We start from the raw sequence: 137,220 nt of genomic DNA, 5'->3' as shown, positions 1-137,220 counted from the left end.
CTCAAACATTTGTAACAAATAAATATTGTCATGCAAAGAAAATGAACATGTTGTCTAGGTGGGACTCCTCATTCCCTCATACTCCTCTCAAGCACTATTTCCTAACCCTGTATGTGTGAGCCATGTTGATGAAGGATTGGGAGGAAGTACTTTGGTCCTGGTGCCAGTGCAATGGAAGGATGGAAGCATACCTTAGGGCTTTTCAGGGGAGGTCTTATGGCCTGTGATCATCAGGGAAAAAAAGAGGATAGAAGGAACTTGGAGTGGGAAAGAACTTTACAGATCATTTTCTACAACTTACAAATGAGGAAACAGATCTAGAGAAGTGACTTACTTGAAATCAAACAAGAACCTGCCTCCCATTCAGTTTTAGTCTCTTTCCCCTACACCTCCAGCCTACAGATGTGGGAGACACTATGAATGAAAAAAACCCCTGGATTTGGCAGGTGATACAGTGGATAGAGCACTGAGTTTAGAATCAGAAAGTCTCTCCTTGAATTCAAATTCAATCTCAGATACTTCCTAGTTGGGTAACTCTAGGCAAGTCACTTAACCTTTTTTATTTCAATTTCTTCATCTGTAAAATGAGCTGGAGAAGGAAATAGCAAACTACTCCAGTATCTCTGCCCAGAAAACCCCAAAAGGGGTCATGAGGAGTTAGAATTGACTGAAACAATTGAACAACAAGAACAACCCACTCTGTAGGAACAAGAGAAGCAACAGGTTGAATATCCCATGAGATTTCGTTTGGAAGGTCAGGGATAGAGGGTGACATTGTTTGATATCTTGGGGAGGTTGACCAAAGAGAGAGTATGGAGGAAAGGTGAACCCAACTCTGATAAGTTTGGATGGCAGTAGGATAGCCATGTAAAGTTACCATCCATGTTGAATGCATTGTGGGACTAAGATGAGGGGTGATAAGTAGACCTGCCTCTACTAGCTAAATTCATTGCCCTGGATGATGCTGACCAAGAGTCCCAATGTAAAGAGAAGTCAGGTGAAGGCCTACTTGTCCCTGCAGAGTTGGAGGTGATGTTTGGAAGTAAAGGCTGAGGAAGATGCTGGTAGAGGAAATAACCACAAGGATAGGCAGCAGAACTGATAGATCTCATTATCAGAAAGGAGATCTGAAAGTACAAAAGAGACCAAGGAAAGTGGAGATATTTCTGGATTTTACAGGGAAGTTCTCCATGACTCTGATAAATATACTCTCTGTGGAGTGTGGGTTGTAAAGAATGGATTCCAAAGAGTCAAGAGAGCATCCCCTGTCACAGAAATTGTCTACTTGGAATTTGAAGAGATTTGGGTTCAAACCCCAGCTGCAATATTTACTAGCATTTTGAGGATATAGACTAATTTCTTTTGTACACTTGCATTACAGGCTGGAGAGCCTGAAAATTAATTCTTTATTAAATTAACTGCATGATGTTGGGCACAGCCATTTACTTCTTGCATATCACTTTCCTCATCTGTAAAGTAGGGGGTTATAATTTTATGTTACATACTTCATAGGATTGTTGAAGAAAGTCTTTTATAAAACCATAAGCACTATTAGGATGAGTTGTTATTATTCAAACAGGATGACAACTGAAATGAATTTCTCTACAGTATTCCTAAGCAGGAGGAAATAAGCCCTCTACCCCAGGAGGCCTGAGTCATTTAAGCTGTAAAAGAAATTTCACAGATCATAAATTCAGGCCTCAAACCAGTATTGGGCAATGCGCTTACCTCTTCAGATATTGATTATCTTGCATGATGGGGTTCTGTGAGTCATTAGGAGGGTCTGGGAAAGAACTGTGGGAACAGAGGGCCTGCTTTTAAAGCCTCCAAGGAGAAGGGCACAATGACTATTTTCAGGATCTGGGTGGGAGTGGGGAAAGTATAGGTGCCAAATACGTCAGTCAAGTAATTTCAGAGTTTGTAGAAGCATAGATTCAGAACGAGAGAAGACCTTCAAGAACATCCAATTTTTACAGATAAGGAAGCTGAGACCCACTGAGGTTAAATGATTTTTCTAGAGTCCTACATATTGTTAGCAGTGGAAATGGGTTTTGAACCAAAGCCCTCTGGCACCAAATGCCTCTGTACCACACTGAACTGAGAGACTCCTCTAGTCTCCCAATTTTTCATGTCCTTACTGCCTCTGGGGTCTGTTACCAGAGAGGAGCACTAGTGTTTGTGGACACAGGAGATCAGGGAATCTGGTCACAGCTCCAGGGCTGAGAAGAATGCTAGTACTCATGACTTGTGGAGACCAGGGATCCTTTCTGGGTAAAGAGGAGAATACAGACCAGGACAGCAGTGACCACACCTCTCCCCAATCACACCACCTGGAACCACTGAAAACTTGCAGACTTCCAGAACCAGCTCTGAAAACAGCAGCATGAAAAAGCTCTAAATCCTGGGTGAGTAGAACTCAACTTTAACATAGAGTTCAAAGTCAAGAAAAAGGCTGGAAAAATCAGGAAACAATGACAAAAAAAGAACTTGATCATAGAAAGTTACTACTGCAGCAAGGAAGACCAACACACAAACTTAGAGGAAGACAGTGTAACCATGTGACAATGTAACCAAGCAAGTCTCAAAGAAAACTGTTAATTTTACCTAAACCCAATAAGAATTCCTGGAAGAATTAAAGAAAGAGATCAATGGCAGAAGAAAAATTGGGAAAAGAAATGACAATGATGGAAGAAAATTATGAAAAATAGAATTCACACCTTGGTAAAAAAATAAAAAGGCACAAAAAATCTGAAGAAAATAGCATCTTAAAAAATGGAATTGGCACAATGGTAAAAAAACATCAGTGAAGGAAAGAAGTTCTTTAAAAAAGCAGAATTGGGGCAGAGTAGAAAGATGCATCTACTCTAGGTCTTCCCCCACAGCTCATAAAATACCTGTAAAAAATTACTCTAAACAAATTCTAGAGCAGCAAAAGCCACAAAATGACAGAGTGAAAGAGATTTCCAGTCCAAGGTAGCCTAAGAGGCTGACAAGAAAGGTCTATTGCACAGGGCATGGAGCTGAGCACAGCGCAGCTCATGGAGCCCAGACCAGTCTTGGCCATGTGGCACCAGCAGGAGCAGGACTGGAACAGGCTTCGGCGGTAGAATCCCTGGCAGCAGCTGTGGTTCTCAGATGCCTCAACCCACAAACACCAAAGACAGTTTCAAAGGCCAGTGAGAAAGCTTTTTCACATGGGTGAGAAGGGAGCAAGAGCCTTCCCTAGCCCTGGCCCCAGGTAGAGGTGTTGGCAGCAGCAGCAACGTCCATTTTTGGAGCCATCTGCCTAAAGCATCTGGGGGAACTGAGCCCCTTATCTGGGTCTCAGCCCTGAGTGTTAACCCTGGGGTGGGGAAGAGTGATGGCTGGCATGGTGGAACTGGTAGAGGCTCTAAAAAGGGAATTCTACTTGCATATCCTGGGCAGAAAATCTCTGGTAGCTCCCAGACCAGAGTGCAGGCCAGGAGAGGAGTAAATTCCTCTCCCTTCATTGTGCCACCATGGAGGAACTGAGAACTTACAGGTCCCCAAAGTATATCCTCCTCTTGATAAAGGACTCAAAAGGCAAGTAACTGGCTGGGGAAATGGCCAAAAAGGGGGGGAAAATAAGACTATAGAAGGTTACTTTCTTGGTGAACTGGTAATTTCTTCCATCCTTTCTGATGAGGAAGAACAATGCTTACCATGAAAGAAAGACATAAAAGTTAAGGCTCCTCCATCCAAAACCTCCAAAATAAATATGCAATGGTGCCAGGCCATGGAAGAGCTCAAAAAGAATTTTGAAAATCAAGTAAGAGAGGTGGAGGAAAAATTGGAAAGAGAAATGAGAGCAATTCAAGAAAATCATGAAAAGCAAGTCAACAGCTTATGAAAGGAGACCCCAAAATTGCTGAAGAAAATAACACCTTTAAAAATAGGCTACCTCAATTGGCAAAAGAGGTTCAAAAAGGCAAAGAAGAGAAGAATGTTTTAAAAAGCAGAATTAGCCCTATGGAAAAGGAGGTTCAAAAACTCACTGAAGAATATAGTTCTTTAAAAATTAGAATAGAACAGATGGAAGGTAATGACTTTATAAGAAACTAAGAAATTACAAAACAAAACCAAAAATATGAAAAAATGGAAGATAATGTAAAATATCTCATTGGAAAAACAAGTGACCTGGAAAATAGATCCAGGAGAGACAATTCGAAAATTATGGGACTACCTGAAAGCCATGATCAAAAAAAGAGCTTAGACATCATCTTTCTTGAAATTATCAAGGAAAACTGCCCTGATATTCTAGAACCAAAGGGTAAAATAAACATTGAAAGAACCCACTGATCACCTCCTGAAAGAGATTTGAAAAGAAAAACTCCTAGGAATATTGTAGCCAAATTCCAGAGTTCCCAAGTCAAGGAGAAAATATTGCAAGCAGCCAGAAACAACCAACTTGAGTACTGTGGAAATACAATCAGGATAATACAAGAATTTCTCCCAGGCTGGTCTTGTCCTGGAATCTGAGGACCTGATTTTCAGGCTTGAATCCTGGCCTCAAGCAGGGTATTTCATTGCACTAACACTGAGTTTCCTATTCTGTAAAATGAAACAGCTGGACTACATGATCTTTTAGGTATCTGTCAGTTCTAAATCCTAAAATTCTAGGAAAACTAATACCTCATTTTAATGTGTTTAATACAATCAGGGCCCTAAGCACAGCCCTTCCATTCTTTCCCCCAATCCTCCTCCAAAAAAAAAAAATACTGCAAGCCCAGAATAACACTTGGGCTATTTGGTTGATTAAAGAAATCACAGGCATCCTCCCAATTAAACTCCAGAAGGGAAAATTAGTTTTTCTGGGCAAATGAGCTTTCAACATAAAAGATATTGGTGGCATGATGCTTTTTAAAGCATTGTTCTTTACTCTTTTAAAAATTTCCTTTTATTGATGAGAGAGTGTGTGGAACAGTGAATTGAGAACGACTTTCAAGGTCAGGAAGATCTGGGTTTAAGTTTAGCCTCTGACATCCTGAACAATGTAATCAAGTCATTTTAATTCTCAGAGCTCTAAAGCAGAGGTGTCAAACACAAGGCACTCTTCACTGTCTCCAACCAGATTAAAATGTAAATGGGGAACATTTAATAAAATAAATAACGATACAACAAAACATGAATAAAATACATTTTAAAACTAAGTCAATATGCTGCTGGCAGGATCTTAACGTACTGATTAATGGCCCTCCTTTCTTTTTGAGTCTGACACCACTGATCTAGGCAACTAAGACTATAAATTGAAGACACTGCTGACCTACATTAATAGAGGAGTTCCCTCACCTGCACTTACACTAATACTGATACTGAGTTCCTTATACTAATGAAATCACAGGTCCACTCTTTATCCCTACATTTTGTTAACTCCCTTCCTTTTCCCCAATTATATCACAACCACTTCAGGAAAAAAAGACAAAAAGCCCTCCTTACCCACTTCCAGTTTGAACCCCACTTCTGCAAAAAAGTAAAAACATTAAGCAAAACCAGTAAGTCCACCTGAGAACACATTCGAAATTCTGTCGTAATAGTGTCCTACATCTCTACCGTGAGGAGGGAGGTATGTTTCATCGTACATTCTCCAGGATCATCCATGCTTTTTTCATTTATCTAGATTTTGGCTTCCTTTTGATCTGCACTGTTACAGTCATTGCATATAATGATCTGGTTCTGCTCCTTTTCCCCCCTGTTCATTCATACAAACCTTCCTATGTTCCTCTGAATTTTCCATATCTATAATTTATCTACTACATCCACTGCTCTCATATACCAAAGTCCACTTCCCCAGTATATGAGCAACTACTTTCTGTCCAGTTTTTTGCTAGCATAAAGACCATTGCTATGACTATTTGAATGTGTGTGTGTGTGTGTGTGTGTGTGTGTGTGTGGTTGTGTGTACAGAAAGAGAGAGAGAGAGAGGACCTTTATTTTTGCCTTTGACCTCCTTGGGGTATATGCCAGTGGTGGGAAGACTAGGTCAAAGCGTATGCCCAACTTAGTCATTTTTCTCGCATTTGCTGGTGAAATACTGTAGGTGAGTGACTGAATTGTCAAGTTATGGTGGAATAAGTATATAACCATTTCTGTGGAATTTCCAACAGCCTATTCATTGGCCATACTTTGCATTCCAAACTGCTAAACTGCAAACTTCAAAGTGCCTTCCTTTTTTCTATGAACTATAAAACAATCTAACTTTGATAATGTTTTTTCATGCCCTCCATTTGTTTCCTTTTCATTTCAGTGCAGCTATATTTCAGTATGAGCTAACCTGCACTTTTAAAATGTAGATTTACAAAAACCCTGCTACTATGACCTATTATGACCAAACACTTTCACAATTAAAACAGACCTTCCCTCTGACCAAAGACTCTGTCCACCTACACACCAATGCTGAACTAAAATGAATAGCTCCACTCCCCCTAGGGATATTACTTTGGGGGAGAAGAGGAAGGAGGTGCCACCTTTTGAAGCATCTTAGGGTACCTAGTTTGGAAGACATCTGGCTTTGTCTCTCAGAGATGCTAGAAAGTGTTGACAGGAGAACATTCAATTCCCACCAGAATCATTCAAACAAACTTCCTGGTGCCCCATCAAGTCTTTTTCCATCCCATTGATGTTCCCTGGGAGTTTGAAAATATAGATTTGAAAATATATATTTGGTTTGAAGGAAAAGTGAGATTGGCAAAGGTATGTCCTGGATTGCTTTTATAAAGGCTGCAGAAGATTTTCGTCTCCTTAATGTTCTAGTTCTCATCGGAGATTCTGACCTTTCTTTGACCTCTGCCCTTCTCATCTTTTCCTAACAACTTTCCCCTAAGGCTTTTAATAGGGTGCTCTAAAGAAAATATTTTGCTTTACTTATTTTTTCTGAGGCCTCAGTTTCCACATGTAAAACATGTCAGGAGAAGGGAGGTGTGAGATTCCTTCCAGTTCTCAAAATTCTATTATTTTAAAGCATGAACCAGGAAGGTAGGTGGCACAGTGGATAGATCGGAGGGCCTCAAGTCAGGAAGATTTAAGTTCAAATCCAGTGTCAGAAACTTACAAGCTGCAGGTCAGTTTCCTCCTTTTGCTACAGAAGGAAATGACAAACCACTCCAGGATTTCTGCCAAGAAAACCCCAAGCAGGGTCACGAAGAGTTAGATACAACTGAAAAATGACTGAACATTAGAAGGATTTAGACATTTCAATAAACTTCATGAATAGAAAAAGGAAGAAGAAAGACTAGAAAGAAGAACAAAGCATAGAAAAGCCCAGAGTTTGGAGATAGGGCTGTATGTGGTCATGGGTAGAGTTGACATCAGTCTTGACTGCTAGGCTAAGGAGTTTAGATTTGTCATTTATGATAAGTGATAAGCATTCATTGCAAATACTTGAGCAGAGAGGGATGATTTGATAAAAGGAGTTCTATGAATTTGTTAGAGTGGGATGGATTAGACTGAAAAGTGAGGACACTCTCTAGAGAAAAGGCATCTAGTATAAACAAACAAATCAGATTGTAGATACATACTCATTATTCTGATTATATATAAATTTATTGTGAACATATATCTTGCATGAAGAAAGCCTCTATTCCAAACTGAATTCTATTTATATCCATCTCCACTGTCATTTCTAAACCTTGTTCCACACATACAGAGATTTCTACATGTTTTTAATCAGTATATATGGATTATTCTGACTTCCAACTTTGTCCTACACCATCATTTCACACACATCCTTCCTTGTGTTGACATAATACACATTCTTGTTAAGTAAGTTAAAATGAGGAGATTAGACCAGATGATCTACCTCTAAACTCTAGCATTCTATGATTCCATAACAACATAATTTGCTCCTCTCTTCCCTGAGGGTGAACCCTTTGAGTCTCCAATTTTTCAGTATGACACAAATACCCCATAATAAGGATCCTAAGAACATTCCAAGATGTTTACTCCAGGACAAAAAACAAAGGACTCTCCAAAGAAGGCAAGGAGTATGTAGGAATTGAGGGGAAGGGGAATTTTCTACATGGGTTCCTACCCCCTGAAAGTGTGGGGACCATATCTGCCCAAATAAAAATCAGAATTTATGATGTAAGAAAAGCTATCCCTTAAAATGGAGCTTTACAAAAACATCCTTACAATTATATGTATTTACTTAAACTCAAGTCTCTCCTGGATACTGTGGATACATACATATATGATCAACCACAGACCTACCTCCTATATCTCACCACTTTCTCACTTTTTTAACATGTACTTTAAATAATATACTTAAAAATTTTTACATTCTCAGCAGAACTTCTGTATTTTTTCTTCTTTTATTTCTTCCTTTATCTCAACTCATTCCCATCTCCCTTGTCAAAGCTTTCTTCTTTTTTCTCCTACATATATTTTATCATCTTTTCATTTAATATTTATAGAACCTGACATACTATGGATCTCTCAAAAATGTTAAATGAATGGCATATATAACAGATGAAGCCTGCTATCATTCTTTTCTACAGATGTGAATAAATTATTTGTGTCTATATCCATCCTCCATTTAGCATTTATCAATCTATCTGTATCTATCATCTATCTCTCTATCCATCCATCATCTACCTACTCATCAATCTATATCATCTCTTTCTTTATTCGTTTACCTATCATCTACCTATCTGCCTTCTTATCTATCTGTACCTATCATCTATCAATCTCTCTCATCTCTATCCATCATCTATCTATCATCTCTATCCATCTGTCTATCTATCTATCTTTCTATCTATCTATCTATCTATCCATCTATCATCTACCTACTCATCAATCTATATCATCTATTTCTTTATTCATTTACCTGTCATCTACCTATCTGCCTTACTATCTATCTGTACCTATCATCTATCAATCTCTATCATCTCTATCCATCTATCTATCTATCTATCCATCATCTATCTATCTATCATCTATCTATCTATCATCTATCTATCTATCTATCTATCTATCTATCTATCTATCTATCTATCTATCTATCTATCTATCTATATCTATCTCTCTGTCTATCTATCTATCTATCTACCTACCTGTCTGTCTGTCTATCTATCTCACCCACTCACACATACTCACAGACAACAGGCAAGGTCAGGAGCTCAAACAAGGTCGTTCCCCTGAAATTCTCCAAGTCTCCTTCAGTTCCCCCCTCGTCTTTTTCTCCCCGCGCCTCGGGAACTTGCTACATTGTACCAGTCCCGCCACGCTCCCATTGGCCCGGCAGTTGCGCGTTCTTATTGGCTGTGTGCAAGTCCACGGACCGGCCGGGATTGGTCAGCTGTCATGGGTCCGGGAGCCGCATTTTCTGCCCAGGGTCGCGGGCGGAAGCAGCTGGATTCCAGCTGCCCAGGCTGGGTTTGCTGGTGTGTGGGGTGGCCGGGCGGCTGGGCCGGGGAGGCGGCGAGGGAGGGCTGCACTTTAGGGGGCTGTCGGCTGGGCCCCCCAGGCCTGTGTAGGTGAGGGTGTAGGTCTCCTTGCGTGTCTGAGAAGCAGCGTCTTGGTGTCGGGCAGTGCCAGCTTGAGTGCTGGGGCGGGCACCCCTGCCCGTCTGCGTGTGGGTGCCGCCGTCTGCCGCAGACAGCCCGCGCTGGTCTCTAGGAAGGCATTCGCGCACGGACGCACTGTGCATGCACTGCCCAGGGGCGCGTCCAGCGCTCCGCACGTTTGTTAAGCTTCAGGTGGGCGCAGGTGGGACTCTCCGAAGTGTCAGGGACAGATGTTACCTGTATTTCTGTCTGTGCCTGGGGAAGCCAAAACACAAAACAGAAGAGAACTGGCTACAAGGGACGGCCAACTGCATGAGAGAATCCCTGCTGTGTCTACTCGTTTCTCGACGTGGACAGATAACGTGGCTCTAGGGCTAGAGATAGAACATGCGTGCTGGCTGGCTGGGACGGAACCAGCAAGTTAAAGAGCTGAGAAAGCAGGGAAAGGGGTGGCTGAATCAGAGGGGTCACGGCTGAATTCAACGTTCAGCCGAAGGATTTTTAGAACAACTGTTTGGGAGGACAGTGAAACTCTAAAGCAGGTCATCAAATTCTCCATTTTGGCTCTTCCACCTTGGGTTTGGAACTCGCAGAAATATGCAGGGACGGGAATGACTGAAAGGACCATTGTGTGACAGGGGAGGGAAGCAATCAGGGCACAATGTTTAAGGTTTTTTTATTTTGAAAGAGAATACCTAAGATCAGAGATTTAGAGCTGCAAGGGGCATGAGAAGTCATCTAACCTGGATACCAAAAGCTCCCTCATGGGCTGATGTGCCAGTAGGCTAGAGAGGGTCAGCAGAGAAGTGGAAGCGCTGCAGAAGAATTACAGTGAACCTCCACAGAGGAGAACAGGGATAAACGTTATTATGAAATCAGGGCTCTGTCTGAGCAATTGTGAACACCCCAACTTAATTTTGCCTCTACACGCCACCCCCATCTCCTCCCCTTTCTCCAGAGGAACGCCCACCCTCCTGCCCTCTTCTTTCTCCCAAATCCTTGTCCCTGCCTAGACCACTTGTACCCACCGGTCTGGTTTAAGCTGTGGGGATGGAGACTCGAAACCATTTTAGTGATCCTTGCATGGTGGAGGCTGGGGTAGAAAGGGAGTGGGGGAGGAGTTGTGTTGAAAAAAGCCAATAGGAGACAGTATCGTTGATAGTTCTAAAGAAATATAACAAAGACTCAGTCCTCAAGGAGTTTACAACTCAATTTTTTGGGGGGAGGGGGAGAGGGAGGGATAAAGCTTATATATGAAAGAGGTTAGATAGAGTCTCTGCATGCTAAATTGTGTGCTAAATGCAACACATCCTTCAGGAAATGAGAGATCAGTGGAAGAGATGGGATGTAGTGTGGGCCCTGAAGGAAGGCTAACATCCCCTTGTACATCCCATAAGTAGAGGCTAAATGGAATATATCATAGATGAAATGTAGCAAAAAAGAGTCTATTGTCTAACAGAGGCAGGTATAAGCAAGTAACAGAGGCAAAGGAGCTAATAGGCCAGACTAGGGTGGGGATTTTCTTTTAGGAGATAAAGTTGAATGGGGTGAGCAGACAGGGGAACATGGATCATGGAGGATCAGGAAAGACAAGGTGCAGGGCTCCATAACATGCCACTGGAAACTGCTTCTTAAAGAAGAAATCATAATGCCTTATGGATACAGTATTTTCATTTAAAAAATAAAAGCATTTTAACCTATATTCTTAATTTTTAGATAAGTTCATCTCTATGCCCAAGCAAAAGGCAACACTATTGGTTTGGGGGAGAGAAAACCTTTGTCCCATTCTGTGTAGTTATAGGAGTTCTCTAAATTCATTCTTTCAGGTTCATTTGTCCCTTAATCATTTCTCTTGGCTACTACATCCTTTTGTGGTTATTACAGTTGCAGTCTAGACTGAATCTGGCCATGTAGATCAAATACCATTACAACAACCACTCTGTCTAGCAGGGAGACAAGCTGTGGTCTAGTGGGCTTGGAGTCACTTGGAGTCAACCTCCATGGGTTTGTCTCAGCTGTGATCCTTAGCAGTCAGCTAACTTCTCTGACTCAGTTTCCTCATCTGCAAAGCAGACATAGTATTATTTGCCCTTCCTATTTCCTAGGCATATCATCAGCTTTGTAGACTGTTCAGTAACCTGAAAATCTCAACAAGCACTGGTCAGCAGATTACTTACTCACTTTAGGCAAAATTCAATATAACAAAATTTTAATCCAACAAAATAATTGACACAATCCCTTGTAGCTAATTAACCATAAAAGCATTTGATCTGTGTCTCAACACACCAGGGCACTGTAGTATAATGGAGAAGCAATCAGATTGGGAGTTAGAAGCTCTGGATTTTAGTTCTAACTCTAGCATTTCTTAACTATGGTTAAGTTCCAACCTCTTTAAGCTTCTCCTTCCTTCCTGTAAACTAAGTATGATAATTAGAGGTGTGTTGCTAAATGTTTAACACCTGGATCTCTCATATGTGCTCACAACACACTTTTAGGTTTAATCTGAATTATTAACAATTTCATCCTTTTCTTAAGTCAATAAAACAATAAATCAACCTCTGGTTCGTAGCTTTTTGCCAATTCCTGAGAGGTAAATGCTTACACTGGAAATTTAACATTCATCTGGGTATGAGCTGGCTCTAACATACCCCTGAATTAATAGTACTTGTATTACAAGAACTTTGTAAGCAAGTTTTCTCTTAGTGTGAGTTTTTGCTATGATAGAGGAGGTGCTGGGAAGACAGAAGACTTAGGGACAACACTGATTAGGCATCAGCCACAGGTGTCAAAGGGAACCTGAGAATTGATTTTTCATGGGACATAGCCCTTGGCCTATGTCTTCCTTTCCCTTTGGACAGTCTGCCCAGTGGAAGGCACGTGGCCACCATCCTCTCTATTCATGAAGAAAGACTGTCCCTCCACTCATCTCAAGAAGTGAATAGATGCAAACTTTGGACTGACCACCTCAGAAAGGCTGCCGACCCATAGTATAGAAAGTGATTAGGTGACCACTTTAAATTCAACAAGCTTTTATTAATTGTCTTATATATGTGGGAGGGGGTTACAAAGTGAGATACAAAGACAAAAATGAAATGATCCTTGAACTTTTGGTGTGAGAGTAAGGGAAACAATTTATACGCTGATAACTAAATACAAAGTAATGTCAGGATGAGGAGTTCACTAAAAATCTAGGGGAAAGGTAGATCAGGAAAAGCTTTATGTAAGTAAGAGGTGGCACTTGTAAATCATAAGGGACCTAAGGATTCCAAGAGGCAGAGATAAGGAGGAAAGGTAGAGGGAACAGCCTATGCAAAATCATAGAGGTAATGGAAAGTTCTGTCTAAAATAGGGCAGATTGGTTGGAGTGTATGAGTGCATGAGGAAGAATAATGTGAAATCTGTCTGGAAAGATAGGTTGGAGACAGATTGCAAAGGAGTTTAAGAACCAAGGAAAGTTTGTGTTTTATCTTAGAGGCAAAAGATTTTTGAACAGGCAAATGACATGGTTAGATTTGGTTCTAAAGAGTCAAGAAAATGAATGCAGGATTACCCAGTGACTTTAAGACCTCCCTCTATACAGTCAGTCCAGTAATTAGTAGTTCAGAAAAAAGGGTGTATTTGAGAAGAATCTTATTTTTTTTCTGGGGGGAAGGGAAAGAAAGAATTTTTTAATAACCAGTATAGTGAAAGGCAGTATGAGGTCGTGGAAAGCAGTGAGAAAACTGTGATGGAATTGTGGCTCTTCTAGTTTCTAGTTGGTCTTGGAGCAAGTGACTTTCTGAGCCTGTTTCCTTCCATGTGGTAGCTCATTCTTACTGCACCTACCTCACAGGGTGTTTGTGAGGATTCAGTGCCATGTGAAAGGCCATAGAAACAGAAGTCATCATTTGGGTTGTCTAGCTCTTTCACAGATTTTAGGAAACTGCAGAAAATAAAAGAGGGCTTATTTGGATTTCCCTTTTTCTGGGCTGGTGATCATTTACCCAGGACTGACTGGCTGCTTGGCAGTGTCTTCACTGTGGTGCCTGCTTAGAAACAGAAGTCATCATTTGGGTTGTCTAGCTCTTTCACAGATGAGTTGCTGTTTTAGGAAAGTGCAGAAAATAAGAGCGCTTGTTTGGATTTTGCTTTTCATGGGCTGGTGATCGTTTACCCAGGACTGACTGCCTGGCTGGCAGTGTCTTCACTGTGGTGCCTGTTTCACTCTTCGAAGACCACATGATGGAGGAAACAGAAGATATAGATTAAAAGTTTGTCAAGTGCCTTCTTTCCAAGCTCTCTGGAAATAAAATGTAGAGAAATAGCCATGCTGTCATTTTTGCTACAGGTGGAGACTAGAAGAAGGAATGCTTCCTTTACGGCTCACTAGAGTCATTTTTTTTTTTTTTACAGAAATTGCAATTTAATTCAAGAAGCAATTATTTGTCCAGCATCTGCTCCACATCAGGGACTGAGCTAGATACTGAGGATGCAAAGACAAAAATAAAAACAATCCCTGACCTCAAGGACCTCTGTGGGATGGTGTTATTGTGCCGATTTTACAGATAAGGAAACTGAGTCTCAGAGAAGAGGCTTGATCTTCCCAGGGTCACATGAGTAGTAAGTAGCAGGCAGAGTAATCAGACACTAAATCTAGTATTCTTTCCATTGGTGGGGGAAGCATTTTAAAATCTATGATTTAGTATGCATTTGAATTGATTCTCCTTTCAAGGCTTCCTTCCCCTAGTTGCTGACAGTTGATATACCATTGTCAGAACTCCCCTGGCAAACATATCACTGGGGCTTATGATAATTATGAGGAAATGAATGATCAGTGCATTGCTTTGGAGAGACAGTGATTCTTACCCTCAAAAAAAGGAACACTCTGGACATGCCTTCATGACCTTAGGATACCCCAAATCCCTTTAAGGAGTGAATTGTCAGGAACTTGTACAAATAAGTGCATAGTCTGCACAAGTCTGCTATGGCTACAGTGGGAAACACACTATCTTCTGCAGGAGGGATAGTGAGTTTACTAACATTGCCTGCTATAGGGAAGGGATTCCCTCTCTGCAAACCCAGAAATTGTTAGCTATAGTGGAGATATTTCAAAAAGAAGAAAGGATTATCTTCAGTAATCCTGGCTAGTAAGATAAGACTATAAATCTCTACTTAAAGCACAAGGTGAAGGGAAGCCAATGCTATTGTTGTGGTGGTTGTGGGACTTTCTCATTTTGTAGGTAGATGACATTATGGCATGGCAATGTGGTATGGATAGTCCACTGGCTTTGCAAGAGTTGGTTCAACTCCACTCTTAGACATTTCTACACTTATCTATACTGAGGATGGTTTGATTCTGGGCAAGGCGCTTAATCTCTTCCAACATTATCTGTAAAATAAGGGAGGTTGGTCTTAACACCTTCTACATCCTTCTTCCAGCTCTAAATCTATGATCCAATGGTGGGGGGTCATCTTTTAGGAGTTTCAGTTGTATGAAAATTGGAAGAAATCAACATGGTTGAATTCAACCCTTTTTAAGCTCCTACTATGTGCAAAGCACAGTGCTGGAGATACAAGACAAAAGCAGTCTGTGTCCTTAAGCTAGCATCAGTTTGGGACAGGGACCAGTGAGAGAGGAATTAGAAAAGGCTGCTAGTTTGTAGGAGGTAGTATCTGAACTGAGATTTGAATTCTACAAAGCAGCAGGAGGAGGGAATGGCCCCCAGGCATGAGGGACAGGCTAACACTGGAGATGGGATAGGGCAGCAGCAGATTAGTTTGATGGGAAATACTGTTCAGGAAAAGAGGTACTAGGAAAAAGGTCTTGAAAGAGCTTCCAGCCAGATTGTGAAGGGCCTGAACTGCCAAGTGAAAGAGTTTGCATTGTATCTTAGCAATTAGAATCTAGGGATAGGGATTGGACTGGAAGGCCACTCCTTTGACCATATCAACTACATCAAGGATTGAAGAAGTCAGACTCCTCCAGTGCCTTGGCATTCTTGTTCTGTAACTCAATGGGAACCTCTGGCTGCCAACCCAATATTGATAGCTGCTGGGTTTGGATGCCGTGTGGTACCATGTGCTGTATTTCTGTCAGGGTCGGATGTGCATAATGAGTATGCATGTAGGGGGTGCCTTGCTTCCATTCTCCCTCTTCCTCTTTTGCTTCCATCCACAGCCTCTCTCTCCTCTGTCTCTCTCTGTTTCAGTCTCTCTGTCTGTCCATCTCTCTGCCTCTCTCCCTTCCTCCTGTATATTTATTTAGTAAAGGCAGAAGGCATAATATTCCATTGCAGCTCTTAATGGAGACGTCCGGAGACAGCAGCCCATGTGTCAGCGGGACTCCCAAACTCCTAACCCAGCTACAGGAGTTAGAGCCCCGACTGCTGCGGAGACGCTTGTCTCAGGCCCGGCACCGAGCAACGCTGGTCAGACTCTTCAACAGCCTTAGGAAAACGGTTTTTTCTCACTCTAATAGTAAAACAACAAAGGTATGGAGAGGCAGGGGTGAGTGGCTCAAAGGGGAGGGAGATAGCAACATAAGTGGATATAGATCAGGGATCCCAACATTTTTCAGGAAGAAGGAGCGCTTAGATTCAAATCACTTACCTGTATGACACAGGACAAGTCACCTAACTGATCTGGACCCCTGTTCCTTCACTTCGTTGTTATTCAGTCATTTTTAAGTTGTGTCTGACTCTCCTTGACCACATTTGAAGTTTTCTTGGAAGCTTGTCATTTCTTTCTCCAGTTCATTTTACAGATGAGAAAACTGAGGTAAACAGCGTTAAAGTGACTTGCCTAGGGCCACATAGCTACTAAATGTGGGAGGACGGGTTTGAATTCACAAAGAGGAATCTTCCTGAGTCCAGGTCTGCTGCTCTATCCGCTCTGTCACCTAACTGGCCCTTCCTCCTCTTTAAAAAAGCTTTAGGTCACCTTAAAGGTCGCTTCCAAATCGAAATCTATGAATCTGTAAGATCATCTGTTCCTCACCTGAAAATGAAATAGGAGTGCAGGGAGAGGGATCATGGAGGAACCTGCCAGGATAACTCGGGGCAATAGGGAATCTGGCTATGCTGGGGCAGGGAGAGGGGGTTGTACAGCAGCCATCAGTGTTTCAGTTACTTCTGGCAATATCTTCCCTCTCCTCCTGCCAGAAATGCCTAAGGGAAGAGAAGTGGAGTGTGGCTTTAGCACCCTGGTTAACTGATAGGTCATGATCTTCTAGCCGGAACATTGTCACGGATCTATGTGACCATGAGTGTGAAACATTCCTGTCTGGGTGCACGTGGGGAGAAGGAGAAGCCTTTTGGATATGAACCTATTCCAACTTCAGTCTTCTGGTTCAACGGATCCCTAGAGCAGAGAAATGACTCCATTTCCCTCCTCAAACCAACTATGATTCTCATAGTCAATCAAGAAATGTCATTCCACTTGCTTAACTTCTTAGTACAACTGTGGCATCACCTGCTTCTCATCTTACCTTTGCCCTCTAACTACAGTCTACAACAAAGAGCTATCTGGCAAATGATGGAAGGGCAATCATGGGAGGAAATCAGATTAGACTTCTTAGCTCCAGGGGACAGAAGTAGAAGTATCCGGAATGACACTGAAGAGAGGTAGATTTAGACTCCATGTAAGGAAAAGTTTTCTATCAATTCCAGCTATCCACCAGAAGTGGAGTGAGCTGCCCCCAGGAAGCAGGGGTGGGACAGGGTGGACTTTGGCATCTCTCACCACTGTCATCATTGGGGGTCTACAACCAAAGTCCAGATGACCCCTCATCAGGTATGGTGTAAAGGGGACTTTTGTCTGAGTCCAGGTTAGACTCAGTGACCCCCAAGGTCCTTTCTGAGCCTACAACTGCTGTATTTTAATGCAGATGGTAAAATATTGCCTCTACTAGTGGTCATTTTTGTTAATTGTGATCTCAACAAATTTTGTAAAGACTTATTTAACTGTGTGGCATTTGGCATTTCGCATCTCTCAACCTCAGTTTCCTCATCTTTAAAATGGGAGTAATAATGGTGTCTACCTCGCTGGGTTGTTGTGAGGATCAAATGAGGTAATACATATAACGTATTCCACAAACCTCAATGCGCTCTATAAATGCTTTGCGTTGTCGTTCAGGCGTTTTTGGCCGTGTCCGACTCTTCATGACCCCATTTGGGTTCTTCTTGGCAGAGGTACTGGAGTCCTTCTTCAGAGAAGGAAAACGGAGGCAAATAAGGTTAAGTGACTTTCCCAGGGTCACACAGCACGTGTCTGAGATAAGATTTAAACTCAGGAAGATGAGTCTTTGGGACTTCAGGTCTGGTGATCTATCCATTGGGCCACCTGGCTGCCCCTCTAAATGTTGGCTACTGTTACTAATTATCTTAGTTATCATTATTAGAGTTAATCTGATTCATTATTATCAATCATATTTTATATAATCATCAATTATTAATAATAATAGTTAATCTTATTGGTTCTATTATTATTATTGATTATCTATTATTATTGCTGTCTTTGGTGAGCAAAGAGCCTCAGATTAGGAGAAGTTCTTCCTGGTCTTTAGGTTTTCTGGGTTTCAGCCAAACAAACAAACAAACAAACCTAACCACCTGGACGGATAGTCAGCCATCTATACTCCGTGCTGCCTGAGGCTGGAGCCACGAGTTAGCTGCTGAGAGGATACGAGAGCCGGCAATCCTGGTCCCAGCAAAGCTCACCCTCTTGTTGGGGAGAAGGTGCTGAAGCTTCTAAACCTCCAAACAATACATTCCCAGAACCGTCTAAAAAGCACGTTGGCCCTGGGATGATTTGTCTCCTTCAAACAGAATGCAAACTCCGAGAGCAGGGGCTGCTTTGCTTTCTGTCTTTGTACCTTGAGAGACTTAAAGTCACAGCGTTTTTTGTTTTGTTCATTTCTTTTGGGAAATTTCATCCTTATTGGGACCTGTAGTCTTGCCTGGGGCGTCTACACAGTTGCCTCAAGCGCTCAGATTAAGTGACTTGCCCAGGGTCACATAGCTAGTATGTGTGTTGGGGGGGGGAGGGGGGAGGAGGGGTGTCTGTCACTGATACAGCTCAAATCCAGGTCTTGCTGCCTCTAAAGGCAAACTTTCTCCACAACATTTACCTGCCTTTTGCCTTGTGGGAGAGTGGGCTGTCACTAAGGACCCGCTGGCTTGATTTGAATGGAAGGTTCTGTGGGTACAGATGACAGTCTTAAAATTTCTGGCTTCTTTGGACTCAGTGAGACTAGACCTCAGACAAAAGATATGTCACTCGCTACAGAGTTTGCATTTGAAGTCTTTCTAACTTGGGTTGGAGTTGTCAGAGAGGGCCCTCCCTTCTCAAGAGGAACTTTTGAGAATTTAAGGTCACTTCCATAGGAGGAAGGTACAACAGAATTGTTATACATTCGTATCAATCCTGTCTGACTCTTTGTGACCCATGACTTGGCAAAGATACTGGAGTGGTTTGCCATTTCCTCCTCCAGCTCATTTTACAGATGAGGAAACTGAGGCAAGCAGGGTTAAGTAATTTGTTCAGTGTCATACAGCTAGTAAGTATCTGAGGCTGAATTTCAACTCAGGTTTTCCTGACACCAGAATCTCTATCCTCTATGCCACCTAGCTGCCCCTAAATTAGAACAGTACTTTGATAATGGTCATTTCCCCATGAGTCAGAAGTTGTGGTCATCCAGAAAGGAACAGTCTTGAATAGTGTCTTCCTCCTAGCAAGGACATGTTTGCTACATCAACTTAAAGAGCTAAACAACTGAAAGGAGAATGTTTATCTGAGTTGAAAGAAGCTATAAAATCATACTTTTCCTTCAATGTGCAGAGGGTGCTAAATAGAATGGACATTTGGGACCAGAAGAGACAGGCAGTGTGGTATATAATAGCTAGAGTACTGGACTTGGAGTCAGGTAGGCCCCTCACCTTTGACATTGATTAGTTGGGTGACTGTCAATGAATTTAACCTCCCTGAGCTGTAGTCTTCCCATCTATAAAATGGGGACGACAATATCACTTACCTCATAGAGCGTCAGGAAGGGGATGTGTCCAAAGTGATTTGTAAACTTAAAAAAAATCTCAACTTACCTTTTAGTGCAATTTTAAAAAAATGCTGAATTTAACAAACATCAGATACAATGTACATTTCCATATGGAAGTGGAACAAAAAAAAGAGAATTTTACAGGATGTTTACAACCTTTAAAGGATGATAAATCACTATAAATAGTAGAGGAGTTCATGGACAAGAACGCTATTCTTTCTGCTTACTTTTCCCTATAGTTTTGAGACACTGAGTCCCTTTAGTTCATGGAGGATCATGAGAGACAGGTTGCAGGGCTCCAAAAGAAGAAACATAGTGCCTTGCCTACTTAGTACTTTCATTTTAAAAATAAAAGCATTTTAACCTCTATTCTTAATTTTTAGGTAAGTCCATCTCTATGCTCAAGCAAAAGGGGAATGCCTTATTGGTCTGTAGGAGAGAAAATCCTTGTCTCATTCTATGTGGCTATGGGATTATACGTTGAGAGCTGGAAGGAACCTCAGAGGCCCTTTATTCAAACACCTTAATTTTTGTAGATGAAAAAATTGAGGCCTGAATTAAGTTGCTAGTCCAAGTCATGCAAGATCTGACTCCAAATTCAGCGTAATTTCCACAGGGTCATAGGCCTTGTAAGAACATAGTTGCTTGGAGCAACAGGAAATGCACCTCTGTTTTGAGTGGATTGTTGATGGTGGCTTGTGTTACACAGGAAATGTTTTCTATTGTACTGTTGCTCTGGTCCTTCTCTCTTGCCTTTGGGTTGGTCAGAACTCCTTGCCTATTGCTTTGATCTGAGCATCTCCCTGTGGTGCATCCAGTTAGTGTGTGAGTTCACCTAAAATTGCAAACTTAAATCCTACCTGATGCAATATGCAAGTAAGGTGGAATAAAATCAAGAAGTCATCTGTGTTGTCTCCCTTTGTGGAATAAGAATGTAAGAAGTTTGAATGGAGTCTGCCTTTTTCTAACTTTTCACACTTTTTGGGGGACAGGGAAGGACAGGAGGAAAATTTCTATGCTCATCAATTCAGGGTTAAAGCTGACAATGCAATTGGAAATTGTGCCTGTTGCCATGGTGGCTATTTAATGAGTTATTAGATGAACCACAATGCTAATAAAATTTAACCAACGTTTCTGAAATGTCAGCTGTGGGCATGGCAGAAAGGGGCACAAAGGTGAATTCGAATAGAGAGCCCACTCTCCAATTAACCATTGTTTGAATGGTGGATTGGCATGTTAACTGGCAACACATCGTCACAGGTAAGCCAAATCTAGTTCGGCTACTTTAGTTTGCCAGTGTACATTGAAGCTAGGCATCCTGAAGACTGATATTCAAACTAGTCATCTCCTGTTATAGGAAATCTTCTTTCTAAAAGGAGCTAGTAGAATTTCTTAGTCAGTGAAGGAGTATGCCAAAGTCAATGTGAAGTACAGTTATCCCTTCCACGTTGTAGGGCACAGCATTGCCTCGATCTGGAAAAATATGTGTAAAAAGTTTTGGTCCTCCCTTCATGCCAGAGAAGAAGTCTTTTCTTTATGGGGTATTTATAGTACCTTATTGTAAAATCTGAGTTAAGTATTTGGTCATAGGCTCTGTGTCATCTGCTGGCCTTTGTGTGTTATCTGCTGCTTCAGTGAAACTCCCCAAAATTCCCATTTAATTTCTTGTGCTGACTCACGATATATCGAAACCACAATGGGAAAAGTTGCAGTGTGGAAGGGATAACTGTATTCCATGGTAAGAAAGCATAAACCACAGTCCCTACTTACAGGTTGCTTCTAGGCCATTATTAAAGAAATTACTTAAGCCAGGATTCAAACCAGCTGCATTGAATATACATTAAGTTATTTGTTTGCCTGTTTTTTTTTATACCTCCACCTTTGTCAAGCTAGGAGGTGTCTTCCTGGTAATGTCCATGACAAGATACTGTGGCTCTAAGGCAAAGAGCACTGGAATTGTAGTCAGAGGACCTGGATTCATGTGCCTGCAGTCCCTTATTAGTCTGTGTTCCCTTAGTCCCACTTCACCTTTTGGGGCTTTAGTTGCACTATATCAGAGGCTTTTAATCTTTTTTATGCCATGGAACCCTTTGGAAGTCCAGTGAAGCCTTGGGGACCCCTCTTCCTTCTTAGAATAATGTTTTTAAATGTATGACATAAAGGATTACAAAGAAAAATTGAAATGCAGTTATCCAAATATTAAGGAAAACAAAATCATGGACCCCAAATTAAGAATGACTGGACTAGATGAATTCTGAGGTCCCTTACAGCTCGAAATCTATCATCTCTTTATAATCCACAGACAGGTCTGAAATTGTTAAAACTCTGTAGGGGTAGAGTTGTAGCTACTGCGTAAGCATCAATATTTAAGTTGCTAATCTCAGCTTGTCATTTTAACCAAACACTAAAAAAAACACTCAAGTAACATTTTGCTGATCTCTACTTACCCAAGTATTTTGGTATTTCATATAAAACCCATTTATATGAGCTCTTTTAAAGGCTTAAATCCTTGCAGTTGAATTGGGCCTTGGTCTTTTACCCATTCCTGTCACTTGCATCAAAATAGCTGAAAGATTGTAACCAACTTGTGGGAATGAAGAGTCCACAGGGGAAGGCCTCTCTGCTTCTAGCAACACACACCTGCTTGGAGTGGTCAGGGAGGGGCTTCAGCTTTGCCTTTGTGTTCAGTGGCAGGTTTTGCGTAAGGCGAAGACTCACATTCAGGAATTGGAGAAAACATTGGATAATTTGTTGAAGATGAAAGGTAACTGCGTATCGTGGCATGCCCCTTCTCTCCTTCCAGGATCAAACCTGGCTCTGATGCTCAGTCAGGTGGGGTTTAATTCTGGATAGATGGGTTAGAGTTTCACTAAATGAGAGACAAATGTGAGCAGCCTGATCTGGGGTCCTTGGCAGCCCTCTAGGGCAGGACAACTGGATATGGCATATCCCTCACTTGGGAACCCCTCATTAACCAGTAGGAGGAGGAGGAAGAGCAGGAAGATCTCTAGATAGGCTGGGGATGAGTTAGGAGAAAGGTCCCTTCCAGTTCTAAGCTTCTTTGACCTATGATGCTACATGTTTCTTGTCTTCTTAATTCTTTGCATTCTCATTGTTGGCTTTGCCAATCCTCCTCTGCCTTCCTTGGTGCCCTCCTGTTTACAAGAGGGAGCTGTCCTCAGAACCTCCTGAGTATTGAACTATGGAGTGTCAGGCTTCCCATCTGAACAGCAACATCTCTTTCCAACACCTTCCCTTCTTCCTGACAACAGAATCCTTAAACCTGGAAGATGGAAAGGCATCCACTTTAGAGGAGGTCAAAGCAGAGTATGCCATGATGTACTTCAACAATCACAGGTAAGGCACTGTAGACTCCCAAAGTTTAAGGACGTTTTGCAAACATTTCAGAAGTACCAGCTGTGTACATGCCAGGCATCGTGCCAGAATCTGGAAGCGAATGCCAACTTTAGGTCTCTGTCTCAAGGGGCTTATAGTTTAGCAAGGGGGTATTACATACTTGAATAACATTAGTACACATGACCCTCCTTCTTGGACATTATAGCCCAACCAAAATGGTCTCCTTCCTACAGGTCACTTTATGCTCCATCTCCATGACTTTATATTGGCTCTCCCTCATACCTGGGCTCCACTCCCTCTTACTTCTGCATCTCAGAATTCCTAGCTTCCTTCAAGACTCAGCTCAAGGGCCATATTCTTCTGCGGAAGACCTCCCTCTCTTCTCCCAGCTGCTATTGCCTTCCCCTTGGAAATTACTTTTGATTTCTCATGCATATACCTATGAACATGTTGAATCCCCAGTGAAATGTAACTTCTTTGAGGGCAGAAATCTTTTGACTTTTGTCTTCAAATCTCCTAGATTTAGCACAATCCTGGGTGCTAAGTGAGTATCAATTCATTAATAGTGCAGATGTGGGAGCCATACAAAGTGTCATATGATGTCTGGGGTGGGGGAAAGAGCATTCATGACTAACTGAGGACATCTAAGTGGTACAGTGGATAGAGTATCAAGCCTGGAGCTGGAAAGACTCATCTTCCTGAGTCCAAATCTGCCCTCAGACACTTACTAGCTGTATGACCTTGGGCAAGTCACTTAACCCTGTTTGCCTCAGTTCCTCATCTATAAAAAAGCTGGAGAAGAAAATGGCAAATCCTTCTAGGATCTTTCCCCAGAGAACCCTCAATGGGGCCATGAAGAGTCAGACATAATTGAAACAACTGAATAACAACATAGGGGATGAGGGAAGGTTTTCTGGAGGACACTTTTGAATGGAAATTTAAAGGATGGATAGGAATTCAATGGAAATGTAAGGGAGACTATTCTAGGCATGAGGAGCAATGGAGATAAGAACAAAGAAGTGGGTAAATATGGGGTCTATGCAGCAAAGGAAAGTAAGTTACCCAGTCTGACCTGAGCATAGAGTACAGAGATAAGAGAAAGGTGGGGGTGGGGGTGCAGACAATATAAGATAGAACTAGAAATGTAGGGTGTAGTAGAGGGTAGCCAGAGGTAGACAATATAAGACAGAACTAGAAATGTAGGGGGTAGTAGAGGGCAGCCAGGCCATGAAATCTGAGCTTCATACAGTTGGCAAGTCAGTGCTATTTTTCATGAAAAAAATGAAATGAGCAGGTGTGTGCATGAGGAAGATGAATCTGGTGGCATAGGATGGGAGGAGAAAATACAAGAAGGAAGATCATTAGGAGACCATCATTGTAGTCCAAGTCAGTGGGACAATTGAATTAGTCTAAGGGTCTGAACTAGGGAGTAGAAATGAAAGTAGAGAGAGGGAGGGATAAATGTTAAAGATGCTGTCCGCTTAACATGTGTCTCTGTTTATTTCCCCAGCATGACATCAGAAGCCATGGGTGAGAATGGTGAAACAATCTGGTACCTGATTCAAGAGCTTGACAGAGAAGCTGTGGAGGAGGAAGAAGAGAGGAGAGATGAGTTTTCCAACTTGTCCTCGATTACCTCATCTCCTGACTTGTTGGAATTTGAACGGTATGTAAGTGACATCCTACTAGTCCATGGTTGGTGGTATTGGTAATGGGAGTGTGTTTGTGTGTGTGTGTGTGTGTGTGTGTGTGTGTGTGTGTGTGAGAGAGAGAGAGAGAGAGACAGAGACAGAGACACAGAGTGTGTGTGTGTGTGTGTGTGTGTGTGTGTGTGTGTGAGAGAGAGAGAGAGAGAGAGAGAGAGAGAGAGAGAGAGAGAGAGAGAGAGAGAGAGAGAGAGAGAGAGAGAGAGAAGATTTGCTCAGTCACAGAGCAAAAAGGCATTGACCTAGGCTAGTTCTCTGCTTGGTGAAATGGCCTATGGTGGGCCTTCTAGGTTCCTTTTCATAGTTTTCACAACTATCTCTAGAAGCAGAGGTTTGTAACTTGGAACATCTATCTAAGTCTTTATCTCCCTATCTATCCACACATACGTACATATACATATATGTGCTATATATACAGGTATCACTGTATTTTAATATAAATTGGCTTTCTTTGTAAACTTGTGTGTTTTTTTTAATACCTTTAAAAACATTATTCTGAGAAGAATGGGGTCCACAGGATTCCGAAGACGGCTAATGGGGTCCATTATAGATTGATTGTATCTTATCCTTTAAATAGAAAAGCAAGTTGTATATTATAGAGACTTGCAATGTCATGGGCAAATACTCTTTCTCTGTTCTCTGTTTATACAGATGTATAAATGTCCATAGTTTTTGGAGGTTGTTGAAATAGTAAATTAAAATAATTAAAGGGAGAGAGAGAAAAACAAAAAGTGAGGGGTTTGGACTAAAATCCTCTAAAATTCCTTTTAGCTCTGAATTTCTGATGTGTGATGTTATGACTTGAACAGTGACATGGAAAGGCAGCCCTGTGTCAGCCCCTCTTCTCCCAGGCAGAGGTTAATCACGATGTGCCAAGCATCAGGGTAGAACTTGGCCAGCAGAGGGCAGCAATACGATGCTTCTGTAGAGTCTTTGGGCATTTTCCATGCTCAGATACAAAATCTATGGGCTGTCCAACACAGCAGACATTTACCTGGATCATTCTCCATAGAACTCTTGTTGGAGGCGGGGAAGACAGCACCTGTTGTGTGACAAAGGGGTCCTTTCGTCCCAGAGTAACAGTAGCATTAACATTTACATAGTGCAGCCTGGAACCTCAGGTTCCCACTCCAAATCCGGAACCTCAGGTTCCCACTCCAAATCCAGTATGCCCAGTATACTAGATAATAGCTAGCATTTATATAGAATCTACTATGTACCCTGCACTATGCTAAGCACTTTACAAAGGTGCTCTTATCATCCTTATTTTACAGCTGAGGAAACTGAGGCAAACAGAGGGTAAGTGACTTGCCCAAAATCATATGACTGGTAGTTATCTAAGATTAGATTCAGTCTCGGGATTTCCTGACTCCAGACCCAGTTTTCCGTCCACTGTACCACCTACCTATGTCCACTATACCACCTAATCACCTTAACATGTCTGTCCCTCCATACCCATTCCCTAATAAACCTCTCTACTCAGCCAGGACCTGCGGAGAGGCACCTTTCAGACTATTACATAAGCCCTGTCCTGCACAGGAAGTACATAGGTCTTACACTGAACTCTGATATGACAGAAAAGACATAAAGAAGCTCTTCTTCTCTCACTCCCTAGCTCCATTTTGTTGAAGGAGAATTAATTATAATAGTAACTAACATTTCTATAGCACTCTAAGTTTTATAAAATATTTTATACCTATTGTTTCATTTAATCTTCACAATAACCTTATGAGTGAAGTGCTATTATTATCCCAGCTTTAGAGATGAGAAAACTGTGACTAAGAGTGAAGTGACTTGCCCAGGGTCACACAGCTAATAAGTGTGTAGAACTCACATACTTGGAGTCCAAGTACGATACTTAATTTGCTACAACATCAAAGCATGAGGTTCATAGTTCAGGGTCCAGATTTCTCACAAAGTTCGGGACCCCTTCCTTCCCAAGGTCCCTTGCCAAGATTAATTTCTTTTCTTGTGGTCCCTGTAGTTGTAGCATCCATAGAAACACAGAATTTTAGAATTGCAGAGGGACCTTAGGGTTCTCAGTTTATAGTATCATAGGACCTCAGAAGCATAAAAGAACTCAGGGGTCATTCTAGTCCAACCCCCAATCGTTGTAGGAATACTCCCTGTACATCATGTGTGACAAGAGGTCATACAGCCTCCCCTGGAAGACCTTCTAGTGCTAAGGAATTTATGAACCTTTGAGATAGTCGCTGACTTATTTGGACTTTGCTTGTTAAGAATCTTTTTTTTTGATTTGTTGCCAAATATAGCTGAAATCACTATGACTCTTCTACGGGGCAGGCAGAGATAAAGTCCTTGCCTAATCATGAAGACTGAGGGAGTCATCAAGGGTATTCTCCAAAAGGCCTCAGTAGCATTTCACAACAATGTTCCATCTTTACCAGCAAATCAGGATTTTCCTTGTTTACAAACCCAGAAACAGAACCAGAGCTGGTATAGGCCTCTCACCATGCTCATTCCCAGCCAGGACAGGTCCGTGATTTCTGGTTGAATGCCCCAAGGATGTCCTGCTTTAGCCTTTGGGAATGCAGCAGCAAAGTTAAATGACCCCAAGAACAAGTAGGGCATCAAAATGATGCCACCAACTCATTCTCATCCTATCACAAGAAAATCCTAAGATCTAGGACAAAGCTGGGTCTAATATCAGAAGGCAAGCCACTTTGGGGACCCCATTCCCAACCCTACTCATGATCTGGGTTGGGTCATTTCATTATTCTCTGCTTCAGTCTTTTCAGCTGTCTCATAGGAAGAATGAATCCTGCTACCACTTCCTGTGTCCACTGCTCTGCCGTGACTAAGGAGCACATAAGTGTTGTTAAAATCATTTTTATCAACAAGCATTTATGTTCTCTCTCTCCACAATGAACAAAAAAAATCAATCAATTCCTTGCAACAAATGAGCATAGTCAAGTCAAGTGAATTCCCTCATCAGCCTTGTCCAAGAATGAGTATGTCAGACTGCGTTGGGAGTCCATCATCTCTCTGGCAGAAAGTGGGCATCATTGGGGGTCTTTTGGAATGCACGAACATTTGTCAGAGGATATTTTAGAAGAGATTCCTGCTCTGATGCAGATGCTGGATTCTGATCATCCCTTCCTCGGTTGGCTAATGTCCCCAAGCTGAGATTCTGTGAAACAATCACACCTCAATGAAACATGGGCAGGGGGAGTAAAAAGTGGGGAGCAGCACCTTTGACCTCCTAGTGACCACCCTTGATCACCACCCCTCTCCTACCGCTGGCCTTCCTCTCTTCTAGATATCTCTACTTCTACAAGCAGACAGTGGACCTTCTGATCCAGAATGGAATCATCTCCCTTGAGCAGGTGTCCCTGCCCATTGTCTCTACAGTCATCTCCCATCTGTGGCAAGAGCTTCCAGAAGAGAAGAGAGAAAGTATCCTCCAGGCCTGCGTTCAGAGACAAAGCAGCTTTGTCAATGCAAAGGCTCCCTGCCAGCAGCCTGAGTGTCTTGCTGAGGACAGTGTGAAGGACAGTGGAGTTGGCAGCCAAGAGGCCAATGAATCCCTGGTCTCCACTCCAGAGGAGGTAAGTGGGTCTTTTGGGGGAGACAGAGGTAGGTCCAGAAGACATAACCATTGCTATAGATAGAGAAAGAGGCCAGGAAACTTCTCCAGGGTGACATCAATGTGTCAAGAATGTCACTAGAATCATAGCTGATATCTTTGGAAGTTTGCACTACCACAATGCTGAATTGTTGGTCATGCAGGGATTTTTTTTTTTACTAGATCCATGATTTTATTTGGATAGGGCACTCTAGGTGGTTATGAAGAACAACAACTTTGATTCTCTTAGACTGGTACTGCCTGAGTCACTTAGAAATTCAGAGTCCTGGGCAGGGTCACAGAGCCAGACTATGTCAAAGGCAAGAGTGGAAGTCAATTCTTCATGGTTCTAAAGGCATCTTTTCTATTCACTATAACAGGGAACCTCTATAGCTACCTATTCATTCTTTCAGTCATGTCTGATTCTTTGTGACTCCATTTGGGGTTTTCTTGGCAGAGATACTGGAATAGTCTTGCCATTTCCTTCTCCAGCTCTTTTTACAGAGGAGGAAACTGAGGCAAGGGGGATTAAGTGACTTGCCCAGGGTCATACAGCTAAGAAGTGTATGAAGCTGGATTTGAGTTCATGACGATGAGTCTTCCTGACTCCAGGCCCAGCACTCTACCCTCTGGACCACCTAGCTTCCCATCTATAGCTACCACCTGCAGGAATTGTAGAAGAAAAAACTCAGAGGATAAGTTTGAGTCTTCAGGTAGCTGTAACAACCATTGGCCCAACTGTGGTGGAGCGCATGGGTCAAGGGGAGGTTGTTGTTATTCAATCATTCGGTCAGGTCTGTCTCTTCATGTCCTCATGGACAATACTATCCCTGGGGTCTTCTTGGTCATTTCCTTCTCCAGGTAACAGAGATTAAGTGACTTGTCTAGGGTCACACAGCTGGCAAATATCTGAGGTCACATTTGAACTCGGGTCTTGCTGACTTCCAGCACTCTGTCCACTGAACCATGTAGCTGCCTCTTCAGGGGAGGTTACCAACTTGCTAACTGACTGAAATGTCCTGTAAGTAACTTTTCTGGCCTGAGAGAGATTCAGGGGACCCGAACCATTCTACCACCAATGAGGACAGAGAGGACTATTTCTTCCAACCCACTCTGGAGGGTCCCAGTTTGATTCTGACTCCCCATGATTTTCCAGCCTGTCAAAGCCCAGTAAGAGTTAGGGACATACCTTGAACTGGTCTCCCTTAGCAGGATCAGCACCCACAGTGGAAAGATAGCATGGGATCAACCACATACACAAGTGAGATCTTGGGTAATGGAATTCTCAGCATAGTAATCAGGGAAAGCCTTTAGGAGGAGGAGAACTTGAAAGAAGTAATGGGAGATGGAGGGGCAGAGAAGAGAGTGGAAAGTCATTTCATGATGTGGGCAAAAGCACAGAGGCCAGAAAGAACAATGTGTATGAGAACAATATGGCAGATGGACTGATTGGGCTGATGTGGAGGAGGGGGTAGAAATAACGAGAAATGAGTTTCAAACGGTTCTGTGGCCAGTTAATATGGCAGAACCAGAGGTGGGGGCCACCAGGCTGCCCAGAAAAAATGAACCAGCCCCAGCTGAAAATGAAGCAGGTCGATATATGCCAGTCAGCACAGTATCGGGCCCATGAGTGGGTAAAGAAGGATTAAAAAGAAGGATCCTTAACTTCCTTCAGGTCTCAGTTCAGGTACTGTACCTCCTACGTGAGGGCTATCCTAATTCTCCCTACCCAACTATTAATGCTTTCCCTCTCACCTGCCTCTCCCCAAGGAGTTACTTTAATTCACTTCATCTGTATATAGGGTGTCCCAGAAGTCTTAGTGCACCTTGTAGTTTGCTTTTTTTTTCATCTATGTATGTACATGCTGTCTTCCCCTACCCCCTCTGGTTGAATGTTAGCTTCTTGAAGGCAGGAATTATTACTATTAATGGCTTTGTTTCTCCAGCCCTTAGGGCAGTTAGGTGGCACCGTGGGTAGAGCAGCAAGACTCATCTTTCTGAGTTCAAATATGGCCTCACATATTTACCAGCTGTTTGACCCTGGGCAAGTCACTTAACCCTGTTGGCCTCAGTTTCCTCATCTGGAAAACAAGCTGGTGAAGGAAATGACAAACCACTCCAGTATCTCTGCCAAGAAAACCCCCAGTGGGCTCATGAAGAAATCAGATACAACAACCAAAACCTCCAGTCCTTAGCACAGTGCCAAGCTCGAAGTATTTGATTATTGAATGGGTGGTTGGATGGAGAGATGCATGAATGAATGAATGAATGAATGAATGAATGAATGAATGAATGAGGTACTTAAAGTGGGGAAGGGGAAAACTCATGGTTCCAGAACACCAGCCTTATTCTTCTGTCCCCTTATTCCTTACCTTCTTCCCAAGTACCCCACTTGCCAGGATATAGATTTATTATCAATCTTGGCAGACACAGAGGGGAAAGTTTGAGGGCAAAGAGGAATGGGTGGTGAGTTGTCTAACTAGTGGGGAGATCAGGACAGCTGTATGCAGGAGGGGCAATTAGACTCCATTCCTCGAAGGCTTAGTGTAAGGATGAGTGAGATAAGACATATGGCATTATCTCATTTTAAAATAGCACTTGATAATTGCCTGCCCTTTGCCAAGTGTGGTATTTGACACCGTGCACAAAATTGGAGTGCAGCTCTGTTCACTCAGATGTCTTGTTTATTTGGCCCAATCTGTTGGGGAAACCTTCCAGTAAAGGGGAGAAGTCTCTAGCTTGGAGTCTCATGCATCCTGGAGATGTCTGATAAGTCTTAGCAATTGAAAAGTTTCCAACAAACAAGAGAAAATCTAAGTTCACTCAGATCTAAGATACATTAATAAAGCTCTACTTTCTTGCATAACACAGTGATTCCTGACCCTAATGCAAATAACTTACTAAAGAAGTCTTGGAGAATTGCCCAAATCTCAGAGAGGTTCAGGGGTTTTCACATGGTCATAGAGCTATTAAGTATCAGAGACACTTGGGGACTCCTAGTTAGAGCTCTTGAGTTGGAACGTGGGACATCCCAATCCTAGAAGCAGCACTCACTGATAGGCTCATAGACTTAGAGCTGGAAGGGCCACCTAATTCAATCTCCTCATTTTACAGATGAGGAAATCAAGGCCCAGGGAGGCTAAGTGTCTTGCCTAAAGGCCCACAGATAGTAAGCAGTAGATTTGAACTCAGGTGTTCTGCCACCAAAGCCAGTGCTATACCACATTGCCTAGGATATGGCACAGATAAATAAATAGCAAACCAAATACTTCCTACTTATACAGTGCTTTACGATTTGCGGTGTGCTTTGCTATGATAACCTTGGAAGGGAGGTATAAGGAAAATAAGTGTTATCATCCCCATTATTAAGATGAGAAAGCTTAGCAAGGCTTAGCAGCTAGGTGGAGCAGTGAATAGAAGGTCAGGAAGACCTGAGTTCAAATTTGTCCTCAGATGCTTCAGAGCTATGTGACCCTGGGAAAGTCACTGAACAGGCTACCTCAGTTTCCTCGTCTATAAAATGAGCTAGAGGTGGCCTAGCGCTACCAGACCTTAAACTGTACTATAAAGCAGCAATTATCAAAACCACTTGGTATTGGCTAAGAAAAAGAGAGGTAGACAAGTGGAATAGACTTGGCACTCAAGATGCAGTAGGCAAGGAATATAGCAACCTTCTGTTTGATAAACCCAAGGACCCCAGCTTCTGGGATAAGAACTCATTGTTTGATAAAAATTGCTGGGAAAACTGGATAACAGTGTGGCGGAAATTAGGCATAGACCCATACCTGACACCGTACACAAGAATAAAGTCCAAATGGGTACATGATTTAGGTATAAAGATTGATACCATGAATAAACTGGAGAAGCAAGGAATAGTGTATTTATCAGATCTATGGAGAAGGGAAGAATTCTTTACTAAAGGAGAGATAGAATGCATTATGAAATGCAAAATGGATAACTTTGATTACATTAAACTGAGAAGTTTTTGCACAACCAAACCCAATGCAACCAAAATCCGGAGGGATGTAGTAAATTGGGAAAAAATTTTTACAGCTAAGCTCGGGGATAAAGGCCTCATTTCTAGAATATATAGAGAACTGACCCAAATGTATAATCATACAAGTCATTCCCCAATTGATAAATGGTCAAAGGATATGAACAGTCAATTTTCAGAGGAAGAAATTAAAGCTATCTATAATCATATGAAAAAATGCTCTAAATCACTATTGGTTAGAGAGATGCAAATCAAAACAACTCTGAGGTACCACATCACACCTATAAGATTGGCAAACATGACAGAACAAGAAAATGATAAATGCTGGAGAGGATGTGGGAGAGTTGGAACACTAATTCATTGTTGGTGGAGCTGTGAGCGCATCCAACCATTCTGGAGAGCAATTTGGAACTATGCCCAAAGGGCTACAAAAATGTGCATACCCTTTGACCCAGCAATATCGCTACTAGGACTATATCCCCAAGAGATCATAAAAATGGGAAAGGGTCCCACATGTACAAAAATATTTATAGCAGCACTCTATGTAGTTGCCAAAAACTGGAAGTCAGGGGGATGTCCATCAATTGGGGAATGGCTGAATAAATTATGGTATATGAATGTAATGGAGTACTATTGTGCCATAAGAAATGATGAACAAGAAGACTTCAGAGAGGCCTGGAAGGACTTATATGACCTGATGCTGAGTGAAAGGAGCAGAACCAGGAGAACTTTATGCACAGCAACAACCACAGTGTGTGAGAGTTTTTTCTGGTAGACTTAGATTTTTGTAATAACACAAGAACTTCTGAAAAAAAAAAAAATCCCAATGGTGGACCTCAAGGCAAAATGCCTTCCACACTCAGAGAGAGAAATATGGAAGTCACTCACATAATGTAGCAGATCATGTTTGTGTATGTGTATCTGTTTGTGTATCATGTTCTGATTTGTTATACGGATTCTTTCATTTATCTTAGTCTGACTACATAGCATGACTATAGTGAAAATATACTCAATAGGAAAGTATATGTAGAATCTATACAGAATTGTATGCAGTCGTGGGGAGGGAGGGAGGTAGTGGTGAGTGGGTGGGGAGGGATAAAATCGCAATTGTATGGCAGTGATTGTTAAACATTAAAAAAAAATAAATAAATAAAAATAAAAAATAAAAAAAAATAAAAATAAAATAAAATGAGCTAGAGAAAGAAACGACAAACCCCTCCAGTATCTTTGCCAAGAAAACCCCAAATGGGGTCATGAACAGTCAGGCACGACAGAAATGACTGCACTGACTGAACAATAAGGAGAAAGGCTCAAGAGAGGGTGTTGTTCATTATCACACAGCTGAGAGCGCTAGAGTCTAGGCTTGAACCTGGGTCTTCTGTCATCAGGTACAATGCTCTTTCTATTATCTATTCCATCTCTTAAACCCTTGGAGGTAGAGGGAGATGGAATTCTTAGTTTGCAGGTATCACCAGTGTCCTAAGTGTGGGTCCAGTGTACGTATACACACAACACACAGTGGAGTTTTGGTGCCTCCTCTTTCTTTGAGAATGGGGCTTCTCCTTAGTGGAGCGATAAGAGGAGTAAAAGGGTGGTCTCCTCTTTTGTTGTTTGGTCATGCCTGACTCTTCTTGACTCCTTCTGGAGTTTTCTTGGCAAAGATACTGGAGTGATTTGCCATTTCCTTCTCCAGCTCATTTTACAGATGAGGAAACTGAGGCAAACAGGGTTAAGTGACTGGCCAGGGTCACGCAGCTAGTAAGTATCTGCGGCCAGATTTGAACTCAGGAAGATGAGCCTTCCTGACTCCAGGCCAGTACTCCCCTCCTACTGTACCACCTAGCTGCCCATAAGTAAAGCATACTCCAGGCACCAAATAATTAGATTTCCTTTTCAGTCAGTGATCATGTTCCTCATTCCAGGGATGCCTATTGCTACGAATTGAGAATTTAAAAGATAATCACTTTTTTGTTGTTACTACAGCCCTTTGCTCAAGATTGAAGCATGTTTTTTGTCCTGTTCAACTGAAATGTAGCTTCATGGATGCCATCATCTATCTATTTGTCTTATTTAAAGGCATGGATAGATCCTAGGCCATTCATTCTAACCTAGTTCCATTAACTTTATTCAAACTCTGAATATGTCAGAATATGACGTTGCACGTAGAGGAAGTTATTAACAAAAATCTCTTCTTTATGGTTGATATTGATTTATGTCACCAGTTTCTTGGGTGGTCCCTGGTACCAGTGAAGACCCCTGAATTTGTTCAACATTACTCATAGGAGTGTTAAACAGAAACTGGTGTTTGAGATCTTTACTAAGGATATTTGTACTTTCATATTTTCTTGTTTTTCTACTACTTGGGAAAAGTATTTCATATATACTAAAGAACAGGTGTGCCTATTCCAGTCTCTTAGTTAGTGTCTGACACTGGAACTTTGTTGGCATGCAGATTCGATCAGCATCCCAGTCTCATAACAGACCTTTCTGACCTGAGATATTTAACCTTCTCATCCAATCAGTCTTTCCCCCTTCCTTAAAGCGGAACCCAGTCCCCTCCGTATCTATCCCCTTGTGCTCAGCATCTGCCTGCCTTCTAAGTGAGCATACCCACCTCAGCTCCCCAGAGTCCACTCTCCCTTTTCAGTTCTCATCCCTATTTTAGTTCTCCCCATCCTCAGTGTTCGAGGTAAATGTTCTAAGGACTCAATTGAGGGGAGGAAGGTTAAAGAAGTTGGCTATTGCAATGGCAGAACCAGGATGGTGGGCATGTTCCAAGATGCCCAGTCCAGGACCTTTCGATAAGACCTCAGAATCAGGGAGAATCCTGATGGCAGGCAGCACATTATTAACCAAACAGGGTTAGGAAAGGAATCAGTTCTCTTTTTGGATTTTCTTAATCGATTTCTTTTTTCAAAATGGTGTCATTTCCCAGTATTCTTGTCCCATAGATCCTGTCTTTAAAAGTAGTTAAGCAACAAAAAAAAGCAAAACAAGCCATGGCTTATATCTAAAAGTATGTGGACAGCTAGGTGGCCCAGTGAATAGACTACTAGGCCTGAAGTCAGGAAGATTTATCTTCCTGTGTTCAAAACCAGCCTCAGACACTTACTAACTGTGTGATGCTGGGCAAGTCACTTAAGCCAGTTTGCCTCAGTTTCCTCATCTATAAAATGAGCTGGAGAAAGAAATGGCAAACTACTCCAGTGTCTTTGACAAGAAAGCCCCAAATGGGGTAATGGAGAGTTGGACACAACTGGAATGACTGAATAGCAACCAAAAGCATGTGTGGTATTCTGCACTTACAGTCCCTTCCTTTCTACAGAAACCATCTGACCTCTGGAGTCAACATTAGTCAGTACGTACATAGAGGGTGTTTTTAAAAAGTGTTATTTTCCTTAACATGATTGTGGCTTTTATGTGTTTCCGCTTGGTTGTGCTTAAGTCCTGCATTTGTTCATCCAAGGCTTCCTAAGTTTCTCTGGACTCTTTATATTCACGGTTTCTTACTCTATAAGAACATGTCATTCCACTCAAACACTACACAGTGTGTTCATTCATTCCCCAATTGCTGAACAGTCACCTTTTGTTCCCCATGTTATCGGTAGCACAAAAAGTGTTAATGTGAATATTTTGGATCCCTATAGATCCTTTCCACCTTTGACCTCCTTGGGCTAAATGCCCAGCATTTAGGGTCATTGTGGGGCTAAAGGGAATGAATAACTTAGGCAGCAGTCATGCTTCTACTGTTACCCTTCTGCCCCCTGACCTTACAGCGTGGAGCCCACATGAATGTGACTAGTTTCCAGGTTAAATCTTGTTACCAGAAGTTTTACTACAGAAATCCCAAGCATATTGGGATTCCTGGGTTATTGACTTAATAACCCAGAAATGGATTATTGCTTCTGACATAAGAAAATGTGAACCCTTCACAGATCCTGTTTGAAGATGCGTTTGATGTGGCCGCAGGTGTATCCAGCCCCAGGTAAGACAATAATAGCTAGCATTTACATGGCGCTTTAACGTTTGCAAAGTATGTTACATATGTTGTCTCATTTAATCCTTACAACAACTCTATCCAGCAGGTGTAATCATTATCCCCATTTTACAGAGGAGGAAACTGAAGCAGGTTAAGTGGCTTAGCCAGGGTCGCAGAATTAGTAAGTGTCAAAGACAGGATTTGGATCCGGGACTTTCCCTCTCTGAATCCATCACTCTATCTACTGTATCACCTTGTTACCTAGGCAGACACTTACTGGACCTGAGGAAGACAACCCAAGGAGGGCCTTTTGTCTTGTGCGTACAAGCTAACTGGGCAACTAGGTGGCATAGTGGATAGAGTGCCAGCCCTGGAATCAGGAGAACCTGAATTCAAATCCAGCCTCAGACACTTAAGAGCTGTGTGACCCTAGACAAGTCACCTGACCCTGTTTGCTTCAGTTTCCTCATCTTTAAAATGACTCAGAGAAGGAAATGGAAAACAACTCCCAGTATCTTTGCCAAGAAGAGCTCAAATAGGATCACCAAGTGTCAGACAACTGAAACAACTAGACAACAACCAAACATTCTGCTGTGCAAAGGCATGTGTTGCAGAGTGCCTCGTGTCACTGCTTCTTCTCTTTAGTGATCTGTAGTATGGGATGTCCTAGAATGTGACTCCAGGATCAGCCAGCATGGCTTCAGTGGCAGGTCTGGGCTAGTGTTAAAATCACTCACTCCTTTATCCTTTGCCTTGAGACCACTGTGGATCTTAACCCCATCCTACCCCACCCCCCACATCCCCAGCTTGGACATAAAGTAGGTCAAAACTGGCCATCATGGGTAGAGTTCAAGTGTAAGGTGCACTTCTAAAATCCTAGAATCTCAGGATTAAAAGGTACCTAGTCCTCATCTAGTTCAACCATTATCTGAAGTGTGAATCATCTCTGCATAGGTCTGACAAGAAGTCATCCCACCACACATGGAACTCACCACCACACGAGGTATTTTCAGGTAGCCCTAATTAGGAAGATCCTCCTCAAACAACCTAAATCTGCCACTTTTAATGTCTGTCTCTTTATTTTTCCATCATTCTTCTAAATCTGGTGACCCTCCCTCCTCTGGAGTCAAGCCATCTATGAGTATCAGCTACTGTTTAGTTTGTAGCAAAGCATAAGAAATAAGTAAAGGACTGAGATGTAGAGAAGATGAGAGAGACAGAGAGAGACTTGATTACATACTTAATGTGTTAGGCACTGTGCTAAGTAGATATAGATAGATAGATATATAGATAGATAGATAGATAGATAGATAGATAGATAGATAGATAGATGGATGGATGGATGGATGGATGGATGGATGGATGGATGGATGGATGGACAGAATACTTATGAAAGAAATGAGTAATATGTGCTAGGCACTGTGCTAAGTAGTAGAGAGCTAAATAGGTATATAAATGACAGATGGACAGATAGATGATAGATGGATAGACAGACAAATAGGTTGATTGATAAATGGATAGATAGAATATTTATTAAGTTGCTATTAAGATTACACAAGGCTTTCCCTGCTGTTTGCAAGGCAGAGGTTGCTTTTTGTGTTAGTCAAAATTACTTTATGTTTATTAAGTTCATAAGAATAAAAAGAAATTTAAAAAAACAAAAAAAGAAAGAAAATTGCTGGAGACAATATTACCTTAGTCCAAGAACAGCCTTGCTGAGAGATGGCCTGCATTTACTTCTGACATTGTTACCTCCTTATTGAAATAACTTACTTTTTTTAGTGAGGGAGTTAGGAAAAAGGGGTCATCTGAAGAAAATTGTCATTCCTCTAAGACAAGTCAATAACACAGGAAATGGTTGCTTCTTTTCCACTTCTTTGGGGGAGGAAGAAAGTCATTCAAGACTCAAGATAGAGCTAAAGAAAATCTAAAAGGTCATCTCAGGATGGATCCTGTTGCTTCAGACCCTTCACAGCTGCATGGATAAAGAAGCCATCCGGCTGCTTTATTCTGAAGATTGGCCAGAGACTTCTTCTCCCGCAACACATTCCTTAGTCCCCTTAGGACAGAGAGAAAAGATGATTGATTATACAGGTGGGCTTCTGCTTGGATCATTGTGCCAGAGGTTCCCACTGAACATGGGATGCCTTCATCGGGATCCTATACCTAGAGTTGGAAGGTACCTTAGAGGTCACCAAGTCCAATAGCAACCCCCCTTTATTTTAACACATGAGAAAACTGAGGCCCACAGAGCTTAACCTTATTACACAGATGGCAGAGACAGAATTCAAGCATGGGTCCTCAGCTTCAAGATCTAGTGGTCTCGACCCTGCTCTCCCCTCAGACCCTTCAGAATGAATGAACATGGGTTCTGGTAATAGTAAGTGACACCTTTAGAATGATATAAAGTTTACCTAGGTGGTGCAGTGGATAGAGCACCAGGCCTGGACACAGGAAGACTTACTGTTCTTCCTGAGTTCAACTCTGGTCTCAGATACCAGCTATGTGACCCTGGGCAAGTCACCTAATAACCCTATTGGCCTGAATTCTTCATCTCTGAAATGAACTAGAGAAGGAAATGACAAACCACTCCAATATCTTTGCCAAAAAAACCTTAAATGGGGTCACAAAGAGTTGAACGTGACTGAAACGAAGGAACAGCCACAGAAGTTACACAAGGTTTTATACACACTCGCTTGTAACAGACCTGTGAGGTTGGACATGCTATGTTATTCCCAGGCAAGTAAACACTGGGGTTCAGAAAGTTTGCAGCTTGTCTAAAATTTATGGCAAACAAGTAGAAGAGCCAAGATTAAAAGCCAGGTCTTCTGAATTCCAACCTACTTGCTCTTGTCATTAGACCATGTTGGTTCTGTGAAATGACCTTCGTTGGAGAACGGAGCCAATGTTCTATGTTACTGCTTTGTGGGACAAGGGGAGGAGATGCTGCAACTAAGAATTTTATCCCTTTCTTCTGTCTAGAGATTATGACCCAGAATCCCAAATTTGACCATGAAGATTGTTTTTTAATCTAGAATTGTGATTTCATGGGTGTGGGCAGCTCCTACTAGGTAAACTCAATCCTGCTGAAGCAGACTGGCAACTTGACCCTTGGAGCCTTTGAAGGTTGCCTGGGGCACCAAGAGGCTAAGAGACCAACCCCACCATAAGGAGAGTTTATTCCTGTCCTCATCATTTCTCATGTGTACTAAACAACTCAAACTAAGGTCTGGAATATCATGATGGTAATTTATATCATGAGAGATTAAAAGGGAGGGACCAAGGAGACACAGTAGAGCTTTGCCAGGAGTGGGTTACAGAGTATGTGCTATGTACTGTGGCTTTCTTTAGCTGGAGTCTTTGTGCGTGGGAATTCCACCAAGGGTTCAATAGAAATATTCAAGTGTACCCAGGGAAAAGTTAAAAAGAAACCCAAAACATAGGAGTTAAATATTCTTTTTATTTCTATTGTCAGTTCAGTGTTCGCAGGTTGCAGCTCAGAAAATCCAGAGGAAAACAACCATCTCTATGTGCAGATCATCGGTTTCTTTAAGGGCCTTTTCTGTGCTAACACACAGTTGCCACAGGTAGGACAGACAGCAGAGCAGATAAGATCTCTGCCCCCTTGCATCTCTCCTCGATGGAGGAAAGGGATTTTCCAATGTATTTCATTTGCTTGAATTCCTAGGTAGCTCAATGATATGCCCACTAGCCTTTTCATCTAAGAATCCAGGAATTAAATTCCTATTTAATGGGAGTTTTTCAAGGCAAATATTTTGTATGAAGTAGGAACTGAATAAATGTTGAATAACTTTTTCCTGGTCATGCCAAAAAGGAGTCAACTCATTTTCATTTCATTTGGCCTGTTTCCATTTGGAGATGACTTAAGTCATGTGTTCTCCTATGAGGCTGAAAACTATTAAGAAAAAACTGAGAAGAGAAAGGAGAGGATGTTTCCTAAGGCAAGATTTTTTTTACATCACTCACAAGGACAGAAGAGTTTCACTATCTTCAGAGACCTTCTGGTGAGTAGCCTAGGACTCCAGTTAAACTTCAGTTTAAAAACAAAAGCAGAGAGAAGTGATTTACTTAAGGGCTGCCCAGTAAGGTCAAATCCCTACCTTGTCAGCACAGCTGGACCTATCTGACTTTGAAGAGAAAAAGCCACTGTGATTGTCCTCCTTCATCCCTGTTGTGGGTGGGATGGCGGGGACATTTTGTGAAGGTTTACGTGAAATTTGTTGACAAATTAGAACTCGATCAGCTTTGGGAAGTGGGGGGTGAAGGTTGGATTAAGTCGTCTTTAAAAAAAAAAAAAAGGCTGAACGTGAAATTTAAGGATGCTACCGTTAGGTGGCAGTGAAGCGTTTGTCAAAAGGTCAACACTCTGTTAATGTTTTGCCTGGAATTTAGATACCAGGACTTCTCTAGTCAAGCCTTCGGGAACTTATTAAGAGTCATGAATTTTCTACCCTTTATTTATTTTTTACAATGTAATTCTTTACTAAAATAGCCTAAATAATCACCATCCATTAGTTTAAAGATATTTTATATCGTAAGATGTTTTCTTTACTCCAACACCACTAAGGTACAATTTGCTACCTTTCTCTTGAAACATAATGGTTTGGTTTTATTTTTAATCTTCCCCAGAATTCTTAGCTAGGAGCAAAACTACTGTTGCTGGCTTGGGACCTGCTCCTACTTTTCCCTCAGCAGCCAATTACTTCTTATCCCCAGCACGGCTGCTGTAGGTTGTTGGACAAGGTGAAAAGGGCAGCCTCAACTTGTCTTTTCAGAATTCCAGGCTCTCAACCCTTTCTCTACCCAAAATTGACGACAGAGAACCGTCTCAAATTGTCCCCACGTTCTCCCTCACCCATGAGAAGAAAACGCTTTCTGCTTTTACCATTTTTAGTTTCCAGGTCCCATGAGCCTTGGCCAGATGAGGCAGTGAGTGTGACTTAATTTACATAAATATTTACTAAGTTCCTTTACTAAGGACCTGTTGGTGTGAGCTGTGGTTTCAGCAGCTCACGAATCCCTGCCTACAGTTTCCAGAGCTGTTTTCCTGGATTCCTATGGCACTTTAGAGTGAGTGCAGAGGGCATTTTGAGTAAAATGTAAACCAACTGTTTACTCAGAAATTCAAAACTGGGATATTATAAATTGGGTTTTTGCTTGTTCTTTATTTTTTTAAAATCTTAAATTTCCCCCCTCCCAGTGGGCCAGGCCTTCTGGTCTCATCTTGAGTATCCTAAATGCCTCTTCTTTCAAGCTTTGGAGAATACTTCCTGAAGCTGAAACCTGGTTCTTTTCCTTCTTACGTGGATGGATACAAATAGTTCCTTTTCGAACCTGAATATCCTTTGTTAGGGACTTGGAAGTAGTTTTTCAGCCTTGCTGGCATCTACACTTGGGGAAGGACCAGTAATACGGGCTTTTTTTTCCTATGCATTCACTTAAGATGCCTCCACTGCAAGTAGGAAATGTGCTTGATGTTTCTTTAGCAGTGAAGAGTGATTTCCCTTCAGTCACCCACATGTCTTGTGAACCCCATCACCCATGTGACCAGTGGGCACACCTTGACAGGGTTAGTGCTACACTCCAGTTAGAGAACAGAGGAGAACTGATTGACCCTGAGACACAATCAAACTCAAACTCTGTAATGACACTTTTTTCAGTGGACCATTCTGAGCCTAGGGTTTTACCACAGGGGACAAAACTTAGGAATTTTTCCTATTCTGGTGTCCCATTGGAGAAAGTCCCCAAAAAGACTTCTTCGTGCTATCATAGAAGAAGGTTGAGTGAAACTGAACTGGGGCCTTCCTTCTTAGAACTCCGGTTTTCTTCCAGAAATTGGTAACTGAAGATCAAAGAGAATGGACTTTGGAAACAGAAATTCAGGTAACTTTTGTGAAAGGAGGGAGCAACAGTGGGTTGGTCTGGGGATGATGGGTGGGACATTCAAAATAGGTTATAACTTGGACTGGATAGTTCACAGAGAAAATGTTCTCACTTTCCCCTTAATTTCTTCCACCCTGGTGTTTTGCAGGAAGAAGCCATCCCACTTGATGATGAGACCGTGATGCTAAGGTGCACTGAAACCTTTGATGAGGACTTATAAGAGAGGAAGACTGGGGAGTGTTCATGGTTAAATGCATTGCTGAAAGCTGAGATCACACCCACAACTCCATTTGAGGGTTTTTGGGGTGGGCTTTCCTGGGAATGGTCTTAGGATCTGACTATTTATAAAGTATTTAAATGTAAACCTTAAGTTTTGGTCTGTGAGTGAACTGTGTCTTCTTTTAGGTGGAGAGGGGAAAAGTTCTTATACAAGGTAAAGATTCACATGGGTATTCATACACACACATACACACACATGCATGTGTGTGTGTGTGCTCTTCAAATTTTTCACAGTACTTTACTCAGACCTTTCCTTCCACATTTACTTCTCTCTTTGTCACGGTGATTTATGTTACTCAATTCCACCTTCCATTAGACCACAGGTTCCTTGGAAAGCATGTTCTTTATCATTTCTATCTTTGCATCCCCAACAATGAGCACCATTTCTCGGGCATAGTAGGGATTTAATAAATATCCATTGAATTCAAATGAAGGGAGGCATAGCTATCAAGGACCTGGGGTACCTGAATTTCAGATGGAACATGGGCACTGGTGAGAATATTCCCAAGAGCTGACTTGCACCCCACTATGGAATCACAGGCTACCTTTCTAGTTCTCTTTATCTTCTAGGGAGGGAGAAGTTGTTGCAGCAAAAAGCTAGAAGGTAGAAAATTAGGGGCTGATATCTGAACCTGGCTCAGGCTGGGTTTATGCTTCAGGTTTGGAACTGGAAAGAAACTAGACACTTGTGGACTATTTAACAAAAGGAGGGGTGCTTAGCCATAGCATGGAAAGGATATTCAGCAAGGATACAGTGTTGATTCCATTTCAGTCTCCTTCTGTCTGTGTTGGCCATGCTGCCATGACTGTCAAGCCTGAGGGAGAACAATTCCTGCCTCTGGTGAGCTGGCTTTTTTACTTAAGCCACCAAGAAGCTACATGAGTGGCCTGCATCTTAGTCCTTTGAACCAATTAAGTCATCAGGATGGTTTTCATTCCTTTTACTAAAAACAGACAAACAAACAACTTATATGACAGCTATTGCTCCTTCCACATTAGTCAGGATACTGGGAAAAGTCCAGGGCCCTATTCAAATCAGATCGTACCCCCTCAGCACCACCCCTTGGGAAAAGAGGACTCTTGGCTTTAATAAAGAAAAACACATAATTTCAATATTACAGTTTTAATTCCATCACATCCCCCCTTCCCCATTCCAAAACTTGCCAATAATAAAGTTAATGCTTTGTGGATTTCAGGATACATGTATCAAATTTATACTATAGGTGGGAAATGGGGCATGGAAAAAGGGTGATTTGTGCATGGGTGAATTAATAACTAGTTTGAAGATGGCTGATGATTACAGTTGAACATCTATTTAGCCCCACCAGTGAAGAAAGTGCTATAAGGTATCCATCTGAAGGATGGAGGCCTATCAAACCTGTATCTTCTGGGATGTCCCTGACGGGGGGAAGAAGTATCTCTTTACATTCTCACTTCAACATCCAACTTCTCTCTCACTTCCATTGAAATCGGACCATTCTACTCATTAAGACCATGCTCCCTTCTCATTACTTTCCCTCCATGTTCTGGCTTAGGCCAAAAAGGGATACGCCAGAGCCAAGAAGCAGCACAGAATCTGGTGCCAATCCCAAAAGGGAAGTTGTAGACCTCTGAGACTTTCAGGGTGTCCTCTGAGTCCTCACGTATTTGGTTCCATGCTATGAGTCCTCTTTCTTCCTGACTTCCTAGTAAGAGGGAATAAGAAGTCAAAAATGGGCCAAGCCCTATGGAGCTGTAGCCTTTGTGGTAATGGTAGGGAATTCCATTCTTTGGGATAGATCCAGTTGGGAGAGCACTGTAAAGAAGATGTACTAGATGGCCTCAGTTTCCTATTCTGCAACATGACAGGGCTGAACTAGATGAAGACCCTTGCAGTTCTAGAACTATGATCTTATGACCTTCAAGTGGGACTAAGAGTTGTTTGAAATCACAGATGTTTAGAGCTGGAAAATACTTTAAAGATGATTTGGCCTGACCCCTTCACTTCACACAGATAGGAAAACCAAGACTCAAAGAAAGGCAGTTACTTTTCCAAGGTTGCCCTCCTAGCTAATGGCAGGGATGGGACTGGAGCCCACTCTCTCTTACTTCTGTAGCAAACCAGCTATTTCACCATTCTGTGCTTCTGTATACACTCTTCCTCTTGCTTCCTGGAGCTTCTTCCTTGCTCTATGCCATGTAATTTAGCCCTCTTCCCACCATAAAATTGTCCAGGAAGCCAAAAACAATTGACTGCATTGGATCATGTATTCCTATCTTGGTACCCCTTCAGCACTTACATTCTTGGTTTGTCCTGAGAAGGTAGCTGGGTGCTTATTTTACTCAACTACATGTGAGTCATCTCCTTAGCTAGATAGTACAATTTTTATAGAGCTGGTGTCATGTGCCTTTTCTCTTCATTTCTACCTATTCTGCCCTCAATACATAGCACAAGCTTCAGTCGATGTTTGCTGACTATGGGTAATGGAGACTAGGATACGGGTCCTGTGGGCGTATACCTATCCTCTGAAGATCATCTCCCTCCCTTCAACTACATAGGGAATCATACCCTTACCTGTGGGTACTCTGCTGAAACTTAGCAATATATCTTGGGATTTACAGACTAGATTTCTTTTTTATTCCTTAACCTCAAATCATTCTGGCTCTCAATGATTGCCCAACAATAAGTCCCAGTCCAAGCTTTACTTGGTCACTGTTTGGATTCTCAAGGCCAAGAGTGAGTGCAATTAACAATTATTTCTGTTTTGACCAGAAACTCTAAGGGTCTTCATCTCCCAGATGGATTTTTTTTGACTAGGTAAAAGAGGCCATTTTTTAAATCATTTTTTACCTAGCCTTAATCATTGAATGGCCATTGTCTCAGACAGACTTAGACCTGGGAAAGACCTTAGCTTAAAAAGGCCAAGGCCTCTCACTTCATCCAGGGTCATCACCAGTTGTCCTGATCTCTGTCTTGCCACTGGACCCACATGGCTCTGGAGGAGCAGGTGAGGCTGGTGACTTTGTACAGTCTTACCTCACTTAAATTCAATTCATTTGCAAGTCATGACATCTCCTTCCTGATGTCATGGTCCTCTTGGAAAACAAAGGACAAACAAGAAGAAGAATCTGTCTTCTGACAAGTTTTCCAGACATGCTGTTAGACAGAAGTGGTGATAAACCAACATTACCTGGAATAGTGTTGTCAAGTACAAAGCCCAGGAATCCACCTACAAACATGCCAGTGGTGAGCAGAACCTGGATGACTTGATCCAACTGGATAATTCCTACAGTGGACACAAGAGGACAAGAATGAGAGAGAGGAACTATGTACCTTCCACAGGGTGGAGTCCAACAACCCAGACCTCTCTGAGCCCTGATCCTCACCATACCCACCAGGTTACAATATTAGGAAGAGAGAAACTTGGTCATCTATGGACTCAGCAGATCCTCACCTGTCTGGATTTGTTCTGGATTCTTGTTCACCCAGTTAGGAATGGTCAGCCCACAGTAGATGGAGAAGCCAAAGACAAAGAGGTTCCTGGAAGAGTTCATGTCCACATACTGCAGGGAGAAGGAATCCAGTCCTCTTACCATCAAGGGAGAGTCTCCTCCTCAAAACTGGCAGCAATTACTTGGGATGTAGAGGGGTGAGGGGAGAACCTGGGAAAATCAGGTACCCTCCTCTCTGCAAATTAGAAGTCAAGTGGAATAACTAAACACAGGATGGGGATGGCACAGGGGGTAGGGGTGGAGAGCGCTGTTTATCATGCCATCATGCCAAGTTCCTGCTTGAGTACTCTGGAAGCATAATTGTTCAGTTAATCTTCCTGGGTATATTAGAAGTTGACTGACTGAAGAGAGTGAAAAGTCATTATTTATTTTACCATTGTTTTCGTTTTGTTTAATCTAAGCCATTTTTCCCCCACAGGGAAATTCCAGATTTGGCCACTGTCACTTGAAAGATGTGGCACTGTGGTTTACAGTCAGGAGAACTTCCTCCTAACCCCAGTTCTATCATTCATAATTCAGATTCCAAAAAATGTATTTCAAGAGGCAAAATGTTTCTGTAATTCTTTAAAAGCAGACAGTCTTAAGGTCAGGACTTAGTGCCTTGCTATGAAATGTTGAATTGAACTGAAAAGATGCCTTTCTTTACCTGTAGATTAGAAATTCCCACTGCTGCGATGACTCCAAACATTACTAGGAACATACCCCCAATGACAGGCCTTGGAATGCTGGCAAATGCAGCCCCAATCTTCCCAAAGACGCCCATCAGGAGCAGCACACAGCCAGCAAAAATGATCACCCTCCTGCTCCCCACCTACAGTCAAAGGTAAAGGCAAGAAACAGGAGAACTGAGCATCAGCTACCCTGTGAGGATACAGAACACCCAAAGGGCTTCTGTTGGGGTGGGGTGGGGTGGGTCTGGGGTGGGTCTTTCTACTAGAACAACTCTACTAAAGCAATATGGAGATGAAGCAGACATAAACCTAAATCACCATCCCATTCTGCCTCCAGGGAAGAGAATTGGAAAGGATGCTGGAATAAACTCTGAGCTCCAATTCCCTGTCCATTTGTATCTTTTCTCTCTGTCATCTCAAAACATAATCTCTGTGAATAAAGATTGTTCCTGTCTTTGAGATTATATCCCTAGTGCCTAGCACAATACCTGGCACACAACATGTACCAAGTAAATACTTGTTCAGTGATTGGCACCACATGAAAAAGGCTCCCTGGGTTAATTTGATCTCCCTAGGATTAGTCCTGTGCTCCACGTTCTCTCATAACATATGCATACTGTTAACTACATGATCTTACATTTCTTCAAACACAGGTTTGTAAGAGTTTTCTAATGTATTACGTATGTGCATGTATGTACCTATATCTATCTATATTTCTTTATACGCTTATTACTATATCTATGCCTATGCCTGTGTCTATATCTATTATCTTCCTACTTATCTAGCCATCTAACTAGTCTTTCCAATTAGACCATAAGCTCCTCAAGGGCAAACACTGAGTATTCCTTTGTATACTCACGTTCTATGTTGTGCTAAGATTTCCAAGGGCAGTGACCAGTCAAAGAGTGTGGTAGTTGTTCTCTACAACATTGTCTTTAAGGACAAACAGACAGAGACAGAAGGAGAGAGACAGAGAAAGAGAAACAGAGAGAAATAGAGACAGAAGGAGAAAGAGACAGAGACAGAGAGACATACACACAGGGACACAGACAGACTGAAAGAGAGACAGACATAAAGCAAAAAAGAGACAGAGAGAGATCTAGAGAGACACATATAGAGAGAGGTACAGAGACAGAGGTAGAGACAGAAAGAGACAGAGACAAAAAGAGAGAGAGACACACACACAGAAAGAGACAGAGACAGAGACTGTTGAAGTGATAAACTCCCAGAGATTAGAGAGGATGAGATTAAGAACTATCTGTACACCCTTTGACTCAGTAATACCACTCCTGGGTCCATACTCCCACGATATCAAAGAAAGAGAAAAGGGAACCATATATCAGCCCTCCCTCACCCAATTCAAAGTCAACTGCAAGTCATGTCATCATCTTGATGTCATGGTGCTCTTCGAGAACCAAGGATAAACACAGCCTGTGAGTGAGTAGCAGCTCCTCTCCTCTCCTCTCCACCCTTGCCTGAGGTGCTCTACCCAGGGAAGGCACACTGCCATGGCTAGAAGCTGCCTTTTTTCCTTTGGGTTTCCTGCCTAAATTTATTGCTCAAAGACCAAGCATTAAACCCGATTCACTGAGGAGTTCATAGACGCCACATTAAGCAGCAGACCTGTTGTCAATATTTACAATCATGCTAGTTTCCTGCTAATGATAGGATTTTGGATCTCCATTAGCCAATGAAGGTTGTCATTCCCCTCGAGACCATACTCAGGACTTCCCCCATGATGCCCCAGCCCTGGAATGGGCATATTGGCAGTACCCACCCCCTCTGATTTGCATGGCTCGGATCCCAGCCCAACACTATTTCATTATTTTCCACTCCACACTCAGGATTTCTCTACCATCTCTCCTCTGGTGCCTTTGTCTTCCTACCCCTTCACAGTTTCTTTTTATGTGCTGTCCTGTCCATTAGGATGTACGGTCCTTGAAGGGCAGCTTTCTCTCTACTTATATTTATGTTCCCAAAGTTTAGTACACTGTTTGGTATACAGTAGGTGTTTAATAAATGCTAGCTGACTGATCCTGGCAGAGTCATCTGTTCTTTATTCATCTGGCACTGAAGAATTGCATATGTTCATTCTGGGTAACACTAAGACCACTGGGTCATCCTCTCTTTCTTTCTCCTTTAAATGGGCTGCAATGAGTCACCAGTATGATTACCAAAATCAAAACTTTCTTTTTAAAGACCATAATATGAGAGGAGGTAACATGCTATTATGGAGAGGGCATTGAATTTGAAGTAAAAAACCCAGGATTTGAATCCTGGTTCTGGCCCTTAGTGGCGGCATTGAATAGAACACCAGGGCCTGGAGTCAGGACAACCTGAGTTCAAATCCAACCTCAGGCACTTACTAGCTGTGTGACCTCAAGTAAATCACTTGTTTGCCTCAGTTTACTCATCTGTCAAATGAATTGGAGAAGGAGATGCCAAGAAAACCCCAAAGGGTCAAGCACACCTGAAAAATCACTGAGCAACAACCACAACAAATCTTCCCCTTAATATTTGTGCAACCTTGGGCAAATCACCTAATCCCAGACACTGCTAGGTGACACAATGGATAGTGTGTTGAGCCTGAAGTCAAGTAGAGCTGAGGTCAACTCTGGCCTCAGACACTTACTAGCTATGTGACCCTGGTTGAGTCACTTAACCTCTGTCTGCCTCACTTTCCTCAACTGTAAAATAGGGATGATAATAGTATTTATCTCCCAGGATTGTTTTAGAGATCAAATAAAATAATGTTTGTAAAGTGGATAACATAATGCCTGGCACATAGTAGGCAAGTAATATATTCTTGTCCCTTTCCCTACTCTGCGGCAATCAGTGTACCTGCCTTTAAAATGAGAAGATTAGATTAGATGGCCTCTAAAGTTAAGTTGAGTGTCTAAAATCTGTAATCCTATGATTCAACAGTAAGAATCAACTGCTTTCTGTGTCAGAACTTCGGTTTAGTTGGTCAAACACTGGCTGATGTGGCAACCCCAATAACCTTACCCTGGTGATGCCCAGTGCAGCAATATTCTGACTGTAGGAGGTGGTCCCATTCCCAGTCCCCCATGCTCCTGCTAGGAGGCAGCCAATTCCCTCAATGCCAATACCCCGATTGATGGCATGTTTTGGAGGGGGTGGAGCTCCTACGAGCCGGGCACAGGCATGATAATCTCCCACTGATTCCACCATGGAGGAGATCACCCCAGCAATGATGCCAAACACTCCAGCCAAGCTGATGGTTGGAACTCCCCATTGCCCTAGGAATTAAATACAGACAAGCAATTAATTTAGGGGACATTAACCCCACATCAGACTCATCTCTCCACCTTCCCTCCACTTCCAGGCTCTGGAAAATCTGATTGTCTGGGGGAGGCATGTGTTTGTGAATCTAGGTTAAACCAATACAAAGTGAATATAAGATATGCGGACTTGGAGTAAGACATGTAGGTCTGAGGCCCAACAGACATCCGAGCTACACAATGGCATAATAATACCTGGGGCATAAGAATAAAATGAGATAATGGGCATTTCCTGGAAAAATTAAAAATCTTCCACAAACACTCTATTGGATAAGCAACCTTCAACTCAACAGGGCCTTTAGAATATGTCTTATCATAATCCTCCTAGTTATTGGAGGGGAAAGCAGCTGGCCAGTCATCAGAGCTCAGTAGTGACAGAAAGCACCAGAAGTCAGGCCCTTCTCGGGACAGCCTTGGGGTATTTAGGAACTGAGAAATAGCATCTGAGAAGTTCTTACCTGGGATTGTCCTTCCTGTCATAAACTATAAATCCCTCACCAGATCTCTTAGCAGTTAGGAACTCTCCTTCACAAACTCAACAAGGACCCAGGGCTATGGCAGAATTGACCCAATTGGCCTTATTTCTTCAGAACTGGCCAAATCAAGGAGTTAAGAGTCCTAGTTCTAAGCAGTGCTACTCCATTTTTACCTCCCAGGGGTACAGAGGGAACTGAGATATAGAGAGGATTATCTTTCCTTCTTCCCTTCCCATTTAGTCTCTTACACACCCAAGGTTTGTCTCATTCTGAGTAAGTAAGGTAAGTATAGACTCAACAGTGGGGTATGCCTGGAGCCTGGAACTGAAATCCTGTGAGTCCCAGTCTAAGGAATTGCTACCTTGGAGACAACAGTTACTCACAAAGGACTCGGTTTCCAAAGAAATCCAGTGTCAAATTCACTCTAAAGGGAATCTGGACTCTGGTTTGGTCTGGATTCTTTTAGGACACACTGAGCCTTCTCAGAGTTCTCAGGAAGAGCCCTTACTCCACTCCCCACATTTACCATACCTGCCTCTGGTATATGCCTACCCTCATATTCCACCCTGTCCCCTTATTGTCCCATCTGGCCTCATATTTCTAAGGCCAGACTGATATCTAAATGGCATTTGGGGACACAGTGACATCCAGCCAGACACTGCCCTGGGGAGTCACTGGCTCTTGGGGAAGTGGGGGAAGGCCAGGAAGGCCCATTCTATTACCCCAGGACATTGTCCTTCAATGATGTTTCTCCTCACACCTGAGGATTTCCACTAGGCAGGAACAGGAGCAACTGCCCATACCTGGATAAGGGATGCGGAACCAAGGGGCCTGGGACAGAACGTCGCCTTTGGTGTCTGTACGGGCCAAATACCCGTATGCTGAAGAGGCCGAGGGGAAGACGTTGGTGACAGTAAGCACATAGCAGATGATCCAAGAAATGGAAAGAGCCAACAGCACCTGCCCAGAGAGAAGCAGCTCCATCATGCTGTTACACACTCCCCTCATCCTAGCCCTGAGCTGCCTGCCTCCCAGAAAGGGAGAAGGTGGGGGCTAAGGAACTACACTGGAGCCTGAAGTGATTCTGCACTAGTGGTAATCTGTCATTGTGCAAAGAAGAATATAAAAGACAAAGAACAGAAATAGAATAGAGATTGGCTAGAGACAAAATCCGTAGAAGGGAGAGGCAGTGATAGAAAGGAGGAAGGACAACAGACTAGGAGGAAGAAGTCTTGGGCCCTAGCCTGGAGCTTTGCCCCCTTCTTAGCTATGTGACCTTGAACACCTCACCTAATTCTGAAGCCTTGGTTTCCTCTGGCACTCTGGTGAAACCTACAGACCCCATCCCAGAATGACGTCTTTAGGTGCATAAAATAAAACACATTGAACGACAAAGGAGCCCATTTTGACATATATCAAAATATTTTTAAAAACAAATTTTTGCTGTCCAGGCCAAAAAGCTGTGGCCTAGATAGACTGCTTCTGGAATTCCTTCCAACTTTCAAATTCCATGGCTCTGTGATTAAGAGGAGCCAGAGAAAAAAGCTGAGAGTGAACTCCCAAGAGCCTTTTCTTAAGGGGGAGAAAAGAGTTGCTAAAACGATCAGGAGCTTAAGAGGAAATTAAGCAGAACCAAGAAAATACTAAAACCTCTGCAGCTGCATAGAATAAAAAGAATAATAAAAGGACGTTGAAAGCTATGTAACTATGATGGCCAAGCTTGGGCCCTAAGGAAAGATAAAGAGCCGCATTTTTCCACTTTCCTTGAGAAGGTAAGGGATTATTGATATGAGATGTTGGTTTAGGTTTGCAGTGTTAGTTTAGATTTCAGTGGTGGTGGTGTTCAGTTGTGTGCAACACTTTACGACCCCAATGAAGGTTTTCTCAGCAAAGATACTAGAGAAGTTTGCCATTTCCTTCTCCAGCTCATTTTACAGATGAGGAAACTGAGGCAAACAGGGTTAAGTGACTTGCCCAGGGTCACCCAGCTAGTAAGTGTCTGAGGCTGCATTTGAACTTAGGTCTCCCTGACTCCATGCCCAGTGCTCTATCTACTGCACTACCTAGCTTCTCTTTAGATTAACTGGGTTCTTTTTTCTTCCTTGTTCTAGGGGAAGCTTCACTGTGTAGTAAAAGGGATGGAGTATAATTGGCAATGACAAGGACATCAGAACATAAAGTACCAACAATTTTTTTAAGAACTCAAAAATATGGCTTACTGGGAAGATCTGGAAAAGGTAGAGCTTAGAAACATGGCATTTCTTGACTTGCCCATAAACTGGTACTGGCACAGGGATGTTTTTCAGGTATTGAGAAAACAGTACGATCAAGAAAATGGTCCTGAAATAAAAAGAAATAAACTTAGGCTCCTGCTGTTTATCATGAACAGATTTCAGATCTTCCTAAGGATGTCCACTCTTGCAGCTGCTTCCTTTCCTCTTTCACTATAACCCCCTCATTCTTCCCATCTAGACTATTGGTTTAACCTCCTAAGTGATTTCTGTCCTTTCCAATTTATCCCTAATACTACTGCCTGAGTAATCTTCCTCAAGCATTGCCCTGACCGTGTCATTCCTCTACTCAAAAACCTTCAGTGGCTCCCCATTATCTACCAAATACAACAAAAAGTGCTAACCCTGGCAGCTAACTAGGCCCCCTATAGTCTGGCTCCAAGTGCCCTGTTCAGTTCAATTTCACACTGCTTTAATTCCTATGGAGAGGTGGCCTCAGAGCCAAGAAAATCTGGGGTCAAATTCTGCCTACTGGCTTTGTGACCCTAGATAAGTCACTTAACCTCTCAATTGCTCTCAAAGCTCTCAGCAATTCTTTAAGACTGTAAATTGTAGAGAAGGTGCCAACCTTCACTGGTGGAAGGAATGGCCTTTAGCAGGATTTCCATACACCAGAGAAATCATAGGTTCAGTGCCTGTTTCTGACTTCAGCTCCTCTACACCCTGCTCAAATCGACTATTCTTCATCCCCAGTTCTCTCTCATTTTTGTGCTATTTGTCAGAGCTGGAATACATTCTTATCTTGCTCATCTCCATATGCTAAAACTCCTCCTTTCATTCATGGCCCAACTCTGGGACCCTCTACGCAATGAAACCCTCTCAGCAGTAGATGTGGAGTCAGAAAACCTGGATTCTAATTCCAATTCTCCTATTTCCTACCTATGTGACTCTTCTAGGACTCAGTTTCCTTTTATGTAAAATGAGAGGGTTAGATCCTCAAGGACCCTTAAGTTCCCACCCAGCCCTAATCTGAAAATCCTGTGAAAAGTAATATTAATAAATCATCTAACATTGATCAAGCACTTGCTGGAGGAGGAAAGAAAATGAAAAAAAAATTTTCTGCACTCTAAATTCTAATTGGGGAGACAACATATACATTAGCCTGTACATAGAAGATATGTGCAGAATTGATTGAAGACAGTTGCAGAGGGGAAGGCACTGGTAGTTAAATGAATGGATAAGACCTTGAGAAAGGAAGCCAGGGATTAAAAGAGCAAAGATTAGGAGGGAGAACACTTCAGGCATAGGGAAAGCCAGTGCAAAGGCAGGGAGGTGGGAGATTTAGCCCCTTGTGTGCAACTGCAGTTAGGCCAATACAGCAGAACCACAGAGGACATTGAGAGTAGTCATGTACCAAGAAAACATGAAAGAAAAGCAAGGGAGACATTGCAAAGAATTTTAAATGCCATATTGGAAGATTATATTTGATATTAGAGTTACAATTACAGTTATAATTGATACTAGAGAAATGCTGAAGGTTATTGAGTAGGGAAGGGCTAATAAGGTCAGACTACACTTTAGGAAAATCTCTTTGGCAGCTGTGTGGAAATAAGGAGGTTTTGTTTCTTCGATTCTCTTTCTATCTAAAGCACACAGCAGATACCTAGTAAGTGCATGTAGGTGCTTTGGTGGATTGGGGAGAGACTTGAGGCAGCAAGTCCAATTAGAAGTCCAGGAATGAGGTGATGAGGATGTGTGCTAAGGTTATAGTTGTACAAAAGAGACTTTGTGATGGTAGAAATGACAAGATCTGACAATACCTGGATTTGTGGGCTAAGGAAGAGTGAGGAGCTGAGGATGATCCTGCTGTTCTGAGCCTGGGTGACTGGGAAGGATAGTGGGGCCATTGACAAAAACAGATAAATATGGAAGATGGGGCAATGGGATGTGTGTAGGGGTAAGGGTAGGAAATAATGAATTCTGTTTTAGAGATATTGAGTCTGGCATGCCTATGGTATACTCACCCTTTTTTTTGGTGAGGGAATTGAGGTTAAATGACTTGCCCAGGGTCATACAGCTAGTAAGTATCAAGTGTCTGAGGCCAGATTTGAACTCAGATCCTCTTCATTCCAGGACCAGTGCTCTATCCACCATACCACCCAGCTGGCCCTTGGAATACCCACTTTTAAATGTCTAATGGCAGTTGATAATTTGGGACTAGACCTCAGAAGAGAAACTAGGGCTAAATATATAAATCTAGGAATCATTTGCTTAGAAATAGCAATTTAACTTATGGGAACGTATGAGATCACTAAGGGAGAGATCACAGAGAGAAAAGAGGGCCCAGGACAGAGCTTTGGAGTATATCCATAGCTAGTAGGCATGGCATGGATACAGATCAATAAAGGAGATCAGCAATCAACTATCACAAAAACCCAGGGGAGAGAGTACACAGGAGGAAAAGATGTTCAACAGTGTCTAATGCTAGGGAGGTCAGGGAGGATGCAGATTGAGAAAATGCTATTAGATTTGGCAATAAAGAGATCTCTGCTAACTCTGAAGAGCAGTTTCTATTGCATGAGAAACTGAGAAGCCAAGTGGTTTAGAAGAGAATGAGAGGACAGGAAGGGGATGGACCAAGTACAGATGACTTTTTCATGAAGTTTAGCTGAGAAGGATAGAAGATATACAGGATGGGGGTGGTAGAATCAATTGAGAGGTTTGGGGTTTTTTAAAGATGAAGGAGATTTGGGCTTGTTCGTAGGCAGCAGGGAAGAAACTAGCAAACAGGGAGGGCTGGAAAATTAGAAGATAAAGATGACGGTTGGGGCAAAATGCTATAGAAGAGGCAAATAAGTGCATACAGGGCAAATGCATATATATATATATATATATATTTATATATATTTTTATATATATATATATATATATATATATATATATATATATATATATATATATATATATATATATATGTACAGAGAGAAAGAGAGAGAGAGAGAGAGACTGGCCTTCACAAATAGAAAGGCCATCTCTTCATCAGAGACTGGAGTGAAGAAGAAGATTATGGGGGATGTACATTACTAACAGTAGTTAGCTCTGTTAGTTATAACCGGGTGCTAATGAGACCAAGGTCAATGAACCTGGTGTCCATAATGGTTATTCCTTGCCATGAGCTATACCCCTACCTCTGACCAGATGTCCTATGAGTGAGGACCTCTGTGACAAGAGAGATATGAGAGAGCATGTGGTCATGGCCTCTTCAATGCCTTCTCCACTAATGGCAAAGTCACTCAGGATATGTGTTCCTGGCTACAGGTAAGCAGTGTCAACCTGGTTCCTGAAGGACAATGCAGCTATTATTCTCCTTGGCGTATTCGTCAGAATCGAGGGTATTTAAAGCACTCCCATGGGAAGAGAGATTAAACATGATCTACTTCGCCCCAGAGGGTGAAACTAAAAGCAAAGGGGAAGAAGTTGGAAAGACCAATTTAGGATTGACCTAAAGGAAAGTTTTCTAATGATTAGTACTGTACAAAAGTGGAAATGGGCTGCCTAGGGAGGGAGTGGACTTCCCTCCCTGCCCCTCTTCATTCATGATCTTCAAGCAAAGTCTAGGGAGCCTCATCAGGCATGCTGCAGAAAAGGGATTCTTTTTCAGGTATAAGTTGAACTAGATTGACCTCTACATTCCTTTCCAACTTTGAAATTCCATCCGTTTTTAGTGTAAGGCAGAGCATTAATGACCTACAGTGACTATTGACCACAAGGTGATTTTTTCAGTAGATGGGATTCCAGGTTCATCCCCAAAGGAGCTGGTTTCTTCATGGAACACTTACATGGCAGAAATGCCCCAGTGGATCCCAGCATCACTCCCTGCAGAGTCAAAGAGTGGCAAGGCCACAAGAGAGATGGTTGGGGCAATGGTCAGGGGGCCAATGAAGCGCATCAGGAAGCCAATGAGGCCAGAGAATCCCACAGTGATCTGGACACAGGAAGCCACCATGATGGCACCTTGTAACTGAAAGAGAAGAGCTATACTTTTATATTTCTTGAACCAATGTCAAGACAATGTTTTAGAACCCCAATCCCCACTACAAACTCCACTTCTTAACTCAATAAATCAACAACATCCAGATCTTGGATGTCTTGGGATTTAGGTGGTACAATGCTGAAATTTAAAGAACCAGTGGAAGGACACCACCAGGAAGAGACAATGTAGCTTAATTTAAATGAATATGAGCAACTCTGCTGAGTCCAGATACGTAAAAGGTGGACATGTGAAGACAGAATTTCTTGATCTGGTGGAGAGTAGGTGCATGGCCATGTTTCATTGGTGGTGTAGTTTGTCTACTTGATTATAATAATGAAGAAGTCTAGTTACATGACCTCTGAGCAGTCAGGATTCTAACTTCTTAGAGAGACACCATGATACCTAAGCAATGGCAAAATTCAATGTGGTTCAATGGAGGGGAGGTCTAGTATAGTCACTAGAACAACTGGATTTGGAGGCTGCAGCTTCTGGGTTCAAATCTTACCTCTGACATTTTCTTAATACTTCATTTACTTAAGAGCTGTACACCTGGCTTTTCTCATTTGCAAAATACAGTTGTTGTAATGATATCTCTACCACCTACCTCATAGGACTGTTTTATAAGTTTTGTGTATAGCACTTTGCAAACTTTAAAATGTGATATGTGTCAGCTATTAGGACTATCATTCAATCCAATTCAACCAAAAAATTACTAAGTACCTACTATGTGCAAGACACTGTGCTAAGTTTTTACCTTTCCCTGGCCCAGTTAAAGAGTCAAAGGGAAGGAACTCACACCATCATCAACTTCAGAAACTTCTACTACTTGAAGGTACACAATGTGCCTTGTTTCTGTAGCAGACATATACATAGGGGCTGAATCAGCAATTTCATTGGTATGGGGAACTCTTCAATGAAGAAATGCCCTCTTTCAGTGCAGGAAGGTACCATTTCTGCAGTTTATAGTCTTAGAATATTGTCTAGAGCTCTTGGAGGTTAAATTACTTACCTAGGAGGTCACACAGTAAATATGTCATGGGGAAGACTTGAACACAGATCCTCCTGATTTCTAGTCCAACTCTCTATCTACTCTTCCACAGTGCCTCTCATTAGACATATACCCATCTCAGTTACAGATATACAAAAGCCATCAGCCTAAATACAGCTGCTCTCCAAAAGTCCCTGGCAGTATTTGGGTCCTCATAAGGTGAATGGTTAGCATTTTTTGGAATAGTCAGCAAAAAGAGATTTGCAAAATTTTACTTAAGAGCCTGGAATTTAAAGTACTCCACCAAACATAGTCTCTATCCTATATGACCTAATGAGTTACAGGAACCAAGGCATCCAGACTACAGATAAGGGAAGGCAGTCAGGAAGGAACCAGAGAAGCAAGTTTCTCCTTTCCATGCCATCAGGGTAGGAGTCTACCACTGTTACAAGTAACTCTGTTACAAGTTAGGATCAGTCCATGTTCCTACAAACCTAAATCCTAGGCGCAAACCAAGTCCAATTCTCAATCCCAACCTGCTCTTGTGTTAGAGAATATAGCAGAACACAAACTACTGAGGATAAAACTGTAAAAGAAAATTTCTCCATATTCACATCTCAGTCTAGCCACCAATACCAGATCAGATTCAGTCATGGGCTCTGGTCCAGCCTTAGATCAGCCATCTGACTTTCAGATATGCTGGAGGAAGCCCATTAAACTGACTAATTGTTCATCAGAGAAAGTCTTCAGAAGATTAGAAGTTTGTTGGAAGGAGGAAAGAGCAAATGGGTTTTCTCTTGCCCATCCCCCCACCTTTTATTTTTGCTCATAGTTAATGGCTTACAAATAGATACACCTATCTATGCATTGCCAAATTTTTACATACAGGCCACAGTGTCACATATGCCCACTTTAACTCTAGGTGTGCCCATACAGCTTCAAGCTGATATTTCTCTACAAAATCCCAATTTTCACACCTGTTTCTACTTATCTCTCTGGATTGGCTAGAAGAATACCTGAGAGCAAGTATGCCAATATTTTCAACTACTTAGATGAAAAGTATAAAAGTTTTCAAAGTATTTTGTATGACATTTGACTTTGATGGTGTCTCTGGCAGTCCCTTCCTCATTCTCATTTTTAGCACTTCCATCACCAACAGCACCAATAATCCCCAGGACCAACTCTCAGTATTTTCTCTCCAGAATTACCTCTCGGATCCTCTTCTGCCATTCCTCAATGAATTCTGGAGAGCTGACATTCACCTGTGTGGCATTGAGAGTCCACTCAGGGCATTTCCAGGCAGGCAGAGAGAGCATGGCCAAGGATGGGGCCACAAAGGCCGAGGTCCCACCCTGGAGAATAGGCAACCTGGAACAGAAGGATAATAATGGGGTTATTTAACTACATTTTCTAATTTAGCTAGGAAGGAACATCATCTGTGGCTGGCATGAAGATTAGTTTGAGGATTGGTTTTAGTATTATCGTTCAACCCAATTCAACTAAAAAATTGTTACTTACCTACTATGTGAAAGACACCTTGCTAAGTTTTTACATTTCCCTGTAATTCTCTTTATCAAAACACTCTGGCCTGGTCCCTACTGAGCGGGATAGGTTTAGTGAAGACTTCTCAGATTGTAATTCTTCTCCCAGGGGTGAGGCAAGACTGAGAGGCTCAAGGTTACTATATTTTTAGAACAGAATAATTCCATATAAGGATATAAAACTGTGTAGTACATTAGGGTCTTAATGATTGGATAAAGTTTACCTAATTCTTCAATGTCTTCATTTCAAAAGGCATTAGTTAGATTTCATGTCTAGAACGTAAGATCATATTCTCAGCTCATGAAAATAATGGTCAGTGGGGGCGGAGGGGGGGAACTTGCGTTAGGGTCTATGTATATCACTGCCTTTTCTTTGGCTTTGGCTTTCCTACTCCAGGTGAACTGCTGTAGGATTGTCCCAATTCTCGAGAATCTAGTAAATAAATTAACTTTCTGTCATCACTTTGAGAGGCCTCTGAGTAATTGATTTATGTAGGGACCTGAGCCATCCCACACAGTTTGGGGGCATTCGTCCGGGATCTGTGACTTTTGAGAAAGATGGCTGGCAACTCAGTTCAAAGACTGGGCGCCCATGGAGAGATTCACCCATGGTCTTTGAAATGGGGTCGCCGGGCCTCCCTCTCTGCAAAGTAACAACCTGAAGCAGAGGAACTCAGTGAGGACAGAAAGAACAGAGATAAGGACTCCAAAGACTCCCAAGCTGTGAAGTGCGTGAAAATGTCAACTGGCTGGTGTTGAAGGTTGCAGTCAGGCAACTTGTACTGTATGAACCAGCGGTAAGTGCGGGAAGGGGGGGGGAGGGAGGCCTGGGGGTCAATTCCTTGAGTCTTAGAATAGACTCGGGGAGAAGGTGATGACTCTCAACCAAATTGGTGGACTGCTGGACCCCAGGGTGAAGGGCCCCCAAAAACATTTGCTGGGTGACTGATGGTGGGTGGGTGACCCCCACTGAGAGCTAGCAAGGGAGCTAGCAAAATTTGTTGAGTCATAGACTTGGAGGTGTTGGTGACAACCCTTGTCCAAAAGAATGGGGAAGGGGCAGTCCAAACCCCAACAAGCTTAGGAATGGAGTCAGGAAATACCGGTAAATAGTCCCTTGGGAAATCAATTACAAAATTGGCACAAATTACCAAATTATAGAGGAAAGGACAGGAATAAGATGATTAAGTTTTGTTGTTTCCTATGGGGTGAAAAGATATCGGAGGAGGAGGCACATTCTGGCCCAAATATGGTTCCTCTGAGGATTGGGTTTGCCAAAAATTTAAACCTATATGTACTATTCTATTCTGTTAAATGTTTTGTCTGTATATGTTGTGTTGGTATTTCTGTGTGAATGAGAGTCTGTGTGTCTCTGTTTTTATCTGATAAGGTTGTAAATTTAGCCAGCCAGCCAGCAGGAGCAGAAAGGCTGAGCTGAACTGTCCTTGAAATTCTTGTTACTCCTCTCTTCAACCCCTCCAGACTAGTTTCAGAGGGGCGGAGGGACAAGGAAGGAGAGAAAGGGAGAGAAAAATTATTTTACTGTTCAGTTTATATGGTTGGTAACAGCAAGTAAAAGAATGCAAGAGAAATGTCAGGTTAGGAGTAGAAAGAAATAAGTTATGTGCAGTTTCAAAGTGGCTTGAGGGAAAGGCATGAGAATTTAAGCAGGTAGAGATGATGAGAGCAGCAGGGGTACTGTGTAATCAGAAGGCTTGGAAGAAGTACAAAAGGGAGGGAGGGAATTTATCTTTTTCCCTCAGACCAAAGAGGCATGCTAGCAACCATTTAACCATTTCCTGCCTCACTCAAAAGAAAAAATTTTAGTGTATTGGGAAATAACAGAAAGTTAATTGAATTCATTCTGGTCATTTTTGGAATTGTGAATAGGTGAAATGTGTCATTCTTAATTTAATGTTTAAGATAGGTTAGAATTTATTAAAGTTTGGTGGAAGTAAGCAGAAGATTAGAAAGTAAAAAATTCTCAAGTAAGGAACTTAGAGCTGAGAGTTTTGAATTTAGGTTTAATTAGATCAATGTATTTGATGCCAGACAATGTATTTAAAGTAAAAGATAATAAGTTTAGGTTTTACTTTTTCTTTGCAGAGTGGGAGGGCCAGAAGGGGGTGATCTTGGGAATCCTGGCACAAGTAAGAGGAGGGCAGAGACACCCAGTGGCATTTCTGCCAAAAATGTTAGATCCAGTAACAAAAGGATAGGTATTTGTCAGATGCAACATTAATCTAATGTAATTGTTACACAATTTTAATTTTTTAATTTATTACATATAGATTGGGGTTTTAAAAGGATGTGATAGAAATTGGATAATTTAAAACTTACATTTGGTTATAAAAAGAGCTAAATAGGTTAATGGCTTATTTTAAGTTTTAAGTAAACTTTAGTTTAAATTTTTAGGTAATCCATCTAAATATTATATTAGAAATTGCATTGTTAAGTTAATTAATGAATTGGTTAAAAAGAGCTGTTGTGAATTTTTTTGTAAAAGTTTCCTTGTTGTAGGATTCTTCTTGAGAAAATGAGAACGCTTTAAAAAAATGTACATGTATATATATGGGTGTGATTTTCAAGCCTGTTCCATCTGAGGATGTATTATTTAAAAGTTTAGTTCTGCTGTTGAAAAGGAAATTTTAGCTAAAATTGTTTTTGCCATGAATCAAGCATTTACTCTAAAGTTATGTTTGTAAAAAAAAGTTTATGGGCAAATGTGAAAAGGCTTCGGGTTTAGGTCTTTTCTTGCGATTTCTGTCGATTAGTTTCAAGGGAGTTGTGATAAATTGTAAACTGTTCGTAAGAGAGGAAATATTTGTTGTATTAAGAAATACTTTGTAAAATCTTTTGTATGGGTTTTTGGAAGGCCTACCTATCCAATTTGTATTTGTAAGTTACAAAAGTGGGAAGAATTTAGTTTCTCTAATAGGATATGAAAATGCAATTGATGTCATCTGAAATTTATTGTTCAGGTTCCTAGCTAAAACAATTTGTTATCACTTATGAAAATTATGTTTGCCATTTGTAATTCTAATGCTAAAACCTAAAGCTGGTACACTGTGTGTATATGTGGGAAAAGAAGCAGTCCTCAGGCTAGTAACAAGTCCAGCCCCAGCAGCTGAGGAGATTGTATATAGAACTTGCTTGGTGAGAATTTGAAAATGTATAAGAAATGATCTTCAGTGATTGGCTCTTTAGGGCAAATTTAAGATCTAAGATGTAAATAAAATCCCTGGGAACATTCTTTCTAAATCTAATGGGAATAAATAGATGTTGTATCATTGTTCCATAGAACAAGATTGGGATTTAAAGTTAACTGTAATTGTATTTTATTTACAGAAGAATTCAGGGAAAGGAATCCCTTACAAAAAAGGGGGGGGGGGTGGCCCCAGGTGGTCTGGGAGCTCCAGGAATGGTCTTGATGGGAGTGGCCAGTAAACTGGAGATTTGGACTGATAGAATTAAGAGTGGGAAGTAGAATAGACTTGGGCATAGTGATAGAGTGGACCTTAGGAGAGCCAGTTCATGTGGAAAAAAAAGCAAAAAAACCCAAGGAGTTTTCAAGGTGAGGTTTTCCAGGGCCTTTAGGCAAATGAGACTAAAACTCTTTTGGGGTAATAGACAAAGGTCCCAACTTGGAATGAGATCTTTACAGGTTACAAAATGATGTAAAAGCAATTAGTATTAAAACAATTGACTGAATTAATTACTGAGACTAAATCAGAGACATCTTCAGTTTGGGAAAAAGAATTTCAGTCTAATTTTCTTAGAGGTAGGTAGTCTCTGGTAACATTTGGTATTGAAAGTTAAATGATTGTTTTGATTTGAATTCATTACATGAACATAAAAATTCAAGTTGGTGTTTGAACTTATCATATGTGTAGCTCATTCTTTTAGATTGAGCAGGGTTAGAAAGGGATAAAGTAGTTTGGGAAATAGATATAAATCTACTAGAGCAATGACTTATGATTGTTATTCAATCAGGAACTAGAACACGTATAGAAAGGCATGTAGGCTACTTAAGACCTGCTTCAAAAGATGTTCCTTGGCCAATGTGAAATCAGTCATGTCTGAAACTGATTATTGGAGCTTGCTATTTTAAGATTTTTGTGGGACTATTAACTGATTGTTCTTTTGAGTCTAACTCCAGGTGTGGTTAGCAAGAGAGGTGGTCTGAGCCACTGATCCATGATGCCAGTAAGCCTATGAGATGCTGGTATGAACTGCAAAAAGCTGATCTCATGGGAAGGTCGGGAGAGCGGCTGTTCAAGCTGAGCTGAGGTAGGATTCTTCTGACTCAATTTCCCCACTGACACCTGGTAGATTTTAAGCCTGGCTGAATGCCAGTTGACAATCTACTCCTGGCTGGAACTGACATGAAGTAAGGGAGATGTTGTTTCCCTGCAGTGTCCCTACTCTTAACGGCAAATTCCTAAAATCAGAAGTTTTGTAAGTAATAATACCAGATCTGTTGAATAATAGATTGTTGGTAGGGGAACATCTGAGGTTAAGTCTAAAATTAAGCTAATAGGTTTAAGACTTTAGACCAACAACAATAAGTTAGGGTCCTTTAATTCTTAGCAATATTGTGAAGACAATCAGGTCAAGGGCTTGTGAGGCTAGCATGCATAGTTATTATTTTATCTTAGTTGGTTAATGTTAAATGAAAAATGGTTTGTGGACTATATTGTAAATGCTTTAAAAGAAGCATCACATGATCAGAAGTTGGAATTGTTTTATGATGTGATATGCACTGTGTTTAAAATGATTATTAATTGTATTTATGTAAGTACTGGAGCCTGGTATTGACTCCTTAGTGAAATCTCATCTTCCTAATGAGGGAATGAATAATGAATTACTGTGAAATGTAGAAGCTGCATTTTAATGTGAATTTTCTTTTCTTTTCTTTTTTTTTAAAAAAAATGACAATTTGTCAAAGTTTCAATTTTGATTTTTGTAAGAGTGATAAGAATGGTAATCTAAGATGGTATTAAGTTCAGTTTTGTAGGAGAGTGGACATCTGGATTTCTACAAGAAGATAAAGAGAAGAAGATGCTGAGATGCTGTGCTGAAGACTGTTTGAAGGAGCATCCAGATCAGAAAACTGCATAAGATGATACTTCTCTCCAGACTGCTGTACGATATGGAACCTCTAAATGGACAATTCATTAATTTACCTTTCCCTTTGAATCTCTGTATGAAGGGAAGGATTCATAAAGGAAAGAATGTGAAGGGGTCATGACTACGACTATTTGTGGAGTTGCATATATATGAATAGTACTAAGAATAACACAGAATATAAAGAATGGGTATGGAAGTGGGAGAATGGGACACATAGGATGATGTTTGATACTTTCTGGAGTGTAATCAATAGAACTGGGGAGAATTATCAACATTGTATATGGAAGAGGAAGCAACAACTATGGAGGTGTAAGTCAGAGATCATGAAAGGAGGACCATTAGGCCGGGAAGATGTGAAGTACTTTGCGGCTGTGGATTATAGGGTAAGACTGTTTCTAGAGGAAAATCCTGCTTTGAGAGGACATTATTGGATATGTGGACAGACAGCTTATACTCACCTTCCGTTAAACTGGAGGGGTGTTTGTTATATTGGATTGGTGAGACCTAAATTCTTTTTCTTGCCTGAATCAGGGAAACGACATCTGGGGGTTCCTCTATATGATGATCTAGCCAAAAGGAAGAGGAACGTTGACGCCTTCCTCACTCAAACTGGAAATGCAAATGGGTGGGGTGACACTTGGCCTCCTGAGAGGATAATCAGAGGCCTGCAATTTGGGCTCAAGATGAGAGTGGGGTTATAGAACCCCTATATATCTATTAAATAGACTAATCAGACCCCAAGCAGTAGTTGAAATTATTACCAATCAAACAGCAGAAGATTTGGACTTATTGGCTAATCAAGCCACACAAACGAGTGAAGCAGTACTGCAACATAGGTTGATCTTAGATTATTTACTTGCAGAAGAAGGGGGAGTTTGTGGAAAGCTCAATTTATCCACATGTTGCTTGAAAACTTGATGATAATGGAAGAATAGTGAAAGAGATTACGAAAAATATCAGGAAGGTTGCTCATGTTCCTGTACCAACTTGGAACTCCCTTTTCAATATGTCTTGGTGGTCCTGTTTTGAAGGGAGCTGGTGGAAGAGATTACTGTGGTTTGGCATCATAGCAATTAGTGGTATCATATTACTTCCTATTTTTTGCCTTGTTTGATTTCACTTATTACTAAAATAGTTAGAAATTCTCTACTAAAACTTGCTAGAGTAGAAGAGAGGACCAAAGGAGCCATTTGGTTGATGATACTAAAGAAGGAAGGATGGGCACCTGTGAAGACAAAAGACGGGAATGATCCTGATTGGGATGAGGAGATTAATAGGCAGTGTGAGATCATGTTACAGAACTGTGGTTGAAATATCCGTGAGAAGTCTTCAGGTTAATAATTAAGAGGAGGGATTGAGTGGGATAGGTTTAGTGAAGACTTCTCAGATTGTAATTCTTCTCCCAGGGGTGAGACTGAGAGGCTCAAGATTACTATATTTTTAGAACAGAATAATTCCATATAAGGATATAAAACTGTGTAGTACATTAGGGTCTCAATGATTGGATAAAGTTTACCTAATTCTTCAGTGTCTTCATTTCAAAAGGGATTGGTTAGATTTCATGTCTAGAATGTAAGATCATATTCTCAGCTAATGAGAATAATGGTCAGTGGCTGGGGTAGGGGGACTTGCGTTAGGGTCTATATAAATCACTGCCTTTTCTTTGCCTTCGGCTTTCCTACTCCTACAGGATTGCCCCGCTTCTCGAGAATTGAATAAATCAACTTTCTGTCATCACTTTGAGAGGCCTCTGAGTAACTGATTTATGTAGGGACCTGAGCCATCCCACACACTTTGATCCCAATGCTCAAGCCCAGTTAGTGGGGGAAAAAACAAAACACTGTACTCGCAGATTTGAGTTCAGGTAGCAGAATCACAGACTTGGAAGGAACTCAGAAAGTATCTAGTCCAACTTGTGAAAGAACAGAAATCCCCTTAACAACATTCCAACAAACATTCATATAATCTCCTTTGAGGATTTCCAGTGCTTGAAAAATCTACTCTCCAACTCTGTCCTTTTGTGTTTTGGACAACTGCATTTATTAGAAAGTTTTTCCTTCTACTTACTCAAAATCTGTGTCCCTGAACTTCTACCCATTGCTTCTGGAGTTCTGAGTTTGCCATTTATTAGCAGAATGACCTTGGACAAGGCATTTAATTCTTTTTCATTTTTAATTCATTTCTGGGCCTTGATTTCCTTACTTTTAAGTAGGGATAATTATACATACATTAGCTACCTTCAAAGCTGTTGTTGTCTAGATCAAATGAGATAATGGATAAGAATGACACTGTAATTATAAGGAGATAACAACCTGAACCTAGAAAGTAATTGGAACACTAATAACAAAAGAGAAGAAAGGTTACCAACTCTACCCTGTCCGACAGAGTTGCTAAATGCCTCCTTAAGACTTGTTAAAGCTTCTGTCAGGGTCCTGATGGAGTTGAAAGGCATTTTCTCATCCTGATGTAAATATCAAAGTAGCATGGGGCAATTCCTAAAGAAAGGTATGGATGGGGAGGGGGTCGTTGGGGGAAAAAAGATCTTGAGAAATTGCTTTTTCTGTGCTTGTCACAGCTGGCTATGGGTCTGACTAACAAAAGAGCTGAAAAGAAGTTTGAAAATGATAATACTCTCTGAGGAAGAAGAAGCTTCAGCAGCTAAACATAGCTCTAGCACATGACAATAACAGCTCAGTAGAGAAAAGGAAGTGGAAACACATGAGAATAGCAGCTATAGAGTGGAATAAATCAATAATGAGCTATGAATCTGAGAGGCATTTTAGCTGAGATACAACACTAGTAATATGAGTTCAGAGAAGGAGAGGAAGAAAAAGAAGGGAACACCCAATTATTTAGTACCACATGCTGAGTTCAGTAGGGTGCTACAGTTGCATTAATGATCTATTTGCATTTGTATTCCAAGGAGTATCATCACTTTAGAGTTGGCAGGTGGTGCAGTGGATAGAGAACTGGGCATGCAGTCAAGAATACCTAAATTCAAATTCAAACAGATAAAATGAGGAAAATGATAGCACCTACTTGCCAGGCTTGTTATGAGGATGAAATGAAATAATATTTATATTATATATGTTATATTATATATGGTTGGTTGGTTGTTGTCTTTCATTCTAGAAGAGGACCAAAATGACATCACCATGATAAAGTGAAGTTTCAGCGTGTCCAACTGTGGCTGATCAGACCAATAGCTTGGAATGCTCTATCACAGATTGGGGACAGATAGTCTGTATGAATATTTGGGGTAGTTACTCCAAATTTGTGCATCCTATGTCTCCTTTGTGCCATCTCAATTCTGTTTTGCTCATTCAGCACAGTAACTTTTCTGATGTGGGCATGACATGCTGAGCGGTCCTGTGCCAGTGTCTCCCATGTTGCACAATCAGATCCAAAGTTCTTGAGAGAGACCTTGAGAGTGTCCTTGTATCGCTTCTTCTGACCTCCATGTGATCACCTGGCCCATGTGAGTTCTCCATAAAATAGTCTTTTTGGCAAGCATACATTTGGCATTTGAACAACGTGGCCAATCCATCGAAGTTGCACTGTCTGAAGCATAGTTTGAATGCTTGGCAGTTGAGCTCAAGCAAGGACATCAGTGTCTGGTACCCTATCCTGACAGAAGATCCTCAGAATCTTCCTAATACCAGTTCAAATGGAAGTTTCCTGGCATGGTGCTAGTAGACTGTCCATGTTTCACAGGCATACAACAATAAGGTCAGCACAACTGCTCTGTAGACCTTCAGTTTGGTAGTTAGTCTAATACCTCTTTTCTCCCAAACTTTTCTTCAGAGCCTCCCAAAAACTCATCTAGCTCTGGCAATGAGTGAGTCAACCTCATTGTCAATGTGTACATCCCTGGAAAGTCCACTACCAAAGTAAGTGAACTTATTCACAGAACTCAAAACTTCTCCATTTGTTGTAACCAGTGGTTCCATGTATGGATGGTGCAGTGGTGGCTGATGAAGCACCTGTGTTTCCTTGGTGTTAATTATTAGGCCAAAATTAGCACAGGCAGCAGAGAATTGATCCATATTTTATTGAATCTCAGCTTCAGAGGCTGCATTGAACATACAATCATCTGCAAATAGAAAACCATGCACCAGCACTCCCTTCACTTTGGTCTTGGCTTGTAGCCTTTTCACATTGAAGAACTTACCATCAGTATGGTAGTTAACCTAGATGCTGTGTTCATCCTCATTGAAAGTATTTGACAACATGGCTGAAAACATCATGCTAAAAAGCATGGGAGCAAGCACACAGCATTGTTTTACTCCGTTGGTGACTGGGAAGGCACAGGAGCATTGTCCACTAACCAGAACCCAGGCAAACATGCCATCGTGAAATTGATGTACAATACTAATGAACTTCTCTGGGCAACCAAATTTTGACATAATTTTCCATAAGCCCTAACAACTAACAGTGTCAAAAGCCTTGATCAGATCTACAAATAGTGTGTTTCAACCTCTGTTCTGGTCTTGGAATTTCTCCTGGAGTTGTTGGGCAGCAAACACCATAGTGACTGTTCCTTGGCCCTTCCTGAAGCCACACTGGCTCTCAGGTATATGACCATCTTCCAGGTGAAGGATCAGCTCATTAAGGAGAACTCTAGCAAGAATCCTGCCAGCAATGACTAAGAGAGAGACTCCCCCTATGATTATCACAGGACAATCAATTCCCTTTACCTTTACAGAAATGGACAATGGAGGCATCCTTGAACTCCTGGGGGATAACCTCCTCTTGCCATATAACCTGGAAAATTTCAGTCAGTTTTTGTGTGAGTAATGATCCTCTTACCTTGTAAATCTCAGCTGGAATAGAATCAGCACCAGGTGGTTTGCTACACAAAAGGAGCCTAATGGCCCTCAAAACCTTTTCTTAGTTGGAAGTTCAGCTAAGGAGGGACTGACTTCAACCTGAGGTAAATGGTCAATGGCCTCAGCATTGATTGATGATGGTCTGTGGGGAACACTATGGAAGTGTTCAGCCCATCTCTCTAGAATCAAGTCCTTATCACTAATCAATGTGGCTCCATCAGCACTGAGTGGTTGTGATGCACCATAGGTTTTTGGTCCATAAATAGCTTTCAGGAAATCATAAAAGCACTTTGCATTGTTACTATCACCATAAAACTGAATTTCATCTGCCTTCTTACTGAGCCAGGAATCCTGCATCTCTCTAAGCTTTGCTTGTACTTTGCTTTTAAAGGAATTAAATGCTGCCTTCTTAGAGGTGAATGAACTATCCTGTTGGTTTATCCTGTGGAGTTCTCGTTTTTCATTTAGCAGCTTCTGAATTTCCCCATCATTTTCATCAAACCAGTCTTGGTGGTTGTGAGTGTTCTGAACCAGATGAGCAAATGCAGTGCTGTACAACACATCTCTGAAAGCTGCCCACTGCTTTTCTATTCCACTGTTGCCAACTGTGTGCTGGCTCAACCTTCCCTCCAAGTCAGCAACACACTGTTCATGCTCAGAGAAGAGTTCTAATTTGTTGACATTAATTCTTCTGGTAGTCATTTTGCTTGGGGGCAGCACTTTTGGTGAATGCAAATATTTAGCTTGGAAAGGATAAGTCTATGATCAGTCCAGCACTCTGCACCATACATTGCCTTTGTCACTCTCACATCTTGTCTGTCTCTTCTCTTTACAATCATGTGTTAGATGCCAATGTTTGTTGTGAGGGTGCACCCATGCAGTTTTATTGCATTTAGGTAAACAGAAAACAGTATTGGTCATGAGAAGGTCACACGATGCACAAGTCTTCATCAGTAAATGACCATTGCTGTTGCTGTTTCCAACTCCATTCCTCCCTAGGACACCCTGCCAAGCTTGTCTTCTTTGACACATTGATGATAAGGGTCTCTAGGTCTTCATAAAATTTTTCTTTCATGTCGTCAGGGTTTATCATGGTGGGAGCATAGGCACTGATGATGGTGGCATGGCATTTTCCTGTGAGTGGCAATTGCACTGTCATGAGCCTGTTATTCACTCCTTTTGGCAGGTATACCAAATGATATCTGAAAATGATAGCTTGTTGCTATGAGGATCAAATGAGATAACGTTTATATTATATAGATTATATTGTGTATATTATATATACATAATATATATACAATAGCACAGTGCCTGGAACATAGTAGGTGCTTAATAAATACAATAAATATTTGTTCCTTTCTACTTCCCCTCCCCTGTCCAAAATAGATATTCCAACTCTAACAGATAATTTTCCACCATTACATTTTAGTAAATATATACTTTAATATTTTAATGTATTTTAATATTCAGTGATGGTGTTCTCATTACCCCACACGACATTACAATTATTTCTGTTTTTAAAAAACAGAAATAATTCTTCTTTATATTTATAATTTATAACATTCTGTAGCTTCTATCTATGGGCTTCATTCTGCCCTAGAACTGCACTAGAGAAGCCTACTTGCATTTCCTATGACAGCCTTTAAGATATTTCATTTTCCTTCTCCTCATATGGGCTGGTTTTCAGATCCCTCACAACTGTGGTCACCCCCATTTAGATGTGTTCTAGTTTGTTAAAGTTCATATTAAGATTGAATCACATGGCTAGAAAGGGGGCCAGAAAGCCCAGTTACTTCAGGACAAAGGGAGCTTTGTTTCATTTATTTCCTGGGTCCCCTACACAAAATGGATATTTGGGTCATTTCAGTAGTATGAAATCCATTCCTCTTCATCCCTGTAGGACCACAAGCTGAGTTCCTAGTTCTTTGTTCCAGCTCATAAACTAGAAAATTGGTAACTAACTTCTTATTAGGTAGTAGGCTTCATACTCGAAGAGGGATGGGATCTGGTGAAATTGTACCCAATTTGAACAGTTCATTCACATTCTGACACTCGGGCTTTGGGGCTCAAACCTGTATCATTTATATACAGCCCCTATTAGGGTTCTCTCCTCACTGTCTTCAGATCCTGAAATCATTCTGTGGGGAGGGCACTGGGATCTGTCACTTGCTCACCTCACCAATCAGATATACCAGCTGACTCATTGCCCCATCCTACTGCTTTAATCTACAATTCTCCCCCAAACTCAAACCTATACGGATTCATACCCAGTGTTGCACCCATATACACCCACAAACTTCTAATCTTAATAATCACTCAGCATCCACACGATTTCACCATTATCTTAATCAATCTCACTTATCCTACTAAGTACTCCAATGACAGCATTAACTCTGCTTCCATCCTCCACATATCCATCATCTTCCACTTTGAACTCTCTCAGGGGCCAGCTCATCATAGGTGCTCCAGCAGCATCTGGAAAGCATCCTTAGCACTCCTTTAAGCACAGCAGGATAACCAATCACTTCCAATAGCCAGGTGTTTTCTTAGACGTGGATGCAATTGCCATTTCTTTATTCTATCATAGTGCCCATTTTTTGGTGTGACTTGCAATCACCCCTCTGATATTTTTAGTAGGATTGGTGCACAGACATATAATGCAGTTTTAGTTGAACTGTGGACCCACCATGAATGTGGCCATCACTGTGCCTCAGTTACTAAGAGATGGTTGCTGCTGGTGATGATGGGACTAGAAACTGGAAGGACTCATGAATTGACCACAATCAATCAAATACAAAATGAAATCCCAAGTAGAATGTTTTGAAAAATCTCACATTAGGGAGATTCAAAACAGTGCTCTCAGATAAGAGGCAAACAAACCAGCCTTGTTTGGGGGCCAGCTTCCTTAGTCAGACTAGGGAACTCAATCAAAATCTGTTCTCTGGAAAGGTTTCTATACTTAGTCATTTATACCTTATTGAGAATACATCTCAATCAGCATTATTTCTCTCACAATGTTAGTATTTTAATTCAATCTCATTGTTAAGTGAGAGACCCTTCCCCCTCTCAGATCCCTCCTTCCCTAGAAATTTTAAGGGTCAGTGAACAGATGCAGGAAATATGGGGTGGAGATGAGGGGGTATAGGGACATCCTTGCACAACAGGAAAGTTGGTTCCTATTCCATCCCGAGGAACTTCCCTAATCATAAATCAGTAGTTAAGTAATTCCACTTTCCCCTTTAATCATGTAATATGCTTTAATGACTTGTGATTGCCCAATAAAATTGTAAGGCTTTGTAACTCTTCCCCTCTTAATCTCAACATGACCATTAAGTACTGTTTATGCTCCAAATTGTAAAATAGTCTCTACCTGGCAGTCTCCTCCTAGTCAGACTAGGTTCTTTATTTCTACTTAATCAGTTTGGTTTTATTCCCTTTTAGTTATCAAGGGGAGTCATCCATTAACTATGATAACTTGGAAAGATCCTTGATTTCATCAGTGTGGGTACTCCCTCCAACAGGGAAATTTACAATCTTTCTACACTTTCTCATTCTACACAGTACTTGCCCATGTTTTCCCATAAATCCTCCTAAAGGCAAAGAAAAGGAAAGGAAAAAGGACAGGGAAAAAGAAAGGGAAAAGAAAGGGGAAGGGAAAAGAAAGGGGAAGGGAAAAGAAAGGGCAAGGGAAGGAAAGGGAAGGGAAGGGAAGGGAAGGGAAGGGAAGGGAAGGGAAGGGAAGGGAAGGGAAGGGAACGGAAGGGATATTTAAATATCTACTATGTGCCAGGCATTCTGATAAACCCTTAAAAAATGCTATCTCATATGATCCTCACAACAACCTGTGAGATAGGGCTATTATTATCCCTACTTTACAGTTAAGGAAATGGAGAAAGATAGGCTCTGGGTAAGTGACCTGCCCAGGGTTATACAACTAGGAAGTGCCTGTGACTTTTCTGACTCAAGTCCCAATATTCAATTCACTGTTATACCTATTTGCAAGTCATTTCCTCTCTCTGGTCCTCAACTCTGAAATGAAGGTAGGTGAAGTGCTAAGGTCCCTCTGGAAGAAGATACCATGACTTGCAAAGTGAATTAAACCACAACCTGCAAGTAGCAAGAGTTACCCAATGGGGACCCAACTAGCTGGTTCCAGTTAGACAACTCCTTTCCTCTGCTCTCCTCTGGGTGCCATGCCCATATCTGAGGGTACTCTGCCCAAAGGAAAGTAAATTTTTATGGCTGAAGCCTACCTTGATATCTTGTGTTTTACCAGCTAGATTTCTTTCTTAAACACCATGCCTGAAACCCATTTCACTCTAGCTCTCATTGGTTGACTAATAATAGGTCCCTGCCTAAGCACAATGTAATGGTTATTTTTGGATGGCTCCGAGTAGATGTAAATAGTAATAGTTTCTGTCTTGACCAGAAACAATCCTAAGGTCTCTCCCTCTCAATTTGATTAGAATATTTTTTTTTTTTTTTGACTAACAGGGTCAGGGTTTGGATTCAAAGGGCCACATTTGAGGACCTAGAAGGTCACAGGTTCCCCACTCCTGGGCCATCCCTTGGCTCACTTCTTAAACAGCCCTAATCACTGAATGGATATTACCTCAGTCAAAATGAGCTTAAAAAGGCCAAGGTCTCCCACTGTATCCTGGGCCCTCTTCAGTAGTCCTGATATATATCTGGCCACTGAACCCAAACAGCTCTGGAGGAGCTGGTGACTTTGCACAGCCCTCTGTCACTGTAATCCAATTCATCTAAAAGTCATGGCATCATCTTCCATGGTCGTCTTTGAGAACAAAGGACAAACCGCACAACAGAAGGTTCCTCTAACAGCCTATCAACTTGTAATCTTTCATTTTTGTCACAGAATCATGCCTCCTCCATTTCTAGTCATAAATTAATTTCCTTCCAATTCTGAGACTCTGTTATTCTGTAATATCTTTTCTAAATAATGGCTTTTACACCATTTCTAGTATGCAAGTCCTTGTCCTTCTTGGTAACATGCTACAGGTTATTAAAGCTCATCCATTGCCCATGGGTTACTATCATCTGAATTTTGGCTTTTTGGTATTCTAGGAGATGCAGCCTTATATAATGTCTCTGGAAAGTACTGGTGTTAAACAGAAACAGTTGACAGACATACTCAGATAATGCCACCAGAGAACACAAAACAAATATACATTCCTAGGCTTCCTTTATTTCAACTCAATTCAATAGTTATTTATTAAGCACCTACTATGTACAAAACCCCAAACAGTCCCTGCACTAAAGGAATTTGCACTATTGTTGGATCAATGTTGATGCTACTTCTATAATACTGAGTCTTCTTTTAGCATTCATTTTCATGTGGACTTGTCCATGGACTTCTCCAAGGATTGTAAGGTTCTCCTTAAGGGCAGAAATCCTGTTTTCTATTTATTTTCTATTTCCTGGGCCATCTAGTATATTCTACCAAAGGTGTGCAGTAAACATTGATGACTTGATATTCTTGTTGGAATAAAGTCTTCATTATTTTCTTTGTGAGCATCATGGAATGCAAGGAGATTTGACTGAGAAAATTAACATTACACCCAACTATCCATCTGTCTGGGGTCAATTGCCTGAAGTCTAGGCAGAAAGCAGCCTTCCCACTCAAATCTGGAAGGGGCACTCAGCTGAGAATCCAGAGACCTGGAAACTACTTAACCATGTGACCCTGCATAACTCATCTTCTCTTCCAAAGCCTCATTTTCCTCATCTATAAAATGTGAAAAGAGGGAGCATTAGATGAAATAGTTATTAAGGTTTCTCTCAGCTCAAACATTCCTTGAATTCTATGATTCTGGAAGAGAGGCAAGCCATGATATGGTATTATCTGCCAGTCTAGGGCCTTATAGGTTGCAAAGGAAGCTCTCAATTTAGGATTTGCAGAAGCCCAGGCTTCTCCCTCAAGCAGTCACCAAAGGGGGAAGAAAAAGGTTGGGGACCACCAGAGTTGGCCCAAGTCTTCAGCCTTGGTCTCATACAACCAGTGTAGATAGCATAATGTAGCAGACAGCATAAAGAAGGGAGGAAAAGATAGGAAGAAGCATTTATATAGCACCTACCATGTGCCAGTCCTTTACAAATATACCATTTACAAGATGGCAGAGTAGAAAGATGCACATACTCTAGCCCTTCCCCCACAGCCCATAAAATACCTGTAAAGAAAGACTCAACAAATTCTAGAGCAGCAGAAGCCACAGAACGATGGAGTGGAGGAGATTTCCAGCCCAGGGTGACCAGGAAGGCCAACTGGAAAACTCTGTCGAACCAGATGCAGAGCATAGCCCAGCCCAGCCTTGGCCACGTCGTGCTGGGCCAGAGCAGGCCTCAGGGGCCCCTCAACCCACAGACAACAAAGATAGGTCAAAGGTCAGGGAGGGGGCTTGGTCACCTCTATGACAATGTCCTCCCTTGGCCCTGGCCCTATATGGCAGTGGTGGCTGCGGCGGTAGCAGCAGCAGCAGCAGGCATCACCAGCAGGCTGACGTGGCCACAGCAGGCAGCAGCTGGCACCCATTGTTCCATCCTTGGAGCAATCAGGATAAAGCCCCTGAGGGAATTGAGCAGCTGCCCTGAATCTCAGCTGGGAGCTAGGCCTGGAGGTAACTCCTCTCCCTTGGAGGAACTGAGAACTTACAGGTCCTCAGAGCATAGCCTGCTCTTGACAAAGGACCCAAAAGTCAGGTAACTGGTTGGGAAAAATGCCCCAAAAAAGGGGGAAAAAATAAGACTATAGAAGGCTACTTTCTTGGTGAACAGGTATTCTCTCCCATCCTTTCAGATGAAGAAGAACAATGTTTACCATCAGAGGAAGACGTAAAAGTCAAGGCTTCTGCATCCAAAATCTCCAAAATAAATATGCAATGGTCCCAGGCCATAGAAGAGTTGAAAAAGGACTTTGAAAATCAAGTAAGAAAGGTAGAGGAAAAATTGGGGAGAGAAATGAGAGCAATGCAAAAAATCATGAAAAATGAGTCAACAGCTTGCTAAAGGAGACCCCAAAAAATGCTGAAGAAAATAACACCTTTAAAAATAGGCTAACTCAATTGGCAAAAGAGGTACAAAAAGCCAAAGAAGAGAAGAATGTTTTAAAAAGCAGAATTAGCCAAATGGAAAAGGAGGTTCAAAAGCTCACTGAAGAAAATACTTCTTAAAAATTAGAATAAAATAGATGGAAGCTAATGACTTTAAAAAACAAGAAATTACAGAACAAAACCAAATGAATGAAAAAATACAAGATAATATGAAAGATCTCATTGGAAAAACAACTGACCTGGAAAATAAATCCAGGAGAGATAATTTAAAAATTATAGGACTACCTGAAAGCCATGATCAAAAAAAAGAGCCTAGGCATCATCCTCCATGAAATTATCAAGGAAAACTTCCTTGATATTCTAGGACCAGAGGGCAAAATAAATATTGAAAGAATCCACTGATCACCTCCTGAAAGAGATTCAAAAAGAGAAACTCCTAGAAATATTGCAGCCAAATTCCAGCGTTCCCAAGTCAAGGACAAAATACTGCAAGGAGTTAGAAAGAAACAATTCGATTATTGTGGAAATATAATCAGGATAACTTCTACATTAAGAGATAGAAGGGCATGCAATATGATATTCCAGAAGTCAAAGGAACTAGGATTAAAACCAAGAATCACCTACCCAACAAAACTGAGTATAGTACTTCAGGGGAAAAAAATGATCGTTCAATGAAATAGAGGACTTTCAAGCATTCTTGATGAAAAGAATCAGACCTGAATAGAAATTTTGATTTTCAAACACAAGAATCAAGAGAAGTATGAAAAGGTAAACAGGAAAGAGAAATCACAAGGGACTTACTAAAGTTGAACTGTTTACATTCCCACATGGAAAGATAGTATTTGTAAATCTTGAAACTTTTCTCAGTATCTGGGCAGTTGAAGGAATTATATATATATATATACAGAGGGCACAGGGTGAGTTGAATAGGAAGGGATGATACCTAAAAAGATAAAATTAAGGGGTGAGAGAGAAATATATTGGGAGGAGAAAGGGAGAAATGGAATGGGGCAAATTATCTCTTACAAAAAAGGCAAGAAAAAGCTTTTTCAGTGGAGGGGTAAAAGGGTGAGGTGAGAGGGAAAAAGTGAGGCTTACTCTCATCACATATGGCTCAAGGAAGGAATAACATGCACACCCAATTTGGTATAAAGATCTATCTTGCACTACAGGAAAGTAGGGGAGAGGGGGATAAGCAGGGTAGGGGGATAATGGAAGGGAGGGCAAAGGGGATGAGGGAGCAATTGGAAATAAACACTCTTGGGGAGGGACAAGGTCAAAAGAGAGAATAGAAGAAATGGAGGGCAGGATAGGATGGAGGGAAATATAGTTAGTCTTACACAACATGACAATTATGGAAATCATTTGCAAAACTACACATATATAGCCTATATTGAATAGCTTGCCTTCTCAGTGGGGATGGGTGGGGAGGGTGGAAAGAAGAGAAGTTGGAACACAAAGTTTAAGGAATGAATGTTGAGAAATGTTTTTGCATAGAACTGGAAAATAAGAAATACAGGTAATGGAGTATAGAAATTTATTTTCCCCTACAGGACAAGAGAGAAAATGGGGATAAGGGAAGGGGAGGGGTGTTAGAAGGGAGGGCACATTGATGGAAGGAACAATCAGAATGGATGGCGTTTTGTGTGGGGGGAGAGATGGGGAGAAAATTTGAACTCAAAATTTGGTGGAAATGAATGTTGAAAACTTAAAATAAATAAATAAATATCCCATTTAATCCTCACACTCCAGTGATGTAGGCATTATTATTATCAGCCCTATTTTATGTTGAGCAAAATGAGGCAAACAGAGATTAAGTGACTTGCCTAGGACTGTTGTTCTCTTATTTCAGTCTCTTCACGACTCCATTTGGGGTTTTCTTAGCAAAGATACTGGAGTGGTTTGACATTTTTCTTCAGCTCATTTTACAGATGAGGAAACTGAGGCAAACAGGCTTAAATGTCTCACCTAGGGTCACAGAGTAAGTATCTGAAGCTAGGTCCATTCCTCTATCCACTATACCACTAGCTAGGTGCCTCTAGGCAGCATAAGACTTGAGTCAGGAAGCATGGGTTTGAATTCCAGTTTGAATTGTCTGTAGCTATATAACCAGTGGGCAAGGCACAAGACTCGAGTGTCATTTTACCTCATCTAAATTGGGCTTGTAATACTTGCTCTATCTACTTCATGGGGTTGTGGTCAGAAGAATGTTTTACAACCTCCAAGTGTCACTCAAATGTGAGCCTCTATTAATAATAAAGAACTGCAAATAAGTGGATAATTTTGCACAGTTGGTTTTCTACCTTGAAGAGGAATCAATTTAGAAAGTATTTTCAATGTGTTTCTTTTGTTCAGACACCTAAGACAAGTCAGAAATAACCCTCCATTGGTCCTTCCAGGGAACAATTAGCTAAGCATCTATACCTGTGTGCATTTTTGCAACTCCTTTCAGGACTGACTACATTCCAAGCTCTCTCCAGCACAGGTCAGGAACAGAGATGGCAATAGGGGCATGTCTCTAAGATCTACCACCATCCCTACCCACACGTCTAAACTCCAGTCAGAGGCAACCACTCAACCTGAGTCCCCCAGCAAGTTCTCAACCAGCCACACCTGGGGTGTGGTTCCTGAATGAACAGATTCTTGATAGATAACGATCAAAGTCTCTTGGGTGTTGGTGATTCTAATACATTCTCTCAACCTCCTTTTTCTACCCCTTTTGGCATCTAATCACCTCCCTACTCAGTCTTTTAACTGTCCCCCTCAATAGAATGTAAACCTGTATCTATCCCAGGGCCTGGCACACAGTAGGTTAATAAACATTTGGTTACACACAACCCCTCTCCCCTCAACAAACACACACACCTCAGCGCTCAACACTTTTTTTCCCTTTTCTGGGTTTAGGCCTCCTTTGGGGAACCTGCTGCTGGGCATAACATCCTATGGATGACTCTGCATCCTTCTTGGCCTGTTTCCTCATAGTGTCTGTGGCTCCTGGATGTCTAGGGGATAGAGAAGTGCCCTGGTGACAACTTCCTCCCTGTTTCCCATGAAAGCTGGCTTTCATGGGATCTCTTGACTTTGCCTTTCTTCCATCAGGATCAGGGATGGGGGGTGGGAGGGGGGTTGGCTTCACAATGACCAAAGACTTTCTCTTTTTAAGGCATGTGGATGGAATAAGAAGGGAAGCTGCTTGGTGTGGTCATGAGACTGGCCCAGTCTGAAGCTGAGGGATGACTAGCAACTATGGGGAACCTTTGGCATTCTGTTTTGCTATACTCATGTTTGATCTGCCCCCTCCCCCATCTCTCCATGTATTTATTAATTAATATGCCACATCACATCTAGTGCAGTGTTATGGAAAGTCTTGTGTTGTAACAACAACAAATAAATCAATGGACAAATAGATAAATACTTTTTCAATGAATTTAAATTTAATCACAAATATTTGTTCTCTGGTGTCTATGTCCTCCTGATTCCTGATGACCCAGATGCTGCCAGTCCTGAGGCTTGCACCCTGTGTCCAGAGCACTCCTACCCCACCTACAGTCCCAATACTAACTCACATAAACAATTTAAGCTAAGACAATTACTCAATTTAGAGATAAAATAAAAATTTTCTCTACAAAATCCATTTCCTCCCCTGTTATAGTGTCTACATTTCCAGATCTGCTTTTTTTCTATCTTTTCTAGATCTAATCTTAAAATATCTTCAACTTAAGACCCTTAACAGCAGCATCTTTCTGGTCCTATATTCACATCTTCCTACCAGAAGTTCATAACTATTAGCTGGATATTCCATCACCCATCATCCATTATGATCTGGATATTCCATCAAGTCAACTAAAGAGAATATCCACATCCAAGTTTATGAGGAAAATCCAACCAAATGCAATGTTAGCACTTTCAAAGAGGCAGAGCAGCTGAGCTGTAGAGGCAAAAAGGCAGCAACCCCAGCCAGCAGCCCTAGCCAGGACAGAAGCCTCTCTTCCATAGTAAAGTGGCATTTTAGAGCAAGAGGAGTCCAAGTTCAAGTTAATAAACTGACTGTCACACCATGTTTGCAGGACTGTCAAAAGGAGGAATAAAAAGAGAACAAGGTGAGATCTCTTCATGTCAGAGTAGTACAACTATGGGGGAATCTGGTGACTTTCCCTCTGTTTTTGTGTCTGTGTTCTATGTCATATGAATTCCTGGAGAGACTCTACACATCAGGCTATGCTGCAAGCTGCCTGATGTCTTACTCAGACATGGAATATCAAAGTACTAGGTGGCATTCAAGAGATGTCACAAAGTGAGCAACACATTCTTGAGCACATCCCTATTCTCAGTCTGTGCTGAGGATGGTGGGACCCTCACAGTCAGTAACTGTGGGACCCTAGTAAACTGAGATACTTCTGTCCTACTGTTGCACTACTCTTTAAACCATAAGACAAGGCTTTGGTCTAGACCAGACCTGTCAAGCTTATGGTTAACAACCCCCTAGTCCCCTTCCCCCAGATTAAAATGTAATTGGGAAATATTTAACAAAAATAAATAAAAATAGAACATATGTAATGTTAATTTGTCGTTTTCTATGCCAATGTGCAGCCTGCAGGGATCTGTTTCTAATGGAGTTTGGCATGTCTGGTCTAGAATATTTCAGAGCTCCTCTCCAGTTCTGACATTCCATACTTTTATTCTCTAGAAGGCCAGTGTTAAAATACATATATTGTTATCTTGGAGGAGGCAGAATGAAGACTATCCCCCTCAATTAATACACTCAAACACAGAATAGCTAGTTTACATCGAGGACAGCTGTGTATGAGAAATCTAGAAGGATGAAACAAAGAGTTGGCAGATTTTGAAAAGATAAGGAAGAAAAGATCCAAAGTAAAACGATTTGGTAGAAAATAAGCATACAATAGCAGGGGTATCAATGCATTCCCTTTCTCAGATCACATCTGGAACATGAGGGTGAGTTCTGAGTGCTTTCGTGGACCTTTGCCAAGCTGGAGTTCATGCAAAAGGAGGCAATCAAGACAATGAGCCTTTTGAAAATAGTCCCTTGAAGAGACTAGGTATGTTTAGTCTGAGGACAATAATTTGGAGAAACACGATCGCTATCTTCAAGCACTAAAAAGACTGTCCTGTGGAAAAAGAGACTAGACTTGTTCTCCCCGGCTTCTAAGATACAAAAATGGGGGGCAACAGGCTCATAATTAAAGCTATCCCAAAATGGAAAGGCAATGAGATGTAGAGGAAATCCTTGATCAGGACCAGCCTGAAGATGCTGAGATGACCTCTGACGTCCTTTCCGATTCTGAGATCTGGGCTTCTGTGAGAAGATTCCCCTGCTCAGAAATCTTCAGTGGCTCCTAACTACTTCTAGAACAAAGTCCATATTCTTTGGCCTCGCATTCAAGGCCTTCCACAGTTTGCCTTCCACCTGCTTTTTGCCCCTTCTCATGTTCCATATTCCGAAAAAATGAGCTACCTCTAGCATTTCCCTCTCTCATTTCTGTATTTTCATAGAAGCAGTGCCCCATGCTTAGAATCCACTTCCTTTTCACCTCTACTTCCCTGAATACTTATCTTGCTTTAAGACTCAACTCAGGTGCCACCTCTTCTGGAAAATTCTCTTATACCTTCCTACTTTTAAGTTAACCAGCATTTATTAAATGCCTTCTATGTACCAGATACTGAACTAAGTGCTTTGTTGATGTTCTCTCCATTCCCAAAATAACTTGTATATTTTTAAACTATGTATTTAATCTTCAAATTGGAAGGGTCCTTATATGTCATCTGGTCCAACTCCCTTATTTAACAAATAAGGAAACTGAGGCATACTGAGGGAGATTGACTTACCCTTGATTATACAGGAAGTGAGTGGTAAAGCCAGTACTTGAACTCAGCTCCAGTGCCTCCCCCCCAACCCCGCAAAACTAAATTATTGTGGTCCTTGCCCTACCCCCCTTCCCAACGAAATATGTTTCTTGAAGAAAGGAACTGGTTCATATTTTTACTGAGCATAGCGCTGGGTATATAGCTGGTCCTTAATAAGTGTTTGTTGACATGAGAGTGACCCTTTTTTATTTGACTGGATGGTTGTTCACCTAGTAAATAATATAAAACTTTAAGCAGGCTCATTTGCAACTTATAAAGGCTATATATTTTTGAGAAGCTCATCTTTATAGAAGACCATGAAAGTGGCTGAGTAATCAATGAAATTGACCCCAGATTGCCTCTGAACCTTCCCTTCTCCCCTCTCAACTCCACTCTGCTCACTTGCATATATCAAAAAGAAAAACTTAAAAATTTTAAAAATTGGGGAATCTTGAGTTTTAAAAACCTGCTTGGTGATGAGGCAAATGACAATTGTCTAGTTGTGGCCTGCAGAGAGTGAATTCTCTTACTAAGGGACCATCCAGGCTTGTCTTGGGAAGAATAACTAAAAGGAAAAGTTAAACCTCAGAGCATTAGGTTGTCAGGATGACCTTGCTCTCTTCCTATTGCCTTGGAGACAGTAAACTCCAAACAGGACAGTACTAAGAAGTTTGCCCCAGTGTTAGGGCAAGGGTCCCTTCTCTTTCTAAAAGCATATAGCAGTATCCTAACTGAGGATTGCAACTAGTCTGAAGTTAGAGATGATGGAGACTACAGCTTCCTACTGAGGAGAAAGCCCAGACTGGCAGTGGAGCAATCTACCTGGTGCAGATGTTGTACACAATGGACAAAAGGGCAAGTGGAAATTATGCATACTCCTACTGTATCAAGAGTGGAGCTGCCTTAGTCCCATCAGTTCCTTATTACCCATATACTCTACACATATACCTGTTTTTGCCACTGATTCTACCTGTATTTGTAGAAGAAAGTGCCCTAGGTTTGGGAGACAGGGGTGTGGATGGGAAGGATGTCTTCTATTGCTGTTCACTGACTATTAAAGGTAAGCACACTAGTGGGGGCTTGTGGGTGATGGTTTTAGTAATATGGGATCCATACACTAAAACCTGGTAACAATAACCAGGGAGTAAGCAGCCAACTTCCAGGGATGTAACTTATCCTGGAGGTATAGCTGGGGGAGTATCCCAGAGGGATATAGTCAGAGAAGAGCCTGAATTGAAGATTGAAGACAGAATGACTGCTAAGGAGAAAGAGAAGCTAGAGGATACAGCCTCCTTTCCCTTTTGCCTTCTCCCTCTGGGTTGTCATTGTAGTCTGTTTGGGGCTGGGGAGAAGGTGTCCAAAGGTACTAGTTTTGGTCTAGAGTCATGATTTAGTTACTTTAGCACCTCCAGACACTATTCCAGGATGGGTACAAGCAAGGATGATAGGTATGAGAGGAGACTGGGTCTAGGGATTGTTTGATTCTGTATATTTCTATCACCAGTAAATAGTAGATACATAATAAAATGCCGGTTCATCTATTGATTAATACTGCTTCTCTGAGTTCTATCAGATGACTTTGCTCCCAGGCCTTATGCCCAAAGGAGAGTATGGGTAAGGGTAAGCAATTCTCACTGGGCATGGGGACATGTATAAGAGGAAGATGACTCTAAGTGGCATTTTGCCTTTTTCTGGCTCTAGGAATGGGTTGTGATGGAGTTCTGAGAAGCTTGGAAATAAGCCATCAGCACAGGAGGAACATGGAGGATGTGGAAAGGCACTAAATCAATCAACAACCATTTATTAACTACTTACTATGTGCTAAGTACTAAAGATACAAATAGGAAAAGTGAGACAGTCCCTGCCTTCAAGGAGTTAATATTCCACCTCACAGTATTGCAGAGGGCTTTAGGAGGAAGAACTCATTTCACTGTGTTTCTGAGGGCCCAAACCCTCCTGGGATGAAGACAGGACCTGTGCCCACTTACAGGGAAGCATTAGCCTACCTGACGCCTAAAAGGACCTGAAGGAGAGTGCAGATGCCAGAGACAAAGAAGATGGTGCTGATGAGGTAGCTCTGGGTCAAGGGGTCATGCTGCAGGCACAGGTCCTTGGACAGGATTAGAGGCACAGCCACAAGCCCACCCAGGGCTGTGAGATAATGCTGCAGAAAAAGAGAAGAGAATGGCATGAAGAATCCAGTGCTGCCCCCTGCCCTGTGGATGTCATAGGTACTGTCAGAACCAAGGGTTAGTGAGTGGGGAGGATAGAACAAGAGGCAGCTAGGTCGCTTAGTGGGTAGAGCTCTGGGCCTGGAGTCAGGAAGACACAAGTTCAAATTTAGTCTCAGATATTTACTAGCTCTGTGTCCCTGGGCAAGTCACAATTCACCTCTAATTCCCTTAATCCACTGGAGAAGGAAATGGCAAACCATTCTTTGCTATGAAAACTCCATGGGCAATGTGACCCATGGGGTCACGTGGAGGTAGACATGACTGAACAACACAGACAGATCAAGTCAGCGATGGCTCAAACCTAGACATTCACCTGGTTTTTTCCCATCACCACATTTCCAGAGGCTGACCACTGCCTGCTGGGAACTTTTCCTGTTCCTAGCTGGGATCTGCCCTTATTTCCCAGCATTGGTACTGGGGAAGTGCTGGGGATGGAAGCTCAATTCCATGTGGACAGTCTCGGGCGGGTAAAGGTGGGAACTTCTAAATCTTAGAGTTCTCATGAGGCCCCCCATAATACACCAGGGAATTGAGGAGTGAGACTGAGCAATCTCGTGTATTTCGGCCTCTTCCCGTGAGAAACGTGATGGGAGGAGCATCCCCCTCGAGACTGTCCCAGATCTGGGCACACCTATTGTTATCTAATAGGCACGGTATTCAGGCGCAAACTATGTGGCCGGAGAGCTTAATTAGGATCAGGAAAGCCTGAAGGTGCTCTTAAGCTCGGGAGGGGCCGTTACAGGACAGAGGGCTCCGTTTTTCCTCTCTTCCCTCTCCCCTCTCCCTCTCTCCCCACTTACACTTCTGCTTCCAATCTCTTTTTGTAAGATCTTTGCCTCCTTGGGAGATTCCTCGCTCCCTCCTAAGGAAGAGCTCCCCCTGCACATGTAACCAGGACCCTGAATAAAGCCTAACCCTTGTTCGACTCCAGAAAGTCTCTTCTCTCATACGTTTATCCGGTTTGGCCAACCGAAGACCTGGGACAGGTAAGGTAAGACTCGGGTAGCCCTCAGGCCTCTAGGCCTGGCAGGGAAGAACTAATGAGTGAATTACAAGGTGGGGTGAGGCAGGGCTAGGAGGGGGTGGGAACCTGACTGCTGGGAATAAAAGCTAAGGGACTTTTTTCCTCTTTGGGGATTTCCTCACCTCAGAGCTCTAGCTGGGTAGACAAGTTGAGAGAGTTGGGCTTGCAGTCCAGAACACCTGAGTTCAAATCCAGCCTCAGATACTTACTAGCTATGAGACTGTAGGCAAGTCACTTTACCTCAGTTTGCCCCAATTTCTTCAACTCTAAAATGGGGATAATAGAACTGGCCTCCCAGAATTATTGTGAAGATCAAGGTAAAAATGAGATAGTAGTACAATGTCTGGCACTGTAGGGGCTTAATAACGCTTGTCTCTTCCCTTCCATCCTTCATATACAAAAAAGAAGAAGACTCTGAAGGTCATGTCACAGAAACATACACTTGAAATTATTTTCCTAGTGATGGCAATGAATCCCATAGAGAAATCTCACTTGCCTAAAGATCTTCAGCTAACATTTGCTGACTTGCTGCTCAGCCAGGGTTCAGGGAGCACTCTGTGCCATCTCTTTTCTCCCCTGGGCAAAGCTGTTTGAGCATTTAATCCCCAATCCTAGCCTCACAAGCACTTCGTAGAAATCGGAGCATTCCAGAGAACAGACTCAGGTATGGTGACCCCTTCTTCTGTTCTCCATTGCCAAGACACTTTGTGCTCAGTTTAATCCTCACCACCATCACCATCACCATCTTTAGCACTTCAAGGTTAGCAAAGTGCTTTCCATGTTATCTTGTTTGAATCTTAGAGTGCTGAGTGGCGAGTACCTTTTTATAGATGAGGAAAGAGGGGCACAGTGCCCGTCACATGGTGAGAACTGAATAAATATTTGTGGATAGATTGCTTGGTGGGTTGAGACTGAGAGGTTAAGTGACTTGCTAGGGCCAGAGAGGTAGGAAGTGTCTGAGATAGGATATAAACTTGGGTCTTGCCAACTCCTGATCCAACCCTCTAGCAACTGTGCCAACCACAATACCCCATCTACACCTTCAGTCACATTCCCATGGCTTTCAAAATTACATTGTCATCTTGGTCAATAAGAGCAAACACATGGCGATTAGACATTGTTTCTGTGACAGCAAGATGAAATGATGGCCTTGCTTATTACTCAAGAACACTCCAATACATTGGACCAGTGTTGACAAAGCCTGAGTTTGTAGCTGTGTTTAGATCCTCAGAGAGGTTAGTTTTTAGGATGGACAAACAAGTCCAAAAAAAAATCATTTCAGTTGAGGATTGGGTTTTTTAAATGTTAAATTCCAGGGTTGGTTTGGGGTTTTTTTTGGCCTGATGTTCTTACCTGAATCCCCAGAAAGATGCAGAGGTGCCAGGGTGGGTTGTCTGTTATGCTGTAGGCAAACTGTGTGACGTCTGTTGTGCTGTGGCTGTGATTCTGGGCTTGTCCATTCTGCCTCTTGCCTTGGCCTTTCTTGCTGGTACTTGGCAGGTCATCATTCTGTAAGAACACAGTCACCTCCTTTTATTGAACACCCGCCATGTCCAGAACCTCTGTTCTAGACCATCAGAGATACAAAAGAACCTGCAGGTGCAATATCTTCCCCCAGGGAGAACCAGGTGTGGGGCTACCAGGAAATATAAGAGGATATACACAAAGCAACATAGAATTAAACAGAAACTAATGTTGGGAATACAGAATACATACAGAACGAACGTGTAGGAGCATGCACAAATCTCCCAAAGATAACTGTGAATTATGCTCCTAATGTTTGTTCCCTGGCCTTTGCCTCATAAATCACCCCTCATTTTATCGATGAGGAAACTGAAGCACAAAGAAGTTAAATGACTTGCTCAGGGTCACACAGTGTAAGTGTCTGAGGCAGGATTTGAACTTAGGAATCCATTGAGGGTAAGGGAAAGGGAAGAAAGCAAAGCATGATTTAACAAACTCTGAGCAACTAGGGGAAGCATGGGGCATCATTCAGGAAGAACAAGCCTTGATGGGACACCCCAAGGTAGCTTGAGAATATTAGGTCAGGGAGCGAGGCTTCAGAAGCTGAGATACCCATTGCTCCCAAGTATGAGACATGAAATCAATGAGAGTAGTAGCATTCTGACCCTACATGTAACGTGTCAACTGCTCCACCATGAATTCAGGTTGTTTCATCTCTACTGGGCTCTCACTAATACAGAGAAATTCCACTACTCCTTGTTGATTGAGTTTCTATCAAGCTCTTCTCTGTGACTATGCCAAACGTTTTCTCTTGTCTTTAGACCCCCTGTATCACTCCCAGATCATGGCCTTTCAGCAGAAGATCTACTGTACAGAGAAAATGAAGACCATGTATCTCAAGCTTCCTCTCTCCTCTTAATCCACACCTCCAAACATCATCACCTGTTCTCTACTCCTTAACTCTAAATCAAGGATTCTTAACCTTTCCTCCATCTTTGGACCCCTTTGGCAGTTTGGTGGGACCTACATACCTTTTTTTTTTCAGAATGATGTTTTTAAATGCATTAAATAAAATTTAAAAGACTATCAAGGAAATCAATTACAGCACATAAATGTTCTAAACATGCTAATTAAAAAAAACAAAATCAAACCTAGAAATAAAAAGGAGTAAGTAATACATGTAAGCTAGGGCTTTGCTGACGTTGTTCAGTCATCTTCAGTTATATCCAACTCTTTGTGACCCCAGCTGGGGTTTTCTCAGCAGAGATGCTGGAGTGGTTTGCCATTTTCATCTCCTGCTCTTTTTACAGATGAGAAAACTGAAGTAAACAGGGTTAAGTGGCTTACCCACTCACAGCTAGTAAGTGCCTGGGGCCAGATTTCAACTCAGGAAGATGAGCCTTCCTGACTGCAGGCCCAGCATGCTATCCATTGCACCTCCTAGCTTCATGTAAGCCAAACCACAGGACCGCAACTCTGGTGCAAGTTCAATCTTGGGAGCTTCTCATTAACAACAAAACAATGGCTTAAGCCACAGGAACATCTGAATTGGACTGATTTTGAGCTTTCCACTAAAGAGTTTTTCTTCTCCCATAAGCACAATCATCAAACATACAAGTTTATCATAGTCGTATAAAGAACAGGGAAGAGACTAGAAGACCTTAGTTCAAAGCAATGATTATCCCACTTCTAGTGAGCTTCCCATTCCTGCCTTCCTTCTCTCCACCTCATAATTCCAGCAGACTCACAGCACCAACTAGCCCAGTCCTTGGCTCATTCACTCCTAGCAGGGTTTCTGGGGCTGGGTGACTATCAGCTGGATGACTCCTTCTCCCTGGTGTCCCATGATCTTCCTCATGCACATGCTCCCTAAGTCTATGATGCTTTTTCTCAGCTTTCAGTCTTGTGGATCCTCTGACCCCTTCACAGCACCCCCAGATCATCCTGACAACTCTAGGTCCTGCCTTGATCCCAGAACTTCATGCTCAGCTGGCAGCTCATCCCTGCTCCTAAACACTGGCTTTTGTGGCTAATTGCCATGACATCCCAGTAAGACCCCAGTCAGCCTCTACCCCATTCTGACTTGGCAAGGAGGCAGGAAGACCTGGACAAGTCAATTAGCCTCAGTCTTCCTCACCTGTAAAATAAAGAACAGTAACACCTACCTCCCAGGGTTTCTGTGAGGATAAGATGAGATAATACCTATAGAACATTTTACAAACTCTAAAGTACTATATGAATGCTAGTTTTTATTACAATTCTTATTACTACTATTATTAGGACAATGGCTGCTACTACTGCTATTACTACTACCACTGCCACTACCACTACTACTACTACTACTGCACCATACTGTTCTCAATATCCTGTAGATCTCTCATTAATCTCTTAATAATTCTGGACATTGCTAAATTAATGAATTCCCAGTCCATCTACATCATTCTCTTTTGACTGCCTCCCCCTTTTCCTCTCCATCGGAATTCTTTCTCTTTTTATGTTTTCATAGTTTCATTCTTGAGAATTTCTCATCCCTTGAGGTCCAATAAATGGCCTAGAATTTTCAACCAGGAGAACCTTCCTATCTTTTTCTCTGAACTGCTTTAAAACTTATTTTCCCCAAGTCCAGGGTACATGTCTGGCTGCGCCCTGCTATTCCCTCCCTCCCTCTCTCTCTGTCTGTCTCTGTCTGTCTCTCTGTCTCTGTCTCTCTCCATCTCTCCATCTCTCCATCTCTCTCTCTCTCTCTCTCTCTCTCTCTCTCTCTCTCTCTCTCTCTCTCTCTCTCTCTCTCTCTCTCTCTCTCTCTATCTCTATCTCTCTCTCTCTCTCTCTCTCTTTCTCTCTCTCATTCTAATAAGGAACAGACCCTTTCTATCCTCATGAGATTTGCTGATATTGTAGGGGGGAAGGTCAGGCCCCAGTCAGGATTGAGCTAAATGACCTCTGGGGTCCCTTCTAACTTGGAGATCATACAGTTCTGGGTTTGTTTTTTTTCTCGTACTTCTGTGTCTTTGTTAATGTTGTTCCCTCTGACTGAAGTGTCCTTCCCACTTCCCTGCCCTACTCCATGTCTGTCTGTCAGAGTCCTACCCATTCTTTAAGGTCCATATTGTATGTATTCATTATCTCTGTCCTTCTCTCTTATGCCCAACCAAAAGCAATCTCTCTTTCTTGTAGAGCCTGTAGAACTTTGTGGTTCTTATCTTATCACCCCCTACCTTGTATTATGGTTATTTACATATATGTCTTGTCTCCCTTCCTAAAATACTGGTTCCTTGATGGTCCCAACTGTCTGATTAGCTTCCATTGTTTCAGTGATTTTTCTGGTGTACAAAGAACTTTTAGATACATGATTTCATTTGTGTCTCAAAACAGGTTTTTGTGAAGCAAAGTGTACAACTCTTAGTATCTCTATCTAGGAAGGCAGAAAATGGCAGAATTTTCAAGCCAGAGATCTACAGCATGGAATCTTGAACGGACCGTTTGACCTGACCTTGAATTCTACCTCAGACACTTAATACCTGTGCAATATTTTAAGAAAAATGAGATTCCTTCATCTTTAAAATGGGGGGATGATAATATAATAATAAGAATAATAATAGTTAGCATTAATATAGCACTTTAAGATTTTCTTTTTTTTAATTATTATTTTTTTATTATTATTTTTTAATGTTTAACAATCACTGCCATACAATTGAGATTTTATCCCCCCCACACCTACCCCCCACTACCCCCCTCCCCACTTTAAGATTTTCAAAGTGCTTTACAAATATCTCATTTTATCTTGATGACAAGCTCAGGAGATTGGTGCTAATATTATGCCAGTTTTGCAGATGAGGAGACTGAGGCAGGCCAATATTAAATGATTTACTTTGGGTCACACAGCTAGTAAACATCTCATGCCTGATTTGAACTCCAGTTTTTCTGACTCTGACTCCAGCATTCCATCCACTTCACCGCCTAGCACCTACCTCAAGGCATTCTTGTAAAGATCATTCAAATATCAAATATCCATTAGAAATGCTACCAGGTACTGGTGTTATTACTACAAGGAATGAAACAATTCCTATCCGCCAAGAATTGGCTGTTTGAATAGGACAGACAACAAGTATGTATGTAAATGTAACCTATGGACATGGCTAGTTCACCCAACATGGAAGTGCCCTTGAGGGACCTTTGGAGCACGTTCTGATTGATTGACATGGAAACCGTTTCATCTTGTACCATGTGAGTGGGGGTAGCCTCCACTGATTAGCTGCTTTCCTTTGTAAAGCTGTTAGGACTGAGCCATTCACTGGTAGAACAAGTTCTAGTACATGATTTGACAGACCACTATTGTGGTATAAGAAATAATGAGCAGGATGATTTCCAAAAAATCTGGGAAGACTCCTATGAACTAATGCAAAGTGAAGCAAGCAGAACAAGGAAATCACTGTACCGAACTGATGAACTCTGAGTGCAGATCGAAGCACGTTGTTTCACTTTACTTTTTGTTTGCAACATGGCTAATATGGAAATATATTTTGTATGATTTCACACATATCATTAATATTATAATGTTTGCTTTCTCAGTGATTAGAAGTAGGTGGGAAAGAGTAAGAGAATTTGGAAACACTCCCCCCCCCAAATATTTAAATGAATGTTTAAAATTAATTAATTAATTAATTTTTAAAAGGCTGGGCCATTCACTGTCATTCTGCTGTTTTCTTTTCTACCACCAGTCTTGTATCTGCACTGTCCAGAGAGTGAATATTCTAGTTTGCCTACAATGAAAACTCCATGAACTGAACTGGTAAACAAAGAAGAACTTTCTTTCACCTGCTCCCTCTCTTTAACACAGGCTCTGAAAAATAGACCTGGCAGTGTTTGCTTCTGCTCTATGTTGTTTGTCCTTCCTAGTTTCAGGTGCCAGTGGTGAGCCACACTGGCCACAGGAGTTGGAGTCATGGTGACCTTGGAGCCATGGTTCCAGTTGGGACATTGCAGATAGCTATAACCTGGCCAGGACAACCAGACAAGCCAGGATGCCTGGAACTTGTCTAGAGTTTGCACTTCGAACTGGAACTGTGCTCTAAAGAAAGAAACCCAGCTAAGCTGTTCCCATATTTATCTTATACCTTTGAAGTAAATATTTCTTTGTCAAACCTAATTCATTGTAATGGAATACTATGTTCCATAAGAAATGATGAGCAGGTGAACTTCAGAAAAAACTGGGAAGACTTACATGAACTGATGCTGAGTGAGGTGAGCAAAACCAGGAGAACCTTGTACACAACAATAGCTACATCGCACAACCACCAGCCTTAATAGACTTAACTTTTCTCAGCAATACAAGAATCTAAGACAATTCCAAAAGATTCAAGATGGAAAAGGATATCCATGTCCAGAGAAAGAACTGTAGAGTCTGAATGCAGATCGAAGCAGACTATTTTCTCTCTTTTTTTGCTTCTCCTTTCTCATGGTTTTTCCCTTTGACATGAATAATGTGGAAATATGTTTAATATAATTGTATATGTATAGTCTACATCAGATTGTATGCTGTCTTGGGGAGGGAGAAACAGAGAGAGGGGGAGAAATTTAGAACTGAAAATCTTACAGAAGTAAATGTTGAAAATTAAAGACAAGTAAATTAATTTTTAAAAATCTAATCCATTTCACAGGGGCAAAGTGGAACTGGAGTGAAGAGGAATACCCCCTATAATTGAAGGCACAACACTGGTAGGGGCTGGAGCTGTCTGTGCAGAGCTTAAACACCCCCAATGCCCTTAAGCGTAGTAGAGAACCCAGGGAAAGCAGTGGAGGCTAGGGTGGTGTGTGCTACTTAAGTATGTAGGGAATCAATATAAAGAGAGTACATACAAGTAAAGACAGGGCAGTTTACAAGGTAGTTGGGGAGGGAAGGCACTAGCAGTCAGACAGATCAAGAAAGGCTTCATGGGGACGATGGTGTTTGAGTAAAGTCTTCAAGGAAGATACTAAGAGGAGAGGTTAGGAGGGAGTGCATTCCAGGCACAGGTGAATGTCTGTGCAAAGGTATGGAAGTGGGAGATAGGGTTCCAATGAGAAGACATGTAAAACTGCTTTGCCAACCTTAAGCCACTAGGCAAATATGAATTAAGAGGTCATAATCTGGTTGAACTCCATCATGTTGCATATAAGAAAAGAGCAACTGAGGCAAACTAACTTGTCTATGATCACACAGTTTGTGAGAGAGAGGGTCAGGACTTGGATTCAGGTGGGCTGGCTGCAACATCTTTTACTGTAGCATGCTGTTGGATCTTTTCCACAATGTAAAGCATGCAGCCTTAGAAACAGACAAAAATGCTTTTAAAACTCCACAAAAATTCAGACTTCTCTGGAAGGGTTAATATTTTAAGTCACATACTGAGATTAAGACCCCATTTAAGACCATGAGTAAGGCTAATGTGTACTGAATTCATCACAGAAAGAAATGTTTTGAAAAGTGATACTAAAGGGTGAGGACATGAGATAAAAGAACAGTTAAGCTCCTAGAAGAGATGTGAAGTTGGAACAGAAGAAACTGGAAGGGCCAGCCTAACTGGTCATTCTACAGATCAACTCTCAACTCCACAAAAGCTTTTGCAGTCTGTACTGACCACTCCAGCTAGCCCAGGCACACAGAGTGGCCACTCTTTACCTCATAGGGATCAGGATATCAGTTTGTCCCTCTGATGGGCCCTGAACTACACTTTGAACTTCGTATTGTCAGGAAACATTTCTTGTGATTTAGGGTCTCAGCATGGTGCTGAGGTGATATTCAATAAATTCAATAAATACAATATTGGATGGCTTTTTCTACAGTGCTTTAAAGTTCAATAACAAAACTATTTAGAAAAATGATTTCACTGTATGTTCACACCTCTGAGACAGGTGTCATCAAATCCATTTTACAGAAGAGGAAACTGAAGCTTAAAGAGGTTAGTTGACTGTGGTCACATATGCAGTAAGTGTCCGTACCTTCCATTATGTCACATGATTTCTCATGTTCTCTCTTCTGCAAGAATTTCAGATCTTTGGTCACCTGTCATCATTCTCCCCTCCATTTAGTTATCTAAAGATGTTTTATAGGAGGTAACAGGTATTGGAAAATGACATCTCATGACAAAGGAAACAATCTCACACCAAAAGACCCAGATCAGAGACATCAGAAAGACTGATGGCCTCATAGCTTACTTCAAGTATTTCAGAAGAGGTGACATGATCTCTCTGCCTAGATTTCTTCACATGCACCACATCTATAGAATGTGGTTACAATTTCTTCAAAGATTATTTCCTCCTTCATATTCATCCAACTTGTTTTAAATGTTCTGAGACAACTTCTGTTGTGAAGCATCTCTGGCCCAATCAACAACTGTGCAGAGTAGCACCGTCTTTCAAATTGTTCCAGCCCCACTTGAGGAGGAGCGTGAATTAGAGAAAAACAGCCAAGATAAAAATTCCATAAGGAAATTCATCTGGACCCTGAAACTGGCCATCTTGAAATGATGTTACCCACATATATGGAAACAATAAGAGAAAGAGAGTCATGGAAGAAATTGCATTGTCTTGTAGAGAGATTTGATCTATGTGATGCTGTTCTAGCAACTCCGAGTTTTGTGACTAGAAGACAGTATTGGGAGGTAACAGTGGGAAACAGTTCTGCTTGGGATGTTGGTTTTGTAAGAACTCTGTAGATAGAATTGGAGAGGTTTCACCAATTTCTTCTATTGGATACTGACTTTCGAGTCTAACACAAAGTAAGTATGTAGTCTGTACCACGCATAGGATGAGAATTCCCGTAAGAGCAAAACTGTACAAAGGGCAGATTTTTTTTGGAATATGAGGCAGATGACATGTTGTTTTATGATGCAGAGGTGGTAGATGTCACATCTATACATTCACCAGTCCCCTTTTAGAGCTCATAATTTCCATTTGCCTCTACTCCAAGAATGAAAATATTCTAAACATTGACCCCATATCAGAGGAGGCTGAAGAAATCTAAGAAATTTCCTCCAGAGGATAACCCAGTTCCTGACTCTCATTTGTGATCCTCTTCATACTGAATTGTGATGTACTTCACTTTGGGAACAGGGAGAAATTGGTCTTATTTTCTAATATTCAAGCAATGAACTGCATACACGGGGAAAGTCAGCATAAGATATATTGATGGTCTCCAGATGAGAGACAGAATATGCTCAATAAACTATGTGAGTTTAGAAAATTCTAGAATGAAGAATTTGATTTCCAAAAGACATAGATGGAAAGAACAATGACCCCCACAACGAGTCAAAAGTAAATATAACAAAATTATAAAGATCAAGTGGGATTCAAATGAAGAGATATGAGAAGACACCCCCAACCCACAACTTCGTAGCAATGGGAGGTCCACAGATGTTACACACTATTCACGTTTGGGGGCTTTCGATTTCTTTTCCCTCTCTAAAAACCAAGCAAAACACTATTTGTTTTATAGGATGGCTCTTAGGGAGAGGTAAAGGGGGTAGCATACATGGGATACTATGGTCACATAAGAAACAGAAAACATCAATCAAAATTATTTTTTTTTAAAAAAGGAAACAATCAATCCCATTTCTCCATTTTCATTACTGATCACATCCAGAGAAGTGATTATCTCCTTCTAGCTTCATTCACTCAAATGCCCGAATTCAGGGGTGGGAACCTTCAGTTGAGACCACATGTGAACTTCTAGGTCTTTTGGACTGAGTCAAAGTTTTACAGAACAAGTCCTTTTATTAGGGGCATTTGTTCTGTGAAATTTGGATTCAGTCAAAGGACTGTACTTGAGGACCTAGAGGGTCATGCATGGCCTTGAGGCTGCAGGTTCCCCACCCCTGCTAGGTAACAGCAATAAGCAGAATGAGGAAGAACATCAGGAAGTCCTCCCTGTCTGTTTTTCCTCTAAAGTTGTTTCCCACCACACACACACACACACACACACACACACACACGCACATGCACACGCACTCACTCATTCTGTCTCTCATTCTCTCTCTGTCTCTGTCTCTGTCTCTGTCTCTCTCTCTCTGTCTCTCTCTCTCTCTTTCTCTCTCTCTCTCTCTCTCTCTCTCTCTCTCTCTCTCTCTCTCTCTCTCTCTCGCTCTCGCTCTCGCTCTCGCTCTCTCTCTTGCTCTCAGTTTTCCTTGCCCCTTAGGACCCACTTCACAAGTAACTAACTCACCATTGTGTCGAGGTTCTTGCGATAGTGAGCAGCACAGTGGCTCACAGTCTTCTCCTTCCCAAGCTCCCTTTAAAAAAAAAAAGTGGAAATAAGAAACGAGGAGAAAGGAACTTGCTTAGAGAAAAAGAGAAAGAAACAACCCAATCCCAGAAAGTCTGGATTACTGTTGTTTACAGACCAGGGGAAGAGAAACTCTTTTTAGAGCCTAAGTAAACTCAAAGGGATTCCACTCTGGAGAGATGGGTAAGGGGGTCACTATGCTGGGTGAGGAGCCAAGGAACCTCTCCAAGCTTTGGCTGCTCTCCTCACTAACTCAACCCAGGGTTAACCTAGTTCTCTTTCAGCCTCCTCCACCCAAGCCCCCACACCTTAGATTAAGAGGGGTGGAGGATTTATGCGAAGGGTGTGGCATTATGGACTTTGCTAGAGTGGGGACCTGGAGTGGGCAGTGAAGAGCTTGGGTACTGAGCACTACATAGCAGTAGCTTCTCTGTCAAGTTGTTTGGTTTGGTTTGGTTTCAGTTTAAGGGATGTTGGCAGCCTCAGTACAAATTATTTCAATATCATATAGTTGGAGTGAGCAGTCAGGAAATATATGCCTGAGTATTTGTGGTTTAAATGGGATTGTATTCACTAAAGCCAAAGAATGAAATGAGATGGTAAGAGAACCCAAGTACTGAAAATTCGTGGTTGAAATTAGATGTAATATGTTGACCTGAAAACTAGGTTAAAGAAAAGGCAACAGGCTTAACGCATATGATTTAATTAGTTATTTGATCAATTCCCTATTAAAGAAAATGGTAACATAATGTATTATGGAGCCAGAAAAATGTTCTGGCTGACTCAGTACAGAAATTGACCGTCTTAACTACATTTTGCCATGAGAAAGGAGTTCTCTTAGATAAACACATTGTAAACAAAGTAGTGTCACTTGGGTTTTATGATCCCAAGCTACAGGCATCTTCTCTCCATAGCATGTCTCTGTGGTTTAAGATAAGGAAAAAGTCCCATCACCCAGATGACAGATATCCTGTCCTAAACAGGCCTTTGAAGTTGTGGTATCTTAACAAAGTTGACAAAGCTGAAGTTACAACTCAAGGTATCTGTGTTTTTCCTTATCACTAAGATGCCAGAAGAAGGGTCTGGTAAGGAGGTCCCATTTGCTTGCTTGACATCAAAAGGCATTCTCTGAGTTAAACAAAGGAGACTATTAGGTCCAGGCTCTTCTTACTTCAAACTTTGGCCCTTATTAAAGTCTAAAATTTATATTGAATATTATCATTTCCTCCTTTTGGTCAAAGGCAAGCCGAAGGCTTCACCTGTAGACCAACAAAGATATGAAAAACTAAATCTTCATGTAGGTCTTGGGAAAGCTGTCTCTGTCTGATGTCATCTTCTTCGGGCCCTTTCAAACTTGGAGGGCATGGTCCACTCAGGAGCAGGGGCAATGGAGGTGACAGATGGATCCAAGAGTCTACACAGAAAACCTGACAGGGTCTCCCAGAAAACATACGATTTGATAGTTGAGATGAAACAATACAAGATAGTTAACATGGCTAAAGGCACTTAGCCATAGTTCAGTTTCCCAGCCACGCAGGGCTAGGCTTAAACAACACATTGAAGTTTTTTTTTTTCAGTTCACAAAATTGCATTTTTACATTGAGTCAGGTACAATTAAACTTAGATGGCTCACAATAGGCTTGTTTTGAAAAAGGGAGATTTACATGTCATCAAGATAAACAAGAAAGCTTAAACATGAACTATACAAATCAGTGCTAACTAAAGAATTACCAATGTTAACTAACATTAAGTTCCTAGTATCCCAGTAATCCATTCTTAATTTTCATTCAAACATCACTTTTGAATCTTAGATTTCTCATGTAGTTATCTGATAGCTAGATATCTTTTCGTTGATAACAGGTTTTATTCTTGGGATAGTTTAAAAAGAGAATTTTGCTTTTCTGGTTCAGATCTAGAAGTTCCCAGATAATTATGACAATATAAATTAGTACAATTACTTAAAATTTGTTCTCCATTTTTGAAATTTCAGAAAATTTCAGTTTATCTTATTTGCTGCTTCTGTTTTTACCTAAATCTTCTACCTGGAATAAGAATCCTTTTAAATGTGAGGGTTCAACCATAAAATGAACTCATCTGCCCTTTAAATTATTGGACAGATATTTTAAAAGAGAAGAAATAATTTACCACTATCCTATACAATTTGTGTGCAAAATCCAAATTTTAGAAACCAATCATCACATTACATCTTTGTCTTATTACCTGATCTAATCATTTCCTCGATGTTATCTCTATATTATATTTATTTATTTGTCCAGGAATACAGGTTAAAGTTGTAAGCTGTTCATTCTTGCACCCCATTATATTAACTCAGAGATGCTCCAATTTCCATTTATTATTTGACAGACTTAGTATTGTACTTTCAGAACTTCTTGATTATAAAGATTTGCTATAAAAGAAAAAGAGGGACAATGTTAACAGAAGGAAAGGATTTCCTCAGTTCTGGTTGATTCCAAAAATAAGCTATTATCTGACATGTAATCGTGAGGTTAGCAGATACTGAAAGCAGGGCTTAGGAGTAATCAGTTGGGAAATTTCCTTTTTCAGAAAGGAAATAGCACATTTGGGAAATAGAGTTAGGAAGATCCTACCTAGGCTGTGTCCAAGGTCGTCTTCAAAACCTTTCCAAGCATCCACCGTTAGCCTGCAGCACATGTCACTTGGCTTTATGATAACTTAGACAAGTATTCCTGTAATCAGAGCTTCAAACAATAGTAAATTGCAGTCCCAGTCTTATATAGCAAATAAATATTGGCTGGTATCCCTCAAATAAAATTCTTCCTCACACTTTAAACCATCTGAAACTGACACAAAAGTATCCAGAACAACTATCTAGGAGCAAGAGGGGTTTAAATAACCCTTATTTATTCCCAAATCTTATCTACCTTTCATAGTTTCAATCAGAACTTAATTTATCTTTCTAAATCTCTCAATCCTATTATCCAGATTATTCCACTTGCTTTTTCATTTTAACCATAAGACAAGATAGCTCATAAGTTATTACTTTTTACTAGCATAACTCTACTGGAATCCTGTTCCAGCTTAAACAAAGCAAAGAGGCTAATCACTAAATTTATAGTTTGATGGAATTATGTCTTTGTTTCAGAAGTTGTTATTCTTCTCTAATTATCCTCACTCTGGAAGAATGAGATACTTCAAGAATTAAATATTTTACATATAATAAGTTCAAATGCAGATTTTAACTCTGACTTAGACCATAGAATGACTACAAATTCAGATCAAAACAGCTTAATTTAACAGCATATTATTTTGAAGTTTTAGTAGGCCTTCAAAGAATCACACATGATTTTTCAAAACATTTCTTCTAAAAGTATTTCCTTTCTTAAAAAACAGTTTAAAACTTACTCTGATGTTCACTAAACTCTTATGAAGAAAAGTAGTTGGAAACTTTTAAAATGCTTGATATCTCTTTTTTTCTTAAGCAAAAATAAACCTTTAAAACTGGAATTCATTAAAGCTGAGTTGTTACCAAAATGTTCTTAAGTAATATGAATTTCCAAAGTATTATAACAAACTGAATTCTTAATTATTGCAGTATTCCTAGATATAAGCGACTGACTCACAGGAAAACATTGTTGCTTTTAAAATCCTTTTAAACAATGGGAACATCTTAAGGTGAATCTTAAGTAGTTTACATAAATTTCTGCACATGTTCCAATTTCAGATAAAAATAATATTAGATTTTCCAGTAAGATTACACAAAAGGCTCACATGTTTTGCTGGTCGCTAGTTATTGACCACAGAAATTTACTATAGAAGAAACAAAGCAGGGACATGTGACATACCAAATATGACAGGATAAAACATCCTTTACTCTGAATTCAGAGAAGAGTGAAATTCTCCAGTCATGCAGTATCTGTTCATAGTCAGACTCAGGAACAGGGAAACTGAGCCAGGGGGATCCTATCCTAGATTGAGTCTGGAATTGTCCCCTTGGTCTTTAGTCAGGTGAGAGAGAAATATTCCTTTGTGGCCTGTGTCTCAGATATTGATTTAATGCAAACAGCTATATCCAAATTCAAACTCAAAACAAAAATAGTTATGGTCTCAAATGCCTTTACCTTAAACAGCAAATCTCACTAATCACAACTTAGAGCCAGATACCAGTTATTTCTACTCTCATGGAGTTACAACAAGCAATAAAGATTTACCAGGAGACACACATAAGGGATTCCATTTAACATCCTTTCTTCTCAAATTTAAAACTTGTCCTGATGTAAAAGCCAATTATTAAAAATCCTCCTTATTTATTACAACTTCTGAGCAAGTCATATTCATTGTTAGGAGCTACCTAAAACAAATTCCTTTCCTAGGGCTGATGATCTTACCCATAGGAATGGGAGGACTGTTCTGAATGGGCAGAAAGAATTGAAATAAAGTTTTCACTTCATTGTGGGACTGTTCTGAATGGGCAGAGGAAGTCTAAATAAAGTTTTCACTCCATTTCCTCCTTTCCATACATAGGAATCACTTAACAATGTTAGGTTTCAACATTGAAACAGTAATCCCAAATAACTTAGTTAACAATCCTACAACTTCATAGAAAATAGCTAGATTGTTTACCTTTAAATTTTTTAACAGACAAGGGTGAAAATACCTGGTTTTCTAAATGACAGTTACAAACATTATAAGACAAGGTTGGCAGAACTGATAAAATAACATAACTGGTTTTACACAATTTTCCCAACATCTTTTAGATTCAACAAAATTCAGACTAAAAATTGCTTTGTCTTTACAATCTAAGAGAAATTCAGAAATACAATCCTAGAAATACAGTTTTAACGCAACAATAACAGAAGATGGCATAATTTGCATTTCCAGAAATTATTCATCTTATTACTTTTAGCAATTAAAACCACTTCAAAGTTAACAATTGCATTAGAGAGAGATAATAGCATTGTGTGCAACATATACTAGTCATTGTGGTAAGCATTTTACAATCATTTTACCATTTTGATCGCATAACAACTGTCATAATTATTCTTACTTTTACAAATCAGAAAACAAGACAGAGATAAAATACTTTTTTTGCAACTGGAACAAAGAAGAGAAGTTTACCAAGAGCAGAGAAGCTGGTGTCCGAGAGGTGACTTTCGCAGGCAGAATTTAGAGAATGCTCTCTACAGGCCTGATTCTTCCACGTTTCCCAATCCCCCCCACAGCAGAAGAATTTACTGAGCCCCTAAGGCAGTATGCAGCTGCTGGGACAGGGTGGGCAGAATGTCTAGGACCTAGGTGGCATTTCCAAGCTTTTGTTAGAAAGGTGGGCTACTTACAATCTTAGGAGTTATTTCAAATGATCAGTTCCCCAAATGCTTTATAATTAATCTCACAACATACAAATCTGCTAAAATGATTTTACCTAAGACGATCTAACTTTCCATTGTAATTCCAGGTTGGCCAGACTGGAACAACAAGGAAAAATGTTAAAATTTTGTTTATTTCCCTAGCTGCAGCCCTTGAAGTCTGGCTGCTTGCATTTAAATCTTACAAGATAACAGACTTATTCACAGCACGCATGATATGGACAGGGACATACACCAACAGACAAACAGACAACAGGACAAATACAAACGTAACTCACAAAAAACAACCCAGAGAGAGAGGGCAATTAGAAGCTTGCTAGAAATCGCCATCATGAATTGGCTATTATCATTCTGAGGAAAGGGGGTTGCAAGAATTCAAGTTCTGGCAATAAAGGGGAATCCTAAAGCCTTTGCTCAGAACACCCCTATAGTCGTTGTAGAGTTGGGGAGCCTTGGTGCCCCAAAGTTTCTGACTGTCTTAAAGGAACAGGCCCCATGGGAATAGGTTCAGGCCTCTAGTTCTTAGGTGCATTGTAACTGTCCTCTTCAGGACCAGAGCCCTTATGGGAAAGTGAGGAGGGGGAATGGGGAGGAGGGAGGCAACAGAGGCTTGAACAGAAGCTGCCTTCCTCAGGTCTAATGTAGGGGAAGGCAAGGGGGAAAGATTGCATCTAGGTGCAGCCAGTTTCCCCAGATCAGAGGCCTTCAAGGGGAGGGAGAGGGAGGAAAGGGGTGAGGAATCGGGTAGAGGGAGGGAAGGAGAGGACAGAGTGGAGCCCTTGAAGAAGAAAGGATTTTTGCCAGGACACCACTAGGTGCTGAAGCAGCTCCCAGCCTTACAGGGAAGAGGATACCTGTCTTTTGTTCTCGCTAAGCCAAGTGAGCAAGCTCAGGATGGAACCTTCTCGCTGCTGGCTAGTTGTTTTGTTGGCCTTTAAACTTAATTTGGTTGTAAGATAAAGTAACTTTGACTGGTCCAAAAGAGCCCTATGGTGGCCAACATAATTTAGGGCTATCTTTAATTGATTGACACTAGTGCTGGCAATGCCTGTGCTAAGTTTCCTGAGATCGATCGCCAGAGGAGACCTAAGTAATACAGAGAGGTTTAAAGCGACTTGGTCTGCGGTCCCCAGAGTTTCCTTTAAAGGGAATTTAAAGTGAGAGTTCTTTGGAAGCTGGGAAATAGAAGGGCATATGCCGACCCCGTCAAGGCCCAGGACTCTAGGAAAAATAGTTCCTATTGGTGCCACAGTCCTGGCGTTAGCGAGATGAGGAAATGTCCCTCTTGTTCCTCAATTCCAATCTACTTTTGGGCACCATAACTGTTGACCTGAATACTTGGTTAAAGAAAAGGCAACAGGCTAAATGCATACAATTTATGATTTAATTAATTAATTGATCAATTCCCTATTAAAGAAAACAGTAACATAATGCATTATGGAGCCAGAATAATGTTCTGGCTGACTCAGTACAGAAATTGACTGTCTTAACTACATTTTGCCATGAGAAAGGAGTTCTCTTAGATAAACACATTGTAAACAAAGTAGTGTCACTTGGGTTTTATGATCCCAAGCTACGGGCATCTTCTTTCCATAGCATGTCTCTGTGGTTTAAGATAAGGAAAAAGTCTCATCACCCAGATGACAGATATCCTGTCCTAAACAGGCGTTTGAAGTTGTGGTATCTTAACAGAGTTGACAAAGCTGAAGTTACAACTCAAGGTGTCTGTGTTTTTCCTTATCACTAAGATGCCAGAAGAAGGGTCTGGTAAGGAGGTCGCATTTGCTTGCTTGACATCAAGGTAAAGTTAAACAAAGGAGACTATTAGGTCCAGCCTCTTCTTAATTCAAACTTTGGCCCTTATTGAAGTCTAAAATTTATATTGAATATTATCAGATAGTATAGGAGATATGATACTGAGGAGAATAGTGGAGTACTTTGACCTGCATGGTGCTTTTCCCTCTAAGGCTTCTCCACATTTATTTCTATCCTTCTGGAGAGGAGAGTCCAGGCAGTAGATGAGCAGAAGGAGGAGGCCCCCCCAAGGTCTTTCCTTTTTCCTTCCTTTCTTCCTTCCTATCTTCTTTCCTTCCCTCCCTCCTTCCCTCTCTCCCTCTCCCACTCTCTCTCTCTCTCTCTCTCTCTCTCTCTCTCTCTCTCTCTCTCTCTCAACTCAGAAAAGCTCATCCCTAAGTTAAGTGGTAAAATATCACTTCACACTGGGGTAAAGGAAAACCCACATTCTACCTGTGCTGGTTTACTTAAGTTGATAGTAGAATCTGGGGTCCCTAATTTTTCTTTTTTAATGTTCTTTTTTTATCATAAACTTAAAAAGGTAAACATTTTAATATACAAAGAACAGAAAAGAGAATTGTATTAGAAGAAATCTATGAATGGTTAGTTTGGTTTTTGTTAAGTGCATATCATATTTAACATAAAATTATTCTATTTGTCTCTATATCTCTCTCCTCCTGCTTTTGTGTATTTGCAAGGGTTTTCTTGATGCTCTTCTCATTTTCTTCTCTTTTTTTGGTATTATTATTGTTGCCCACGACCAATCTCCCCCACCATAGATTATTTCCCTCAAACATTTGTAACAAATAAATATTGTCATGCAAAGAAAATGAACATGTTGTCTGGGTGGGACTCCTCATTCCCTCATACTCCTCTCAAGCACTATTTCCTAACCCTGTATGTGTGAGCCATGTTGATGAAGGATTGGGAGGAAGTACTTTGGTCCTGGTCCCAGTGCAATGGAAGGATGGAAGCATACCTTAGGGCTTTTCAGGGGAGGTCTTATGGACTGTGATCATCAGGGAAAAAAAGAGGATAGAAGGAACTTGGAGTGGGAAAGAACTTTACAGATCATTTTCTACAACTTACAAATGAGGAAACAGATCTAGAGAAGTGACTTACTTGAAATCAAACAAGAACCTGCCTCCCATTCAGTTTTAGTCTCTTTCCCCTACACCTCCAGCCTACAGATGTGGGAGAAACTATGAATGAAAAAAACCCCTGGATTTGGCAGGTAGTGCAGTGGATAGAGCACTGAGTTTAGAATCAGAAAGCCTCTTCTTGAATTCAAATTCAGTCTCAGATACTTCCTAGTTGGGTAACTCTAGGCAAGTCACTTAACCTTTTTTATTTCAGTTTTTTCATCTGTAAAATGAGCTGGAGAAGGAAATAGCAAACTACTCCAGTATCTCTGCCCAGAAAACCCCAAAAGGGGTCATGAAGAGTTAGAAATGACTGAAACAATTGAACAACAAGAACAACCCACTCTGTAGGAACAAGAGAAGCAACAGGTTGAATATCCCATGAGATTTCGTTTGGAAGGTCAGGGATAGAGGGTGACATTGTTTGATATCTTGGGGAGGTTGACCAAAGAGAGAGTATGGAGGAAAGGTGAACCCAACTCTGATAAGTTTGGATGGCAGTAGGATAGCCATGTAAAGTTACCATCGATGTTGAATGCATTGTGGGACTAAGATGAGGGGTGATAAGTAAACCTGAAAGTCATCTGCCTCTACTAGCTAAGTTCATTGCCCTGGATGATGCTGTCCAAGAGTCCCAATGTAAAGAGAAGTAAGTTGAAGGCCTACTTGTCCCTGCAGAGTTGGACATGATGATTGGAAGTAAAGGCTGAGGAAGATGCTCGTAGAGGAAATAACCACAAGGATAGGCAGCAGAACTGATAGATCTCATTATCAGAAAGGAGATCTGAAAGTACAAAAGAGACCAAGGAAAGTGGAGATATTTCTGGATTTTACAGGGAAGTTCTCCATGACTCTGATAAATATACTCTCTGTGGAGTGTGGGTTGTAAAGAATGGATTCCAAAGAGTCAAGAGGGCATCCCCTGTCACAGAAATTGTCTACTTGGAATTTGAAGAGATTTGGGTTCAAACCCCAGCTGCAATATTTATTAGCATTTTGAGGATATAGACTAATTTCTTTTGTACACTTGCATTACAGGCTGAAGAGCCTGAAAATTAATTCTTTATTAAATTAACTGCATGATGTTGGGCACAGCCATTTACTTCTTGCATATCACTTTCCTCATCTGTAAAGTAGGGGGTTATAATTTTATATTACATACTTCATAGGATTGTTGAAGAAAGTCTTTTATAAAACCATAAGCACTATTAGGATAAGTTGTTATTATTCAAACAGGATGACAACTGAAATGAATTTCTCTACAGTATTCCTAAGCAGGAGGAAATAAGCCCTCTACCCCAGGAGGCCTGAGTCATTTAAGCTGTAAAAGAAATTTCACAGATCATAAATTCAGGCCTCAAACCAGTATTGGGCAATGCGCTTACCTCTTCAGATATTGATTATCTTGCATGATGGGGTTCTGTGAGTCATTAGGAGGGGCTGGGAAAGAACTGTGGGAACAGAGGGCCTGCTTTTAAAGCCTCCAAGGAGAAGGGCACAATGACTATTTTCAGAATCTGGATGGGAGTGGGGAAGCTATAGGTGCCAAATACGTCAGTCAAGTAATTTCAGAGTCCATAGAATCATAGATTCAGAACTAGAGAAGACCTTCAAGAACATCCAATTTTACAGATAAGGAAGCTGAGACCCACTGAGGTTAAATGATTTTTCTAGAGTCCTACATATTGTTAGCAGTGGAAATGGGTTTTGAACCAAAGCCCTCTGGCACCAAATACCTCTGTACCACACTGAACTGAGAGTCTGCTCTAGTCTCCCAATTTTTCATGTCCTTACTGCCTCTGGGGTCTGTTACCAGAGAGGAGCACTAGTGTTTGTGGACACAGGAGATCAGGGAATCTGGTCACAGCTCCAGGGCTGAGAAGAATGCTAGTACTCATGACTTGTGGAGACCAGGGATCCTTTCTGAGTAAAGAGGAGAATACAGACCAGGACAGCTGTGACCACACCTCTCCCCAATCACACCACCTGGAACCACTGAAAACTTGCAGACTTCCAGAACCAGCTCTGAAAACAGCAGCATGAAAAAGCTCTAAATCCTGGGTGAGTAGAACTCAACTTTAACATAGAGTTCAAAGTCAAGAAAAAGGCTGGAAAAATCAGGAAACAATGACAAAAAAAGAACTTGATCATAGAAAGTTACTATTGCAGCAAGGAAGACCAAGACACAAACTTAGAGGAAGACAGTGTAACCATGTGACAATGTAACCAAGCAAGTCTCAAAGAAAATTGTTAATTTTACCTAAACCCAACAAGAATTCCTGGAAGAATTAACAGTTTTCTGGCAGAAAGATCAATGGCAGAAGAAAAATTGGGAAAAGAAATGACAATGATGGAAGAAAATTATGAAAAATAGAATTCACACCTTGGTAAAAAAATAAAAAGGCACAAAAAATCTGAAGAAAATAGCATCTTAAAAAATGGAATTGGCACAATGGTAAAAAAACATCCGTGAAGGAAAGAAGTTCTTTAAAAAAGCAGAATTGGGGCAGAGTAGAAAGATGCATCTACTCTAGGTCTTCCCCCACAGCTCATAAAATACCTGTAAAAAATTACTCTAAACAAATTCTAGAGTAGCAAAAGCCACAAAACGACAGAGTGAAAGAGATTTCCAGTCCAAGGTAGCCTAAGAGGCTGACAAGAAAGGTCTATTGCACAGGGCATGGAGCTGAGCACAGCGCAGCTCATGGAGCCCAGCCCAGTCTTGGCCATGTGGCACCAGCAGGAACAGGACTGGAACAGGCTTCGGCGGTAGAATCCCTGGCAGCAGCTGTGGTTCTCAGATGCCTCAACCCACAAACACCAAAGACAGTTTCAAAGGCCAGTGAGAAAGCTTTTTCACATGGGTGAGAAGGGAGCAAGAGCCTTCCCTAGCCCTGGCCCCAGGTGGAGGTGTTGGCAACAGCAGCAACGTCCATTTTTGGAGCCATCTGCCTAAAGCATCTGGGGGAACTGAGACCCTGATCTGGGTCTCAGCCCTGAGTGTTAACCCTGTGGTGAGGAAGAGTGATGGCTGGCATGGTGGAACTGGTAGAGGCTCTAAAAAGGGAATTCTACTTGCATATCCTGGGCAGAAAATCTCTGGTAGCTCCCAGACCAGAGTGCAGGCCAGGAGAGGAGTAAATTCCTCTCCCTTGATTGTGCCACCATGGAGGAACTGAGAACTTACAGGTCCCCAAAGTATATCCTCCTCTTGATAAAGGACTCAAAAGGCAAGTAACTGGCTGGGGAAATGGCCAAAAAGGGGGGGAAAATAAGACTATAGAAGGTTACTTTCTTGGTGAACTGGTAATTTCTTCCATCCTTTCTGATGAGGAAGAACAATGCTTACCATGAAAGAAAGACATAAAAGTCAAGGCTCCTCCATCCAAAACCTCCAAAATAAATATGCAATGGTGCCAGGCCATGGAAGAGCTCAAAAAGGATTTTGAAAATCAAGTAAGAGAGGTAGAGGAAAAATTGGAAAGAGAAATGAGATCAATTCAAGAAAATCATGAAAAGCAAGTCAACAGCTTATTAAAGGAGACCCCAAAATTGCTGAAGAAAATAACACCTTTAAAAATAGGCTACCTCAATTGGCAAAAGAGGTCCAAAAAGCCAAAGAAGAGAAGAATGTTTTAAAAAGCAGAATTAGCCAAATGGAAAAGGAGGTTCAAAAGCTCACTGAAGAAAATAGTTCTTTAAAAATTAGAATAGAACAGATGGAAGGTAATGACTTTATGAGAAACTAAGAAATTACAAAACAAAACCAAAAATATGAAAAAATGGAAGATAATGTAAAATATCTCATTGGAAAAACAAGTGACCTGGAAAATAGATCCAGGAGAGACAATTTAAAAATTATGGGACTACCTGAAAGCCATGATCAAAAAAAGAGCTTAGACATCATCTTTCTTGAAATTATCAAGGAAAACTGCCCTGATATTCTAGAACCAGAGGGTAAAATACACATTGAAAGAACCCACTGATCACCTCCTGAAAGAGATTTGAAAAGAAAAACTCCTAGGAATATTGTAGCCAAATTCCAGAGTTCCCAAGTCAAGGAGAAAATATTGCAAGCAGCCAGAAACAACCAACTTGAGTACAGTGGAAATACAATCAGGATAATACAAGAATTTCTCCCAGGCTGGTCTTGTCCTGGAATCTGAGGACCTGATTTTCAGGCTTGAATCCTGGCCTCAAGCAGGGTATTTCATTGCACTAACACTGAGTTTCCTATTCTGTAAAATGAAACAGCTGGACTACATGATCTTTTAGGTTTCTCTCAGTTCTAAATCCTAAAATTCTAGGAAAACTAATACCTCATTTTAATGTGTTTAATACAATCAGGGCCCTAAACACAGCCCTTCCATTCTTTCCCCCAATCCTCCTCCAAAAAAAAAAATACTGCAAGCCCAGAATAACATTTGGGCTATTTTGTTGATTAAAGAAATCACAGGCATCCTCCCAATTAAACTCCAGTAGAGAAAATTAGTTTTTCTAGGCAAATGAGCTTTCAACATAAAAGATATTGGTGGCATGATGCTTTGTAAAGCATTGTTCTTTACTCTTTTAAAAATTTCATTTTATTGATGAGAGAGTGTGTGGAATAGTGAATTGAGAACGACTTTCAAGGTCAGGAAGATCTGGGTTTAAGTTTAGCCTCTGACATCCTGAACAATGCAATCAAGTCATTTTAATTCTCAGCGCTCTAAAGCAGAGGTGTCAAACACAAGGCACTCTTCACTGTCTCCAACCAGATTAAAATGTAAATGGGAAACATTTAATAAAATAAATAATGATACAACAAAACATGAATAAAATACATTTTAAAACTAAGTCAATATGCTGCTGGCAGGATACTAACGTACTGATTACTGGCCCTCCTTTCTTTTTGAGTCTGACACCACTGATCTAGGCAACTAAGACTATAAATTGAAGACACTGCTGACCTACATTAATAGAGGAGTTCCCTCACCTGCACTTACACTAATACTGATACTGAGTTCCTTATACTAATGAAATCACAGGTCCACTCTTTATCCCTACATTTTGTTAACGCCTTTCCTTTTCCCCAATTATATCGCAACCACTTCAGGAAAAAAAGACAAAAAGCCCTCCTTACCCACTTCCAGTTTGAACCCCACTTCTGCAAAAAAGTAAAAACATTAAGCACAACCAGTAAGTCCACCTGAGAACACATTCGAAATTCTGTCCTAACAGTGTCCTCCATCTCTACCGTGAGGAGGGAGGTATGTTTCATCGTACATTCTCCAGGATCATCCATGCTTTTTTCATTTATTTAGATTTTGTCTTCCTTTTGATCTGCACTGTTACAGTCATTGCATATAATGATCTGGTTCTGCTCCTTTTCCCCCATGTTCATTCATACAAACCTTCCTATGTTCCTCTGAATTTTCCATATCTATACTTTATCTACTACATCCACTGCTCTCATATACCAAAGTTCACTTCCCCAATATGTGAGCAACTACTTTGTGTCCAGCTTTTTGCTAGCATAAAGACCATTGCTATGAATATCTGGATATACGTGTGTGTGTGTGTGTGTGTGTGTGTGTGTGTACAGACAGAGAGAGAGAGAGAAAGAGAGAGAGAGAGAGAGAGAGAGAGAGAGAGAGAGAGAGAGAGAGAGAGAGAGAGAGAGAGAGAGAGAGAGAAAGAGGACCTTTTTTTTGCCTTTGACCTCCCTGGGGTGTATGCCAGTGGTAGGATGACTAGGTCAAAGGGTATGCCCAACTTAGTCATTTTTCTCACATTTGCTGGTGAAATACTGTAGGTGAGTGACTGAATTGTCAAGATATGGTCGAATAAGTATATAACCATTTCTGTGGAATTTCCAACAGCCTACCTATTGGCCATACTTTGCATTCCAAACTGCTAAACTGCAAACTTCAAAGTGCCTTCCTTTTTTCTATGAACTATAAAACAATCTAACTTTGATAATGTTTTTTCATGCCTTTCATTTGTTTCCTTTTCATTTCAGTGCAGCTATATTCCAATATGAGCTAACCTGCACTTTTAAAATGTAGATTTATAAAAACCCTGCTACTATGACCTTGAGATTTCTAAACTTCTTGAGTCTTGGATAATCAGATAACTAGATGTAGTAACAGCATGTCTAAAATAGAAGTGAATACATTCTGAGTGAGGGCTTCCACAAGCAATATGTGTAAACTTTAGTCCACGGAATTTGTAATCTTTACTTTGGCTACTTAATGGCCTTCCTGGTTTTCAGCTGTACTCTGAATAACTAGGTGGTACTGTGAGAAGACCACTAGATTTTAAATCAGAATATCTAGACTCACATTTCATCTCTACTTTTTATTACCTGAGGGCCTTGATCAAATCACATCCTTTCTATAAGTTTCCGTTTTTGCATTTGTAAAATTAGGGAGCTTGAACTAGATGATGACCAAGGTCCCTCCCAACTTGAAGTCTCTGTGATCTTATGTTTCCAGAAATAATTGAGGTGTTGGCATAAGCAGAAACAGACTTCAGATATTTAAATGTGCTACTTGAGATGACTATAAAATATATTTCTGTACTTGTGAAACAACTAAACAACTTGCGGACCTTTGTGGTTCAGAACCAAACCACAACAATAATAAATCACATTTAGGGTATTCAGAGGATGGAGAGCAGGTCCAGAATCAACATCCTGGCAGTGTGATTCTGCAAAAATCACTTCACCTGTTAGTGCTCCAAGCTCCTTAAAATAAACGGTAAGTGACTGCCTTACTAGAAGAGATTTCCTTACAGGAGTTCCCTTATGCCTCTGGAACTCAAGTCAGTTGTTTTGTTTTGTTTTATTAAAAAATTTGGTTTTAAGTTTTTAAAAAGTTTTTTTGTTTTAAAGTTTAAAGTTTTTTTAAGTTTTAAAGCTCTTTCCTTCTAAAGAACAAACCTGGGTATTATTTATTTTACACATGAGGAAATTAAGGATCAAAAAAATGTTTGTCTGAAAATCACACCATTTAAGAGTCTGAGCTAGGACTTCAACCCAGATCTTCTGGATTCTAAGACTAACATTCTTTCCATTCATGTACCATGAATCTTAGATAGCCAGGAGCTCTTTCCTCTCACAGATAAGGGAACTGAGAGCCAGAGTAGGCATATGATTTACCCAAGGTCACACCATGACAAGACCCAGGTCTGGTGACTCCAATCCAATACATTTTTCATTCTACCTGACAAAAACATATTCCCAAAACTCGATGTTTTTTCCAAACACTTTCACAATTAAAACAGACCTTCCCTCTGACCAAAGCCTTTGTCCACCTACATACCAATGCTGAACTAAAATGAATAGCCCCACCACCCCTAGGGATATTACTTTGGGGGAGAAGAGGAAGGAGGTGCCACCTTTTGAAGCATCTTAGGGTACCTAGTTTGGAAGACATCTGACTTTGTCTCTCAGAGATGCTAGAAAGTGTTGACAGGTGAACATCCAATTCCCACCAGAATCATTCAAACAAACTTCCTGGTGCCCCATCAAGTCTTTTTCCATCCCATTGAAGTTCCCTGGGAGTTTGAAAATGTAGATTTGAAAATACATATTTGGTTTGAAGGAAAAGTGAGATTGGCAAAGGTATGTCCTGCATTGCTTTTATAAAGGCTGCAGAAGATTTTCATCTCCTTAAAGTTCTAGTTCTCATCGGAGATTCTGACCTTTCTTTGACCTCTGCCCTTCTCACCTTTTCCTAACAACTTTCCCCTAAGGCTTTTAATAGGGTGCTCTATGGAAAACATTTTGTTTACTTGTTTTTTCTGACTCCTCAGTTTCCACAGGTAAAACAAGTCAGGAGAAGGGAGGTGTGAGATTCCTTCCAGTTCTTAAAATTCTATTATTTTAAAGAATGAACCAGGAAGGTAGGTGGCACAGTGGATAGATCGGAGGGCCTCGAGTCAGGAAGATTTAAGTTCAAATCCAGTGTCAGAAACTTACAAGCTGCAGGTCAGTTTCCTCCTTTTGCTGCAGAAGGAAATGACAAACCACTCCAGGATTTCTGCCAAGAAAACCCCAAGCAGGGTCACGAAGAGTTAGATACAACTGAAAAATGACTGAACATTAGAAGGATTTAGACATTTCAATAAATTTCATGAATAGAAAAAGGAAGAAGAAAGACTAGAAAGAAGAACAAAGCATAGAAAAGCCCAGAGTTTGGAGATAGGGCTGTATGTGGTCATGGGTAGAGTTGACATCAGTCTTGACTGCTAGGCTAAGGGGTTTAGATTTGTCATTTATGATAAATGATAAGCATTCATTGCAAATACTTGAGCAGAGAGGGATGATTTGATAAAAGGAGTTCTATGAATTTGTTAGAGTGGGATGGATTCGACTGAAAAGTGAGGACACTCTCTAGAGAAAAGGCATCTAGTATAAACAAACAAATCAGATTGTAGATACATACTCATTATTCTGATTATATATAAATTTATTGTGAACAAATACCTTGCATGAAGAAAGCCTCTAATCCAAACTGAACTCTATTTACATCCATCTCCATTGTCTTTTCTAAACCTTGTTCCACACATACAGAGTTTTCTACATGGTTGTAATCAGTATATATGGATTATTCTGACTCCCAGCTTTGTCCTACACCATCATTTCACACACATCCTTCCTTGTGTTGACATAATACACATTCTTGTTAAGTAAGTTAAAATGAGGAGATTACACCAGATTATCTACCTCTAAACTCTAACATTCCATGATTCCATAACAACATAATTTGCTCCTCTGTTCCCCGAGGGTGAATCCTTTGAGTCTCCAATTTTTCAGTATGACACAAACACCCCATAATAAGGATCCTAAGAACATTCCAAGATGTTTACTCCATGGCAAAAAACAAAGGACTCTCCAAAGAAGGCAAGGAGTATGTAGGAATTGAGGGGAAGGGGAATTCTCTACATGGGTTCCTACCCCCTGAAAGTGTGGGGACCATATCTGCCCAAATAAAAATCAGAATTTATGATGTAAGAAAAGCTATCCCTTAAAATGGAGCTTTACAAAAACATCCTTACAATTATATGTATTTCCTTAAACTCAAGTCTCTCCTGGACACTGTGGATACATACATATATGATCAACCACAGACCTACCTCCTATATCTCACCACTTTCTCACTTTTTTAACATGTACTTTAAATAATATACTTAAAAATTTTTACATTCTCAGCAGAACTTCTGTATTTTTTCTTCTTTTATTTCTTCCTTTATCTCAACTCATTCCCATCTCCCTTGTCAAAGCTTTCTTCTTTTTTCTCCTACATATATTTTATCATCTTTTCATTTAATATTTATAGAACCTGACATACTATGGATCTCTCAAAAATGTTAAATGAGTGGCATATATAACAGATGAAGCTGGCTATTATTCTTCTCTACAGATGTGAATACATTATTTGTGGCTATATCCATTCTCTATTCAGCATTTATCGATCTATCTGTATCTATCATCTATCTATTCATCTATCATCTACCTACTCATCAATCTATATCATCTCTTACTTTATTCATTTACCTGTCATCTACCCATCTGCCTTCCTATCTATCTGTACCTATCATCTATCAATCTCTATCATCTCTATCCATCTATCTATCTATCTATCATCTATCTATCTATCTATCTATCTATGTATCTATGTATCTATGTATCTATCTATCTATCTATCTATCTATCTATCTATCTATCTATCTATCTATCTATCTATCTACCTACCTGTCTGTCTGTCTATCTGTCTATCTCACCCACTCACACATACTCACAGACAACTGGCAAGGTCAGGAGCTCAAACAAGGTCGTTCCCCTGAAATTCTCCAAGTCTCCTTCAGTTCCCCCCTCGTCTTTTTCTCCCCGCGCCTCGGGAACTTGCTACATTGTACCAGTCCCGCCACGCTCCCATTGGCCCGGCAGTTGCGCGTTCTTATTGGCTGTGTGCAAGTCCACGGACCGGCCGGGATTGGTCAGCTGTCATGGGTCTGGGAGCCGCATTTTCTGCCCAGGGTCGCGGGCGGAAGCAGCTGGATTCCAGCTGCCCAGGCTGGGTTTGCCGGTGTGTGGGGTGGCCGGGCGGCTGGGCCGGGGAGGCGGCGAGGGAGGGCTGCACTTTAGGGGGCTGTCGGCTGGGCCCCCCAGGCCTGTGTAGGTGAGGGTGTAGGTCTCCTTGCGTATCTGAGAAGTAGCGTCTTGGTGTCGGGCAGTGCCAGCTTGAGTGCTGGGGCGGGCACCCCTGCCCGTCTGCGTGTGGGTGCCGCCGTCTGCCGCAGACAGCCCGCGCTGGTCTCTAGGAAGGCATTCGCGCACGGACGCACTGTGCATGCACTGCCCAGGGGCGCGTCCAGCGCTCCGCACGTTTGTTAAGCTTCAGGTGGGCGCAGGTGGGACTCTCCGAAGTGTCAGGGACAGATGTTTCCTGTATTTCTGTGTCTGTGCCTGGGGAAGCCAAAACACAAAACAGAAGAGAACTGGCTACAAGGGACGGCCAACTGCATGAGAGAATCCCTGCTGTGTCTACTCGTTTCTCGACGTGGACAGATAACGTGGCTCTAGGGCTAGAGATAGAACATGCGTGCTGGCTGGCTGGGACGGAACCAGCAAGATAAAGAGCTGAGAAAGCAGGGAAAGGGGTGGCTGAATCAGAGGGGTCACGGCTGAATTCAACGTTCAGCCGAAGGATTTTTAGAACAACTGTTTGGGAGGACAGTGAAACTCTAAAGCAGGTCATCAAATTCTCCATTTTGGCTCTTCCACCTTGGGTTTGGAACTCGCAGAAATATGCAGGGACGGGAATGACTGAAAGGACCATTGTGTGACAGGGGAGGGAAACAATCAGGGCACAATGTTTAAGGTTTTTTTGTTTTGAAAGAGAATACCTAAGATCAGAGATTTAGAGCTGCAAGGGGCATGAGAAGTCATCTAACCTGGATACCAAAAGCTCCCTCATGGGCTGATGTGCCAGTAGGCTAGAGAGGGTCAGCAGAGAAGTGGAAGCGCTGCAGAAGAATTACAGTGAACCTCCACAGAGGAGAACAGGGATAAAAGTTATTATGAAGTCAGGGCTCTGTCTAAGCAATTGTGAGCACCCCAACTTAATTTTGCCTCTACAAGCCACCCCCATCTCCTCCCCTTTCTCCAGAGGAACGCCCACCCTCCTGCCCTCTTCTTCCTCCCAAATCCTTGTCCCTCCCTAGACCACTTGTACCCACCGATCTGGTTTAAGCTGTGGGGATGGAGACTCGAAAACATTTTAGTGATCCTTGCACAGTGGAGGCTGGGGTAGAGAGGGAGTGAGGGGAGGAGTTGTGTTGAGAAAAGCCAATAGAAGGAGACAGTATCGTTGATAGCTCTAAAGAAATATAACAAAGATTCCGTCCTCAAGGAGTTTACAACTGAATTTTTTGGGGGGAGGGGGAGAGGGAGGGATAAAGCTTATATATGAAAGAGGTTAGATATCAGAGACTCTGCATGCCAAACTGTGTGCTAAATGCAATACATTCTTCAAGAAATGAGAGATCAGTGGAAGAGATGGGATCTAGTGTGGGCCCTGAAGGAAGGCTTGTACATCCCATAAGTAGAGGCTAAATGGAATATATCATAGATGAAATGTAGCAAAAAAGAGTCTATTGTCTAATAGAGGCAGGTATAAGCAAGTTACAGAGGCAAAGGGGCTAATAGGCCAGACTAGGGTGGAGATTTTCTTTTAGGGGATAAGGTTGAATGGGGTGGGCAAACAAGGGGAACATGGATCATGGAGGATCATGAAAGACAAGGTGCAGGGCTCCATAACATGCCACTGGAAACTGCTTCTTAAAGAAGAAATCATAATGCCTTGTATATACAGTACTTTCATTTAAAAAAAAAGCATTTTGACCTATATTCTTAATTTTTAGATAAGTGCATCTCTATGCCCAAGCAAAAGGCAACACTATTGGTTTGGGGGAGAGAAAACCTTTGTCTCATTCTGTGTAGTTATAGGAGTTCTCTGATGTGAACTGAGCAGTTCATTCTTTCAGGTTCATTTGTCCCTTAATCATTTCTCTTGGCTACTACATCCTTTTGTGGTTATTACAGTTGCAGTCTACACTGAATCTGGCCATGCAGATCAAATACCATTACAACAACCACTCTGTCTAGCAGGGAGACAAGCTGTGGTCTAGTGGGCTTGGAGTCACTTGGAGTCAACCTCCATGGGTTTGTCTCAGCTGTGATCCTTAGCAGTCAGCTAACTTCTCTGACTCAGTTTCCTTATCTGCAAAACAGACATAGTATTATTTGCCCTTCCTATTTCCTAGGCATATTATCAGCTTTGTAGACTGTTCAGTAACCTGTACATGGAAGCTGTTATTTTAACAAAAATCTCAACAAGCACTGGTCAGCAGATTACTTACTCACTTTAGGCAAAATTCAATATAACAAAATTTTAATCCAACAAAATAATTGACACAATCCCTTGTAGCTAATTAACCGTAAAAGCATTTGATCTGTGTCTCAACACACCAGGGCACTGTAGTATAATGGAGAAGCAATCAGATTGGGAGTTAGAAGCTCTGGATTTTAGTTCCAACGCTAGCATTTCTTAACTCTGGGTAAGTCCCAACCTCTTTAAGCTTCTCCTTCCTTCCTGTAAACTAAGTATGATAATTAGAGATGTGTTGGTAAATGTTTAACACCTGGATCTCTCATATGTGCTCACAACACACTTTTAAGTTTAATCTGAATTATTAAGAATTTCATCCCTTTCTTAAGTCAATAAAACAATAAATCAACCTCTGGTTTGTAGCTTTTTGCCAGTTCCTGAGAGGTAAATGCTTACACTGGAAATTTAACATTCATCTGGGTATGAGCTGGCTCTAACATACCCCTGAATTAATAGTACTTGTATTACAAGAACTTTGTAAGCAAGTTTTCTCTTAGTGTGAGTTTTTGCTACGATAGAGGAGGTGCTGGGAAGACAGAAGACTTGGGGACAACACTGATTAGGCATCAGCCACAGGTGTCAAAGGGAACCTGAGAACTGATTTTTCATGGGACATAGCCCTTGGCCTATGTCTTCCTTTCCCTTTGGACAGTCTGCCCAGTGGAAGGCACGTGGCCACCATTCTCTCTATTCATGAAGAAAGACTGTCCCTCCACTCATCTCAAGAAGTGAATAGATGCAAACTTTGGACTGACCACATCAGAAAGGCTGCCGACCCATAGTATAGAAAGTGATTAGGTGACCTCTTTAAATTCAGCAAGCTTTTATTAATTGTCTAATATATGTGGGAGGGGTTACAAAGTGAGATACAAAGACAAAAATGAAATGATCCTTGAACTTTTGGTGTGAGAGTAAGGGAAACAATTTTTATGCTGACAACTAAATACAAAGTAATGTCAGGATGAGGAGTTCACTAAAAATCTAGGGGAAAGGTAGATCAGGAAAAGCTTTATGTAAGTAAGAGGTGGCACTTATAAATCATAAGGGACGTAAGGATTCCAAGAGGCAGAGATGAGGAAGAAAGGTAGAGGGAACAGCCTATGCAAAATCATAGAGGTAGGAAATGGAAAGTTCTGTCTAAAATAGGGCAGATTGGTTGGAGTGTATGAGTGCATGAGGAAAATAATATGAAGTCTGTCTGGAAAGATAGGTTGGAGCCAGATTGCAAAGGAGTTTAAGAACCAAGGAAAGTTTGTGTTTTATCTTAGAGGCAAAAGATTTTTGAATAGGGGAATGACATGGTTAGATTTGGTTCTAAAGTCAAGAAAATGAATGCAGGATTACCCAGTGACTTTGAGACCTCCCTCTATACAGTCAGTCCAGTAATTAGCAGTTCAGAGAAAAGGGTGTATTTGAGAAGAATCTTATTTTTTTTCTGGGGGGAAGGGAAAGAAAGAGAATTTTTTAAAAACCAGTATAGTGAAAGGCAGTATGAGGTCGTGGAAAGCAGTGAGAAAACCGTAATGGAATTGTGGCTCTTCTAGCTTCTAGTTGGTCTTGGAGTAAGTGACTTTCTGAGCCTGTTTCCTTCCATGTGGTAGCTCATTCTTACTGCACCTACCTCACAGGGTGTTTGTGAGGATTCAGTGCCACGTGAAAGGCCATAGAAACAGAAGTCATCATTTGGGTTGTCTAGCTCTTTCACAGATTTTAGGAAACTGCAGAAAATAAAAGAGGGCTTATTTGGATTTCCCTTTTCATGGGCTGGTGATCATTTACCCAGGACTGACTGGCTGCTTGGCAGTGTCTTCACTGTGGTGCCTGCTTAGAAACAGAAGTCATCATTTGGGTTGTCTAGCTCTTTCACAGATGAGTTGCTGTTTTAGGAAAGTGCAGAAAATAAGAGCGCTTGTTTGGATTTCGCTTTTCATGGGCTGGTGATCGTTTACCCAGGACTGACTGCCTGGCTGGCAGTGTCTTCACTGTGGTGCCTGTTTCACTCTTTGAAGACCACATGATGGAGGAAACAGAAGATATAGATTAAAAGTTTGTCAAGTGCCTTCTTTCCAAGCTCTCTGGAAATAAAATGTAGAGAAATAGCCATGCTGTCATTTTTGCTACAGGTGGAGACTAGAAGAAGGAATGCTTCCTTTACGGCTCACTAGAGTCATTTTTTTTTTTTTACAGAAATTGCAATTTAATTCAAGAAGCAATTATTTGTCCAGCATCTGCTCCACATCAGGGACTGAGCTAGATACTGAGGATGCAAAGACAAAAATAAAAACAATCCCTGACCTCAAGGACCTCTGTGGGAGGGTATTATTGTGCCCATTTTACAGATAAGGAAACTGAGTCTCAGAGAAGTGACTTGATCTTCCCAGGGTCACATGAGTAGTAAGTGGTAGGCAGAGTAAGTCAGACACTAAATCTAGTATTCTTTGCATTGGTGGGGGAAGCATTTTAAAATCTATGATTTAGTATGCATTTGTATTGATTCTCCTTTCAAGGCTTCCTTCCCCTAGTTGCTGACAGTTGATATACCATTGTCAGAACTCCCCTGGCAAACATATCACTGGGGCTTATGATAATTATGAGGAAATGAATGATCAGTGCATTGCTTTGGAGAGACAGTGATTCTTACCCTCAAAAAAAGGAACACTCTGGACATGCCTTCATGACCTTAGGATAGCCCAAATCCCTTTAAGGAGTGAATTGTCAGGAACTTGTACAAATAAGTGCGTAGTCTGCACAAGTCTGCTATGGCTACAGTGGGAAACACACTATCTTCTGCAGGAGGGATAGTGAGTTTACTAACATTGCCTGCTATAGGGAAGGGATTCCCTCTCTGCAAACCCAGAAATTGTTAGCTATAGTGGAGATATTTCAAAAAGAAGAAAGGATTATCTTCAGTAATCCTGGCTAGTAAGATAAGACTATAAATCTCTGGTTAAAGCATGAGGTGAAGGGAAGCCAATGCGATTGTTGTGGTGGTTGTGGGACTTTCTCATTTTGTAGGTAGATGACATTATGTCATGGCAATGTGGTATGGATAGTCCACTGGCTTTGCAAGAGTTGGTTCAACTCCACTCTTAGACATTTCTACACTTACTTATACTGCGGATGGTTTGATTCTGGGCAAGGCGCTTAATCTCTTCTAACATTATCTGTAAAATAAGGGAGGTTGGTCTTAACACCTTCTACATCCTTCTTCCAGCTCTAAATCTATGATCCAATGGTGGGGGGTCATCTTTTAGGAGTTTCAGTTGTATGAAAATTGGAAGAAATCAACATGGTTGAATTCAACCCTTTTTAAGCTCCTACTATGTGCAAAGCACAGTGCTGGAGATACAAGACAAAAGCAGTCTGTGTCCTTAAGCTAGCATCAATTTGGGACAGGGACCAATGAGAGAGGAATTAGAAAAGGTTGCTAGTTCGTAGGAGCTAGTATCTGAACTGAGATTTGAATTCTACAAGGCAGCAGGAGGAGGGAATGGCCCCCAGGCAGGAGGGACAGGCTAACATGGGAGATGGGATAGGGCAGTAGCAGATTAGTTTGATGGGAAATACTGTTCAGGAAAAGGGGTACTAGGAAAAAGGTCTGGAAGCAGCTTCCAGCCAGATCGTGAAGGGCCTGAACTGCCTAGTGGAAGAGTTTGCATTGTATCTTAGCAATTAGAATCTAAGGATAGGGATTGGGCTGGAAGGCCACTCCCTTGACCATATCAACTACATCAAGGATTGAAGAAGTCAGACTCCTCCAGTGCCTTGGCATTCTTGTTCTGTAACTCAATGGGAACCTCTGGCTGTCAACCCAGTATTGATAGCTGTTGGGTTTGAATGCCGTGTGGTACCGTGTGCTATATTTCTGTCAGGGTCTGATGTGCATAATGAGTATGCATGTAGGGGGTGCCTTGCTTCCATTCTCCCTCTTCCTCTTTTGATTCCATCCACAGCCTCTCTCTCCTCTGCCTCTCTCCCTCCCTCCTGTATATTACTTAGTAAGGGCAGAAGGCATAATATTTCATTGCAGCTCTTAATGGAGACGTCCGGAGACAGCAGCCCATGTGTCAGCGGGACTCCCAAACTCCTAACCCAGCTACAGGAGTTAGAGCCCCGACTGCTGCGGAGACGCTTGTCTCAGGCCCGGCACCGAGCAACGCTGGTCAGACTCTTCAACAGCCTTAGGAAAACGGTTTTTTCTCGGTCTAATAGTAAAACAACAAAGGTATGGAGAGGCAGGGGTGAGTGGCTCAAAGGGGAGGGAGATAGCAACATATGTGGATATAGATCAGGGATCCCAACATTTTTCAGGAAGAAGGAGATTTCATGTCAGAGCACTTAGATTCAAATCACTTACCTGTATGACACAGGACAAGTCACCTAACTGATCTGGACCCCTGTTCCTTCACTTCGTTGTTATTCAGTCATTTTTAAGTTGTGTCTGACTCTCCTTGACCACATTTGAAGTTTTCTTGGAAGCTTGTCATTTCTTTCTCCAGTTCATTTTACAGATGAGAAAACTGAGGTAAACAGCGTTTAAGTGACTTGCCTAGGGCCACATAGCTACTAAGTGTGGGAGGACGGGTTTGAATTCACAAAGAGGAATCTTCCTGAGTCCAGGTCTGCTGCTCTATCCACTCTTTCACCTAGCTGGCCCTTCCTCCTCTTTAAAAAAGCTTTAGGTCACCTTTAAGGTCGCTTCCAAATCGAAATCTATGAATCTGTAAGATCATCTGTTCCTCACCCGAAAATGCAATAGGAGTGGAGGGAGAGGGATCACGGAGGAACCTGCCAGGATAACTCGGGGCAATAGGGAATCTGGCTATGCTGGGGCAGGGAGAGGGGGTTGTACAGCAGCCATCTGTGTTTCAGTTACTTCTGGCAATACCATCCCCCTCCTCCTGCCAGAAATGCCTAAGGGAAGTGAAGTGGAGTATGGCTTTAGCACCCTGGTTAACTGATTGGTCATGATCTTCTAGCCGGAACATTGTCACGGATCTATGTGCCCATGAGTGTGAAACATTCCTGTCTGGGTGCACATGGGGAGAAGGAGAAGCCTTTTGGATATGAACCTATTCCAACTTCAGTCTTCTGGTTCAAGCAGAGAGATGACTCCATTTCCCTCCTCAAACCAACTATGATTCTCATAGTCAATCAAGAAATGTCATTCCACTTGCTTAACTTCTTAGTACAACTGTGGCATCACCTGCTTCTCATCTTACCTTTGCCCTCTAACTACTGTCTACAACCCAGAGCTAGCTGGCAAATGTTGGAAGGGCAATCATGGGAGGAAATCAGATTAGACTTCTTAGCTCCAGGGGACAGAACTAGAAGTATCCGGAATGACACTGAAGAGAGGTAGATTTAGACTCCATGTAAGGAAAAGTTTTCTATCAATTCCAGCTATCCACCAGAAGTGGAGTGAGCTGCCCCCAGGAAGCAGGGGTGGGACAGGATGGACTTTGGCATCTCTCACCACTGTCATCATTGGGGGTCTACAACCAAAGTCCAGATGACCCCTCATCAGGTATGGTGTAAAGGGGACTTTTGTCTGAGTCCAGGTTAGACTCAGTGACCCCCAAGATCCTTTCTGAGCCTAAAACTACTGTATTTTAATGCAGATGGTAAAATATGGCCTCTACTAGTGGTAATTTTTGTTAATTGTGATCTCAACAAATTTTGTAAAGACTTATTTAACTGTGTGGCATTTGGCATTTCACATCTCTCAACCTCAGTTTCCTCATCTTTAAAATGGGAGTAATAATGGTGTCTACCTAGCTGGGTTGTTGTGAGGATCAAATGAGGTAATACATATAACGTATTCCACAAACCTCAATGCACTCTATAAATGCTTTTCGTTGTCGTTCAGGCGTTTTTGGCCGTGTCCGACTCTTCATGACCCCATTTGGGTTCTTCTTGGCAGAGGTACTTGGAGTCCTTCTTCAGAGAAGGAAAACGGAGGCAAATAAGGTTAAGTGACTTTCCCAGGGTCACACAGCACGTGTCTGAGATAAGATTTAAACTCAGGAAGATGAGTCTTTGTGACTTCAGGTCTGGTGATCTATCCATTGGGCCACCTGGCTGCCCCTATAAATGTTGGCTACTGTTACTAATTATCTTAGTTATTATTATTAGAGTTAATCTGATTCATTATTATCAATCATATTTTATATAATAATTATTAATAATAATAATCTTATTGGTTCTATTATTATAATTGATTATCTATTATTATTGCTGTCTTTGGTGAGCAAAGAGCCTCAGATTAGGAGAAGTTCTTCCTGGTCTTTAGGTTTTCTGGTTTTCAGCCAAACAAACAAACAAACAAACCTAACTACCTGGACGGATAGTCAGTCATCTATACTCCGTGCTGCCTGAGGCTGGAGCCACGAGTTAGCTGCTGAGAGGATACGAGAGCCAGCAATCCTGGTCCCAGCAAAGCTCACCCTCTTGTTGGGGAGAAGGTGCTGAAGCTTCTAAACCTCCAAACAATACATTTCCAGAACCATCTAAAAAGCACAAGTTAGCCCTGGGATGATTTCTCTCCTTCAAACAGAATGCAAACTCCGAGACCAGGGGCTGCTTTGCTTTCTGTCTTTGTACCTTGAGAGACTTAAAGCCACAGCATTTTTTGTTTTGTTCATTTCTTTCGGGAAATTTCATCCTTATTGGGACCTGTAGTCTTGCCTGGGGCGTCTACACAGTTGCCTTGAGCGCTGAGATTAAGTGACTTGCCCAGGGTCGCACAGCTAGTCCATGTGTTGGGGGAGGGGGGGTGCTGGGAGGAGGGGTATCTCTCACAGATACAGCTCAAATCCAGGTCTTGCTTCCTCTAAAGGCAAACTTTCTCCACTCCATTTACCTGCCTTTTGCCTTGCGTGAGGGTGGGCTGTCACTAAGGACCCGCTGGCTTGATTTGAATGGAAGGTTCTGTGGGTACAGAGGACAATCTTAAAATTTCTGGCTTCTTTGGACTCAGTGAGACTAGACCTCAGACAAAAGATATGTCACTCGCTGCAGAGTTTGCATTTGAAGTCTTTCTAACTTGGGTTGGAGTTGTCAGAGAGGGCCCTCCCTCCTCAAGAGGAACGTTTGAGAATTTAAGGTCACTTCTATAGGAGGAAGGTACAACAGAATTGTTATTCAGTCATATCAATCCTGTCTGACTCTTTGTGACCCATGACTCTTGGGTCTTGGCAAAGATACTGGAGTGGTTTACCATTTCCTCCTCCAGCTCATTTTTCAGATGAGGAAACTGAGGCAAGCAGGGTTAAGTAATTTGCCCAGGGTCATACAACTAGTAAGTATCTGAGGCTGAATTTCAACTCAGGTTTTCCTGACACCAGAATCTCTAACCTCTATGCCACCTAGCTGCCCCTAAATTAGAACAGTACTTTGATAATGGTCATTTCCCCATGAGTCAGAAGTTGTGGTCATCCAGAAAGGAACAGTCTTGAATAGTGTCTTCCTCCTAGCAAGGACATGTTTGCTACATCAACTTAAAGAGCTAAACAACTGAAAGGAGAATGTTTATCTGAGTTGAAAGAAGCTATAAAATCATACTTTTCCTTCAATGTGCAGAGGGTGCTAAATAGAATGGACATTTGGGACCAGAAGAGACAGGCAGTGTGGTATATAATAGCTAGAGTACTGGACTTGGAGTCAGGTAGGCCTCTCACCTTTGACATTGATTAGTTGGGTGACTGTCAATGAATTTAACCTCCCTGAGCTGTAGTCTTCCCATCTATAAAATGGGGATGACAATATCACTTACCTCATAGAGCATCAGGAAGGGGATGTGTGCAAAGTGATTTGGAAACTTAAAAAAAATCTGAACTTACCTTTTAGTGCAATTTTAAAAAAAATTCTGAATTTAACAAACATCAGATACAATGTATACTTCCATATGGAAGTAGAACAAAAAAAAGAGAATTTTATAAGATGTTTACAACCTTTAAAGGATGATAAATCACTGTAAATAGTAGAGTTCACGGACAAGAACACTACTCTTTCTGCTTACTTTTCCCTATAGTTTTGAGACACTGTGTCCCTTTAGTTCATGGAGGATCATGAGAGTCAGGTGCAGGGCTCCAAAAGAAGAAACCATAGTGCCTTGTCTACATAGTACTTTCATTTTAAAAATAAAAGCATGTTAACCTCTATTCTTAATTTTTAGGTAAGTTCATCTCTATGCCCAAGCAAAAGGGGGATGCCTTATTGGTTTGTAGGAGAGAAAAGCCTTGTCTCATTCTATGTGGCTATGGGATTATAGATTGAGAGCTGAAAGGAACCTCAGAGGCCCTTTATTCAAACCCCTTAATTTTTGTAGATGAAGAAATTGAGGCCTGAATTAAGTTGCTAGTCCAAGGTCATGCAAGATCTGACTCCAAATCCAGCATTATTTCCACTGGGTCATAGGCCTTGTAAGAACAGAGCTGCTTGGAGCAACAGTAAATGCACCTCTGTTTTGAGTGGATTGTTGATGGTGGCTTGTGTTACACAGGAAATGTTTTCTATTGTACTGTTGCTCTGGTCCTTCTCTCTTGCCTTTGGGTTGGTCAGAACTCCTTGCCTATTGCTTTGATCTGAGCATCTCCCTGTGGTGCATCCAGTTAGTGTGTGAGTTCACCTAAAATTGCAAACTTAAATCCTACCAGATGCAATATGCAAGTAAGGTGGAAGAAAATCAAGAAGTCATCTGTGTTGTCTCCCTTTGTGGAATAAGAATGTAAGAAGTTTAAATGGAGTCTGCCTTTTTCTAACTTTTCACACTTTTTGGGGGGCAGAGAAGGACAGGAGGAAAATTTCTGCGTGCATCAATTCAGGGTTAAAGCTGACAATGCAATTGGAAATTGTGCCTGTTGCCATGGTGGCTATTTAATGAGTTATTAGATGAACCACAATGCTAATAAAATTTAACCAACGTTTCTGAAATGCCAGCTGTGGGCATGGCAGAAAGGGGCACAAAGGTGAATTCGAATAGAGAGCCCACTCTCCAATTAACCATTGTTTGAATGGTGGATTGGCATGTTAACTGGCAACACATCGTCACAGGTAAGCCAAATCTAGTTCGGCTACTTTAGTTTGCCAGTGTACATTGAAGCTAGGCATCCTGAAGACTGATATTCAAACTAGTCATCTCCTGTTATAGGAAATCTTCTTTCTAAACGAAGCTAGTAGAATTACTTAGTCAGTGAAGGAGTATGCCCAAGTCAATGTGAAGTACAGTTATCCCTTCCACATTGTAGGGCACAGTATCGCCTTGATCTGGAAAATTTGTGTAAATGGCCCTCTCTTCATGCCAGAGAAGAAGTCTTTTCTTTATGGGGTATTTATAGTACCTCATTGTAAAATCTGAGTTAAGTATTTGGTCATAGGCTCTGTGTCATCTGTTGGCCTTTGTGTGTTATCTGCTGCTTCAGTGAAACTCCCCAAAATTCCCATTTAATTTCTTGTGCTGACTCACTATATATCGAAACCACAATGGGAAAAGTTGCAGTGTGGAAGGGATAACTGTATTCCATGGTAAGAAAGCATGAACCACAGTCCCTGCCTACAGGTTGCTTCTAGGCCATTATTAAAGAAATTACTTAAGCTGTGATTCAAACCAGCTGCATTGAATGTACATTAAGTTATTTGTTTGCCTGGTTTTTTTTATACCTCCACCTTTGTCAAGCTAGGAGGTGTCTCCCTGGTAATGTCCATGACAAGATACTGTGGCCCTAGGGCAAAGAGCACTGGAATTGTAGTCAGGGGACCTGGATTCATGTGCCTGCAGTCCCTTATTAGTCTGTGTTCCCTTAGTCCCACTTCACCTTTTGGGGCTTTAGTTGCACTATATGAGAGGCTTTTAATCTTTTTTCTGCCATGGACCCCTTTGGAAGGCCAGTGAAGCCTTGGGGAGCCCCCTTCCTTCTTAGAATAATGTTTTTAAAGGTATGACATAAAGGGTTACAAAGAAAAATTGAAATGCAGTTATCCAAATATTAAAGAAAACAAAATCATGGACCCCAAATTAAGAATGACTGGACTAGATGAATTCTGAGGTCCCTTACAGCTCGAAATCTATCATCTCATTATAATCCACAGACAGGTCTGAAATTGTTAAAAGTCTGTAGGGGTAGAGTTGTAGCTACTGTGTAAGCATCAACATTTAAGTTGCTAATCTCAGCTTGGCATTTTAACCAAACACTAAAAAAAACACTCAAGTAACATTTTGCTGATCTCTACTTACCCAAGTATTTTGGTATTTCATATAAAACCCATTTATATGGGCTCTTTTAAAGGCTTAAATCCTTGCAGTTGAATTTTGCCTTGGTCTTTTACCCATTCCTGTCACTTTCATCAAAATAGCTCAAAGACTGTGACCAACTAGTGGGAAAGAAGAGTCCACAGGGGAAGGCCTCTGCTTCTAGCAACACACACTTGCTTGGAGTGGTCAGGGAGGGGCTTCACCTTTCCTTTGTGTTCAGTGGCAGGTTTTGCGTAAGGCGAAGACTCACATTCAGGAATTGGAGAAAATATTGGATAATTTGTTGAAGATGAAAGGTAACTGCGTATCGTGGCATGCCCCTTCCCTCCCTCCAGGATCAAACCTGGCTCTGATGCTCAGTCAGGTAGGGTTTAATTCTGGATAGATGGGTTAGAGTTTCACTAAATGAGAGACAAAGGTGAGCAGCCTGATCTGGGGTCCTTGGCAGCCCTCTGGGGCAGGACAACTGGATATGGCATATCCCTCACTTGGGAATCCCTCATTAACCAGTAGGAGGAGGAGGAAGAGCAGGAAGATCTCTACATAGGCTGGGGATGAGTTAGGAGATCCCAAAGGTCCCTTCCAGTTCTAAGCTTCTTTGATCTATGATGCTACATGTTTCTTGTCTTCTTAATTCTTTTTTATTCTCATTGTTGGCTTGGCGAATCCTCCTCTGCCTCCCCTGGTGCCCCCCTGTTTACAAGAGGGAACTGTCCTCAGAACCTCCTGAGCATTGAACTGTGGAGTGTCAGGCTTCCCATCTGGACAGCAACATCTCTTTCCAACACCTTCCCTTCTTCCTGACAACAGAATCCTTAAACCTGGAAGATGGAAAGGCATCCACTTTAGAGGAGGTCAAAGCAGAGTATGCCATGATGTACTTCAACAATCACAGGTAAGGCACTGTAGACTCCCAAAGTTTAAGGACGTTTTGCAAACATTTCAGAAGTACCAGCTGTGTACATGCCAGGCACCGTGCTAGAATCTGGAAGCGAATGCCAACTTTAGGTCTCTGTCTCAAGGGGCTTATAGTTTAGCAAGGGGGTATTACATACTTGAATAACATTAGTACACATGACCCTCCTTCTTGGACATTATAGCCCAACCAAAATGGTCTCCTTCCTACAGGTCACTTTATGCTCCATCTCCATGACTTTACATTGGCTCTCCCTCATACCTGGGCTCCACTCCCTCTTACTTCTGCATCTCAGAATTCCTAGCTTCCTTCAAGACTCAGCTCAAGGGCCATATTCTTCTGCGGAAGACCTCCCCCTCTTCTCCCAGCTGCTATTGCCTTCCCCTTGGAAATTACTTTTTATTTATCATGCATATACCTATGAACATGTTGAATCGCCAGTGGAATGTAACTTCTTTGAGGGCAGAAATCTTTTGACTTTTGTCTTCAAATCTCCTAGATTTAGCACAATCCTGGGTGCTAAGTGAGTATCAATTCATTAATAGTGCAGAAGTGGGAGGCATACAAAGTATTAGATGAGGTCTGTGGATGGGGGAAAGAGCATTCATGACTAACTGAGGACATCTAAGTGGTACAGTGGGTAGAGTATCAAGCCTGGAGCTGGAAAGACTCATCTTCCTGAGTCCAAATCTGGCCTCAGACACTTACTAGCTGTATGACCTTGGGCAAGTCACTTAACCCTGTTTGCCTCAGTTCCTCATCTATAAAAAAGCTGGAGAAGAAAATGGCAAATCATTCTAGGATCTTTCTCAAGAGAACCCTCAATGGGGCCATGAAGAGTCAGACATAATTGAAACAACTGAATAATAACATAAAGGATGAGGGAAGGTTTCCTGGAGGATGCTTTTGAATGGAAATTTAAAGGATGGATAGCAATTCAATGGAAATGTAAGGGAGACTATTCTAGGCATGAGGAGCAATGGAGATAAGAACAAAGAAGTGGGTAAATATGGGGTCTATGCAGCAAAGGAAAGCAAGTTACCCAGTCTGACCTGAGCATAGAGTACAGAGGTCGGAGAAAGGTGGGGGTGGGGGTGCAGACAATATAAGACAGAACTAGAAAGGTAGGGGGCAGTAGATGGTAGCGAGGGGGTGGGGGTGGAGACAATATAAGATAGAACTAGAAATGTAAGGGGTAGTAGAGGGCAGACAGGGGGTGGGGGTGGAGATAATATAAGACAGAACTAGAAATGTAGGTGGTAGTAGAGGGTAGCCAGGCCATGAAATCTGAGCTTCATATAGTTGGCAAGTCAGTGCTACTTTTCATGAAAAAAATTAAATGAACAGGTGTGTGCATGAGGAAGATGAATCTGGTGGCATAGGATGGGAGGAGAAAATACAAGAAGGAAGATCATTAGGAGATCATCATTGTAGTCCAAGTCAGTGGGACAATTGAATTAGTCCAAGGCTCTGAACTAGGGAGTGGAAATGAAAGTAGAGAGAGGGAGGGATAAATGTTAAAGATGCTGTCCGTTTAATATGTGTCTCTGTTTCTTTCCCCAGGACGACATCAGAAGCCATGGGTGAGAATGGTGAAACAATCTGGTACCTGATTCAAGACCTTGACAGAGAAGCTGTGGAGGAGGAAGAAGAGAGGAGAGATGAGTTTTCCCACTCATCCTCGGTTACCTCATCTCCTGACTTGTTGGAATTTGAACGGTATGTAAGTGACAGCCTACTTGTCAATGGTTGGTGGTGCTGGTAATGGGAGTGTGTGTGTGTGTGTGTGTGTGTGTGTGTGTGTGTGTGTGTGTGTGTGTGTGAGAGAGAGAGAGACAGACAGACAGACAGACAGAGACAGAGACACAGACAGAGACACAGAGTGTGTGTGTGTGAAAGAGAGTGAGAGAGAGAGAGAGAGAGAGAGAGAGAGAGAGAGAGAGAGAGAGAGAGAGAGAGAGAGAGAGAGAGAGAGAAGATTTGCTCAGTCACAGAGCAAAAAGGCATTGACCTAGACTCGTTCTCTGGTTGGTGAAATGGCCTATGGTGGGCCTTCTAGGTTCCTTTTCATAGTTTTCACAACTATCTCTAGAAGCAGAGGTTTCTAACATGGAACATCTAAGTCTTTATATCCCTATCTATCCACACATACATATATGTGCTATATATACAGGTATCACTGTATTTTAATATAAATTGGCTTTCTTTGTAAACTTGTGGGGTTTTTTTAATACCTTTAAAAACATTATTCTGAGAAGGAAGGGGTCCACAGGATTCCGAAGACGGCTAATGGGGTCCATTTATAGGTTGATTGTATCTTATCCTTTAAATAGAAAAGCAAGTTGTATATAATAGGGACTTGCAATGTCATGGGCAAATACTCTTTCTCTGTTCTGTGTTTATACAGATGTATAAATGTCCATTGTTTTTGGAGGTTGTTAAAATAGTAAATTAAAATAATTAAAGGGAGAGAGAGAAAAACAAAAAGTGAGGGGTTTGGACTAAAATCCTCTAAAATTCCTTTCAGCTCTGAATTTGTGATGTGTGATCTTATGACTTGAACAGTGACATGGACAGGCAGCCCTGTGTCAGCCCCTCTTCTCCCAGGCAGAGGTTAATCATGATGTGCCAAGCATCAGGGTAGAACTTGGCCAGCAGAGGGCAGCAATGCGATGCTTTTATAGAGTCTTTGGGCATTTTCCATGCTCAGATACAAAATCTATGGGCTGTCCAACACAGCAGACATTTACCTGGATCATTCTGCATAGAACTTTTGTTGGAGGTGGGGGAAGACAGAACCTGTTATGCGACAAAGGGGTCCTTTCGTCCCAGAGTAACAGTAGCATTAACATTTACATAGTGCAGCCTGGAACCTCAGGTTCCCACTCCAAATCCAGAACCTCAGATTCCCACTCCAAATCCGGAACCTCAGGTTCCCACTCCAAATCCAGTATGCCCAGTATACTAGATAATAGCTAGCATTTATATAAAATCTACTATGTACCATGCACTATGCTAAGCACTTTACAAAGGTGCTATTATCATCCTTATTTTACAGCTGAGGAAACTGAGGCAAACAGAGGGTAAGTGACTTGCCCAACATCATATGACTGGTAATTATCTAGATTAGATTCAGTCCCGGGATTTCCTGACTCAAGACCCGGTTTTCCATCCACTGTACCACCTACCTACCTCCACCATACCACCTAATCACCTTAACATGTCTGGCCCTCCATACCCATTCCCTAATAAACCTCTCTACTCAGCCAGGACCTGCTGAGAGGCACCTTTAAGACTATTACCTAAGCCCTGTCCTGAACATGAAGTACATAGGTCTTACACTGAACTCTCTGATATGACAGAAAAGATGTAAAGAAACTCTTCTTCTCTCATTCCCTAGCTCCATTTTGTTGAAGGAGAATTAATTATAATAATAACTCACATTTGTATAGCACTTTAAGTTTCATAAAATATTTTATACCTGTTGTCTCATTTAATCTTCACAATAACCTTATGAGTTAAGTGCTATTATTATCCCAATTTTAGAGATGAGAAAACTGTGACTAAGAGTGAAGTGACTTGCCCAGGGTCACACAGCTAATAAGTGTGTAGAACTCACATACTTGGAGTCCAAGTACGATACTTAATTTGCTACAACATCAAAGCATGAGGTTCATAGCTCAGGGTCCAGATTTCTCACAAAGTTCGGGACCCCTTCCTTCCCAAGGTCCCTTGCCAAGATTAAATTCTTTTCTTGTGGTCCCTGTAGTTGTAGCATCCATAGAAACACAGAATTTTAGAATTGCAGAGGGACCTTAGGGTTCTCAGTTTATAGTATCATAGGACCTCAGAAGCATAAAAGAACTCAGGGGTCATTCTAGTCCAACCCACAATCGTTGTAGGAATCTTCCCTGTACATCATGTGTGACAAGAGGTCATACAGCCTCCCCTGGAAGACCTTCTAGTGGTGAGGAATTTATGAACCTATGAGATAGTCGCTGACTTATTTGGACTCTACTTGTTAAGAATCTCTTTTTTTGATTTGTTGCCAAATGTAGCTGAAATCAGTATGACTCTTCTATGGGGCAGGCAGAGATAAAGTCCTTGCCTGATCATGAAGACCGAGGGAGTCATCAAGGGTATTCTCCAAAAGGCCTCAGTAGCATTTCACAAGTTCCATCTTTACCAGCAAATCAGGATTTTCCTTGTTCACAAACCCAGAAACAGAACCAGAGCTGGTATAGGCCTCTCACCATGCTCATTCCCAACCAGGACAGGTCCGTTATTTCTAGTTGAATGCCCAAAGGATGTCCTGCTTTAGCCTTTGGGAGTGCAGCAGCAAAGTTAAATGACCCCAAGAACAAGTAGGGCATCAAAATGATGCCACCAACTCATTCTCATCCTATCACAAGAAAATCCTAAGATCTAGGACAAAGCTGGGTCTAATATCAGAAGGCAAGCCACTTTGGGGACCCCATTCCCAACCCTACTCATGATCTGGGTTGGGTCATTTCATTATTCTCTGCTTCAGTCTTTTCAGTTGTCTCATAGGGAGAATGAATCCTGCTACCACTTCCTGTGTCCACTGCTCTGCCGTGACTAAGGAGCACATAAGTGTTGTTAAAATCATTTATGTTCTCTCTCTCCACAATGAACAACAAAAATCAATCAATTCCTTGCAACAAATGAGCATAGTCAAGTAAAGTGAATTCCCTCATCAGCCTTGTCCAAGAATGAGTATGTCAGACTGCGTTGGGAGTCCATCATCTCTCTGGCAGAAAGTGGGCAGCATTGGGGGTCTTTTGGAATGCACAAACATTTGTCAGAGAATATTTTAGAAGAGCTTCCTGCTCTGATGCAGATGCTGGATTCTGATCATCCCTTTCTCAGTTGGCTAATGTCCCTAAACATTAGAGATTCTGTGAAACAATCACACCTCAATGAAACATGGGCAGGGGGAGTAAAAAGTGGGGAGCAGCACCTTTGACCTCCTAGTGACCACCCTTGATGACCACCCCTCTCCTACCACTGGCCTTCCTCTCTTCTAGATATCTTTACTTCTACAAGCAGACAGTGGACCTTCTGATCCAGAATGGAATCATCTCCCTTGAGCAGGTGTCCCTGCCCATTGTCTCTACAGTCATCTCCCATCTGTGGCAAGAGCTTCCAGAAGAGAAGAGAGAAAGTATCCTCCAGGCCTGCGTTCAGAGACAAAGCAGCTTTGTCAATGCAAAGGCTCCCTGCCAGCAGCCTGAGTGTCTTGCTGAGGACAGTGTGAAAGACAGTGGAGTTGGCAGCCAAGAGGCCAATGAATCCCTGGTCTCCACTCCAGAGGAGGTAAGTGGGTCTTTTGGGGGAGACAGAGGTAGGTCCAGAAGAGATAACCATTGCTATAGATGGAGAAAGAGGCCAGGAAACTTGTCCAGGGTGACATCAATGTGTCAAGAATGTCACTAGAATCATAGCTGATATCTTTGGAAGTTTGCATTACCACAATGCTGACTTGTTGGTCATGCAGGGATTTTTTTTTTTTTACTAGATCCATGATTTTATTTGGATAGGGCACTCTAGGTGGTTATGAAGAACAACAACTTTGATTCTCTTAGACTGGTACTGCCTGAGTCACTTAGAAATTCAGAGTCCTGGGCAGGGTCACAGAGCCAGAATATGTCAAAGGCAAGAGTAGAAGTCAATTCTTCATGGTGCTAAGGGTGTCTTTTCTATTCACTATAACAGGAAACCTCTATAGCTACCTATTCTTTCTTTCAGTCATGTCTGATTCTTTGTGACTCCATTTGGGGTGTTCTTGGCAGAGACAGTGGAATAGTCTTGCCATTTCCTTCTCCAGCTCTTTTTACAGAGGAGGAAACTGAGGCAAGAGGGATTAAGTGACTTGCCCAGGGTCATACAGCTAGGAAGTGTATGAAGCTGCATTTGAATTCATGAAGATGAGTCTTCCTGACTCCAGGCCCAGCACTCTACCCTCTGGACCACCTAGCTTCCCATGTATAGCTACTACCTGCAGGGATTGTAGAAGAAAAAACTGAGAGGATAAGTTTGAGTCTTCAGGTAGCTGTAACAACCATTGGCCCAACTGTGGTGGAGAGCATGGGTCAAGGGGAGGTTGTTGTTATTCAATCATTCGATCAGGTCTGTCTCTTCATGTCCTCATGGACCATACTATCCCTGGGGTCTTCTTCGTCATTTCCTTCTCCAGGTAACAGAGATTAAGTGACTTGTCTAGGGTCACACAGCTGGCAAATATCTGAGGTCAGATTTGAACTCAGGTCTTGCTGACTTCCAGCACTCTGTCCACTAAACCATCTAGCTGCCTCTTCAGGGGAGGTTACCAACTTGCTAACTGACTGAGATGTCCTGTAAGTAACTTTTCTGGCCTGAGAGAGATTCAGGGGATCCGAACCATCCTACCACCAACGAGGACAAAAAGGGCTATTTGTTCCAACCCACTCTGGAAGGTCCCAGTTTGATTCTGACTCCCCATGATTTTCCAGCCTGTCAAGGCCCAGTAAGAGTTATGGACATACCTTGAACTGATCTGCCTTAGAAAGATCAGCACCCACAATGGATAGATAGCATGGGATCAACCACATACACAAGTGAGATGTTGGGTAATGGAATTCTCAGCATAGCAATCAGAGAAGGCCTTTAGGAGGAGGAGAACTTGAAAGTAGTAATGGGAGATGGAGGGGCAGAGAAGAGAGTGGGAAGTCATTTCATGATGCGGGCAAAAGCACAGGGGCCAGAACGAACAATGTGTATGAGAACAATATGGCAGATGGACTGATTGGGCTGATGTGGAGGAGGGGGTAGAAATAACGAGAAATGAGTTTCAAACAGTTCTGTGGCCAGTTAATATGGCAGAACCAGAGGTGGGGGCCACCAGGCTGCCCAGAGAAAATGAACCAGCCCCAGCTGAAAATGAAGCAGGTCGATATATGCCAGTCAGCACAGTATCGGGCCCATGAGTGGGTAAAGAAGGATTAAAAAGAAGGATCCTTAACTTCCTTCAGGTCTCAGTTCAGGTACTGTACCTCCTACGTGAGGGCTATCCTAATTCTCCCTACCCAACTATTAATGCTTTCCCTCTCACCTGCCTCTCCCCAAGGAGTTACTTTAATTCACTTCATCTGTATATAGGGTGTCCCGGAAGTCTTAGTGCACCTTGTAGTTTGCTTTTTTTTTCATCTATGTATGTACATGCTGTCTTCCCCTACCCCCTCTGGTTGAATGTTAGCTTCTTGAAGGCAGGAATTATTACTATTAATGGCTTTGTTTCTCCAGCCCTTAGGGCAGTTAGGTGGCACCGTGGATAGAGCAGCAAGACTCATCTTCCTGAGTTCAAATATGGCCTCATATATCTACCAGCTGTATGACCCTGGGCAAGTCACTTAACCCTGTTGGCCTCAGTTTCCTCATCTGGAAAACAAGCTGGTGAAGGAAATGACAAACCACTCCAGTATCTCTGCCAAGAAAACCCCCAATGGGTTCATGAAGAAATCAGACACAACAGCCAAAACCTCCAGTCCTTAGCACAGTGCCAAGCTCGAAGTATTTGATTATTGAATGGGTGGTTGGATGGAGAGAAGCATGAATGAATGAATGAATGAATGAATGAATGAATGAATGAATGAGGTACTTAAAGTGGGGAAGGGGAAAACTCATGGTTCCAGAACACCAGCCTTATTCTTCTGTCCCCTTATTCCTTACCTTCTTCCCAAGTACCCCACTTGCCAGGATATAGATTTATTATCAATCTTGGCAGACACAGAGGGGAAAGTTTGAGGGCAAAGAGGAATGGGTGGTGAGTTGTCTAACTAGTGGGGAGATCAGGACAGCTGTATGCAGGAGGGGCAATTAGACTCCATTCCTCGAAGGCTTAGTGTAAGGATGAGTGAGATAAGACATATGGCATTATCTCATTTTAAAATAGCACTTGATAATTGCCTGCCCTTTGCCAAGTGTGGTATTTGACACCGTGCACAAAATTGGAGTGCAGCTCTGTTCACTCAGATGTCTTGTTTATTTGGCCCAATCTGTTGGGGAAACCTTCCAGTAAAGGGGAGAAGTCTCTAGCTTGGAGTCTCATGCATCCTGGAGATGTCTGATAAGTCTTAGCAATTGAAAAGTTTCCAACAAACAAGAGAAAATCTAAGTTCACTCAGATCTAAGATACATTAATAAAGCTCTACTTTCTTGCATAACACAGTGATTCCTGACCCTAATGCAAATAACTTACTAAAGAAGTCTTGGAGAATTGCCCAAATCTCAGAGAGGTTCAGGGGTTTTCACATGGTCATAGAGCTATTAAGTATCAGAGACACTTGGGGACTCCTAGTTAGAGCTCTTGAGTTGGAACGTGGGACATCCCAATCCTAGAAGCAGCACTCACTGATAGGCTCATAGACTTAGAGCTGGAAGGGCCACCTAATTCAATCTCCTCATTTTACAGATGAGGAAATCAAGGCCCAGGGAGGCTAAGTGTCTTGCCTAAAGGCCCACAGATAGTAAGCAGTAGATTTGAACTCAGGTGTTCTGCCACCAAAGCCAGTGCTATACCACATTGCCTAGGATATGGCATAGATAAATAAATAGCAAACCACATACTTCCTGCTTATACAGTGCTTTACGATTTGCGGTGTGCTTTGCTATGATAACCTTGGAAGGGAGGTAAAAGGAAAATAAGTGTTATCATCCCCATTATTAAGATGAGAAAGCTTAGCAAGGTTTAGAAGCTAGGTGGAGCAGTGAATAGAAGGTCAGGAAGACCTGAGTTCAAATTTGTCCTCAGATGCTTAAGAGCTATGTGACCCTGGGAAAGTCACTGAACAGGCTACCTCAGTTTCCTCGTCTATAAAATGAGCTAGAGAAAGAAACGACAAACCCCTCCAGTATCTTTGCCAAGAAAACCCCAAATGGGGTCATGAAGAGTCAGGCACGACAGAAATGACTGCACTGACTGAACAATAAGGAGAAAGGCTCAAGAGAGGGTGTTGTTCATTATCACACAGCTGAGAGCGCTAGAGTCTAGGCTTGAACCTGGGTCTTCTGTCATCAGGTACAATGCTCTTTCTATTATCTATTCCATCTCTTAAACCCTTGGAGGTAGAGGGAGATGGAATTCTTAGTTTGCAGGTATCCCCAGTGTCCTAAGTGTGGGTCCAGTGTACATATACACACAACACACAATGGAGTTTTGGTGCCTCCTCTTTCTTTGAGAATGGGGCTTCTCCTTAGTGGAGCGATAAGAGGAGTAAAAGGGTGGTCTCCTCTTTTGTTGTTTAGTCATTCCTGACTCTTCTTGACTCCTTTTGGGGTTTTCTTGGCAAAGATACTGGAGTGATTTGCCATTTC

General features: G+C 41.6%; 3 protein-coding genes and 1 long non-coding RNA gene across 5 annotated transcripts in view; 3 read left to right on the top strand and 1 right to left on the bottom strand.

Annotated features, from left to right (window-relative positions):
• Positions 1 to 15,742: 15,742 nt before the first annotated feature.
• Positions 15,743 to 42,449, top strand: LOC140533210 (stimulated by retinoic acid gene 8 protein homolog). The gene is made up of 8 exons (XM_072652644.1): positions 15,743 to 15,991; positions 22,240 to 22,315; positions 22,824 to 22,908; positions 24,419 to 24,574; positions 27,895 to 28,183; positions 36,130 to 36,179; positions 39,649 to 39,760; positions 42,226 to 42,449. Exons 1-8 carry the CDS (start codon positions 15,803 to 15,805, stop codon positions 42,295 to 42,297), a joined length of 1,029 nt encoding a protein of 342 aa, XP_072508745.1. The 5' UTR covers positions 15,743 to 15,802; the 3' UTR covers positions 42,298 to 42,449.
• On the top strand, positions 40,156 to 42,078 carry LOC140533211 (uncharacterized). Its single transcript, XR_011976835.1, has 2 exons — positions 40,156 to 40,198; positions 42,027 to 42,078. It is a non-coding gene; the product is annotated as an uncharacterized lncRNA (long non-coding RNA).
• A 1,014-nt stretch (positions 42,450 to 43,463) lies between the features above and the next one.
• Positions 43,464 to 96,251, bottom strand: LOC140533208 (solute carrier family 23 member 1-like). 2 transcript variants are annotated; one of them, XM_072652642.1, is made up of 13 exons: positions 96,081 to 96,251; positions 95,903 to 95,969; positions 86,593 to 86,748; positions 83,988 to 84,145; positions 58,758 to 58,917; positions 56,368 to 56,549; positions 52,517 to 52,637; positions 51,101 to 51,257; positions 49,526 to 49,779; positions 46,495 to 46,659; positions 45,791 to 45,899; positions 45,527 to 45,622; positions 43,464 to 44,041 (listed from the first exon to the last, which is right to left on the bottom strand). In XM_072652642.1, the coding sequence occupies exons 2-13, from the start codon at positions 95,903 to 95,905 to the stop codon at positions 43,836 to 43,838; spliced, it is 1,767 nt and encodes a 588-aa protein (XP_072508743.1). In that variant the 5' UTR covers positions 95,906 to 95,969; positions 96,081 to 96,251; the 3' UTR covers positions 43,464 to 43,835. The 2 variants fall into 2 exon arrangements, with proteins under 2 accessions (XP_072508743.1, XP_072508744.1); XM_072652643.1 differs by lacking the exon at positions 46,495 to 46,659 and having other exon boundaries at positions 96,081 to 96,250.
• A 24,208-nt stretch (positions 96,252 to 120,459) lies between these two features.
• Positions 120,460 to 137,220, top strand: part of LOC140533207 (stimulated by retinoic acid gene 8 protein homolog) — a 25,370-nt gene continuing 8,609 nt past the window's right edge. The window contains exons 1-5 of the mRNA XM_072652641.1: positions 120,460 to 120,905; positions 127,153 to 127,228; positions 127,743 to 127,827; positions 129,412 to 129,567; positions 132,897 to 133,185. Coding sequence (XP_072508742.1) covers positions 120,717 to 120,905; positions 127,153 to 127,228; positions 127,743 to 127,827; positions 129,412 to 129,567; positions 132,897 to 133,185 — 795 coding nt within the window. The 5' untranslated portion in view covers positions 120,460 to 120,716. The remainder of the gene's footprint in view (positions 120,906 to 127,152; positions 127,229 to 127,742; positions 127,828 to 129,411; positions 129,568 to 132,896; positions 133,186 to 137,220) is intronic.

This window comes from Notamacropus eugenii, chromosome 3 (assembly GCF_028372415.1).
Source record: "Notamacropus eugenii isolate mMacEug1 chromosome 3, mMacEug1.pri_v2, whole genome shotgun sequence".
Classification (NCBI taxonomy): Eukaryota; Metazoa; Chordata; class Mammalia; order Diprotodontia; family Macropodidae; genus Notamacropus; species Notamacropus eugenii.
This window is presented reverse-complemented; position numbering and strand designations above follow the sequence as displayed.

Coding starts and splice junctions, on each gene's coding strand:
- LOC140533210 (XM_072652644.1), top strand. CDS start 15,803: ATGGAGACGTCCGGAGACAGCAGCCCATGTGTCAGCGGGACTCCCAAA. Junction 28,184..36,129: donor TGGTCTCCACTCCAGAGGAG/GTAAGTGGGTCT, acceptor AACCCTTCACAG/ATCCTGTTTGAAGATGCGTT. Junction 36,180..39,648: donor GCAGGTGTATCCAGCCCCAG/GTAAGACAATAA, acceptor TTCTATTGTCAG/TTCAGTGTTCGCAGGTTGCA.
- LOC140533208 (XM_072652642.1), bottom strand. Junction 58,918..83,987: donor CAGGTCCTTTTAGGCGTCAG/GTAGGCTAATGC, acceptor CTTCTGTTCCAG/GTTGCCTATTCTCCAGGGTG. Junction 52,638..56,367: donor CACTGGGGCATTTCTGCCAT/GTAAGTGTTCCA, acceptor TTTTTATTTCAG/GACCATTTTCTTGATCGTAC.